At 35.5% G+C, this 116,822-nt stretch overlaps 3 protein-coding genes across 4 annotated transcripts; 1 reads left to right on the top strand and 2 right to left on the bottom strand.

The window, feature by feature from the left end:
• Positions 1 to 7,608: 7,608 nt before the first annotated feature.
• On the bottom strand, positions 7,609 to 19,834 carry WBP2 (WW domain binding protein 2; the record flags this gene model as incomplete). The annotated part of the gene is made up of 7 exons (XM_051218653.1): positions 7,609 to 8,085; positions 9,165 to 9,338; positions 10,069 to 10,318; positions 14,971 to 15,120; positions 15,162 to 15,255; positions 15,304 to 15,378; positions 19,773 to 19,834. Coding segments are annotated over 7 exons (1,032 nt in total), but the record flags the coding sequence as incomplete, so codon positions are not given.
• A 198-nt stretch (positions 19,835 to 20,032) lies between these two features.
• On the top strand, positions 20,033 to 57,190 carry MS3_00010292 (uncharacterized protein; the record flags this gene model as incomplete). Its single annotated transcript, XM_051218652.1, has 10 exons — positions 20,033 to 20,298; positions 28,957 to 29,683; positions 34,517 to 34,731; positions 36,228 to 36,357; positions 41,502 to 41,644; positions 49,611 to 49,881; positions 51,586 to 52,020; positions 54,599 to 54,835; positions 55,761 to 55,869; positions 57,108 to 57,190. 10 exons carry the CDS (start codon positions 20,033 to 20,035, stop codon positions 57,188 to 57,190), a joined length of 2,616 nt encoding a protein of 871 aa, XP_051070292.1.
• A 1,045-nt stretch (positions 57,191 to 58,235) lies between these two features.
• On the bottom strand, positions 58,236 to 104,691 carry HERC4_1 (putative E3 ubiquitin-protein ligase herc4). 2 transcript variants are annotated; one of them, XM_051210305.1, is made up of 19 exons: positions 102,713 to 104,691; positions 98,667 to 98,936; positions 97,905 to 98,087; positions 91,777 to 92,285; positions 84,729 to 84,949; positions 84,057 to 84,193; positions 80,126 to 80,400; positions 78,340 to 78,749; positions 76,318 to 76,367; positions 74,692 to 74,751; positions 72,346 to 72,405; positions 69,356 to 69,478; positions 67,854 to 68,135; positions 65,156 to 65,203; positions 63,984 to 64,079; positions 62,949 to 63,182; positions 62,143 to 62,361; positions 61,439 to 61,645; positions 58,236 to 59,899 (listed from the first exon to the last, which is right to left on the bottom strand). In XM_051210305.1, exons 2-19 carry the CDS (start codon positions 98,919 to 98,921, stop codon positions 59,744 to 59,746), a joined length of 3,525 nt encoding a protein of 1,174 aa, XP_051070290.1. In that variant the 5' UTR covers positions 98,922 to 98,936; positions 102,713 to 104,691; the 3' UTR covers positions 58,236 to 59,743. The 2 variants fall into 2 exon arrangements, with proteins under 2 accessions (XP_051070290.1, XP_051070291.1); XM_051210306.1 differs by lacking the exons at positions 58,236 to 59,899; positions 61,439 to 61,645; positions 62,143 to 62,361; positions 102,713 to 104,691 and adding an exon at positions 99,330 to 102,139 and having other exon boundaries at positions 62,549 to 63,182.
• Positions 104,692 to 116,822: the final 12,131 nt, after the last annotated feature.

The raw sequence follows: 116,822 nt of genomic DNA, 5'->3' as shown, positions 1-116,822 counted from the left end.
AGCTAGAAGACGTTATGTGAGCTTAACATGGTAACCGACTTAACAGTTTCGACTATAGTCAGCAAACGTTTTATTTTGCATATGAGTTCTGAACCTTTGTCGTACTAGCATGAATACAATCATTTATAGTCGAGAACTATACCTAAATTTCTTTCGGAGAAACTAACGACATCGATAATAGGCTTCTAATGTATTTTTTATTGATTTTCCGTATCCCTATAATTAATTGATGTATAGAGAAAAAAACGCTCATTTGACGAAGAGACTACATTCATTTTTAAAATAACCTTAGCGAAAGCTAGAATACTTGGAATTTTGAGTGAAAATAGTAAGAACAATGTGATTTCTGGTAGAAGCATAAAAAATGGTATCGGTAATTGAAAATAAACCGTTAACTAGTTCAGTACACTAGAATTACTGAAGTCAGAGACAAGTGACGTTCAGTTATTTAACTGGTAATATCGGAGTAATATTTTCAATCAGAACAGCACGCAGGTCCATGAGTTTAGCTTATAGTGACCTACTTTTATCAAGAGAACGCGATTGGTGTGATGGAAACAATTATTATTATAACCGATTGTACCAAGGATTGTTTTACCGTACTTGTTTGTTTAGCTGTACCAAAATACATACATTCTACCTTTGATTGTGACCTTGCACGAATTCGATTACGCCCAGTAACCACACTTGTACCCTGGCACGATCTCGGTATTCTTTCGATACCACGAGATCGCAAACAAGTACATCTCGACTACAGCCATCAACTGCCCTCTGATATTCGGCCTACAGGGGATCTTATCGGTTAACTGGCACGTAGTCTTTCTGTAGCGGTGATCATAGTCAGCGGCGACTCGACGCCACACTACAAGCTTGTGGTCAAGTGACTTTAAAGCATCTTGCTCCAATCCGGTTCGGTATGACCACTGAGAGTACCAAGAAGTCCAATCCAGATATCACTGAGTTTTTTGTCCCCTTTCTAACTCCAGTGCACATACGATCATAAGTTATAATACCCTAAGGAACAAAACGTTGTGTACGAAATATATTTAGAGGGATATACATCGTGCAGCCGTACCAGCATATAAAGCAATAGCGTAAGTGGACAAAAGTAGCATAGATACTGGGATATTTGGAAATTCAAATCGCTATTTGTGAAGCGTGTTGAAATAGCTGCAAATAAAGTTGGGAAATAAATGAAGACCCATTTACCGAAAATATACTAATGAGCATAAAACGGTATAAATATACAAGAAGCAAATCACGACGCCTATACAATAAGACAAATATGGTAAATTGTGTTGAAAATTACAAGTATATAGTGATGTGTTTGAGTACCAAGCTACAAATCAAGTGGTAGGATAGAAAGCTGTTACATTATGTCTGATTTTGTTATCTGTTTCAATAAGAATAAACTTATATAGGAATGTAGAAGCCACTACAGGTTCATCTTAAAATAATGCATTGAAAAGCCAGAGGTAGACTAGATACAGCATGACAAATATAAACGTTCATGAATTGTCATAAAAGCCCATACCATTTAGCACTGGATAAATGCACGATTCGGAAGATGTCACTTCAACCATAAAGGTAATATATAATGGATTACTGAATGGCCAGTTGACCGAGTTTCATTGTATTTGCAAATATCATATACAACGTCATCTCATTCGAGACCATCGAGCAAAGTCACACTAAATTATAATGGAATTACTCGTAGCGTTATCACAGGTAACTCTACCGATTATAGTACTAGGATATGTGGAAACAATGGTCAGTGAGACATATGAATCAGGACCAGTGGGCGAGTTCCAACAAAAATACTATTACTGACACTAATGAGCAGCTCAATAGCGATGTGTCATTTCTAAAAATATATTTGTCAATGAATTTTTAACTTTGGAACAATTGACATCTATTTGTTGACAATGAAATTCGCGTTTCTGGAGCTCACACACTCATTTTTGGCTGAACCAATACTCACTGTGTCATGTTTGTTTGTGTATACTTATGTCACGGTTGAGTTAGATGATAGTATCAACGCATAATCCTGCAGTTGCATGTTACTAAAGTTGTACTTGAGACTTTAGATGCACGTTTTTGGCTTGCTTTTATGCACCAGGACTATGTTAGAATGTTCTACAATCCATTCTATTTCTTCATGGGCTTGTTGTTTGATCGTCATGTTTTATCGTAACAAACTTTATTGTATATACGAATATTCGTCAAGATTAGAACGAATAGTTTGACAGTAATTGAGCGCCGAGTATAGAGAAGTCATTATATGTGAAAATTATATTTGAAATATTCTCAGCGATTGAAATTTAACTAATTCCAACGTTTCGTCCAGCTAACTTGTCTGGACTTCTTCAGGGTAATAATCAAAATCAAAATTTTGATTTTGATTATTACCCTGAAGAAGTCCAGACAAGTTAGCTGGACGAAACGTTGGAATTAGTTAAATTTCAATCGCTGAGAATATTTCAAATATAATTTTCACATATAAAACTTTATTGTATTTTATGTTCATGTTCCTACTTAATGACACAAGTGATTGTAAATGTTGTATTCCTCTAAGACCTACGCGTAATTTGTGAACGAGTTCTTACAGAACCGGCTCCAAAATCAGAAATTATAGCATCTATCTCATTGATATACTTAACTATGAGCACGTCATTTGGAAGCAGCGTTGTTTTTTACAGTTGTCATAAACACAGTTTCCAATGGTTTATTTTCTAAAGAGAGTTCTTGTTATGTGGGAGAAGCTACGACTCACTAACATAACCATAAAAATATATACCAAGACAACTTTCAGCCAAAGGACTCCTTTTTTTAGTTAAATTCACGTATAATATTTTAAAAGCTAACTTCTGGGTGTAAATGTATCAAACGCGATAACATGTGATGAGCAGTTGACAAGCGTAGGCTTGATTGACCTATCTAAATCTTCACAGATGATATTCACACGAAAATGCTACCAAAGTTACTTTGCTGAACGTTGGAGAATTATAGTCTAATTCATTATTAGTACTATTATAATAATAGACCTGATCCTAAAACTGAAGATACGTCATGATGTGACTGCCTAATCTATGGGATCTGACGTGTGAGTCGCATCACTGTCCACACTGACTCTTCGTATCATAACAATATGATGCCTGAAGTTTCTAGAAAACATATTTAGGCTAAAGATAGAATGATAATTTTAGTGTGAGTAAAGACACGTCATCCAGAATGACTACGTCTGCAATGCCGAGCCATGCTATCTCTTTGAACGTATCAATATTCCCGCGTTCACGATTGTTGGCCTTCTCTCCGTGTTGAATGTTGAATATCTATTTTCCCAGTTGTCTCATGTTCAGCTTTGAGGATTATATGGGTAGAACCAATACAAATACATCTCTATTAAGTGTAACTCTAGTCTCAATACACTTTGCGAAATAAATTTTATTGACATCTCACGAAACTCACAGATGTGGCATGCAGCAGCGACGTTGGCTATCACGGCATAAATCTTGACACTGCTATAACAATTAACATGCCTTAGCTACCTCGTCCGTTCAACCTTATGACCAATGAGTCTTCACGTCCGATGACTGTGGACTTCAGAAGGCAAGAAGATCTAACTAAAGTCCTCCAGGCTGTTTATGGCTGGAGGAATGACATCCAGCATCAGATAATATGGGGGCCGAACTATATCGGCAAGATTACAGCAGAAATGCCCTATGGAACACAATATAGTGTCGATTAACATTGACCAGCAACTCATGATACGAGACACCGAGGTTACGGTTTCACTAATGGTGTTCGCTGTAAAGGCTAAAGACTTGGAGCGGTCATTTCCTACAGAACTTCCTAACCCACCATAAACGACGATTCGTTCAAAGCCGTGAAAATGAATGCTACCATAGAGAAGCACCTAATGATGGGACAAACCATCAAGTACCTATACACCAACTTAAAAGGACTAAATGGTAAGTGAGTAGGAATCAGGTACATGTGATTTTAGTTCAATCTGAAGATCATAGTTCTAACCAAAATAGCTCTCCACTCAAATCAAGAATGATGAAGTAAGAATTGAAGATATGACACTTGTTCGACGAGATAGGGTAAACAAAGCTGGAGGCGAAGAGGCTATTAATATTAAACCCACTTTAAAGCCTTAACGCTAGACAGTACCGAACTAACAGGAGTAACAGAACCATACTTGTTTTGCTTCGATGCAAACAGCACCCAGTACATGATAGGAGGAATAAACTTGGCATTCTCAAGTACTAACGCCCAGAAAGATAAGAACAACCCTATAGTATTACTTTGGTGCATGCTACTTATGTCTGTCGTAATAAGTACTATGTAATACTAATCGGAAGTAGAAAACTTGGCAGCGGAATTCTATGAATACAGAAACAGAATTAGAAGGGAATTGTGAGTCTAAAGTGACATACCGAATATGAAAACAAATGTTGGAAGTTTGCAAATGAAGTATTTACTGTATGGTTCTCATATTTTACAGAGATACTCTGTAGCTTTGTATTAAAATTCATTTGGTTGTTTCTATCTGAGTAATCGTTCATCACGTCACAACTATTACACCTTAAGTTTGACTGAATACTCTTAGTTGGAGATCTTAACACTCTATCTCTTAATCTCAGCTAATAGGATATCAACCAAACAGGATGGTTTCAAAAGTGGCTCTTCACAGCTATCAGAATTTTGGGACTGACTGAATATGTGAGTGGCGCCGCGAGATTGGGTAAGGATTAGACTATTTACCGATAAATAATCTGATCCATTTAAAGTAGTAACAGTGTTGCAGTTATATTCAACGTGGTCACAAAAGAGATACTTCTGAGGAATGAGAATGCTTCCTAACTTTATTACATTAAGGCAGAATACATGACCATGACAGAGCATCTTCAACAGGCAACATGGATATCAGATTGTTGGAGACCAACAGTAAAGATAAACAGGTATAATGTTTTACACAATATATTTCAAACATAATGCACACTAAGAAAGAGATTCTTGGTAGAACGACGCTCGGAACACGAGGAAAAAGGAGGGCTCGATGCAAGTGGCAAGTATCCCTAAAGGATTATGACTACACCCCTTACTTGGTATTGAGAAACAGACTCAAGGCCAAAGTTCGAAGAGGTAGGAGGTATTTCCAAACCAAGCTAGCAGTCAAATACAAGCTAATATAAAATGCACCTTTAGGTTTACGAATAAGTGGAAACCTGCAGATCAGGGCCTGATAGTGAGGGTTTCGCCAACCTAGGGATGGAAGAAGTCTTTAATACCAACTTCGCTGACCAATTAAACCAGGAACCTACAAACTCACTTGCCCTCCCCATTTTATTTCGACTTCTCGTTTCATAGTTTTAATGTCCATCTGAGTGAATGAGTACCTTAGATAAATTCATCCAATTCAATCGGTATATGGTTTCTTATTACTGCCGTAGCACAAACTAGATTAGTCTAGTTTTAGAATATATTGTCAAGTAGAAGATTTATATTCATAGCATATTCATATTCGGAGTAATATCGGAGTAATCAGAGTAATATACCAGGTTACAAAAAATTCAAAAGGACCTTAAAACATTAGAGGACTGAACACTAGACAATCAATTGCAGCTAAATTCGTCAAAATGTCATGTTACAGACATTCTGACAGAAAACTCTCACGTTCTCAGTTAGAATTCACTCTCGGTTGTCGCTTAAGAGCCTGATCTTGGGTTAGTAACAACAGAGAGCTGGAACATTAGCTCAAAATACATGCGGTGAGGCCAAACGCAACGCTTCATTTTATGCGGGGAAAACTTGTAGGGGTCACCCCAGAATTGTTGACAACACTTTATAACGTAGAGCTGGAAGTTCACAACGTTGTTGCTCCATATAACTTCAAAAGAGATGTAAATCCCCCAGATCAGTAACAGAGACTGCCAAGTAAGTAATCCAAGGGATCAAGAAATAAATGTCATGAAAAAATACTCCAGCACCTGGGATTATTCTCGATAAGCTATTTCAGAGTAAGATTGATCTGATAATAACATACAGCATATTAAATATGCCAAGTCACCCCAACAAGGCATATTACTAGGACGTCATTATTACACCAATCGGAGCAACTCCTAAAAGATCGAAAATCAGAGAGTGAAACTCCAGGTACGCTTTCACATTTTCGGAAAGTGTTGTCTCCATTTGGAATGCTCTCCCAGATGAAACGACCACAGTCCCCTCGGGGCACAGCCTTAAAAAAATATTTGATAAACACCTACACACCCGTGAATGATTGTCTCTCGCATGGATCAGCTTTGCCTTATCCATGTCTCTCAACCTACCTGATGATATCATTATTATGAATCACCAAACTACCCCCATATCGCTTTTTATTGTCTCGGTCCCCCTTTTACTCTTGCACTCCCGTCTTCTCATACCTTTCATTACTGATTAATTAATTTTTTCATTTAGCTGGTTAGTTCTTGGAACAACGTTCTCTTCCAGGGTCCTAATTTTCGTCGAGTTATTTTTCACATCTCAACCAACCAATCTCCTACCTGGTAAAGTAATAGCTGCTGATATCCAGAATACCCAATACCTCTCTGTGTTGTTTCTTTATTTAAAGAAGGTAGAAAAAAGAAAGCTTGTATACGCCTATCACGGAAATGGAAACCTTTTGATGTTTACAGAAATTCCAGTAGGTTACAATCATTCCTAATTTGTAACTCTTTCACAAGTCCTGTTTGTAAATGAATCAAAATATGCTTCAGTTGAAGCGAACAGGACGAGAGTACTTGATCAAGACAGCTAGACCTAGTGCACGGTAGTCCACCTCCGGTAATACAATGGTTGTCAGATTTGTTATTACGGTTGCCTACTAGAAAGATAGGACGCAACTTGTGAAGTATTCCACTCTGTCAGTGGAAACTGGATATTCCTCGTTATCAGTGAGAGATTAGTAAGGTCACATCAGAATTAACGGGCGCGCCCTTGAAAACATCCATTCGTGCATCTAATATAGTGGTGATAGGTAGGTCATAAGCTTTTCTAACCTTCTGCCTTTCATATCAAACAGATCATAACTGTGTCAAGTAAATCCGAACCACTCGCTAGGTACATTTTTGACTATATAGCCGTTAGTTCTAGCGATTTGACCAGTATTCTCAGTTATGTGAAACAAAACTCGCCAGCCAGGAAATTAAACTGGACGACCAAACAAGCGGTGTAACTTTTTGAGGGCCTGAATATTAGCTTGTTGTTTGGATCTGAAGTAACACCATCGTGAACAGCACGAACTTGAATTATCAAAGACCATATCCGTACCTAAGGAAATATTTTCTCTTCGAGAAATTTCTTATTTTTACCATTTGATACAAAACCTTGACCAATTCAAATATCCTATCACTGTTTCGTTTGAAGTTTCATATTTTTTCATCAAAGATCCTGTACACAAAAAGAAACTCTGAATGTCCGGTAAGTCTGTCGGTCTGTGCTTATTCTGCCTTAGATTAGCTGAGAAATTAAACAACCACCTGTCGTTTATGGTACTTGTAATTCTGGAGGACCATTACGAATAATTATGGACAGACACCGATAAAACTCAAAGATAAATTCAAGGTATCAGATAATTTATTTAAGCGAGAAGAAAACAACCAAAACGATGTTTCTATGTGAATCAAAAAATAATTGAGTTCAAATAAGAATCGAAAAGAAAGTAACCATCACATTATGCCGAATTGTTAATATGAATCAGAAAACTGTTGAAAAATATGACAGACATATTAGCACAATTCCTCAATAATGACCAGATGATATCATTTGCCCCAATATAAAAAGATGAGGTAAATAAAATCAAGCTTAACTACTGATTTTTCTTAGAAGCGTTTTGTTGCTGGCTGTAGTTTTCAGTTGGATAGGGAGGTGGTTGATTATGATTATCTTGAGTATTACCCGGATAAGATGGGGGGTTGCCTGGATAATTTGGAGCACTAGGTTGTACATATACACTAAAAGGATCTTCTGGAAAGTAGTAACCTCCACTTACAACATTGGCAGGACCATTGAAAGCAACAGCTTCATTCGATTTAGCTGAAATGATACATGTTAAAAATATAACAGTTAGGATCTAACCCAATCAACAAATAAACATTATCTAAGAAATAAACAAGCGTTGAAAAAGTAGGCTGAAGATCAAGAAATAATTTTGCAAAGACTATTATTATGTGGAAGCTATGAACCACATCATGTGAACATAATCTAAATTATTATTGAACAGAGAAGCATGAAATTTATTAAGACAGCATTACTCCTGAAGTAAGTCACTCTGATAAGTATGTTTATGAATAATTACGAGTAGAGTGAAGCAGAACTATAAACTAAATTACTATTGCTACGAATAATTTCTATAAACACAATTCATTAACCGTAAAACATTTCGGTGTAGTAGCTAATGTATAATCCTTAGCTGGTTTATCCAGTACAAGACTAATTATATCCAGGCTGAAAATAGCTGCCAGTCCTAGTAACATTAATTTGAAACGTATGAAATAGTTTTCAGATACGAGTATAAGGTCTGCTCGAGTAACAAACCTTAAATTCAACATAGCGAGCAACTTATAGTAACATACTAGCATTCACTTTCTATTTAAATGCTTTAAGATAGATATTTTCTACTCAAGTTCACTGCCAAACAATCATCACAGTAATGTTTTAATATAAAAGGCTGATAACATTAAAAAGAAGATTATACAATACAAATGAAGATGATGAAGATTTATAGCTCAGGTGGGTGAGTTAGGTTTTCTTCTCTGATCTGGATGGTTTGGTTGTGGAGCTTTCATTGTTCTTCTGAACAAAATCATCAGCACAAACTTCTATCTGAAGGGGTTACTGATAGGATCACCTGATAGGTTTAACGTGGCTATATATATTGTTACCATATTTTTTTCTATCTACACTTTGAATTATTCTACATGGATGTAGTTAATGTCTAAAACATAAGAGATTACGGATTAACCTATGAATATAATTGGATCGTATGTTCATTAAGAGTATTTTGATAGCACCAACTCTTTTCAGATTACGAAATCGGATTTTCCCTTAAAAGTGAGAACTTGATAAGTGATAAACTCTTAAAATAAAGTAATTTGAAATACAAAATCCCTTACATTCATATTTTGAGTTGGTAACTGGATATGGTGCATTCCCTCCTATAGTTGTCGAGGTAGTAGGATAAGGTGTTGTGTACTGACTTGTACCAGTAGGTCCAAAATCATTAGCCATTGTGGTAGGTGTTGCACCAGGATATGGAGGTGGTGCTCTGACTTGGTAGAGTGTTTCTGCTGTAAAAAATAAAAATTTACGAAAACAGTGAGACGTTGTATATAAATGAGGGGTTAATTTATTGTAAACGTTACAGAATTAATAATTCTCTTCTATTTTGAGGGAAATTCTACCTTCCTCTATATATGTAGGTCGTTCATTCGAATCAATTGTTAGTTAATAATGTTAAGATCGTCTGTACAAATTTAATAAATAAAATTAGTGGATCCATTTTAAAATGGTTGTAGTTTGTTTCGATGTAAAGTCATAAACTCACATTAGTTTTATTAAATCGATTCAATTAGGAAACTAAACTATGAACATAAAATGATACTACTACTACTACTACTATTAGTTTTAACAATTATTTCAGTCAGCCATGGGCAATCTAGACTCTAACACTTATGTGCATCGACAAAACCTGCTATAGTAGATCAGAACAACAAGGTAAAACTATTTCAAGAAAAATCCCAAAGTAGTAGTTGTAGTTACATTATAATCAGAAGTAGTAGAAAACAATGAGATTTCGGGACTCAATTTCTAAACGAAGACAAAAAATAAACACATCTATGTCACTAGGAACGATTCTGAGCCGAATCACTTAAGGCCTCTAACCAACAATTAATTGGTACAATAACAATGATAATATAAGCTTAGATAAGTAAGAAAAATTGTATTTACTTGCTTTCATTAATCAGTAAATATGAAGAACGAGTTGATAAGAAGAGCGAGGGAGAAGATACTACTTACCTTGAGGTACAGTGAATGCTTCATGTGGTCGTACAAATCCATAGTATGGATCATTGTAAGGTGCGGAATAAGCTGGTGGTGGACAAGCATAATACTGACCTGCACCATTCATATCTGCTACAGATGAATATGCATTTGGCGGTTTGAAATGTTGTTTTGCAGAACATGCACGTCTGCCTAGTTCGATTAATGTTGTGCCAAATTCAATTGCACCACCTTTTTTGAATGTTAGTGAGAATTTCGCTTCACCCTTAGAAGAAAAAATGAGCGAGACACTTTGAATGTATGATGAAAATCTGGGAAATATAACAAATAGTAAACCAGAATACAATAAATGGAATTAAGACTTGGTGATATTAGACTCTAAGCGATTGGGTTGGAAGTTGAAATTACAATTTGTTTACTTATACGTTTACGTAGCAGGGTATTATCACTTGCTAAAAGCCTATAACACAAAATTATACATGTGTTTATTGAAGTGTATTGAATAATTAGATAAAACTATGATAAACTGCTAAGACGATAAGATTTGGGGAAGTGGATATTAAGTTTCATTGTAACGATCTATACAGTGTTACTGACTATCTCAATCACATTTCAAATAAGATTATGGATCTCCATCTGTCGCTTCGAAAAGCTTGTTTTACGTGCGCTTATCCGGGGACCTTGTGGCATCTTCGTCTGGTCTTGCTGGCGTTGGTGTCGCACTAAGCGCTAGAGCTGAGGCAGCACTAGTCGATTGGATCCCCATTAACAGTCGGTTATGTGCTGTTAGATTAGAAAGTTCCATCACAGTGAGAAGAAATCGGCGTGAGAAACGATGTCTTTTCATCATCTCCGCCTATGCCCCGACAGATTGCAGCCCGGATGCAATCAAGGATGAGTTTTACCACCAGTTAACTGTTCTTCTCCACAAAGTGCGTTCGACAGATATTGTAGTACTAGCCGGAGACTTGAATGCTCAGGTCGGGCATCTAGGCACAGAAGAGGATCGTTTAGGTGGGCGATGGGGACTTGTTGGTCGCAGGACAGATAACGTGGACCGTCTACTGCAACTGTGCACAGACCACAACCTGTTTCTGGCTAGCACTAACTTTCGGCACAGTCATCGCCGATATGCCACCTGGCGTCCTCCCTCTGCATCTCAAGCCTGGACTCAGATTGATCACATCGCGATCAGCTACCGCTGGCGTGGTTGTGTACAAGACTGCCGCTCCTTTTGGAGTACCTATCTGGACTCTGCCCATGCCTTGGTCTGCGCCAATCTTGCCTTACTTTTCAGTGGACAACGAAGTGACCACCATCAACGGGTTGATATTAGCAAGCTGGTTGCAACTTCTGTTGCAAGTAAGTATCGAACCGAGCTAGCCTCTAGGCTAGCTACCACTCCACCGAAAAGTATAGATGAGCATTGGTTGCAATTGCATGACGCCATGAAAATGGCGGGAACAGTCAGTTGTGGGTTTGCGAAACGCCCCGCTTTTAAGCACTGGGTTTCTTCTGGTTCCTTACAACTCATTGAAGCCTGTCGGTCTACTCCGGGTGACCGTGAGTTTGACCATAAACGAAGGATGTTACGTAATGAAATTGGGCAAAGCTTGCGTAAGGACCGAGAAGCCTGGTGGTCGAAGCGTGCTAATGAGCTGGAAGCAGCAGCTGCATCTGGTAATAACCGGAAGCTCTTCCAGCTCATCCGAGCCACTGGCAGCAAGAAGTCTGGTGTGAGTGAAACAATCTGCGAGGATGATGGGATGCCAATCACTAACATCCATCGACGTCTTGGACGGTGGGCAGAATTTTTCGAAGGGCAGTTCAACTGGCCTGCTGCTCCGGCAACATCGGTCAGACTGTCCTGCCCTCCATGGCCGGTGACGACTGATCCACCAAACGAGGAGGAAGTCCGCAAGGAACTCCAACTCTTGAAGCGTTACAAATCACCTGGCCCAGATGACTTACCTCCGGTTCTTTTTAAAGATGGTGGTGACTTTCTGACTAAGGAATTGACGACGTTGTTTACAAAGGTTTGGGAACTAGAGAGTGTACCAACGTCATGGAATGAGTCGATAGTTGTCCCCATCTTTAAAAAGGGTTCACGTCGTTCCTGCAACAACTATCGGGGGATAAGTCTACTTCCGATTGCGTCCAAGCTATTGGCTTCCGTCATACTTCGTAGGTTGTTCAAAACCCGAGAAAGATTGACTCGCGAGGAGCAGGCTGGGTTTCGTTCTGGTCGAGGATGTATTGATCATATCTTCACCCTCTGCCAAATGTTAGAACACCGCCATACTTATCAAAGGCCAACAATCGTAGTGTTTCTTGACATCAGGGCTGCCTTCGATTCGTTGGACAGGGCTGTTCTCTGGGATTGTCTATTGAAGAAGGGTGTGCCTGAGAAGTTTATTAACATCCTAAAAGCCCTATATACAAACACCTCAGGCAGAGTGAGGGCATACAACCACCTCTCTCCATTGTTCCATTCGAGGAGTGGGGTTAGTCAGGGTTGCCCAATCTCACCATTCCTCTTCAACTTTGCCATCGATGACATTCTAGAAACAGCTCTGATGAATGTAAGTAATGGTGGTGTGGATCTGTTGCCTGGAGAAAGACTTCTCGACCTTGAGTATGCGGACGATATTGTCTTACTGTGCGATAATGCCCAAGGCATGCAATCCGCACTTAATCAGTTGGCAATCAGTGTCCGTAGGTATGGTATGTGCTTTGCACCTTCCAAGTGCAAAGTACTTCTACAAGACTGGCAGGATTCCAACCCTGTACTCACCCTGGATGGTAAGCAGATAGACGTAGTCGAGAAGTTCGTGTATCTGGGTAGCTGCATAAGTGCTGGTGGGGGTGTGAGTGATGAGATCAATGCACGAATAGTGAAAGGCAGAGCGGCCTATGCCAATCTGGGCCACCTTTGGCGCCTTCGTGATGTTAGTCTGGCTGTGAAAGTTTCAGATCTACAACGCGTCGGTGAGAGCAGTTCTGCTCTATGCTTGTGAAACCTGGCCTCTCCGAGTTGAGGACGTTAGACGACTCTCTGTGTTCGATCATCGCTGTCTCCGAAGGATTGCTGACATTCAGTGGCAACACCATGTCAGTAATGCAGAGGTTCGGCATCGTGTGTTCGGGCACAGAGATGATAATTCAATTGGTGTCACCATCTTGAAACACCGACTTCGGTGGCTTGGACATGTTCTACGAGTGTCGTCCCAGAGAATTCCACGTCGTGGATTATTTGCCGACTCTGGGACTGATTGGAAGAAGCGGAGAGGTGGTCAGTGCATGACATGGTGTCGTGGTATGAAAGAAAGCTGCAAAGGGCTGGCTTCTGTCGGTCCTTCACGACTCCCTGGTTGGGGTCCGAGAGATGGTGCTACACAGTGGCTAGAGACGTTATCAGATATGGGTCAGAATAGAAGCCAGTGGCGATCCTGCTGTAACCTTCTTTTACTTTCTTCATAAAAAGTGGTTGTGTCTCCCTTACCTGAAAGATTTCTTCTGATTGTACCTCGTTACTACCACACTACCTTACACCAATCTCTTCGTTATTGTTCTCTTTTTCTTTTGCGCTCCTTAGTTTTTTTTTTTATTTCTCTTTGCACTCTCATTGTTTTGTGTGGCGCATATATATTGGCGCTCTCTTGTACCAATATTTATGTGTTCAAATAAACAAATAAATAAATACAACTTGTTCAATTGACCAGAAAAAAGACAACCGACGGAATATGGATATATTTGTTCTGGTGATGATGTTCACACTATAGATTAATTCTCAGACTAATCATGTTATGAGTAATGTACAGGGAATAGAGGAATACTCTTACTACATAAAAATGATTTCATTGATTTGTTGATGAACGTACTCATGAGGAAGTCTTAAGTATGTGAAAACATAAAAAAAACTATTCATAGACCAGAAGAAAATCGATTACGATTGATATAGATGAGTTTCTGTACTGTATATGTACTTTTAGTTTTACGCATTAAAACCTGAGTGTGAATATTGACCGATTCTTAAAATAAGTATACGTTTTAGTTCTGTTACATTTTAACAGTAGACCAGTACATTAACCTTGAAAGTCACAGTATCATAAGAGGTCATTAGTCTAACTTAAACAATCATTAATTGTTTTAGTTGTATTACTTACAAACGTGAATTAAAAACCGCGACTAATTAGTCTACCATATAACAGGAAATTTCGAGTTAAAAATGTTCAAAAAAGAATTTAATACATTAGACAAATGACGAAACCCTCAAATCAAAAATGGCTTGGTAAATATTCACTGAATAGTTCAACTAATATTAAATGAGAAGTATGAGGTATCATTCATATCTTTGTGATGATTTTATAATATTGATAAATTGTGTTATACATCTACCAAGTCTGATGACTTCACACAGTAACGAACAATATTTTATATTTTAATGGTTGGAAACAATCGACAGGAGGCTGAGGAAAATTAGTTTTACGAGAATTTATGCATTGCTAGAGGTATATTTAAATTCTATAGTCAATATGTTTCACTGGTGAAAGTAATACGATGGTTGATACACTGGATTATTTATTATAGGAACAAGTGATCATATCATCTAAGAAATACAAACTTATTGCATATAAACCTGTATTTGATAAATGAATTACACAGGTTTATGATTACTTAAAAACATCTGTGTCCATTACAAAACATTTATTGGGCAAAAGGATGTTCTAAGTAAAACTAATTACAGATCAGCTAGTCTAGCGATGTGTTACATATAGTGAATCTACTTTGTAACTCCAACAATCAATGGATTGTGAAAACACATGACTTTAAATTACATATGTGGGATTAACGTGAGCTCAAAAATTAGTATTTTAAGAAGGTAGGAGGATCAATCAAAGATAGTAATTAATTTACCTGCCAGCCACCATTCGGTTCAGCCGTAATTATGCCTTCTACGCGATTCGCACCAAACACAGGTTGTTTAATGTCAACCTCTTTCATATTAACAAATGGCATACTGAATGATAGTACGCCTGATGACGCTTTTTTGTTGATAAAAATCACCTGTTAAAATTTGGTAAAGATAATTATGTGAAATTAGTTACTCTATGTGAAGTCAGGTACAAACGTCCCATATGTGAAAACTTGAGAAACTGACCCTCGAGTTCTACATGACACCCATCGTAATAAATTAACATCCTGAAACACAATAATTGATTTACTTAAAACCTCGATTTGAGCATATACCTTTCTCCATAAAACAGAATGACACCATTGCCGTTTGCGGAATGACTTTGATTCATAGACATTTCGATATGGTACCTAAGGGCAAAATAGGGGGAAAATGAATTGGTATAATAGTTTGTTTATATGTGTAGATTCGAAATTGTAGACCAATAGACTAGGCGATTTTCTTTTTGCTATCAGATTGGGGATTTGAACCACCCCAGCTAGGATAGTCACATAATATTAAATATTATAATATGCATCAGCTACGGTCGAGAACACAAATCTATGTGATTATTGGGTTGCATCTTCTAGCACAGACAACGATAAGCGCACACTAGCCCAAGCGACGTGGTAATAATAAGTGGATTGACGACTTTATGCTCTGATAATTCCAAAAAGTAACCCCAGTGTAACTGAATTTTTAACAAAACAACTGATAGTAATTATCAGATATGTAAGCACGATTTGAACATAGCGAGACGAAATTAACAAATATAAGAAATTGATTGCATTAGACATTTGAACGTGTAGTAAAATAAGAAGCAAACAATTTAGGAATTCCATGTTAATCGACAAGTTAGTCAGTCACAGACAATATAGAATCTGGCAGAAACATGTATTTAATCAAGTTCCTACATGTCAGAGTAGCGATGAAAGACAAATCAAAAACGAGGAAAAACAGAAGAGGAATAACGATATCAATTATAGGAAGATTAACATAAAACATATTTCAAAAGGAACAAAAGAAACAGAAGAGTTTAAAGTTTCAAAGAACGCTACGCTGAAAACTTAGAGGAAAGTAAATAATCAGTAAATCTGAGTAGTTGGAATCAGCCTTGAACTCACCAAGCCAGGAAGTTCACAGTTTGATGGACCGATGTTACACCTCGGTTTGGTTGACTCTAGCCATTACATAACCTGCTCCTTTGATAATCGCCGTTTAGTTTTCGATTACTGTCTTTAAGGACTTCTAGAATCAGAATGCGATGTTTCGATATTCCGTATCGCTTCAAGTTTGTTAGAGACCTCTCGAATTCCGTAGGTTTGTCGTCAAGATACACTGATAGCCTGAAAGTGACAATCATAGTTACCTAACTTGCGTTGTTTCCATTTCGAAATGTTCCTACATGGCTACTATCAAAGAAGGCCTACTCACTGTTTTCTTGTAGCATCGTTGTTGTTTACGAAATTGAGAGGAAGTGGAGCGAATGTCCGGCGCTTTAACCAGGTTGGTGGATACTGAGGATCCACCTAGGGGAGTTGGAAAACCCTGATTCCATACCAACGGTGCACATGGGCTCCACGATCCCGAGGGAACAAACGGAGTATGAACTTGTTGTTAGTCACCGGCTGCTATGGGACTGCATCTCTTAACGTTGCTCTAGTGCCTTGCGGATTAGACCTTTGGGCCAAAAGCACGGAGATTGGCCCCCTAAAAAAGCACCTGCTTTGGTCCGGGAACCCGGGAAGCATTCCAGCTCTTAAACAAACTGAATCATTTGTGTGGCGCATCCATGTACCAATGTTTATGCGTTTAAATAAATAAATAAATATTAAATAACTTACGTTGATTCATGATAGTAAATTTCAACAATATCCACAACTTCCATACTAATAATTATTACTTGAGTTTATATTTCAATAAAACTATATGTTTAAACTTGACTTAATGGTTTTTATTATTTGAAAACATAGATATTGGTACAAGGAGGCACCAAATACATATGCGCCATACAAATCTCATTTGATTTGTGCGAGGGCTGCGATACTGTCCGGATGCCCAAACCGAAGCAGGGGACCACACCTGGAGCCTTCGACCTAAAGGTCTGATCCGCAAGGCAGTGGAGCATCGTGAGGAGATGCAGTCCCATGGTAGCCGGTGGCCGACGATTGGTTCATACGCTATTTGTTCCTTCAGGATCCTGGAGCCCATGCGATGACAAATTTTGAGGAGATTCAGCACCGACTTTGTTTACATTCAATTTAGTGAGTATATACAGGAAAACTATGATCAGCAAATGTCATAATTTAGGGTCCCTTTGAACTTTTATAGAGACATAAAACCGAAAACATAGACGGCTACTGATTAGGGAGTGAATTTCACGCAATGAGAGTTATTGTTATCCTTACACCTGCAATCTCATGAAGACTAGATAATGAATCCGCAGATATTCGACGAGTCACACTAAATTAAACTCGGTGGTTAAAATCAAGTGCGTATATTCGGTGATACAAAAAGGTCGATAGTGTGACGAAATAAAAGAGAATAGCAGTACAACCATTAAGTAGTATTTATTAAGAGATGTAGATTAGTTAAAAGTATAACCAAGAAAACTAGCAGAAAGACCATCACTCAATTATGAAGGATGCAATAAAATGCTGCAGAACGATTGGTATTAACTTTTACTGAGTCATATCTGACAAGGTCCCTAGTATCCGAGTTGAACAGTAATTAAGACCCCGACTGGAGAACCCTGATAAGTCAACAGATGTCAGTCTCTTAAAATTATTTTTCATACCACAGCTATTATGAAATGATCGCTGTTCGTTTTCCTACCCAATTCCAACATCAGCAAATAATGAGGGTTATAAAAGTCTCTCGGATGATACTTGTGAAATATAACCAAGTTACCGAAGTCGATATTTCAAGATGGTGACACTAATTGAATCACATATCGTCGCTAGATGTCAGAAATGTATGTCCGATAAATATGTTATAACTCCAGGTATATCCCGGCGGATTTGATATCGAGAATGAAAACTGACCCAATATGATTTTCGAACTATTGAAACAATTTTATAGTGGTTGTTGTGCTAACTCAGTAATAAGTTAAATCATGAGATACCAAAGGAATCAGTGGTTCATCATACAGGGTGTTGTGCGCTATGATAAATGATAGCCCATAACTATTAAATTAGTTCGTCAACCGATATTCAAATCAGCAAAGTTAAATGTTACAAAGAAAACGTATTCCCCAATCTTTCTGTCGAATTTATCACCACCCCAAATTGATGTCAAGTTTAATAAAATAAAATAACAGTACCTAGGTTAACTAACCGGAGTAAAAACTCTGTTTCTATTTATTTATTTAAACATAAACATCGGTACGAGGAGGCACCAAATATATATGCGCCACATAAATGACTTAGTTTGGCTGGAATACTGCGCGGGTGCCCAAAATGAAGCAGGTACTTTTTTAGGGGACCACTTCCCGAGTTTCGGAAGAGACCTAAATCATAGGATACCTGATTTTAAACGTATCGTTTAATAGTTATATTTGGGTTTCACTTTAGATATGCTCTTAGGGGTCAAGCATTTCTCATTTGGCTTTCCAATGGCTGACGTCATGTGTGGAAAACACCTTGTTGAATTGAAAATCAAAGATGGTATTATCATGATTGCTGAAAGTGAGGATGAAATGCAGCTTTCTGGAAACTCTAGGTGGCAACAAAAGAATTTTCGACGTACACTTAACCTATTCTGAGTACAAAATGTTTTGAATTCGGTCGATCAATGCTTAGTTTGACGCTAGGCACAGTAGCCGAGAGTATTCATTTTTGATGTCATATGAGCTGCTGTAGGTTGGTGAGTGACCAGACCTCCATACAGATAAAAACCCCGTTTGCCCATTGACAACCTATACATGGGGCAGACGAGATATTTACTACCTTGTTAAAAAGCGATTACACTGTAAGGCATTTAAGTATTTATCTCTTTACATTGGTGAAGCATTAAATGAAAAGGCGTGCAGGTTGCACGTGTTTGGTTTGCCTTCTGAGCACTTCTCGAATGTATTACGGGGAACGAATGGCCGGAATTTGTCAGTAGTCTGAGTACTTTAAAGTAGACTTCATTTTAGTGCTTTAATAATGCTAATGATTGCATTCAGTGACATAAGTCCACAAGTGCAATAGTTTTATGTGTTGCGAGTCAGGTGTTCTCACTTTTTCAAGACAATAATAGATTTGGATGCAGCAATCAAGTTTTGACCTGTAAGCAGGTCTCAACATAAATCCACTAATTTTAGTTTGGTTAAGTGGCTAGTACTAACTAGTAGAGAGTGTCTAAGACGGAGTTTAGGAAGCTGCTGTAAACTCTTATCAGATTGCAAACATACAAGAAATACAGAGTTCCAGGATTTTCTTCAGAGTTTACAAGTTAGAGGAACACTCTGAAGGTGAATTCACTAATGGTAAGTAAAAGCAGTTTATATTGGTGAAAATAAGCTTATGAAGATCGGAAATCTATGTGAGTGATTTAAGGAAAACTAGTGGTCTGAAGCAATGGTTAAGTACGATTCAGAACCTTATTAAACAGAATACATATGAGTTTGTTGTGATTGAGAAAGGACGTTCTTACAGTGCTCAGCCGACAGAGCTACCTACATCAAAAGCTCATACCTTAGTTCATCTAACCGCCCTAAAACAGTAGTAGGGAATATCTAAGTAACATGGAATAAACATACAACGTTAACAAACGAACAGACCCGATTTGAATACGCCGGAAAAGCCGCCTCCAGAATAAAATAAATTGGCCGCGATGTCGCAAAGCAGTTAAAACGACACTGAAAAATGATTAATGTAAATTAAATCAAAAATTCATGGAACGTTATCTACCGAGCAGTTTACTTTGGAAAATCGCAGGTTTTTATGGCAATTATGAATTATGTATTGACCATTCACATAACGATTCTGTTAGTTGGACGTTATCTTAACTAGATTCGTTTGCCTGCTGTACATACTGATCATGAATGGCCTGAAAACCATTGAAGAGCAATTGTCTATGTCGGAAAACGCAGCACTTGCATCACCTGAACTGTCTGAAAGACATTCTGTGGATTATGATGGACCTTTAAACATATTTTACACATGCGATTGTGAACTTAAAAGCGTTCTTGTTAACTTGAGGAATGCGGTGATATGTCGATCAGCGAAACCTCAAATCATGAAGGGCACATCGTCACTCCTTGTTTTCAAACGTCTACCATCAAACGTAGATCATGACTCTTTCCGGTAAGTTGATAGTTTATTATGTGCTTACTCGTTTACTTACCAAAATAAATGATGTATTCACGGATAATATTGTTAAAAGTGGTTCATCATTCGTTTAATTTAATGATAACAATGCAAATCCATATAACGTTCAAGATAGGCCATGTTGAAGAGGAACACTTTCGGTGAATGCTTCACGAAAACAGTAATATATATTTCAGTTTGAGATCACTTGAGAATAGGAAAATATTTATACTTAACTCAAGCTTAATTCTATTCGACTTCTCTACGTCACTAATTAGGTTTTTATATCTTCAGAAAATTTAAATGAGTGACTATGAAAATACATCATGAAATTAATTTTAGCTAGAATTTAAAGGATATTGCTACACATTACGTCAGTAGTCGATCATCAAAATACTAACAAGCGTATTCTTTGTTTTTATATTGACAAGATGACTAAATTCTAATTGAATGAAAACCGTATATAGGAAAATCTTTCAACAACCATGTTCGGTCATTACTTTTACTTCTTGATTTTAATTTATATAAGAAGTGTACAATTAAAAATGTGCATTTATTTTCGAAATATGTTTTCATTTAAAATTACTCAGAGGCTGAGGATCTGAAAAAAAAATTTAAAGTTTTCATTTTACAATAATTCGTTTCATACTGATTATTCAGGTTGCCCAATTTGTCTTTTATTATAGTTATGGATAAATAAATATTTATAGATAGTGTTATACGTGAGTTCGTAAGTAGTTCATAAATAAGTAATATATTTGTAATATCTAAATGAGTAGAAAAATTAGATTTTCTGACGTTTCGTAACTTACTGTAATCTACTTCTTCAGAGAATAAATAACCAAACCAAAATTGGTTATTTATTTATGACAATCTACTCAATGCTAAATTTGTTCGAAATTATCAAGTCAAACCTTGGTAATGATACTTGCAAACTCATTAGTATATAGTTCATGCTTTTCATCAAAAGAAATAAATTATAGTCTTAATAATTAACATTGAATTAGTAAAAATAAATACTGAATGCAATGTTGAATGAAAATTTTGCTGAACTAATATAAAATAATATTGTTGATGTATAGTCGACAGTTGTGATGTGATAGACAAAAGTAATGCATTCATCACTAGTACTTTTTTAATTTTTTGAATAAGATTCAAACTCGTCTTGATTCGAGCTAACAATAGTAGTCTTTGTATGTAAGAGATATTGATTATATCTTTGATTTGACAGAAAACGACATGAAAAATGGTTCTATTAATTTTTATAACACTATTGTTTTAGTGATCTTATTGATTTTTAAAAAGATGTTTATTTGACGAGACTATAATCTATGAACGAACCAATCATATTTAAGGTGGCAGATCTTGGATTTTCGCGAGAAATTCATTCACTCATTTAACTAAATACCATTTTGGTATTATAGCTGATGTCAGTTCGTGATGAAAACATTAAATCTAATTTCTAATTCTAACATTCAACCGTAAATCTTTATCCTAACTCCTCATAGCTGGACCAGACAACATTCCAAAAAAGGCACTAAAAGCAGACGTAACAGTAACTGCAAAGATACTCAACATTCTCTTCAGCAAAATTTGGGATGAAGAACAAGTACCAACAGACTGGGAAGAAGGACACCTAATCAAGATACAGAAGAAAGTCTATCTCAGCAAGTGTGAGAGCTACAGATGCATCACTCTTCTCTCAATACCAGGAACAGTCTTCGACAGAGTATTGTTAAACAGAATGAAGGACATATCAGGGAAGCATCACTGACGAGCACGGGGGATCTCATGCAGATGTCAAAGCGCGGATCGGCAAAGCAAGAGCAACATATCTACAACTGAAGAACATCTGGAACTCAAAACAACTGTCAACAGTTCTACTGTATGGGGCGGAAACTTGCAGAACTGAGAAAGCCATCATCCAGAAGATACAAGTGTATATTAACAGTTGTCTACACAAAATACGTCATATCCGTTGGCCAGACACTATCAGCAACAACCTACTGTGAGAGAGAACAAACCAGATTGTAGCGGAGGAAGAAATCGGGAAGAAGCGCTGGAAGTGGATAGCACACACATTGAGGAAAGCACCCAACTGCTTCACTAGGCAAACCGTCATCTAGGACCCTCAGGGCCAAAGGAAGAACATTTTACGTCGACAAATGGATGAACAGTTTCATACAGTTTGACTTTCTAAACTAAACTATATGTCATTTCTATATTTGATTATTTTTAAAACATTTTTACAAAGTGATATTTTTAAAAGAATATTAAATACAATAGTTACTACTGTGGTGCAGGTTACCTATATCCCCATAAGTAGTATAGAATGGTGGTCAGGCATAGGATGTATTTCAGTAGAAGATCGATAAGGAAAACACGGGAATGGAACGCAATCGGTATGAAAATGCATGAACAATTAAATATGAGACAATGGAATGATATTTGCAAAAGGAGCAGTCATGTTTGAGACGATGGGTTGATAGTTCGCAAACTAACCATTTACTAGATGGTTCTCATATTTTAGCGAGATGATCTGTAATTTCGTGTGAAATACATTCGCTTGTCGTCACTCGCGTTCTTGTTCACCATACTATTACTTAGTTATTCAGTCCGTCACAGATGACATAGGCTGTGATATGAATGTATATCTATCCATGGTGTCATATGAAAAATCAGTAATAGGATGAGAAGAAACTAATAAAATAAAAACGGACTAGGAAAGAATAACAATATCACTTGTATTATGAAACTAAGCAAAAGCTGTATGATACGAAACGTTCATGTGAAATGAAAGAGTGAGAAATATTGGATAGGGATAAATTGGAGATTTAAGAAAAGATAAAAAAAGATCCAACTGAATCGCTGCTACAAATTTTGAATTGTAACACAAAATGCCTTCAGTCAAGTCAATATATAATTTATAATTAACTTCAAACGTAGAACAAATATTCAGAGGCCCAAAATTATCACACTGAACTAACTTGACAAAACAAAATTGATGAAACGACTAACAACAGATTTTAAATAATGATATGAGTAATGATGGTAAGAAGGATAAAACATTGAGAATATAAAGAGGAATAATATATATTTGTAAAATCTCAGCGAATGAATTTTAAGTAAATCCAACGTTTCGCCTGGCAATCTGCTCCAAGCTTTTTCAAGGAAACTCTATTTTCCTTGGACCAGATTGCCAGGCGAAACGTTGGATTTACTTAAAATTCATTCTCTGAGATTTTACAAATATATATTATTCCTCTTTAATGAATCACATTAACTCGGTGCCCAAATATTGTGAAACTATTCGTTCAAATTTAGACGAAAGTTCTTATTTATTGTTCTGCAATCGCATAAAATTGAGAATATAGTTTGGAAAATAGAGCAAACTCATATGATAAATGTATGGAATGATATTAGAATTCTGTATTCAAGAGGATGTAGCAAAATAAAATTACTTGTCAAATTACATGTGACTCTGTATCCTGTCACTCAGCATTTTTAACGACTGATAAGAATTATTTCCAATCGTATATTTAAACTATTGAATACAACTCTATTAGACAGTTTCCACCTCCATTGACTTTGTTCGCTAGAATATTTAGTGAATTATCAGTATGGGGTTGTGAAGATTATTAACTTTTTGATCGTGGATGAGGAGTCGTACAATAGGACGAAATGGCCGTCCAGTGCTTCCAGGTTTTCAATGTGTGGTCTAACATTAATCGATTGATGATCTGAATCAAACATTTTTTGACGTGTTTACACACACTACGCTTATTTTAGGTCAGTAGTGAATTTTAGAATTGTAAGTAGTTAGGTCTGGATAATATATATCCCAATTAAATTGAATGTTATTATTATTACTTTGGTTCATGTTACTTACGTCGACATAAGTAGTATATAACACCAGTTAAAAGAGAAGTGTCTGGTATCAGAAGGTTGAGAAGATCGAGTCGAAATGAACAGGAAGAGAGAGTAATTGTTATGGCAGTGAAGGAACGATGAAATTTGAGACAATTGTTAGAATATTTCCAAATGGAGCATTTTATGTATGGTTCACATATTTTACCAAGATACTACGATAATTTGTATTAAAACACTTTTGGTTGTTCCCTCACCTGTGTTCTACTTCATTGCACTACTACTAATACTCACAGTACTACTACTACTCATACTACCATTACTAATCACCCTACTATATGGTTTACTATTATAAGGATAAAAACTTCTGAATTGAATTAAATAATTGCAGTTGAAGTTTCTGAAAAAAGTTTGACATACTACTATGAAAAAGTTTATATCTATTTAGATTTATGTTTTTGTCTGTTCAATATCATTTTTGACAAGATTAAATTATGTCATTACAAATAATAATAATAATAACAATAATAATAATGGTAAGAATAATGACAATAATAATAATAATAATAATAATAATAATAATAATGATAGTTGACTTTAGTTACATTAAAAACAAAAGCATGAAATTGTTTTTGGTGAGCTCGTGACATCCTTTTTTGCATAAAAAGTATCGTAAAAACTGACTTGTTTTCAGGATAGATTGAAATCATCATATATTTTTATATTATAAATAATTATGTAATAATAAATTGCAAATCGCTTATCAGAATTACTTATTATTATTAGTAGTAGTAGAAATAGCAGTAATGTTACTTACATAAGCCTGTTACTACTCGTGGTGGAGCAAAGGCCGCCCATCACCATTCTCCATTCAACCCTTATCCTGAACAATCCTTTCCAGTTCTTTCCTGTTGCTATTCATGCTTTCCATGTTTTCATGTAATTTCCGACACTGTGTGTTATTTGTCCTTTGTCTTTTCCATTTCCTTTCAGGATTAAAAGTTACGGCTTACCTCGTAATGCATTTTGATGATTTCTGTGATGTATGTTTCATCCACTTCCAACATCATTTCCTAATTTCGTGATCAGCTGGAAGTTGGTTTGTTCTCGCTCACAGTAGGCTGTTGTTGATGGTGTCCGAACAACGCACATTCATTATCTTGCGTAGACAATTGTTTATAAATACTTGTACTATTTTGATGATGGTTGTGGTAGTTCTCCACGTTTCAGCTCCGTTTAGTAGGACTGTTTCGACGTTCGTGTTGAAGGATCAAATATATATATATATATATATATATATATGAATCAAGACAACTTGTCAGGCACACTTAAACTTCATAAACGTTCTTTCGTCCCAGTATGGGACTCATCAGCAGTGTGTATTCACTACCTCGCGGGTGAGCCCTCGGTCTCGCAAGCGAACACCTAACCTATAGACTACCGTACCGACATCCGACGGTGTTAATATCCAACTTCAACCGATCCACAGTATTGCGTAACCGTTCTCTACTGTCTTTAGTGAGCGAAGGTCCCATCACTGACACGGATATACCGCACTGGTCACGGTTTCTCACTTGAACTCTAACAAATTCATTTTGAAACCAATCACTAATGAACATAAGATAATTATTAATAAAGGGTTGTGGAGATTTTTGGCCTTCCAGGTTTTCAATAAACGTCTAACATTGGTCCATTCGTGATATTAATCTAAGCTCAATAATCTCCACAACTCCTTACTGATAATCAAATCGAACTATACAAAACTTACAAATCACTAAAACTAACCACCTGAAATAGTCAAGTTTTTGTTGTTGTTGTTGTTGTTGAGAAAGCTGATTAAGTTATTTATACTTGATAAACTATCCACTTAAAAACGAATAAAAAACACAATACAAAAGTAAATGAAGAGTAGAGAGAGAGAGATGCTTGTTTTTTCCAACTATTGACTCAATTTTTTTCATCAAACATGAAAGGACTCAATTAAGATTGTTCATTCATTATTTTATGTATTGATGAATTATGTAATCGTTATTCCTCTTAACGTTATAATACTGATAGTTAGTTTCATCCATTATTATTATTATTATTACTTATGAATATGTAAATAAATCGGCATTTTTTCTGCATAGAAATCAAATTATACTCAGAAAACAGTGTAAAAATTAGTTGTTCCACTTGAAAGATACACTTAATTGAAGTAATATTTGAGAGAGAAAGATATATGGAGAAAGGGAGCAACAAGCGGAACTAAAAAAAAGGGGGAGTGAGAGGGCAAGAGAGAGAGGGGGGAAATAGTACTAATTTCAACTTCATGATGTCATTATTTTCTAACAAGGTAGTTCATAACAAAATTAAATTATACTTTGGTTTAATTGATTATTTGAGTCTCTCATATATTATCTATACTTATATATAGATTGTTTACTGACAAGAAGAAAATTGTTATTTAACAAACTACAATTTAAAACGATGAATAATAGAAGAGAAAAATGTCTATTCTCATTTAAACAAAATAGGGTAGTATAAATTAAGGGAAATAATAACACTACGAACACAACAATATATAACGTAAACACATCGAAAATATAACAAACAAAAACGTAGCTATAAAGCTTACTAACTATTTAGTAGATTATATTCGTCATTACGTCAAGTTGAGTTTAGGTTTACAATCTTGAATGGCTAATGTGAGATGAAAAAACATTACTAAGTATTGGTAGATTTAACTGTTCATATTTTTTTGAGATCAAAGAAAAACAAAAAGAAACCTTTCTTTTAAAGCAATTAGTCCCTTTTATAAATTTCGATAGAACAATGAGAAGATGGAGTTGATCTGAAAAATGTGATGTATTTGAGCTATACATTTCGAACAATCTGGTCACACATATACTTGTCAAGGCATTTTTTATATGAAAATTAATAAAGGTCAAACAAATAAAAGTACAATTAAAATAACTAAGGGGAGAAAAAGAAAAAGAAATTGTCGCGTTATCTTAGGCCATAGAATGACTTAAGGATTACCAAGGTAAATTCAAGGTTACGACAAATTGTTTTTGTACACATAAGGGGGGTTTAAATTTACGAATGGCCAAGGCTTCAATAAACTTAAGAATTCGACCTTGACAATTTCTATACAACGTTCTAAATGCTGTATTAATGTTAATTTTGTGCCCCGTCTCAATTATATGTTTCGCTATCGATGAACTTGGTTTTCTACCTCCTACATTGATCGGATCATTTGACACACACTGATTTTGAAGCCATCTAGGCAAATGTTTCACATTTTTCAGATCAACTCCGTCTTCTCATTGTTCTATCCAAACCTTTTTTTGCTCAAGTTCGTTAGTCAGCTTTCTAAACTGTTTTGTTTTGTGTAGGTTTATAATTCTAGCAATAGTAATAATGAGTCGGCAGTTTAGCTTATATGAATCATTTTCTGAAGTAAAAGGGGTCATTTAACAATCGAACAATCTTGTTTCTTTAACCGTCATGTTCTGAGACTTCACAGTATAATAATTTCTGTTTCATACTTTGTGTGAAGTAAATCCAGATAACTTATTGATATCATAGTTATCAAAGATAATAAGTTTAGATGAAACTTTCTATTTCAAATGGGATACTAAAGTGCTAATGGTAATTAAACTAATGATTTGATAACTGAAGCGACCCACAAATTCTGAGTAAATAGATTTCAATAAGTAGAACTACTGAGCAACTGATTGAATACATCATTCTAGTCATGATCAATAGAGTACAATAATGATGAATTTGCGTTACCAAACAGTGACATTGAAAAGTGGTTGTGTAATATTGCCAGCCAATCATATATAAACAAGTAAACCAATGGATGATGGCTTAGTGTTCGAAAAGTCATGCTGTCCATTATGTGACCTAAAGGTCCTAGATTGGATCTTTGACAGATTCATAAATGTACACTGTCAAATAGTCCCATACTAGGATAAGATAGCTATCCAATACTTCTTGATCTTCAATGATTGTTTAGTTTAGGTCATTTTGTAGTGTTAACTATAAAAGTAAACAAGGTTACTATTTGTAAACAAACTGCGGGACTAAATACTATTACCGTATTGTTTATCAAAACACAGACAAAGAATTCATGATTGAGATCATGAATTGATAAATGTAAAATCACCACTGAAAACCTGGAAGCACTGGACAGCCATTTCATCCTATTGCGGGACCCTGCAACAGTGCGCATCCACGATCTCACTTGCGGGATTAGAACCCAGGGCCTTCAGTCTTGCGCGCGAACGCTTAACCAATCCACGGAATTGCGCGACCGTCTTCCATTGTACTGAGGTAGATACGTGTCTCTATCGGACACGGATTAGCTCCACTGGTTTGGTTGGGGTTACACATTAACACCGTTGGATGTCAGCTGGCTCAGTGGTCTAAAGGTTACGTGTCCGTGCGCAAAGCTGAGAGCCCTCGGTTCTAATCCCGCAAGTGAGATCGTGGATGCGCACTGTTGCAGGGTCCCGCAATAGGATGAAATGGCCGTCCAGTGCTTCCAGGTTTTCAGTGATGATTTTACATCAATCAGTTCATGATCTCAATCAAAAACTTAATAATCTCCACAACCACATACTGAAAAAAGAATTTATGAACAGAACCATTTCTGACAAAACAATCAATATTTTTCCTTTCTTCTATCAGATTTCATTCTGTTTCCATTCATTATTCAAATATATTTTAAATCATGGTTCTTTAATAGATGTAATAAAAATAACCCATTTTGAATTGTTATCATTCTTATTTATTTTTAAGTGTTGAAATCAACAATCACAGAAATGAATATAAAACAATTGAACATCCAAATAATATTTGTTTAAGTGAATCAGCAACACCAACACCACCACCACCACCAATAACAACAAAAACATCATCACCACCTTCTACAGCTTTACCACTGGATGAAGGATCACAATTAGCTTATATACAAGATGTACGATTTCATATTAATCAATTAAATGAAGATGATAATAAATTATTTGAACGTTATAATTGTTTATTAATACAATTACGTAAAGAGAAACGACGTTATCATTATTTAATTAATCGTTATCAAAGATTATTTAAACAACAGAATGTTCTGGAGACTTTCTCAAATAATTTATTATGGAATGTAAATAATGAAATAAAAGATTATGATATTAATAATTATAATAATCTTAATGATTATGATAATGATCCTATTCATAAACTAGATTATCTTAATTATTCCAATGATTATTCTACTTATAATCATAATAATAATACGACTACTATAAATAGTATAAATGGAATGAAGTTGCCCAGTAATAATAATAATAATAATAATAGCGATTTTCCAATATCAAGACGTCACCCCCACTATCACCACCACCAGCAACAACAGCAGAAAATTCGTCAATTCCATCAAAACAAATCAAACAACACAATAAAATCACATCGTACACGTTCATTAACACGAATGAAAAATATGATTAAAGATTGTAATGTCAAAGAGAAAAATGTAAGTTGTTGCATTATAATAGTCTTTTTTTAAATTATTAACAAGTAAGCTAATATTACGAGTTATATTATTATAATGATGATGGTTATAAGTAGAATCAATAAGATACAGTTTATATTAATTAATGTGTACACATTCTAGGTCGTATTGATGTATTTTATATCCGTGTCTATGTTAATGAACAAAGAAGATCTACTCATTAGAATATTGAGTTTATTGTGTAAGTAATCAACGAATAATATATTTTGTTAAATAACTTTTTGTCTTATTACTAGATCTAATGAATTGAAGAGTCATTTGTTTCATCATTTTCGTTTTATCATATATTATTATCTGTATGATTAATTTGTTAAAGTAATTTAATCTTTCTGGATCAAAGTATCAGCAAAATATATGTATTTCCCAAAAAGTAGTCATAGGAAATGACAATTATCAATGATAATAAGTGACTAAATTATACATGGGTTTCGCTCTCAAATGCCCTGGTACAGCCGAGAGTAGGGAGAGTCAGCTCTCCCTTTGCAAATGCTCTCACATGGCCACGTGCATATAACCACTAACAGGGAAGTCCTACTCACTGCCTTCTCGCATCATTACTGTTGTTTACGAAACTGAGAGGAGGAAAAGCGAATTTCCGGCTCTTTAACCAGGTTGGTGGATATGGAGGATCCATTTCAGGGGGTTGGGACACCTTGATTCCAAACCAATGGTGTGCATGGGCTCTAGGATTCTGAGCAGAACAAATGGCGTGTGAACCAATCGCTGCTCACCAGCTACCATGGGACTGCATCTCCTAACGTTGCTCTAGTGCCTTGTGGATTAGACCTTTAGGTTGAAGGCTCCAGGTGTGGCTCCATAAGTAAACTACCTCCTTCGGTTTGGACACCCAGGGAGTATCACAGCCCTCACACAAATCGAATGATTTATTTGACGCATATCCATTTGGCGCCTCCTTGTGCCACTGTTTATGTGTTTAAATAAGTAAATAAATCTTAAAGTATCAATATGTCAATATCACAAATAGAGACAGATTATAACTCACAAAGCACTTTGAACAAAGATCGATTAACGTTGAAAATGTACGCAATAGATACCAATTAGGTGATTCAAACTGATAGTGATTAGTGTAAAACAATCAAGATTTCTAGATTCAACTCCGTATGAAGTCGTAGGCGATATGGAGTTGAAAAGACCCAAACAACAGAACGAAATAATTTAATATCTTATGTCAGTTCATTTGAAAAAAAACTGACAAACAAGCCGGTGGCTATCAGGACTTACTACCTAAGTGGATAACGCGATGGCGTTTGGAGCGAACCGCACTGGGTTCGAACCCCGGAGTAATCATTAACTCTGAGATGCAAGTACATCCAGCTGAAGAGTCCCACATAGGTCGGAATGCGCGTCCTGGATTCTACTGCTAGCCATTATCCATCTTTGCTCAAAGAGATTATTCATTCCTATAAAGAATTTATTAGACCTAAATATTTAGATAAGTAATGAATAGTGTAGAATATTGTAGAACGATATAAACTCAGAAGATATAAAGTTAATTAGGCAACGAAAGTATTTTTATTATTTGTTTGAAGAGCAATTAAATAATGTAAAATTCACGTGGTATTGTTTACTTGATTCTTCCCATTGATGCTTAGGACTACAATTGATCAGTTTCTTATTCGCATATGTACATACTGTGCAGGTACATCCAGCTGACAAGTCCCAAATCGGACGAAACACGCGTCCTGAATTTCATTGCTAGCTACCATCCATGTCTATTTATGAAGTTAATGTATTATAAAAATATCTCACAACAACATTATTGTGTTGACTCAATAAGACTGTTGAAATAGTGGTTTAAAAAGATATAGCTTGTACATGTTTCTTTGAATGTAGTTTATCATCTGAAAGCTCTGAATTTGTAGTGTCGGTTGCCATATTAAGCCCATATAAATTATTCTAGCTTCTGGATAGGTCAATTTATCCATTCTTCTTGAGTCAAGTTTCAACCATGTTAATTATTCACTTATCAACCTTGACTGTTTTTGTATGAGCGTATGTGTGTGCACTTCTTATTATATTCATCACGTTTGTATCATTTTTGTTCGACTATAAATATCGATTAACGCTTTGGTTATATCGAGTTGGCTCACACGCCTTCTCCACTGCTCGTCATTACGCTTCGCTCTCTTCTCTTCGCCTCATTCCTCTGGCTGCCTGCCTAGATCGATGAGTGTACAAAATAGATGTATTCGAAAATTCATCCTCATATTTGATTTATTTAATTCCGTTATTCACCTATGTGATCTAATTCGATAATTATATACGAGGATTGAAAATATATATATTTCGACAGCAATCATTCATACGATCTAATTGGAGTCAGATAATGGGCCACATAAATATATTGATACTTCAAATGTATTTAAATACATCTATACATCTATACAACTAAGTTGTTAAACGATTTCTTTTATATTTTAAAAGGAAAAAAACACTCTACAGTACTTAAATAATCCAAGTGAATGAGGTAGATTGTAAGAAAGTTGTATTAAGTAATTAATCCACTTTTATAAGGTAGCTTTGAAAACTGTTCACAAGTAAATTATACACAGTACAATACTTAAATATTTAGAAGCCAATAAAAGGTTCTAAGCCTATTTTATGATTCAATATGTTATCGAATCTTTCATTGATTGTTAACTAATTTTCTTAATAATATCAGAAGGGGTTTTTGTGGATACTATAACAGTTTTAGTAGTTGAGATCATACATCAACTGAAGCTAGACCACAAAGAAAAACCTGGAAGCACTCATTGAAGACAATGGTGTATGTGTCGCTCAATTTCTTGGATTAGTTGAAGTTAGACATTAACACCACCGGATACCGGCTGGCTCAGTGTTCTAGAGGTTAAGCGTTCGTGCACGGGACCTATAGGTCCTGGGCTCGAATCACGCCAGATGGGATCGTGAATGCGCACTGCTGAAGAGTCCCACAATAGGATAGAACGACCTTCTAGTGCTTCCAGGTTTTTCATGATGGTCTAGCTTCAATGGACTCATAATCTCAATTATTAAAATTTTCTTATTGTTCAACAAAATAAGAAGACTAATGGAATAGACGGGTTTTTTTAAAAATGGATTTTGATTATTCTTCTGAAGAGTTTTCTTTCAATTTAAAATTCAGTGGATCACTATTTGCATTGCAATTAAGTTGATACTTTCATTTCACTTTAAATTTTAATCAATCAATCTTAGTGATTATCTCTTTTTTATCTAAACTCTTCTAATGTTTACTGATTATTCCATGACAACATCCTTAAAATTTAGTTATCTGATTCTTAATGAAGACGAATGAATATGAATTTTTTTTCTTTTTTCTTCTCATCATAGCTTAAAATCTGATAATTGAAAATATTCAGTATATGGATCGTCAAAGAAGATGGATATCTATAGTTTGAAGCTAAATTAATGTGAAACTGAAAAACTGAAACTAATTCTGATTACGTGTTTTTTTTATGTCCATGCATGAATATTGTGTTTTAGGGCTTGAATCAGGATTTTTAAATTCGAATTTTTGGCGCCATCCAGTGATTGTATTATTTCATTCCTTCTTTTTTAAAAATAAATATAGCTCATTATATATATATATAGTTTTAGAAATAGTTTTGCGGCAATTATTCAGTTTAATGATGTCTTACACTGGGGATTTAATTTAGATAAATAACAAATGAACATTATGGAATATTAAATAGTTGTTAAGTCGTAGTACAGAACCCTACAGCACTTTATGAGTGCATCATCTTTAAACCACTTTGAGAGCATTCAGTTATACTTAATTTCACCTTCAATTGTTTATTTTTTTCTTAATATTTGACAATAACTATGCTGATTATAATAACTTACGAAATATTTTCACATACACTGAAAATAATTCAGTAGCTAATTATGCTTCAATTTTTATTTAATATTTGTAGGTTTAGAAATAACGTCTTAAGTAATTTAAATTTTGACGGTTTTTCACAAACAACAAGATACCCGAATTTACTCAGGGTAAAGAACGGAACGTATCATCATCATCATCATCATCATCATCATCATCATCATCATCATCATCATCATCATCATCATCATCATCATCATCATCATCATCGTCATTATTATTATTTTATCCTCACATGTGAGATGTCAGTAAAATTATTGGAAACTAGAAACATGAAACAGCTATATCTTGTTTTACTTCTGAACACATCACTAATTATGCACACTAAATTTTGATCCTACATTTCGAGATATTGTTGTGGTAGCCAAAACCCATAAGATCTTAATCTTACTCATGAACAAAATCGTAGGTAGAAAATGTTATAGAGTTGCTAAATAAGGCAAAACAGTTTGTGTTTTCCGACCATTAACAATCTTCATTGAAAAACAATCTTAAGATTCTAAACAGTAATAAATAATAATTCGCTTGGTATTATTTTACTTGAATCTTCCCATTGATGTTTAGGATAGTAATCGAACAGTCTCTTATTGGCATATAAGCATACTGTGCGTAAATAGAACGAAACGCGCTTTCTGGATTCCGCTGCTAACCTCTATCCATCTTTGCTTAGTAATAAACATTTTTGATTTCTGATGAAAGTTTCACAACTTATATTCAATACATTCAATTCCAAAATCTAAATTATAAAGTTTCTTTAAAAATGATGAAGCTTCCATAATTGGTAACAAATAAATTATTTAATAATTTTTTCTCCCCGATGATGACTATTGAATAACCATTGAATATTGAAAATTATTGTTTGTCTTATTCTCTTGTAATTTGTTATACTTTAGTCTAATTCTACTATGATAATTCAAAATGAAATATTACAACTTAATCAAGTGGAAGCGATGCGTAATTTTTTCACACTTTACACAGTACAATCACAACAATTAGATGAAGATACTATCAATGTTAGTGAAGAGTTGGAACAATGTAGAATAACAATGAATCAATTAACTGAACAACTTGATGAAATTGAATTATGTCGAAATCATTTAGTTTCTAAGTGAGTTAATAATTACAAATAATGAATTTTGTGAATCATTTGAAGTTGGATATTAACAGCTTCGGATACCGGCTGGTTCAGTGGTCTAGAAGTTAAGCGTTCGCGCTTGAGACTGTTTGGTGTTGGGTTCGAATCCCATGGTGTGGGATTGTGGATTCACACTGCTGAGGTTTTACTTGGTGGTCTGCCTTCAATTAACTCATGCACTTAATTACTAAATTACTATAATATCCACAAAATCCCTTCGTGAAAATAATAGATTGTTGAAGAAAAGATTAGATTTTAATATTTTAACTGGTAAATACTAAGTATTGTACTTTAAGTTATTTGGATTAATACACATGTACTTATGTCCAGGAACTATGTATATAGTTAATATTTCCGATTTTCCTACAACGTATACTAGTGTATATGAGGTGTAATTATAAACCAGCTATTTAAAATAGATTGCATTTATTTATTGAAAGTCGGGTAGTTGAAGCATTACTGATGAAACTAGGAAAGGATGAAACAAACTTTTAATTCAAGTTTACAACAATCACTCTAACATCGCTGTTCCTTAATTTTATTCAATGAGAGAGGTGAAGGCAGTATAAAATTTATGTAAACACATTTTTGTGAAATCAATAAAGATTGGTCAGTTTATATTGAAAAACGTCTTATCTATTTTAAGTAGCGAGCTGCTTGAATATCTGAGCTATCTGTTCCTACCATCTAGATATTTCAACAAGTTATCTGTTTTTTTGTCTTAATATATCATTATGTCTATTAAGCACATGACCTATTCAGGTGAATTTATGAAAATTGTACGACCTTTCACTATACAACTTACAAATGTACAATCAGACTCATTGTAGTTGCTGGTAATATATATTGAAAAGAATGAACATTGTTGCGATGTTGATTCGTGAATCGCTAACATATAAACGGTGATTGTAGTGAACGAGAATACAAGTGGGGACAATCAAATGTATTTCAATACAACATTACAGAATATCTTAATAAAATTTGAGTACCATATAATAAATACTTCATATCCAAAGTTTCATTCAATCATCTCATAATTTATTGTTCCTTCATTTTTACAACAATCATTATCAGTTTTCACTTTCTTTTCTTCAATCTTTTTAATATTCTACCTCCAAGTATTTCACTTTCGATTGATGATACATACTACTTATACCTATCGACATTAGTAGGATACATCACAGTGATCACTCAATATTTATCGTCAGATTCGATCAAGAAATAAGAAACGGAAAACTTGTTGAGATACTTTGTGCTGAGAATTCTATATTGTACTAAAAAGAGAATATTGAATAAACCGATTAATAATAATATTGTCATACTTAATAATGCTTTGTAAATAATTCTGTCGTACTTTTTTATTTGGAATACATCTTCTTTATTACATGAATGTGAATATATTTATCCCATTTATGATGTGATCTTTATACTGTTTTCCTTTATTATTATTTCTTTTTAATATTTATCAGAGAACTCCATGTACTTTTAGAAGCACATTCATCGTTGAATCCAGATTTAGAAATTACGTATACAGTAGATCATGTTTCATGGACTCCTAGTTATGATATAAGACTTTCAAGTTCAACAGCTACGTTAAAAGTAATTTAATCTTACTATTTTTCGTGAATTTTTGCTTCAGTAATGTTTTTTAAATATTTTCGAATAAATTTGATTATTTATTTTTGTAGATTATCCCATACTGGGACGAATTGACTATCTAATGCTTCTAGGTTTTTAATGATTGTCTAGTTTATATCAACTCGTGAATTCAACTGTTAAACTTTCAGTCTTTACATAGTGATATTTCGTAGACTTATCCTTCAACTATGCATAATTATGAGATTTGAATGCTATCGATCTTATTGAAATTTACGTGTGTAATGTTTCTGAATAGCATTGATTGATTTTAATCATCACATTATGGTTTGAGATTTCTGAAGTCCCCCCCCCTAGAATTTATAATTGTAAATAATTGGTTTTACTCAAATTCTATCACACCGGTCTAGTTTTGTGTTCTAAATCCCGTTAAATTTTACGTGACTAAATCGCCAATCAGAACATCGACCTATACGAGCTTGGTACTGCGCCAAACCAATGACGCGTTAAGCAGTACGAGCAGCCTAGAGTCAAGTCTGATTTCTTATTGGACCTCCAAAATAGTAGCTTCTTGTCTAACCCAGATGGCTAGTCCAGAACAGCTATATCAGCCACCGTTATATGAATCGTGTATTTCAAACATACTTGGTTTATATACAAACAAATTAGACCTCATCATACCATAAAATAGAAAATAACAATTATACAAGATCAAGCCAAGATTGGCTGTGTGTGAGAGACTGTAACTAATAAATTGTGAATAACCTAAGAATAGGAAATTGTATAATAGTAATGAATAGGTCAAATGGAAACTCATAATAAGGGAAGTGTAAATAAATATAATCTATTTACCTAATAGTTACATAATAAGTATATATATATATAATAACAGTCAATAAATAGTTTCCAGAAGTTACTCATAATTTAACCTTCCTCGGACACAAAATCCAGAAAGCTTCACTACTGAATCATCCAGCTCAGGGACTAGTAACTCAAAAAGTCTGTTTTAAAGCTTAATAAATTTTGGTGTATCCTCTAAATATTTTTTAACTAATAATATCAATCTCGTGAATAGTATAATTCTCATCTTATATAAACTTATAAAAAGAAAATCTCGTTTTAATGTAAATCGGTTTCAGAAATCTGTATATTTTTCTCAAAACGATATGTACAGAGGTTCAAGTCTATCCAAAGGGTAATTTGTGTACTAAGGGAATATGCAGAGTAATTTGAGAGAGGATAAATGTAAAAAAGCGAACAATCTTACAAGAGCATATAATGCACTTAAGGAAAGCAATAGACAACAATCAACAATAACACAAGTTTCAGATCTAGGAATCGAAAATAGAAGCGGACAGTTTAACCAGCTACGTATGAGTAGACTTAAACACATAAATTATATTAATGATTTGGTCACAAATGTAAGGGCTAGCAACGTAATGAAAGTAGATCTGTTACAGTGTAATCAAGTACGTTAAATACAGAACTAAGTTGAATAAATTATTCTCGTCTTCCATTTATGACAGATCTTTCAATCAAATTGTAAATATTTGGTTTTTTTCTTATTAGCCCAGTTCGGAATTAAAGTTTTCTTTAAAGGATGAAGAGGTGAGCACCATAAACTTTTCACCATTTAATAGAGGGTATCATTTTACTTATACATTTAACTTAGTCATTACACAATCCAAATTTATGGATAAATTTTTGTTAATATCAAAAAATAGGGATATCCCTTTAATTCTTTCGAACCAATCTAACATGAATTAATCAATAAACTTATATGAATTAAGGTTAAAAACATGAACTAGTGAATGATACTTCATTAGTTGAAAGATGTCTAACTTCTTGAGAAAATTGATGCTCTTATGTTAGTTACTTAATTAGACAGTGACTGTGTACTATCAAAGAGTTCTGAATTAGAATGAACTACATTTTCAGTTCTTTCTAGTTTTAAGTGATTGTGTAGGTAGAGTCAGTTAGTGATATAAATTACAAAGAGATAATTTACCATAAATTAATTCCATGAAATCTGTAATTGTTCAAAATGTGTGTGTTACGAAATTAAGTCAAATTTATTGCACGATCTTTTAAAATCAATTAATACAATTTCTTGAATTTATTTTTTTTCCCAAAATTCTTGGGATCCAGACACACACACACACGTTCATGCACGAGACCGAAGGTTCTGGGTCTGAATCCTTCGAGCGTAATCATAGATGCGCATTGATAGAGAGTCTTATCATACGACGAAACGACCGTCCAGTTCTTCCAGGTCTTCAGTGGTAGCTTAACATTCATCGATTCAAACAAAAACTTAATAATTTCCACAACCTCATACTGACAAGACATAATAATAAATTTCACAATAGAACTAATTCTCATCAATGACTAATACTTAAAGTCATATTCAACCAAAAAAGATACTTGAATCACAATCTTTTAGTGATAAAACATTTAAGGCAATTTAGAATAGATTTCTATTACTTATTCAATATTTATTATTAATATTGAGTAGTTTCACTAAGGTCAGACAATCATTTTCATCAATTTAATTACGGTAAATTATAAAATATTGAACCATTAAATATTCAAGTGTTCAAGTGTTAAGGTGAAAAACATTTGATAATCAAATAAAAATGGATAAATTCCTTCAAATGAATATTTAGGATACATAGGTAGGTAGGTAGGTGGATAGGTAGGTAATATGAGTCATTTGATCATTTTGAATGCAAGAATAAAATGGAAGATACTTTAATAATATGAATGAAGATGTATGTAAGAATGAGCTTAAAAATAGACAAAATATCATCTTTAAAAATGAGTTACAGTTTGTTTGCCTTAAGGTGAACAATTTCTATTGTTGTTGTTGTCGTTGTCGTATACTTTACACTGAATTGTGTTCGAAAAAAAATCAACTCAAAAAACATTTTATCCCCCTTGGGAATATTAGATTTGAAAAATTTACTAAACTAATAAAAAGAAACTAGAACAAAATGGGGTTCATTCGAAGATAATAATAAATTACATTAATGATGTTGATGATACGAATGATCAATAAAGTTGTCTTACTGTCGATTGAAGTAATTGTAAAAGAAGAGGAATGAATAAGAATATTTAAAAAAAATGGTGTTTGTATGTGGGGGGGGGAGGTACAAAATGTTATTAAAAGTTAGTCTGTAAACATTCAAAATTTATACCGTCTTATAAAATAGAACACATCAGACAACCAGTAATGTTCAGGTGACTAATAAAAACAAACAAACAAACAAGAATTCAATAGAGAAAACGCAAAAGACAACACACTCACTTCTAGTTTATTTAATGATAAACGAAAATCCTTAAATAATTACTTTTACAATAAATCATGTAGAAAAAAAATAACAACAACAATGTGAAAAAGAAGAAGAAATTTTTCCCTAGAGAATGAGCAAACAATACAGAAAAATTTTTAGTTTCTTCTATTAGAAGTCATTTAATCTGTTTATTTTGAATATGAACATATACCAATAAGAGACTGATCAATTGCAGTCCTAAATAACAATCTGAAGATACAAATGAAAACAATACCGTGTGGATTTAAATTCACCCCATTCCACAAGCAAGTGGTTATCAGGATTCAGTAGGTAGATGAATAACACGATGGCGTTTGAAGTGAACGGTACTAGGTTCGAGTCCCAGAGTGAATATCAACTCTGAGATACAGGTATATCCAGTGGACGAGTCCCAAAGAGGACGAAACGTGCGTCCTGGACCACTCGAAATCTGATCAAATTTTGATAAAACCTGATTTGGTATCGGGTTTTGGAGATTGTTGAGTTTAGACTGATATCATAAATGGGTCACTGTTAAACCACCATTGAAAACCTAGAAGAACTGGACTCGTGAGCAGTGCGCATCCATGCTTCTCTACCAAAGGTAATCAAATCCGAGATCTTTGGTCTCGTGGGCAAACGCTTAAACTCTAGACCACTGAACCGGCACCCAGCAATGCTAATGTTTAGCTTCAACCAATCTACGATATTACGCAACTTTCAATTGTCTCATAACAGAAACGGTTGAGTTCCATGCGATAGGTGAATCGTTTACGTGCAAGGCCTAAGGTTTTGGGTTCGAATCCCCTTGGTACAGGATCGTGTAAACGAATTGCTCACCAGTCCCATACAAAAAGTAACCAATCGTTCAGTTCTTCTTGGTTTTCAATGGTGGTCTAACATTAATCCATTCATGATAGCAAGCAAAACTTGATGCATTTTATCATGTTATCATTGTTCTATTAGCGGATTTATGAGAAGTAAAATTAGATATTTTCTTTTAAAACTCGTAATCATTACATAACTAGTGGTTTACTAAGTTCACATCTAGAAAAATAAACAGTTTACAGTTAAGATAACATAAATGTTATTCAGTTTTGTTTAAATAAATATATTCAGTAGATAACTTTTGAAAACTATAGGTAACTTAAATTAAACTCTATTAAAAGGTTACAAAAGTATAAATAAGTTTCTTTTTTAATTTTTGAGTATTTCACTTATTAATTATAAGCTCAGATAAAATGTATGTTAAAACTATACCGTTTCGGTGTATTGACAAAAACTCTTATTGAAGATAATTTGTTTTCCAGTGCTTCCAGGTTTTCCATGGTGGTCTAGCCTCAATCGACTCATGATCTCAACTATTGAAATTATTACAATCTCCACAAAACCCCTTCTGATACTAAACAACATATGCTCACTAATGACTGGCTTCAAGATGTATATCCTGGAGTTCTAGTGAGAAGCAGTGACTAGTGGAGTTCAACCGGGCCTGTTGTGAGATAGTAACTCACTGAAGACAATGGTGGATGTGCCACTCGATTTTGTGGATTAGTTGAGGTAAGACATTAACACCGTTGGATCCTGGTCGGGCCAGTGGTCTAGAGATTAAGCGTTCGCTTGCGAGACCGATATGTTCTGGGTTTGAATCTCGCAGGGGAGGGCGGGATCGTGGATGTGCACTGCTGAGGAGTTCCACAATAGGACGAAACGGCCGTCCAGTGCTTCCATGTTTTCCATGATGGTCTAGCTTCAATTGACTCACGATCGCAACTATGAAAATTACGATAATATCCACAAATCCCTTCTAATATATTTTATTTATTCAATTTTTAGATTATCTACTATGGTACTATACGTCAGAATACTGGTGAAGATTGGGAACTTGGTAAATTAACTTTATCAACCGCTGAACAAGATCATTTCAATGATGTACCGCAATTAAAGTTAGAGCAACTATCATTTAAAAACAGTGAAAAGTTAGTTTAATATTATAACCTTTTGTTTATTTGAATTTTTCATTTGTCAACATTAAAACTAACGTATCTCAAGTATATATTACAGAACATTTTAGTAAAACCTGAGGACCATGTAGTAAATACTTCATTTGCAAATTGTCAATCGATTGTCTCAAACTTGATTGTTCTTTCTACAAAATGTCAATCAGTCGTATCAGACTTCAATGTTTTTTCGCTTCCACAGCAATTATTCTCTGTTCTCGCCCTATTTTCTTCAATATCTTATCTTTCCACTACCAAGCATTTCACTTTCGATTGATGATACGTACTACTTGTATCTGACGACATCAGTAGTACACTTACTTACTTACTTACGTCTGTTACTCCCAATGGAGCATAGGCCGCTGACCAGCATTCTCCAACCCACTCTGTCCTGGGCCTTCTTTTCTAGTTCCATCCAATTCTTGTTCATTTTTCTCATGTCTATCTCCATTTCTCGGCGTAATGTGTTCTTTGGTCTTCCTCTTTTCCTTTGACCTTCAGGATTCCATGTGAGGGCTTGTCTTGTGACGCAGTTAGGTGCTTTCCTCAATGTGTGTCCTATCCACTTCCAGCGCTTCTTCCTGATTTCTTCCTCCGCTGGGATCTGGTTTGTTCTCTCCCACAGTACGTTGTTGCTAATAGTGTCCGGCCAATGGATCTGAAGTATTTTGCGTAGACAATTGTTAATAAACACCTGTATTTTCTGGATGATGGCTTTTGTAGTTCTCCAGGTTTCTGCCCCATACAGTAGAACTGCCTTGACATTTGTATTTAAAATCCTGACCTTGGTGTTGGTTGACAGTTGCTTTGAGCTCCAGATGTTCCTCAGTTGTAAATGTACTGCTCTTGCTTTGCCGATCCGCGCCTTCACATCTGCATCAGATCCACCCTGTTCATCAATGATGCTGCCCAAATATGTAAAGGTTTTTACATCTTCCAAATCTTCTCCGTCAATTGTGATTGGATTGGTGCATTCTGTGTTGTATCGGAGAATCCTGCCTTTCCCTTTGTGTATATTGAGACCTACTGCTGCTGAGGCTGTTGCCACACTGTTCGTCTTCTCCTGCATCTGTTGTTGCGTTTGGGATAGAAGGGCCAGATCGTCTGCGAAGTCTAGATCATCCAACTGCATCTTAGATGTCCATTGTATCCCGCGCTTCCCTTCAGACGTTGACGTCTTCATGATCCAGTCGATCACCAGGAGAAAGAGAAAGGGTGAGAGTAAGCAACCTTGCCTGACACCGGTCTTCACTTCGAACGACTTTGTCAACTGTCCTCCATGCACGATTTTGCAGTGTAATCCATCATATGAGTTCTGTATGATATTGACTATCTTCTGAGGCACGCCGTAGTGTCGAAGAAGTTTCCATAGTGTTGTTCTGTCCACGCTATCAAATGCTTTTTCGTAGTCAATGAAGTTGATGTAGAGTGATGAATTCCATTCAATTGATTGTTCCACAATGATCCGTAGAGTTGCGATTTGGTCTGTACACGATCTATCCTTACGGAATCCTGCCTGTTGGTCACGAAGTTGGGCGTCTACGCAGTCCTTCATCCTGTTTAACAATACCCTGTTGAAGACTTTTCTTGTTATTGAGAGAAGAGTGATGCCCCTGTAGTTATCACACTTGCTGAGATTGATTGGGAGGTCCGTGGGTGCTGCTTCGATGTTGGGTGGGTTCAGTGGAGCTGGTCGATTCAAGAGTTCTTTGAAGTGTTCTACCCACCTGTTTTGTTGCTCTTCAATGTTGGTGATTACCTCGCCTTCCTTGCTTTTCACTGGTCGTTCTGGTTTGCGGCGATTTCCAGAGAGTTTCTTTGTCGTGTCATACAATTGTCTCATGTTTCCTTCTCTTGCAGCCTTTTCCGCCGTCGTTGCTAAATCTTCCACATATTTACGTTTGTCGGTTCTGATGCTCCTCTTCACTTGTTTGTTTATTTCCGTGTATTCAGCTTGTGCCTTGGCTTTTTCTGCTCTTGTTCGGCTGGTATTGATCGCTGCCTTCTTGTTCCTTCTTTCTTGAATCTTATCCAGTGTATCAACAGTGATCCATTCCTTGTGGTGGTGCTTCTTGTGACCCAGGACCTCATGACATGTTGAAGTGATTGCCTCTTTGATCCCCTTCCAGTTGCTCTCCACAGTAGTTCCTTCTCCATTGAGTAGATCATGAAAGGCCTGGAACTTGTTGCTGAGGACTATCTTGAATTTGTTGAGTTTGTTAGTATCCTGGAGAAAGGCCGTGTTGAACTTTTGTGATACTGTCCGCCCCGTTGTCCAGTGCTTCTTGAGTTTCAATTTCATCTTGGCGACCAGTAAGTGATGATCTGATGCTATATCAGCTCCTCTCTTGGTTCTCACGTCCTCTATAGTCCTCCTGAACGTTTTGTTGATGCAAATATGGTCGATTTGGTTTTGTGTAGAGTGATCCGGTGAAGTCCATGTGGTTTTGTGTATGCGTTTATGTGGGAATATGGTGCCGCCTATGACCAGCTTATTGAAGGCACATAGATTTGCAAATCTCTCACCGTTTTCGTTTCTTTCTCCCAGTCCGTGTCTTCCCATTATGTCTTCATATCCAGTGTTGTCCGTTCCAACCTTGGCGTTGAAATCTCCCATCAGAATGGTCAGGTCCTTTGTTGGGCACTTCTCGACGATTGACTGCAGCCTATTGTAGAATTGATCTTTAGCGTCTTCATTGTAATCGTTGGTAGGCGCATAGCATTGGATGATGTTCATTGAAATGCCCTCTTTCTTTGTTTTAAACGAGGCTTTGATGATCCTTGGTCCATGAGATTCCCATCCTATAAGTGCATTTTGCGCTTGTTTGGACAGCATCAATCCAACTCCTTGTGTATGTGGTGCATTTTCTTCTTCATGGTCGGAGTATAACAGGAGCTCTCCTGTAGTTAGTCGTTGTTGTCCAACTTGTGTCCAATGTGTTTCACTGATCCCAAGTACCTCTAGGTTGTATCTTCTCATTTCTGCAGCAATTTGGAAGGCTCTTCCGGTGACCCACATTGTACGAACATTCCATGTACCTAAATAAATGGTCGCTCTGGTTGTCAGTAGGGGCATCGGCCTCGTAACTTCCGAAGGAATTCGGCTTTCATCATGAGGCGTCATAATTCTTCTAAATGAAGACCTTCTGACTCCCGGGGCAGAGTTTAAAAGGTTTGAATAATTTTTTCTGGTTAGCGTTTTTTTAGCGAGTTAGTTTTCTACAGGATGGGGACGCTAACCCCATGCCCAACCCTCCTCCTTTATCCGGGCTTGGGACCGGCAGTAGCCCCCGGAGGGACTCCAGGCGGAGTTATCAGTAGTACACACCACAGTTTTATTATTTTGTTATGCATATTGAAAATTAATGATTATATCTTAATGTATAGGCGTGTTGAACCGATTTTTCAATATTATTTGTGTTTACAAGTTAGATTTTGATCGTAGCTTAAGTGGAATTTTATTAGTTAAAAAGAACTTAATTGTCATCAATGGTGAACGTTTTTCTATTTATCAATCTAGTTTACGCTGAATCTTTTAAGCAGTTCATCTTTTTTACAAAGTGTTGGGGATTTCAGATCACCAGAACTCACTTGATAAATACCTTATAAATACCTTGTTATCGCGCCAAAAGAGTCCATTTTCACTTTCATCTCATATTTCCCACTTGGAAGGATCTTAAATGCTATTGGTTCGTTGTATGTTTTAGTATGCGTTTTTGTAACGCTTCCCAAGTACAATTATATTCTGCATATATACGTTTAATTTGGCTGCTTGTGGAATATATTTCAACCATTGAAATTACTAAAATCCCCACAAAACCCTTTCTGATATTAAAAGTTTGTTTCTTTTTTAAGTAATGAAAATATTAAAGGTTTTCTATATACTCTAATTCTTAACATATAATGTTCCTCCCTACCAAATATCGACATCATAAAACTTGAGTTATAGTTATATCGAATTCAGAAACTTCACTTTGTATAATAAGCTTAATTCTAATTCAAAATAATCTATATTTACTATACTTCTGATATGAGTTGATCTTCATGGAAGTGTATCACTGTGTTAATGTAACATTTCTGGCCTAAATGATAACATAAGTCATGAATTTTTATTAAAAACAGAGCACATTTATCTAGACTGAAGTCATAACTTAGAAACCTAGTATTATTATTATTAAATGTTTTAATTTTGTCGAGGTTCCATATAATTTGAGAAGAATGTTCGTCAATAAATATCCAATGATAGTAGTTAAGAATCATAACATTACAAAAATTGATTAGAATTAAAAATCTGGGATATTGAATCATGCTTTATTATCTCATTACTGTTATGACTTCCGTGAGGTTTCCCTTGTATATTTGTTTATGAGTTTTGTTTGTAGTTATGAATGAGTACAGTTAATTAGTCTCAAATTAGATTAAAAGTTTTCTAAAGCCTTTTAGTTTAGATATCATTCCATGATACAGCTCACCTTCTAATAACCACATTCCAATATATGTAGCCAGTGATAAGAAGACAGTTTTATGTACGAATAAATATTTATTTAAACTAAACATCCCACTAAAGTTTTTATCCTCAATTCAATCATAGTTGATTGAACAATCCATTTTTTCCATCTTTAAACCAGCAATTCGTGATCTTCATCGTAGAAATCAGTTCATTTTCATCATTGTCTTACTTTAGCTAAAGATAACATTGAAAATAATGAGCATAGCTCTATGGATATTATTTGAAATTTCCCAGTAATATTCATCTATGATCTAACAGATGATGGAGAATAAGACCTTGAGATGGTGAAGATTTGTAGCTCAAGTGGATGATTTTGGTGGAGTTTAATTCTTTGAGCTGGATGGTTTAGTCGTGGAGCTTTCATCGTTCTTCCGAACGATATCATCAGCACAAACTTCAGATAGAAGTGAAGTGTTTGAATTTCTCTACATATGGTTCACAGCTTGTCTTGTACACCTCGATGTTGATCGGTTCTTGTTGACCTTAAACCTGTTATTGTTTACTTCTTTGTTTTGGTTATATCTCCCATTGGTTTGATTTTTGTTCCTACGTTTGTACATAATTTTTCTGATTGGTTGATTAACTGAATTGATTTTAATGTGTTTGTTAATTGCTGCTTGACCTGAGCTGAGTGCCAGGTCAAATTCGAACACTTCACTTCTACCTAAAGTTTGTGCTGATGATGTCGTTCAGAAGAACGATGAAAGCTTCATGACTAAACCATCCAGCTCAGAGAACAAAACTCCACCAGAATAAGACCTTCAAATGTCAAAAGATTCTATTGTTTGCCGTAATTTCTATTTTTTCCCAATTACTATTATCATTTCCAATTATCTTTACTTCTTCACTAACAATAATGTTACACCATATATCACTTTAATTTATATTTTGTCACAAAGTAGATATAAAAGTTAAGAGAAAACAAGAAAGTGATAGTAGAATAATAAGAAAGCTTTCATTAAAGACAAAGTAATCAGAAGTGATCAAAAAAGCAAGTCACTGTCATGGTGTTACACTTATAAACTGTTCAAGTTTAAATCTGATAATGTAAAATAGCAAACATTAAAGTTAAGTTTAAGTTTTGATAGTTGTATAATGATAAGATCGTCCAAAAAAACTAATTATAGGATGATGATGATAATGTTAAGTTTAAGTAGTTTGAGAGATAAAGAATGAGATAATAATGATTAGAATGTAATATTTTCGATAAAATATATTTGTATTAATTGTTTGAATATTCCCATGAATGTTTAAGACCACAATTGATTGATCTCTTATTGACATATGTATATCCTGTGCGGATTACCTCAAGTCAAAAACACTATAAGTAGAGATGAATGATGGCTAGAAGTGGAATCCAATATGTGCTTTTCGTCCTCTGTTAGCCACCAACTATTTCTGCTTATGATCTTTGAACTAACTTCACGAATTGTCAAATATTGATATATCAATGTAGTATCTGAAAACAGGCGATTCGGATGAATTATGAATAGTTTATACTATGGACTGACTGTATCTGGATAGTCATTAGAAACTATACAGAACTGAATAATTGTTTTATATTATTATCAACTAGAATAGACAATCTTGCTACGGATGGAAAATAGAACCTTTTAGTACCGAAATGGTCACTTTACTTTTAGACCATTCAGTTGGCAGTTAATAGCTTATAATTTTAACATTCATTGAACAATAATTCATGACAGTTGCCAATTGACATCAGAAATAACTGATTAAGACCCAGTGTGCCTAAATTTAATTGATCATGCCTTCTCAGATTGAATAATTTCACCAACCTTAAAATGAATATCAGTAAACAACTTGCTAGAACAGGTGATTAATTTGGCCAATTAACTTTACTCAACAATAAAGACATTCCCTAAAATACACTTTAAATTAGTGAACGCCTATTTAATTTTATGTAGGTTTGATGTATTATTTTTTTGAACACATAAATACTCGTACAAAGGGGCACCGAATACATATGCACCACACAAGTCACTTGATTTGTGAGTGGACTATGGTACTACCCGGGTGGCCAAACCGAAATAGGTGGTTTCCTTAGGCGGCCACAACTGGAGCCTTCCACCTAAAGGCCTAATTCACAAGGTATTAGAGCAACGTCAGGAGATGCATTCACATGGTAGCTGTTGACAAACAATTGGTTCTTACGCCATTTGTTCCTTCAGGATCCTGGATCCTATGTACACCATCAGTTTGGAATCAGGGTTTTCCAACTCCTCTAGGTAGACCCTTTGTGTCTTACGTTCCGGACATTCTCTTTTCGTCCCCTCGGTTTTGCAAACAACAGTAATGCCGCGAGAAGGCTGTGAGTGGGATTTCGCATGGAGTGGCTGTATACGCGTGGCCATGTGAGACCGTTTCGAGAGGGAGAGCTAACACTTGTATTTGGAGGCCAATGTTTCATTAATTAACGTCTATTCAATATTATGTAGCTTTAATGTAAGCGTAAGAATGCTAAGAAAAACTATACGTTGTAAGATCAAAATATCTTATCAGTTATTCATATGAACATACACTGTTTAATAATGATCTATACGACTACTTTAGAACAGTTTCTTTTTAACAATAACAAGTATTAGCTGAAAGCATATGACTGATGCATTATTCTAGATTGGAACTCAACTCTAATCCCTTCAAATCGATCAATGTTAGTGTTTTCAATATGTTTCAGATTATCTAAATCTGGTCAGTTAAGTTTATTTTAAACATAAGACATTGTAGAATACCAGTTCTGTAGGTCACTTGTCAAATAATAAAACTAGGATGTTAATAAAAAGCAACTTTCTTATGTTGCTGTTAATATATTTACTACTAAAAACAAAATACTTCAGACAATAACGACTCTAGATAAGAGATTTTGGGAGGTTAATTCAATTAAAGTTTTTGTGATGGATTAACGTCGAAAATTTTTTCTCTGAATAGTACTTTCTCATGATCGAAAACAATTAATCCCTAAAAACTATTGAATTAAACAATACTTGTATACTCATTAGTAACATAATCTGAAGTGAACTACTTAAATTCCATCTAAAAGTAATGACTGATAAGATTTCTCTTTATGGTAGTACGGTTGCCATCACCGATGTCATTCAATGATCATCAGGCTATATTGATGGCTGGATGAAATCAGAAATATGCATAACTGAATTATAATTAAGTGGCTTATGGTTTCTATGCTCCCTACAACATCTTGATCGTTATTGTGTTTGATATTTGTGGATGGTTATGGGTTTGCTTTTCTAAGGAGTACCAAACTAGGCTAAAACAAATGTTTAGTTCTTTTTGACCTCCAATCTAATATTAATCAATTTGTATAACTAACAATAAAACTATTTGATTGAATATACTATTAATAATCATTGTGAATGTAAACATATTCATTAAGATTTTATACTTTTCTATGCAATTTAGTGTTGTTCGTAGACGTCAACAAACTGATAAATTCATAAGAAAGTCAAAAGCGCGTTCATTTCATTCAGATGATTCAAATGATTACCAAACAATATCATCATTATTTCCCTTAAAAGAAATAGATACTGAACAATATCACTGCAATGAATGCAAAAATGAGACATACAATCCAATTAATCAGACAATAAATGATTCAAGAAGTAGATTAGAACGTAGTTTTTTAAATGGAGGAAATCATCAGAGATCATTATCAACTCAACGTTATTACACAGTAAGTAAAATTGTTGGTTACCTGAACTTATATATGAATAAAATTTCTTTCTGTTATAACTTATGGCCTGTGTGCCCTGTTAATGTATAACCTAAGGATACCGCTAATTAGAGAGCAGTACAATGACGCCAAAAACCCGTACGAGCAGTCTGGAGTACTTATCGGCTCCGCTTCCCGCTTAGTCCAGCCAGTTAAGTCCAGAACACTAATCTCAGCCTCTGAGATATGAATCGTTTGTTTCGAACATGCTGGGTTTATATACCAACCAAACAGACCACATCGTACCATAAAATTCAAAACAACTTTGTACAAGAATTAGCCAAATGTGGCTGTGAATGAGGGAGGTAGTAATTGATAGACAGGGCATAATTCAAGAATGGCAAATCGTATAATAATAGTTCATAGGTCAAAATAAAGCTCATAATAAGAGGGACATGAAAATGTATAGTTTAGTTATTTAACAATTATACGATAAAAATATACGCATCATATTGGTCCATAAATGGATCCCAAAAGTTACCATTCATTATTCTTATCGGGATATAACACTTTCGTCTAACTTCCGAAAAGTAAAATTCAGATCAGATAGATAACAAGGATTGTATAATGTTTATGCTTTCTTGAGAAAAAGATAATGAACAGAAGACATTATATACTGACTTATATTTGGATTTCATTCCAGGCAGAGGATTTTCAAACTAAGTCGATATTTTTGTTCTATTCTATATGATTTTTTAAAATTGTTATTTAACATTTATTATTCTATGAATAAGATTAATTTCAAATCGGAAAATATCGACATTTCTTTCGGGTATGTTTATTAATTATTGGAAGTTTTCCTAGACCAAACTCTTAAGTCTATGAATAGTAAAACTTGAAATATTCTGGAAATGATAGATCCTCAAAGCTCACTTAGTAAACATTTATTTTTGTAATTTTATTTCGGAAATTTGAATTTCTTGTTTTCGCGCCAAAAGCGCCCATTTTCACCTTCATATCGTATTTCCCACCTGGCAGGAACTTAAATGTCATTGGTTCGTTGTCTCTTCTAATATACTATTTTGTGATGTTTTCCAAGGACATTTCTATGCTGTATATACACGCTTGAGTTGTGTGCTTTTGGTTACTTGTGGAATATACTCTCCCTCTTCTAAATCTGTTAGCTTATTCGGTCATTGTGTCACTGAGTCTTCGTCCTGTTCGCCGATTTATTTATTTTGTTTATTTGAACACATAAATATTGGTACAAAGGTGCACCAAATACATATGCACCATATAAGTCACTTGATTTGCGTGTGGGTTGTGATACTGGCCAGGTGCCCAGACCGAGGCAGGTGCTTTCCTTAGGTTGCTACACTCTTTGACCTAACGTTCTGATCCACAAGTCAGTGAAGCGACTTTAAAAGATGCAGTCTCATGATAACCAGAGACTAACGATTGGTTCCCTCAGGATCTTAGATCCCATGTACACCACTGGTTTAGAATCAAGGTTTTCCAACTCCCCTAGGTAGGTCCTCTATATTCACCCGATATAGGTGACCGCATAATCTCTTGAAACACAGAAAATATCACAGTGTTAAAGAAATATTAGTATAATTCACCACAAAATTATGTCTTATCTATGATATGAAGAATTCCTTCTGAATGCAATGACTTATAAACAGATAACATTTTGATTATTTCTTTATAATTTCTATTATACAGAATAAAAATGAAAATCATCTAAACAATGATTTAGATTATGTACTAACTCATTGTCCTTCTTCATCATTAGACAGTATTATATTTAGACAAGACAATGGAAATAAACAATTATTTATGCATAAATCATATTCAAATACTTATTCATCAAATATGGGCAAATACTCTACTAGAAATAATTTTACAGAAATAACAAATAAAAATTATTTTCCATCACTTGCATTTGATATTCCTAAACCGCCAAAATATATAAAAGGTAATGGTGAACCACATCGTGTTATTATTGGTAAATTAGAATTTAAACCAAAATTACAATATATAACAATACCGAAACAAACACCAAAAGCTTTTCTACGTGTTACAATGCATAATATATCAGAATATGCGTTGTTAGAAGGTCAAGCAAGTGTATATATTGATAGTAATTTTATTGGAAAAGTGAGTAGTTTAATGCATTTCTTGGTTTTGTTCTTTTTATGTACTGTATTTATATGTCAATGACGTAATTAGGCTTGGTGCGCCACTTTATAGTCCTCTCCCTCCCCCCTCTTTCTCTCTCTCTCTCTCTATATATATAGTCATACATTGTCATTGGTCAATGGGGTTCGCCTGACATGACGAATAATAAAAATTAATGTGAAATACAAGAGAGAAAAGATGGTGGTTAGAGGTAGTCAACAAAAAATCCTGGACCCTAGGTTTCGTGCGATTTGGCACTCTAGAACAGCATATATAAGCGAATAATATTGTCTTCGATTAAATCCTCATCAGACTTTAATATACAGTAATATTTATATGCATATACGAAATTATTAAACCAATCAAGGTAGTTTATGAGTCAATGATAACAGTTGGATAAACTACATAAATGAACATAATAGGTGAAAAATTGTAAATTGGTAGTGTGATGACAGGTATACTAGTTGTGATAAGAACAATAAATGCTTAAGTCAACGTTACATAATCGGAAATAGGTCAATGATTAGAAAAATATAGACACTGAAATACGATTCATAAAAATTATAAGATTACGTAATAAGAGGTGTTAAGGCAATTGAACCGTGAAGCGAATATTTGAGAAAAGAAAAGGGTGGAAGTGAACAAAAATAAACGAAGAAAGAGTGTGGAAAATAATTAGGCACTCATCAGCAAGGTTGTATGTCTCGTCTGAATTAAATTGGTTTAAATGGAGCTGTTAACTGTTTTGACTACACCTTTGCTTAACTATACTGGGAGGTGCTCATGAGTGAAATTAATAGTAAATTTCTCAGTTTTTTTTTCATATATATATATGCCACTATTAACCTTCTTGTCAGATGAATTTCTGCACCAAAAATATAACTGAACAGAATCTGTCAGAATAAATACGTAGTGTTTGTATTAGTTCACATATTCATAGATATTCATTATTGTAAGCGAAAAACAAACTCATCTGTTGAACTCATTAAAACAAAACAAAAATGAAATGACACCGAAAAAGGTATTTACCATGAAGTGCTTTGGTAGTGAAGTTATAGATTTAAATATAGTTTTTTTTCAAAATAATTAATTAATATCTAGTTCAGTTGAGCTGTGATGATTGGAGTGCAATCCGTGTGAAGTGGAGATATTAATCTACTTCAGACAATGAATGAAGTGTTGCACAAAATCATGGATAGATTGAAGTTAGAAATTATCAAGGTCAGATATCGACTCAGTGGTCTAGAGGTCAAGTGTTCGCGCACAAGACTGAATGTTGTAGGCTCAAGTCTCATATGTGGCATCGTGGATGTTCACTACTGAGAAGTCCCATGCTAGAACGAAATAGCCGTCCAGTGCTTTCAGGTTTTCCATGGTGGTCTAGCCTCAATTGATTCATGAATTCAACTACTAAATTACTATAATATCCACAAAATCTCTTCCCTGATAATAAATATAATAGTCAGTAATACATAATTTCAAATGAAAGGTATCTAATATGACTGATAATCGTGATTTTTAAGTAGAAAAATATAATAATAATAACAATAAAAAAAAGGAACAAACATTAGAGCAAAATATGCATACACAAATCGTATGATAAAAAGAAAGGTCCAACATGTTACTTTTATAAACATAAATTTGGTTTTAAATTATGGACAGATAAACCTTTACCACACTGTTAGGTTGGTTCAGAAGGTTAACTTCTTGACCAGATTCGAGACTGAATGTTTTGAATCAACTTTATGTTCCTAAATAAAGAATTTAATAGATTTACTTTAGCCTGTATTAATCCATTTAAAGAGATGTCATCCAATATGAATGAAATAAAGCTTCGATTCGGAATCTATGCACATAGCTCCACATAAGAAGATAGACATGTAATTGGTCATCCTAGCAATGTGTATTTACAGATCCTCTGATGAGAAACTCTTACTTATGATATAAATTATTGTGAGCAGATTTACATCGGGAATCATATCAATATTTGACAGAAACGTATCAATATTATTAGATACTGATAAACCATAAATAATTGTTACGATACTCTATAATATTGGGATGAGATGGTGGTTGAAGTTAGTCGACAGGAAACCCTGGACCTAGGTTTCGTGCTATTTAGCACTCGTCAGTAAGGTGTACCTGTAATCTTGAGGTCACCGGTTAGTGATCAGTCCCACAGGAGTTCATTCATGGCCCGGATCGCTCTGACTGTGAAGTTGGGTGACACGGGACCGAATCCGTCAGGGAGAATCAGTTTCTTCAATATTACAGGTACACCTTCCTGACGAGTGCCAAATAGCACGAAACCTAGGGTCCAGGGTTTCCTGTTGACTACCTCCAACCACCATCTCATCTCAACATAGTGCACACAGTGTCAAGTCAACTGGACTAGTGGTCAGTAGGATTTGATCTGAACTAAGAAAGACTTGACGCACATGACATTGATCACTACGCAGTGATCAATCAGTTATAAGCTCTATCTTAGTGTTCTTTATCTAATAGTTAATTATTAAATTACTGACAATCAGTGTATTACTTTCTCTATATTTCCTAGACAAAATTATCTGCTACAGCTGTTCAAGAAGAATTCACATGTGAATTAGGCTATGATCCTGGTATACGTGTCACATATATGCCAAAACATAAATACAAAAAAACTGGAACATTTCTTGGTAATAAAACCACGTCTATAGTATTTAAACAAGTTATATCAGTAGAAAATAGTTATCCAAGAAGTATGAAACTTTTAGTGATCGATCAACTGCCAGTCAGTACAGAGGATAAATTAAAGGTAAGCAGTTTTATTATTCAACCTTTCATTTTTACCTTAATTCATATATTTACTGTTGCAAGTTTGAGGATAAATTAAATTGTATTGAACTAAATACTTCATTATTGATTCCAGGAATCTTTACCATAGAGGATATCATGATTATTGACTGAATTTGAACAGCAACATGATATATGGAACTGATCATTATATTTTAAGTGAAACTGGATTCAGATTGTGTTAAGTTATGAACTACTTGAATTTATACTGACTGGTCTAAATCATATTATGCTGACTGGGTAATTGGAATGTGTTATGTTCGTTTGAGTTTAAAGTTGTAGGAGTGCTCATCCCATGAAGACCTACTCTGATTGCTTTGGGGTGGACGGGGGTGAGAAGTTCTCCCTCTCGAAATGCTCTCACATGGTCTCGCGTATACAGCCACTTCCAGCCAAGTCTTACTCATAGTTTTCTTGCAGCAGCGTTGTTGTTTACGAAACTGAGAGGAGAAATGCTAATGTCCGGTGCTTAAACCGAGTTGGTGGGTATGGACAATCCACCTAGGGAAGTTGGAAAACCCTGATTCCAAACCAAATGGTGTACATGTGCTCCAGGAGTCTGAACGAACAACTGGCGTATGAACATATTGTTGGTCACTGGCTACTATGGGACTGGATCTCCTAATGTTAATCCACTTTCTTGTGGAGGAGAGTGGCTTCGGTTTGAGGATCCGGACAGTATCTCAGCCAACACAAAAATATCATGGTTATTACTTTGCGTGGTGCATATATATTTCGGTCCTCATTTGTACTAATGTTTATATGTTTAAATAGATAGACTTGCCTAGGAGTCCTATACTAAGTATAACACATTAGAGAGTTTGTTTAAAATAAGCTTCTTAAATGATTGGTTTAGTTTATCTAATTTTTATTTTCGTATCAACAAGATTCATCTTATTGAACCATCAATTAAAAATCCAGAAAAATATGATCCAACAAAACCGATAAGAATAAGTAAAACAAAATCAATTGAATGGGATATTGAACTTGCTCCATGTAAGTTAATTACTATACAATAAATAATTGACTCTTGTTTCAATCCATTGAAATAATCAAATAATTATTAGATACAATTTAAATTGTAACCGATTTACTTGTATTGAAAATAAAGTTTGTAAGAGAAAAGTGATATCTTTAGGAGAAAACTATCCTGGTGATGATAAATTCTATATTACTTTATAGCAGATGATCTAATGCATAGATTCTCATTTTCCAAATGTAATATATGAATCGTTTGAGAGAATAAACACAGACACTTTCCCTAGTTGGTGGGTTAGATGGTTGTAAAAAAGAATTTTCGGAACAATACATATAAGTGAGTTATAGTGTTTTCAATGCCCCAGGGAATTTAATTCACTTTTGCACTCAATCTGACATGTGAATTTTTTTTATTTATATGAAATATGTCACATTGAGACTTATTTGTAATTCTCATGTAAGCGAACTGTAACTTTAGGAACGTTCATCAAGGTAAACCTCCTTGAAAGCAATGCAATACAGTTGAAACTTTTTCAGAAAGCTGAAAAATTAAAATAAACTTCTGATTTAGAGCATCTGAAACTCAGAAAGTTCTACACAGATGTTTTTCTAATTGTTAAGTCTCCTTAACACTGAATAATCTCGAAATTATACTCTTTTTGGTCACGCCACGACCGTGATAATATTCAGCCACTAGGTGCGAATACAATAAGAATTTTTGTATTATTCAGACGACACACCTGACAGATGCAGAAGACAGTGTGTGCCACGATAATACCTATAGTGAATGTGTAGTGAGAACAAGTCAAAATGACTGAAATTCCATGCATATGTTCTAGGAACTTTACTTAAATGAACAGTTACTTTATGTATATCATATGACTCAATGAACACTGTACAATATATTAGTTGAATTCATTGAGTCAATTGAATCCAGACCACCATGAAAAACCTGGATGGCTGTTTCGTCCTAGTATGGAACTTCTCAGCAGTGCGCATCCAAGATCTCACCCCGCAGGATTCGAACCCAGGAGCTATTAATCTCGAGAGCGAACGTCTAACCCGTAGACCACTGGGCTGACATCCTATTGACTCATGAATTCAACTACCAAATTACTATAAAACTCTCTGATTGTACAATTTACTGAACGTTTTACTTTTCTCGAATATTATGTGTAAAATAAACACATTTCAAATAGTAAAATATTTCCACAAACCACATCATCTAATGATTCGTATACTTCTTTCTTTCACAGATGAATCACGTGAACTAGTTTTGAAATACCTTGTCGAACATCCATCTATTAAAGATATTGACATTTCAACACTGGGAATATGAGAATGTAAATGAGAAGAAGGGAGTAATGTAATAATAATCATATAAACAAATAAAATACCACCTAGAAACTGTTTTGCAAAATTTTTTCTTACACTGAACATTATGTTCTAACTAAAACAAAACAACTTTTATTAAACTTATTTGAATTTATCAATGGGCATTTTTATATAATCCCTATCTTAATACTATCTAGTGGTGATAAATGACAAGTTATTTAATCGTTATATATTAACGTCGATAGTATACACTATTGTTTTTCTTTTGTATAGAAAGAATTATGTATTGCCATTTTTATTGCTTATATTATACAAATGCTTTTTTTAATGTGTTGTGAAAACACCACTTACCTTACAGTGGATACATATATACAGTTGTATTGTAATCTGTGGTTAAGTGAACAGACATTACAATGTCTATTAGTTGATGTTCAATATTCACAAACAAATAGTAATAAGTTCATTTTTTGTATTACTTGTTTGAATCGTTCCATTGATGTTTAGGACTGCAATTGGCATATGTGAATCTTGTACGGATTGCCTTGATACTGCATTTAGTCACAAGCATTATAAGGTTGGAAAGATTGTGGCTAGCAATGGAATCCAGTTTGACGCGCGTTTCGTCCTATTTTTTGGACTGATCAGTTGAATATACCTTCATCCTAGAGTTGATGTTCACTCTGGAACTGTAATACTAGGTCCCATAAGTGTTTCTTGAAGTCGAATTTACACTTTCCTGATGAATGCTAACAAAAATACATAATCGAGATCATTGAAAATAGCAACCTTTGTCATGTTATCCAGATCTTAGTAATGATTGAACTTTACAGACCAAATATGGAACGTGGTTATCAGACTAAGTGAATTCGTAATTTGCTTAATGGTTAGAGTAAGTCGCTCGTTGTCAATTTTTACAAGGCCTACCTAACTAGTTTGAATTTTAGAGATGGAGATATCAGTTTTGGATATATATATATGTATTACCTGGAAGTTTCTTAGCGTTTACGTTCAACAACCTGACAGACCCGAGTCAGTTGCCCTCTACTTTGACTCAGGTCATAAAATATATTCCAACTAATTAAGTTCACTAAGAATAAGTCATTGAATTCTGGAATAGAAGTAGACATAGTAGGTTAGTTTTCATGAAGACTGACCACTGTATTGAAATCAAAATATTTTAAGAATTTACAAGTTATATTATCCTACTCATATAGAATAATACATTGAATAATGTAATCAATATTCTGCACTTTTTCCAACTCTATAACAACATTTATTAAAACGAACTGATATAATTATGTCTAAATTTGATCAAATAGTTTCACAGTATTTGGGCGTCGAGTTGATGTGAGTCATTAAAGAGGAGAATGCATCTTTAAAATCTCAACGAATGAATTTGAAGTAAATCCTAAGAAATACTCTTGTAGTTATAACAGCTGCTTTTTGTGAACGTGTCGAATTGTCTAGAGTCTTGACTCTTAACGTTCTTCGATAAACATGATGGTTTAAACGACGTAGGTTGAAAATTCTATGGTTATACCAGTTGTACATTTTATTCGATAATGATACATTTATGGTACATTTCTACAGAGACAGTTTAACATGAAAAAAAAATTAACTCATCTAAGTAAACAAATTTCCCAACTGTTTTGTTGTTGTTGCTTTCATTGAACACATAACCCATTCGTTTAAATATCCTAGTTTTAAGCAGTAAATTACTATTCACTTGGTATTGTTTTACTGGAATCTTCTCATTGAAGTTTAGGACTGCAATTGATCAGTATCTTATTGGCATATGTGCATACTGTGCGTATTGCCTTAATTTATAAACATTATAAGCAAAGATGGATAGTAGCTAGTGGCTGACGAGTCCCAAATAGAACGAAACGCGCGACTATCTATCTTTGCTTAATAAATTACTATGTTTCAAAATATTCTCTCTAATTAGTATACTTTAAATAACCTAATGATATCATTACCCTTTCTCAATTAACTAGCAACAAAATGTTTTCTGATTTTCAAAGAAAAGACGAAAACAAACAGATTCATTTAATTCATTACTTCAATTCAATGAAACATGTAAACCTATTCGACAGAAAAAAAGTGAGTAGTTGCAGTGTGCGTATGATGAAGAGCTAAACAGATTAGGTTTCCTCTTTGAATATAACTTTTACGGGAAAAAAAAGAAATCAGAAAAAAATACAACACAATACAAGAATCGCACACACAAAATTAGAGTAAAAAAAGAGCACAATTAGAAAAAAGAAAAGAAAGAAATCACAAAGAGAACAAAGGGAAACAGATATACAATATTGAAATAGATTTATAATGAAAATAATAATCCTCCCAATCAATAATATATCTGTTCCAAAGTGTATATTTATATATCATTATCTATCTTATCCAAAATGATATAGAATCATTGAATTGAATTTACAAATAATAATAACAATAGAAAAGTAATAATTATGCAATATCTACACACACACACACACACACAAGAATATTTATTTCAAAATGAAATGAAAACCAAGAGAATAAATCGACAATTTTATATTCAAACTAAACCGAAACCTTCTGTTTGTTGAATAGCTAGTGATAATTTCTTAGCTAATATCTCTTTACAACTATATTGTGGTAAATCTAATAGATTAGCACATGTATGTGCTACAGGTAAAAAATCATCACCACTATTATTTGGTTGAATTGTAATCTATAAGAGAAAAGAAATAATAATAACAACCGTATATTGTATTGTGGGATAATATGAAATATGAGAATGTATGTATATACACTAAAAGTGTTAAAAACTCAGTATAATACAGTAAGGCCGTATTAAACTGATATGCATTAATTGATCTTAAGATTAAACAACCAAATTGAAGCTTTTGTGAAAGAATTCTATATTATAATTAATTAAGATTCATGAATTAATAAGGGGTAATTATAAATAAATTAGAGCAGAAATTATGGTGACCTAACGCTTTAATGATTCGATTCATAAATCATGATCTCCAGGAGTGAGTTATCTGAAATGGAGTTTTGAAATCGTGCTAATATTTCACATTTGATATTTAAAATTTGATTGAAAGTGTTGTCACGGAGTGAGCATTAAGAAAATCGTAACATGAAACTATTTTATGGAGAATCATTGTTTATATTTTTACTCGTCACAGCTCAAGATTTATTGTAGCGTGCTAGAGGTCAAAGCATTCTACGTTAGACTTTGGGAAAAAAAGTATACCCGGAGTTGAGAGTTACAGATACAGTTTCTGATTTATGCATCGTTTCTAGACGTAGATTAGAAATTGTAGTAAAATCAGCTCTGTGATGGAGGGCTCTTGAGAATTCATCAAAGTTTTTAGAAGCTCACAAAAGGCTGAAGACACTATTCAATCAAAAAATAATAGACGTCTCGCAGGGGAATACGGGTAATAAGTGTCAAATTCTGATTGTACACTTTTCAAAAGTTAAGAAGTTTAACAAAACTAATATTTTGCATAAAGGAGACAGAATATGGCTAGCAGCGGAATCAGGGCCGCGGATTTCCTTCTATTTGGAATTCGTTAGTTGAATGTACCTATATCCCATAGTTAGTGTTTCTTTTGGCATTCGGTCTCAGTCCCTTTTGCTTCAAACGATAACATTTTATCCTACTTGACTAATGGATTCAGACAGTCACTCATTTGTCGAGAACTTTTATACTACTAATAATTAACCATGTGCGCAGTAGTAACTAATTTCAATAAATAATTTCCAGATTTCTAGAGAAAAGCTGCAACCAATGGAGTTCAGCCATGCCGGGTGTGTATCGATTTCCTACCAACAGAACTGGAAGATGATTACGTAGCGTTACTGTTTGACTGAGGTTAGAAATGTAAACCCTTGGATACCGATTCTGTAAACAAGGGGTTAAATGCCTAGCGTGAGGTCCGAAGGTCCTGAAGTAGATAGCATTAAATAATGCTATCAAGCAAAATAAATTACTAGAATATAATAGAAATGTAAACTCGTAACCATGAAATACATTATTTGACCTTCTGGTTATATGTTTTACACTGAAATATATTGCTTTACCGATATGAAGAGAGTTATGCGAAGTTTTACTTTCTTCTAAAATAATGAGAAACTATGTGTATCGGATATGACAAAATAAAAATTAAAAATTTGGAAAACATAATTAGAAATAACATTCAGGTTTAGAATTAAAATTACATCTAATAAGTTATCATGTTCTACACAATACACTGACCTTTACACCACTAAAACCAACAATTGGTACACGATCACAACCAGTAAGAAAACGTAAAAATTTCTTCTTCTCTTCAATAGTAAAATCATACAATAATACATCCCAGAACCATATAATCACTTGATGTCGATCCCAGTAGACACCTTGATATGTTGTATTCTGACGAAGTTCATCCCAGTTTACGACTTCTGAACCGACAACTAAAGACTACAGTATAGAATAGAATAAAAAATGTTAGCAAAGACAGTTTATTAGATTGAATGAAAATGATGAATAAAAATTGTGTAACAGATGTCTGAATCAATTTCTTAGAGAAAAAAACCCAATTGTAGATGAATTTTTATTTGATATCATGTCATCACAAGCTTATGGTTACTGCAAAATATTAATGTTTATTACATTACCTTGTAGTAAACTTAAGCAGAACAAATAGAGACTTCTTGGTAAACGTATACACCATTTATGTAATCGGCCTCAAGTCATACTTTAAATCTGAATGCTAGTGATATTATCTGACTATCACAACCGAAGTACATGGAGCACGACTTCACAACCTGAGATTTATTGATTGAAAGTAGAATGAATGAACTTCTAAACTGACAATTTATCAGATTAGATATGAAATATTAATACTACGATATATTAATATATAAATGAAGATAGAACCCATTATGAATAGAATAAAGATCAGAGGAGAAACAAACCTGTAATTCAGATGGTTGAAACAATTTTAATGAATAACCACCACAAACTTGAAGAAATCCTTTTTCAAACGCTTTATAAGGTGTTTCACATGATTTCTGAAATACATATTCAACATATTTTTCAACGTATAAACTTTTATTCTCTTGAGTGACAATCATATTTTCACCATCTTCCATCAGGGGGATAATTTTATTGACACCAAAATAATCAATTGTAACCTAGATGAATAAATAAATGGATAGGAACTATTAAGATTAATTAATGGTTTGTACCGAATAGTATATTTTATGATATTGAAAATCCATATAATATAATGTAAATGTTTGCATAGCTCTCGAATTCTACTAGAAGTTAGTTAGTATTTATTGACAATGAAATTTAATGTCAGACAGTTTAATAATACGTCTGAAATGGTCTGGGATAAAAGACTTACTATGATAGTTAAAAAAACAATAATAATATTTGAAACAGTAGTTATTAGTAGAATTTAAGATGTGCGTTTCGTCTTGCAAGGAAATCATTAGCTGAATATACCTGCACCTCGGTATTGATATTCTTACCCAATGTCAATAACTTTAAACCACAACGCGCTATTTAATAGGTTATTGAGCTATGCATGTTCTCGGTCGCGTTGTGGGCAAACGTTCAAAAACACAATTAGTTTCTAATTACAGACAATAACTAGGTGTTCTGTCGATGAACTTACCTGCTAACAGAGACTGGATGAAATCCAGTTCTGAATATTAAAAAAACAAGAAAATATAAACGCTAATGAAATTGGTTTTTGGGGACATCAATAACTTACAGTGAAATTCAAACAGAACACATCAGCCAAATCCGCATTATCATAATCCAGTAATTGTTGTAAAGAACGACCAACAATTGGATCCAATTCTTTTAGATCATCTAATCCCGGTGTTTCACCTAGCAATTTACGAAACATCGCTAATGGAAAACTTAAATCGACAATAATGGAGTTGTAAATGGCTAAACCACATAGGATACCGACCATTAGGAAGACATTTTCACTTTCCATTGTCTGAAGAGAAATCAGAAAAGAAGAGTGTGAAGAGAAAAATCAGTAGACAAACCAACAAACTACTCACTAACACAAATCCATCCGTTTTATGCAATATATAATTACAATCAACAAACGCATATGATTTCTAAATGATATAATCGAACAGTGATTGAATAAACAATAGTGAACAGATTCACAATTCAGAATTCACTACATAAAATAGAATGTTGAGGTTTGTGCAACTGTGTGTAATTCCAAGTTGTCCAATCAAACATGAGAACAAAGTATACCGAAAATATGTCAACCAAAAATTAAGACCAATACAAAATAAATATGTTAGAAACTAGTTTGAATGGTACATCAATCTCAACGATAGAAAGCTGTATATGAGACGTTACGAAATACTGTGTAAGAATTATGCATATTAAGACTTATTGAACTAAGTGTATTACTGTTAAAAAGTTGTGAAACGAATAAGCAACTAGAGTTCATCTCTGACGAAAAAGTGCACTCGATGCTGTTTAGGCATGTAATTCAATTATCAATAAATACAGTAATGATGATGTAACTCATTTACTAAAAATGATTTATATACTTGACCTGAAGCCACATTGCTTAATGAAATAGATAAAGCTCAATCTAAACATAAAACTTATTCATTGATAACCGAATGCTTTGAGTAATTCAACTGAAAACCCAAGTTGTCATAATATAAGGATAATTCACACAATAGGCTGCTTCACAGGATAAAATGAGTAGAGATTTTGAGAAAATAATAGAATGGTCGTTTTTGAAGCAACGGAAAAAACTCCAGCTTACCGATTCACTAAACCATAACATTCGAGATTCTGAGTAACAACGAAACATTCCATACACAGGATTGAGTAAATCTCGCATAACTAATAAGAAAAATTCCTTGAAGAGATATAAAAAAACAACAACAGTAAAACTAATACTTCCATGTATATAAACATAATTAAGATAGAATATTTGATTGAATAAAGTACCAGATGAAAAATATTTACAGGGACACAGGTTGGTTATACTTTCGATGGATAGATATCCCATGATAGGGACCACTAATCGACCCTCAGACCTAGAGGTCTAGTCCACAAGATAGAGGAACAATGTTGGGATATTCAGTCCTACGGTAGCCGATGACCATATGCCATTTATTACCTTAGAATCCTGGAGCCTGTATGCAATATTGCTTTGGATTCAGGGTCTTCCGACTTCCATAGGTGGATCCTCCATACCCACAAACCCGGTTAAAACAACGGACATCTGGTTTTCTTTGCCTCAGTAAACAACTACCCTGCTTCAAGAAGGAATGAGTATGATTTCGCTGGCAGTGGGTATATACGTGTGGTTATGTGATAGCATTTTGAGAGGACACCCCACATCCCCAGCCGTACGAGGACGTTTGGAGGTCCTGTAGTAAGCTCATTCAACTATTTTATTATTTATCTGCTCACCGTAATTTAGACACTTGATCCACCATGTAATTTTCTGTGTGAGTATGATTGAGCACATTTCTGTACATCAATTTTTAATCTATTCTCACATTGGTTGTAATACACAGACAATCAATAATTTATCCATACTTGATTAACACTCATAAATATATATGGATATTTAACACACATACACACTCTTGTTTTCCCTGTGTGCTTGCTTCCTGTACGCTTGCGGATGTTACCAATCTTCAACAATAAACTATCTCTATAACTGGTGTTCAGGCTTTTAAATAATCTCGAGTAAATCCATAATTCTACTAGGAGATTTAAACTGTATTGAATACTCAGTTAATGGGATACTATCTATTGAAGTCAGATATAGAGGATACTAGCCTCTACAGTCCCATGATAATATTAAGTAATTCTACTTTAAACGGAAGCTTAATTTTATAATTTAAATTTTATGTTTGGAAAATTAAAAATCATTAACATTTTAACAATGATTGACTTCTTATTATCATCAGCATTACTTACTTTCATTACACCACCTTCATCTACCGCTTCTTCATTTTCGAATTTCACCTGAAATAGAAACAAAAAAGAAAAGAGAGAAAACGAAGTTATTTATTTTAATAGCTTGATGAGACTATATATATTCAATTTTATAAATTACAATATGAAAAATCACAAAGTACAAACATATTTGAAGCGAGAACTGTTAGGGTTTAGTCAGTTCTCGGAAGAAAAATAAGCAAATCAGACAACAGACATTAGTTTACAATGATGAGTTTCAGATAAAGAGAAGTAATTCATTTGGATTTCTTGTTAGACAGTTAACACTTAAAATTGAATTTTAATTACAAGTATGATAACTAAACATGGAAATAAGATTTGAATAGGTTTTTACGCGGGTGATTTTTTAAAATACTAAAATCCTAAGTACTATGATTGAATTTGAAGAAAATGTGAAAAACAAACACAATTCATATGAATTCAGACTAAAATTTCAAGTGATTCATCTTTAGACGGGTTTATGAATTAGGGTTTTAACGGTTAAAATAATAATAATAATAACGACGTAAAACGTTAGGCGTAATTGATAGACTTAGTTAATGATATAAGAAACAACCTTCTGAGTAATAGCTTGATTGATATAATATTGGAAGTTTCTGGGATTATTAATAATCTGACATGAAACCAGTTTAGCCGAGATCAACAAATAAACATGTATCAACTAAAAGTTTATTTTCACTGACAGATATTGAATTGAACTTCGTTCATTTCATATATTCCCTTTATTCATGAAGAATTATATGATTCCATCAAATCTGGAACCTGTCCGATATTTCATTAAATATGTGTGATTATTGATGACAGCATTGTTCTTGTTTATAATCAAAACTTAATTGGTCAGTTGCTATTAGGGTATAACCCAATAATCTATTGATTCACACATTGATCACAGATTTTAATCGTGACCAAGCACCGATGAAATTCAGAATGTATAGTACTATTTTATTTTCTAATTGTAATATATAACATTTTTTTTAAACAATCGAAATCATAAACACAGGGTTAATTTTCCAGTATGAACATTAAACTAGATTACGGTTATTATCCAGTCGATAAGATCTATATATATATATATATATATATATATATATATATATGAAGAAATAACAAAACTGGTTATATGTAACAAAAAATTGTGGTTTATTTGATTTCATTCGCATCATTTCACTTAAAAAAGAAATAAAAACCTACCCCCCCTGTTTTTTTATTAAACAATAATTATATCGACGTAAATGGATAAGGTTTGAAAAAAAAGAGAAGTGAAGAATAATTCAGTTATTGACGAGAGTTTTCGACAACAATATTAGATAATCAAATTTATTTGTTCATTATTTAACGGGAAAAGAAATAAGAAGAAACTCAGTTGTTGTCTTTTCTTAGAAAAAAATCATTATTTGGTTTTCCACTAATAATTTATAACCAAAAAAGAATGATTATTTCATTACAAGTTTATATTAGTCATATAAAAACTATGAGAAACCTTGATGAATAAAAATGATTCAATTGATCGGGGAAATTTCTAAGTTGTAACAAGTTGAAGATTATAATGAAACGATTCGCTCTTAAGTAGATGAACACAATGTGGTAGCAGTAGTAGCAATGGGACATGGATGTCTTAATGACTCAGTCTAGTTAAATTGGTTGAAACGACAGTTTTTTTTTTTGGTTCGCTCCAACTATGCCAGGACGATCGGTTGCAGAGCGAAAATACTGGAAGCAGTAACTTAAGGTTTGAACCAGAAGGGATACTGATGACTGTATAAGGACATGATCGCAGTAAGCTGTTACATCAGATAAACAGCACTTCTAACGATGCTGACTCCTCAAAACCTAAGAGGTTTTAAAAAAACATCAGGTCTTAAAACAACACACCACATCTCATGCTCAGGGATTCTAGTTATCAGAAGCACTTTAAAATACTTCAATATCTTATGGAGAAGCCGTTTTTGATCAGTCTCAAGGAGTTGTCCCTTAGCCACTGCGGTCAAACACCCAACTCGTCAAGAACTCTACTAATCCAGTTTTGTTTCAGGTGTCCCTAGAAGAAGTATCCATCCACGATATGAGAGACTGTCCAAATGTCTTCAACGGTATTGATCGAAACCGGATTGCTTTAATTCATCCCAGACAAATTAAAGCCTTGCCTATTGTTAGAGGGAAATGAAATAATTAATACATTTTTTGACGGTTTGTGAATAAATGGAACCGATGTTAATAACATAACTCAATATACGATGTGTTTTTTCAAACATTGACAAATTATTATTCTATCACTTTATAATTTCACAACTTTGAATATTATTGAATAGTTGAACAAGCATATATAAATAGAGAATAATATGTATCGCTGATCCGACCTTATATTTTCACGAGACTTCTCAAAACATACTGTAAAATGAATTAACAACATCAGCCCAAGTTAAGTTATGAAAGTCAAGTGATGTATGTACGTCATACATACAAAACATAGACACTGATAGAAACAACAGGGTTGTGACATATCAGTGAGTGAGGCGCCAGGAACTGTGATTTACAACATGAGTATGCAGATATTATTTAACAATTATTAAAACTTAGATCATAAACCCATAGCACAAAGCAAACAAAACACAAATATGTCAACAGAAACCAGAGAAGAGAATTATACACAATTACAAACCCTAAGTAACTTCTTGAAGTCAGCTGGATTAGCCATTGTCAAATTAGAAAGTGTATCTTGAAGAATATTGTCACGTCTAACAATAATGGTGAAGTACGGTGATGTTGTACCGCCATCATACATACGTGAACCAATAAATGGTGAGAGTAAACTTTGAAAAATGGCAGACTGTTGCGCTTGTGACATAGCTTGTTGCATTGTTAAACGAGCTTCAATGTTAAGCATTTCAGCTTTGGATGCAGCGTCAAATACAAATGGATAATCGCAGAATGAAAAGAAACGCTGTTTGATAATGGAAAAAAACAAGTTAACGGAAAAATTATAATAAAATCAAACAATAATTTAACTGTCAGTATGTGGTTGTAGAAACTATTAAATTTTATTGAAATTATGAACCGACCACCATTTGAAACCAGGAAGCAATGGAAGATCATGGAACTGCTCAGCACTGCACGCCTACGTCCTTGCACGCGAGAATCAAGCCGTTGAATGTAAATCTAGATGGATTAAAGGTTAAGCGTTCGCGTGCGAGGTCGAAGTTCCTGGGTTCGATGTGCAGGTCTAGAGTTTGATCCCTGATAGAGCAGTTCTTTCTTTCCTCATTAGTTATCTAACACAGGTCAGTTAGGGGTCCCAATAGAAAATGTTTAACATCTACAGCAATTAATTCTTCGCTGTTCAAGGTATTCAATATTCAGTAGTTCGATCATAAGTTGAGACAAAACCCCAAATTTAAAGGTCTTCACTTTAAAGTAGTGTCTTATCTTTAACACAATCGACAATATTAGTGCAGGAAGATTTATGATGATCGTTTAATACCCTTAACTTCCAAACATATGCTTACTAAAATACATCAATTTCCTCGGTTTCATTCATAGGGAAGTTGTAAGACTACACTGATGCGAGGTTACATACTAAAAAAGGATGCTGATTTCTACTTGATTAAGCGGTCATCTACCTAAAGTTAGTTCACAATGTAACAAACAAAATTGTTAGTCTCCAGATCGCACGAACAAGTAGTTCTTTCTGTTACAATAATTACTTAAGTTCTGATTTATCAGAATCATGTGAGTCGAGTATTATGTATAACGAAGCTCTATGTATTTACATAAGCAACTTACTTAAGTAACAATATGACGTTTTTCCACTTAGTCACTCTCATCGTTCCAAGTTTTATCGTCTTCACATCTCTTCAGTGCCCCTCCTATATGAACATTTTGAATTTCGGGAACAAAGATGGGTTGCAGAGGTGTTGATAAATAGGCAGGGGAATGAAGCATGGTGAATGCCCCCGAAGCATCAGGAAAAACACTGAGCAATCTCCTATCCAAATGTCATAAATAAACATCAGACTGACTCAAGATGATGGTCATTTACGTATCATCCGAATAAATTTTAGTTTATTAATGTCTAATAACTAACAACCGCTTATTTGGTATAAATAACACGTAATTAATTTATTAATTAATATAGATGATTAAATTCAAATGTCATCTACTTACCATTCCACCGGAATTACATTCTTGTAACCAATTTACGAATGCGCTTCCTATATTAATTTTATCTTTTAACGATGGTAGATAAAAACTATTATAAGAGATTGGATTGGGATGATTTTCATTAACCTAAATTTAATTTTCAAAGAATATACATAGAGTATTTTGCTTTATAAGTGAAATAACGTGAATTGGTTGATATGCAAACAAATAAAATATAATTCAGTTTTAATAACTGATTAATCACGCCCCGTTTACACTCAGTCTGACCTGCATTGAATAGTAACACTAATCGTCACACACATAAACACTAAAAGACGAAGTTATATTTTTTAGTGAATAAGATTAAACTGAATTACTCATTTGCACACACTGTTCTAAATGTAGCTTAAATTTGGATGAATAAACTTACTTCAGTGTTCTACAGTTAATTTTAACAGAGAGCGAAGCATTTCAACAATGCTATACGAATGTCATGTTAATTGTTGGGATATTCAGAAAAATATACCAATAATTATCATGTTAAGTCCAATGGTGTCCTTGGACTTTAAATGGACATTCCCTATTGGTCAATATTTATTTCACTTGTTAAATATTGTACAAATGTTGTTTTCTATTTTATGGTACGATGTGGTCTGGTTGATTGGTATATAAACAGAGTATGTTTGAAATATAACAATTCATATCTCAGAGGCAGAGACTTGCGTTCTGGACTCAACTGGCTGGGCTAAACAGGGAGGCAGGGCCAATCAGGGCTCTAGGTCGTCCTTACGTGTTTTACGTGTCATTGATCCGATCGATAATTACGCTGTGTATCTAATCTGCAGTCCACACGTTACAAGATTAATAAAGACGTGTTTGATGAAAACTAGGTACAGATACACAAACCTCGCACAACCTATGAAAAGATTAATCTGACTATCAAATAAAGAGTATACTGTGAAACAGTTTGCTGTTTCACTCTACAGTAATAAAATATGGTTTTTAAAGATTGAGGTTATCAGTATTTGATGATAGATGTTTTCAAAGCAATGCTTGCGAATGATAGAATGACCGAGTAAGGAATAGTGAAAATAGATGTAGTGATGTGAAGAGAGGAACAGAGTCAATGAAGAACAACGGAAGCGATTTCAGGGAAAATTGTTTCACATATTTGGTATACATTTAGTTTTGTCCCTGGTTTATACTATCTGTTTTTTCATGGGTCTATTTTCGTTGATCTGAAAAAGGAATAAAACGAGTGATATTCCAACCACTTTGTCTTTCTTCTCTCTTGCTTGTCAACGAATCAGGTGGTAAGATATTTTTCATCTGTCTGCCTTCCAAGGCCGTTTGGTCACAAATTGAACTCACGTATTAAGGGTGAACTAAATAGCCTATCGTGTCAAGGCTTTAAAGTGGATCAAGACAAATTTTCCCCTATATATTAGGGAGACGGACCAAGGGTATAGCAGGAGGGTATTGAGTTGATAAGGCTGTAAATCTCTATCATCCCAAGTGGTTAGGGTATATGTTATTTATCCCCTATATCGAGGAACAAGACAGGCCGGCTCAAGTTGCATGAGAGCTAAAGGTGGCTAACCCAAGACTTAGGAGTCAGCCTATCAAGATATTTATTGTCAATCTGAGTTATGTTCACATGTATAGACAACCTGGTTTTGGTTGACCAATTAACATGTGAAAGTAATTAAATTGAAAACTAAACTCCTCATAAAAAAAACAGTGGCTGAACGAGAGCTGGTTACAACTCAGTAGTTGAGAGAAAGCTTACAAGAGATCTGTTATGATGTTTACACTTTCAATCATCAAGATACATGTCGAAAGTATACAACAGTTTGAAAGCGAGTCCATATGTTAGTTTTATCTATCCTATAATTCGCTGTTTAACCATTTTGCTGTACTAAATTGTTATGAATATTTATGTATAAAGAATATACATTGAACAATTGTACTATATTTCGCTACATTATAAATGACTGATCTTTCACTCTTTTCTGTTATGTTCATCAGTGTAAGTGAAGTTGACCTAGTGTTGTAATTGTGGTACAATAGTAAATATCTGGTAAGTGTAACCAGGACATTAGCATCTGCATCTTAACCTCCTACACGGTAAAATATAGGAATTTAAGCAGATAATCCACTTGGAGGTATGAAATGATAGATGCTCGAATAAAATCAGATACTCATCAGCACAAACTGTGATTCAAGTGGATCTGCAGTATTTATCATTGTGTCACGACTAGGTGGATTATCTCTACCTTTTGAACATACTAATTAATCTGATCTTTCTGAGCCAACATCTAAACACATATTCGACTTTATTAGTTATTCACTAGTAACTTACATAGTAATTATTTGAACGTATGAGTTTAGTTGTATTTGTCACTAACTCCCTTTGTCATATTTCTTTATCTTTCATTCCCGATTGATTATAAATAGGGAGTCACGCTTTGCTAACTTGAGTTGGGACGTTTACCTTTTCTGCCTCGCTTCTTATCTTCCTGTTTGTCTAAGTAAAAGAATATCTGAAAATTTATCCAACTTAATTCGTACTAGGCTTTTTATTATTACCCTTACCCAAACGAGGAAAGCCCAAGTAGAATATACAACATCAAAACCAAAAAAATTATGTTCATGGTTTATTCATCGTTCGCTCATTCAGTCGTCGAATAGCTAAATCGCAGGCTGTTAAATCAAACTGACGAGTCGCAAAAATAGTAAAACTGATCTACTATTCACTAGCAAAAAAATTTTTTCCATTGATGTTTATTTGACAAGATGGCATAATATTTTCATGAATATTCTATCCTTTATATTTTGAAATGCTAGTGGGCGGCCTATGTTCCTTCATGAAGGGTAACAGGCGTAAGTAAGTATGCTCAAAACTATATCCAAATGAATAATGAACCAATCATCAAACAATAAATGTACACTTTTATCCAAAAACTACTGAGATATGAACACAAACATAATAAATACATTACACAAATATTTACTCGATGTAAACGTTTCATAAATTCCAATGCTTGACGAATGCTTTCTTCTTTTAATTTACGCTGTAAAAGAAAAGAAATAAAACTACATGTAATTCTCTTATTATCAATTTGATCATACTATCGGGCAAAAAAGCAAACCGATGATAAGATCTGCTCTTGTGTAGTTTAATTCAAGGAAAAATTAGTTTTTATTATTTTCACCCGATAAACTACATACATATAAATCATGTTAAATGAATATCAGATAAAGTAGAAACTACTCTTTTGCAAAATATGCATAACATTGCAACAGAAAAAAAGAATTTAGTTGTGTAACATAAAAAAGGGAAGGAACTGAAAAGAGGAGGAATATGAGGTCAGAATGGAAAATTTTTAGTGTGTGAGGAAGAGTTAGATTTATGAGATTTATTTGTAGACCTTTTTTTGACAAAAATAATCAAATATTAGTTTGTTCAATTTAATTGACAGAAAATTCTACTTAACCTAAGTGCCATGCTAGTTGATACTTGTCAGCAAATCGTAACTGCGATCTAGAGAGAACTGATATTTCCTGGAGGATTCAAAGCCACGTCATCCAGGTTCACAGTTTGAGTGGTTAGTACTGAAATAGTCAGGGCACACCACATAGCTAATAGGACAACATATTAGTAATCACTGATTATTGAGCGAGAGTATATGTGGCTATATTGCAACTTGATCGACAGAATCCAATCGACATTAATTAGTGATCAATCAAATAAACTGATCAGAAACTATTTTTGGTATTTACAGGATTTTAATTCATTAACTGATTACTGGACTTTAGTAATATTTAAGCAAACAAGCGTTGTATATAGGGCTAGGGATTTCAGTAAATAATAATATTATTATTCAGTAATGAATTCTTTTTAATCGCTTTCACAGGAAATCAGTGGAAATTCTGAAAATTAGCTACTATTCAGTAATCTCACAACGGTGAACACCGACTCTCCGAGCAAAATAAACATCTCCCATTTTCAAACAAATAATAAAACCTGATGCTAATTAATTACTTAATAGAAAAAATTGTCTAACACTTGAATAAGTGTTAAATAGGCAGGATAATCTAAAACACTAAACCAACACATCTGAATTTCAAAAGTTGAGATCATAGGTCGATTGGAGCTAGACCACCATGGAAAACCTAGAAGCACTGATTATTTTGTGACCATCATTTGTATATTCGATTAGTTATTTAAAGTAATTAAATATATTTTACTGAACTAAAAAAAGTTAACCAATAGACTATTTTTCTGCAAAATATTTGTCATAGATTTTAGAGGTTGATTGGTTGAGGAGATCGTTTTCACGTTAAATGTATCATCGTAACACATAACCATGACTAGATATCAGTCATAAAGTAGGTTGGCTCTTGATAGTTCTTCAAAGAAATCATTAGAAACTGGAGAAAGTGTTCAAAATACTCCGACCAAGCAGAGCTTTTTAGGAAACCTCCAAGAAAATTCTAGAAGACGACTGATTGTGTTATGATTAACTGACTGGAAAGTAATTTATTTTATTGATGAATTTGGTCTGTTTTCCAGAAGTTTCTATAATCCCAAAATGATATAAAATACTACAAATATCCTTATTTGTTGTATAATGAATAACTTAGGAGACAGAAGTTTTTTCATATTATCCGATATTGTTTTTTTCGTTCGGGATTCAAGTTCAAAAAATTTATGGGAACTAAGAATTCACGTAAACGACTTATCAAAATGCTAAACGTCTAAATTTGAGTAAAACTATTAAGTAGTTATGTACTTCGGTTCAGCATAGCACAATATAGCAGGACATCAAGAAGAAATAATCAAAAGAAATAGTAGAGTAGTGAAAGTAATAACAGTTTCATTGATGTTAAAAAAGTATTAAGGATAGACAGTACGATTTGAGAACAAAGGATGAATTTATGGAATAAAATAGGAATTATAATTATTTCAAAACTAAAGATCTAATGAAGGGTGAAGAGTCTATACATTTACTCGATTGTGATCGATTCTGAACCATACCGTTTAACATCTACATTTACTCACTGCGATAATTAAATATACTTTAACCAACCAGTCTACATTGATTAATATGACTAGGCTAATAACAAGATGAACTGATTTGGCGTTTTGGTTTCACTTTGGTTGAACATAAGTAATACATATCCTAATTACGGAGGTAGTTGAAGACACATTACTTCATCAAACAATTTGTCATTTTTACCTAGTGGTCCGTGTATAACCTTAGTACTACTCACTCAATGATCTCAACACAAACGAACAACTAAACATTAGAATATAACAATCTGAATATCAGTTTGTTAGTAGTTAACCAACTTACTTGACTGTACGCTGAAGCTGGTTGCATGTCCAATATATATGAAATTAAATTATTCAAATTCTATATAGTTGGGACAAAAAAAATCAGCAAACTATTTGTATAACAGATAATTGTAAGAATGTCAATAATAATAAACTGATCTATATACCGTTATTACGTGGTTCACAAACTTCGTGTAATGATGAAATTATTTACCAAACTTAAATTGATGATACGGTGTAAACAGACTGTGATTATATTGGCTTATATAAGAAAAACTAAAACACAATACACAACAACCTGTTACAATTTGAACTAGTTATTGTCTTCAAATAGCAAATGTTTCAATCGAAAAATAAGTTTTCCAGTAAAACCTGATGAATTAATGGTAAATTAACATATTGATAAATGAAACCAAGTATATTGAGTCAATGCTGAATATGGTGAATGCTATTCAATATGAGTGTTTTAAATTACAAAGATAACTGTAGTGCATATATATGTGATGAAGAACAATATTAAAAAGGTATATGTGGATTTATCCACTATGAAATAATAGTAGTCTAAGTGAACATGTTATCAAAAAAGAACGAGAAAACCGACATTTATTTGCAATCTGTTCGTGTCCTTAGGTTTGTTTACTTTTATATTGTTGTAAATTATTATTATAAGTACTAAGTAACGCGATTGAGATCGCTTTTACCTAGATCATTCATTTGTAAACTTGATGTTTCAGTTCTCTTACAAAAGACAAATATTGATTTCTAACAGATGCTTGAATTTCTTAACAGCTCTGTGAGAAATATTCTAACAAACTACTCTATGAATTATGTCTTTTCAAATACAGTATTCTTAAATGTTTCTTTCATTTATATGTTACAATCCCTTTTGCGATACGTTAATCATACCTATAAACCAGTAAAGTTTTAGTAATTATTTACGAAATATTAATTTATTTATAATATAGAAAACAGAAGTATGAAGGTGAACATCAATACACAGACTGAAAGATATTTTCATCTGAACATAAGTGATGTAAACTTTAGTATTTAAGGTTCATTTTACAAAGTCAACACAAACTTAGCCAAACTTCGAGTAAACAAAACAGATATCAGAAGCTTAAAACTGTTATTACATCTAAAATATTCTTCAATCTTCACTCTGACCATGTACTCTTTATAAGTAAATCGGCTTACTACTTGTTCGTAATAAGTAGTTACAGACAAAATTCAAACTTTTAGTGCGGTGGTATACCTTATTGTAAAATAATCTCTTTATTGTATTTCTTTATGCCTTACTTTGCGAATTGAAACAGCAATTCTTTTCTCACACTTATTCGATATTTCGGTTTACGCTATTTTCTGAGGTTTTGTTCGGTCTGAACAACCTGGTTATTTTAAGTTCGCTTAGTTGCTTGGTATTTGTAAATTCATAGTGTTTAATCCACTTTTAAACATTTCACCATACTTATAAACAAATTTCTTTTTTTTAAATACGCATAAATCAACTTCTACAACTTTATAAGCACATATGCCAATAAGAGACTGATCAATTTCAGTCCTAAACATCAATGGGAAGATTCAATTAAACTTCTACAACTGTTCATTTAAACAAATACATGATACAATGGAGAAAAAAAATACATACCAGAACTAATTTTTTCAAATAACGTGGTTGCATTTTTGTAAACCACCGATCTGTAAATAAAAGATGTGACAGAAATATTTGTTGAGTATTATAGAACACAATCGAATGTAAAAGACAATTGACAAGAATCTATCTCTGTAGTAGTAATATATGCATATACTAATAACTAATTCGACAGGAATACTTTCCACAATTGTTTAAAATAAGTTAATTCAAAGTAATTATTTATGTTATCATAAATAAGCTGGGGACAGCGTTATATCCGAACGAAGAGTAAATGAATGGTAACTGCTATGAATTATTTATGGACCATTATTGCAAATATTCCTATTGGATAACTATGAAGTAACTAGATTATATATATATTCGTATTACTTTGATCTATTGGTTACTGCAATACGATCTACCATTCTTAACTCATTCCTAAACTCACAGTCACTTTTGACTTGATCTTGTATAGTCATTGATTTTAATTTTATGGTGTCACACGATCTGATTTGCATGTATATAAACCACGTATGTTTGAAATATACGAGGCTGAGATTGTTTTATCGACTCAACGGGCAGGGCTAGAAGAGAAGGGCCAATAAGGATTCAGAGTTAATACAAGGCTGCTAGTGCTGTTTTGACGTGTCATTGGCTTAGCACAAGAACAAGGTCATATAAGTCGCTATTTGGATTGGCGATTTTGTCACGTCAAGATTAACAGGGCAAAAGTCATAACAGACAGAGAAACGAAAACATAGCATCAGTCAACAAAGTCATTGACAATTAGAATAAGCCATGCTAATAGGTACAAACAGCCCGATTGGGTTTATTATTATAACCAGTGGTTAGAGACCTTGCATGAGATGACTTGAAATCGTCTGCAGTGGAGTTGGGCCATGGAACTGTCTTTTACTTTACTAATTTATATTTTCTTCAGTCGCATCTTCGATGCTTAATCTTCTCTATTGACATTATTACTGCCACTACTACTAATGCCACACTAGGATTTATCTTGACAATTTCATTTCGCTGTATTAATGGAGGGTGACGAATTGGGCTGATGTACATAAATACCAGGTTCTCCATCGCGTTTGACTGACTGAAGTATTCTTTTTAGAAAAGAAGACAACTAACAAATCTGATTAAGTTAATCTTTGCAAAAGGTCGCACATGTGGGTGAATGAAACAATGAATTCAAATCACCTATGTATTTCTTCACAAGAAATTATATCGAAACAGTGAATAATAATATTGCTTTTGTTTGCATAAAACTAAACGTTTTAGTTTACGCCGACCTACATAGAACATTCCAGTAAGTAGCATATTACAATCAACGATATCTCCATACTTTCATTTTATGAGGCTTCAATGATATTTCTTTCTGAATATTTCAAACAAAGGAGAAATGTTCTCAAAAGATACCTACGATCAAATACATACATCCTTAGGTTATCATTTTCGATATATGCTATACAGCTAGAACTGCCAAATCAAATTAAAATGACTGATTAGCATGTTATGCAATTTTGAGCAAATTGACCATTTACCTTCTCAGTTGGGTGAATATACCTCTATGTGTATGTTGTGGGATACATGAGTGAAAAGTTGTGCACTACTAGTGTGCATCTCAGTTATTTTGCTAACAACGTAAGTATACCTATATGTATACCAAATGATGCATGGGTGATAACGTATGTGTTCCAGGTATGAATGTAGACCATACTTTCCCCTGGTGCGACGCCTGCGTGCCAAGACCCAGGAGTCCAAACGATTTACCTACCTGACAGAACCTTGCACAGTACGTTACTCAGTGACCAAGGATTGTAAAATCCTATCTACTGGTTTACCTGCATTAAAACATAAATATTTTAAATAGATATTGATGTGAACAGAGTTTTGAATACAACTTACACAGTAATCGATAAGTAAAATACATTTAAAAAAAAGCCATTCAATGGTTAATTAATCTGTCAAGAAAACAGAAACGATTCACATGGATACATGTAAGATCTCAATGAAGAAAAACTGAATTACCTAATATTTTTGAAGGCGCTGGATCAAGTCTGTTGATAGCAACTGAATAAGCATTCAAAACTAGACCAGGAGTAGAGAATCCTGCGCTCAGAACAGGGTATGGTTCAAAATTTGTATTCATTTCTGAAGTTATATCCATTTTGTTCACGTCAGAGACTGCTTCGTCTATAATTGGTTTTCGAGGCATATTTAGTAAATCAGATACAGCGATAAACATTAGACCTCGGAGACATTCAATACTAGGATAGTTAAGACGTGATGTTGACAACACATCATCCAATAGTTTGTTAATCAAGCGTTTTAAATCTCTTTTCGGTAGAATATGAAAAATCTGTGACTGCAATGTACAAGCTAAGTCTAAATCTACACCGTGTTCCTCTCGGCCTGTTTTAAAATGACTGTTTGGCTCCCTAAAATGAGCAAGAAGTAAAAATATTGAAAAATATATACAAAACGGTAAATTTAATATATATTTTATACTACTAATAAAATAGACTACAATATGTACAGTGAAGTATTATCAAATAAATTTTGAAGGATTCCAACAGTAAATGATAGATGTAAAATGTTATCGATAACGTTCAAATACATTATTGAAACGTAAATTTTTTCCTTTAACAGAATGTTGAATTACAAGACTTTGAAATGCTGTTATTTTGATGGTAAATAGTAGAAAGAGTTCATTTTCTAATGATCTCTAAAATGTTTCCATTTACTATTTATCCCTAACAAAACCGGTGTATAAATATAAGGATTTATGGTACCATTTCCTAATTAGGAATTAATTTTTTTTAATATTAAGTAACTCCAAAAATCATCCTATAATTAAAAAAAAAACTTATGAAAATGTTCTTCTCGGTCAAGTCATTTACCAAATACGTACAATTGTATTTAGCATTCCTTATGACACGTCACAGTTTAGCATAAAAATAAATAGACATGTCGTCATCAAATAAGTGATCGAATATTCAAGTATTTGGTGTAATTTACTTAATAATTCAGGTGATAACAAAACATTAAGGTGAAAATAGTTTAGGGGATAAAACGTTTGAAAGGTAATTCCGTTCATTTCATGCTAGGGACTAGTGTTTTTGATATGATGAACGAATTTTCGGCTTTCAGGTTGGAAGAAAAAATGTTAATCAATAAATGATATACAGTAGAACAACGCATCACTTGATGATTCTGAAGAAGAAAATAACATAAGGTTATAAAAACTTGTGTTTAAAAAAAGTAGGGTTAGATTCGAAGAACGTTGAGGTTTGAAACCATGCATTTTGAAACACTTCCGCTGTGTACAAGTATTTAACCCCCTCTCTCTTAGAGGTAGTATCTAAAACCTTGTTTGAAATTGTAAAGGATACTTCTATTGGGGCTATGTGACCAGATTTGACGGTGTTCAGGAATTAAGGCGTCTGTTGATGAATATTCCTATGATACAGCAAGGAAAAGTAATGCTTACAGACGAGCTTGAAAAGATTATTTATTTACAGCTAATAAAGCGTACGTCGCAAAAGTAAGGAAATTGATAAGTAAACAGTGGAGCAGCCTGTGATAGTTTATCCACAGAGAATTCCAAAACACGATAGAAACTAGGGAAGAAAAACTGAAGCTCAGTTGAGTAAAAGGTCTATCTGTTAGTAATTTTAACAGTCCTGCTTCAGTATCTAAGATTATCATTAAATTAAAAGGATAGAGCACAGTTTAGTTAAATGTCATTATTACTCCACAGTGATTAAAATTTCTATCTGATATTTATAAACTTATGATAATTTAAAATGCTTACTTTTCTTCAAGACAACTTGCTGATAAACAACCTAAAGAGGAATATACAGATTCAACCTTTGAAACAATTGCCATTGGTTCATTTGATGTAGAACTGAGAGATGTTAATGGACGAGATGAAGAAAGTGATATACATCTAGAAATTGGAGGTGGAAGTGCTAGTGCAGTATGAGCACTTCTAAGTTGTTCTACAATTTCAGGACAAACAGTAAGAATGGATTGTAATGATGAACGATTCCAATTGCGCAAATCATCAGCATCCACAATTTCACCAGTCTGAAAGAAAAATATGGGATTAATTAATAACAGGCTATCTATAAAAGTAACAGGAACTAGCATATAAAAAAACTATTAATTCGTAAATCATTCTCGATATAGAACTTTAATATTTATTTATGAAAACACATAAACATTGATACAAGGAGGCACCAAATATATATCAGCCACACTTCGTCATTCAATTTGTGTTAGGGTTGGAATACTGCCCGAGTGCTCAAACCAAAGCAGGTGATTTTCTTAGATGGCCACATCTCGAGCCTTTGGCCTAGAGATCTAATCTATAAGGCAGTGAGGTAACGATAACCAGAGACCAACAATAGGTTCGTAGGTCATTTGTCCTCTCAAAATCATGGAGCCCATATGCACCATTGGTTTGGAATTAGGGTTTTCCAACTACCTTGGATGGATCCTCCCGTATTCACTAACTCAGTTACAGCACCGGACATTCGCTTTTCGCCCTCTCGATTTCGTAAACAACACCCCTGCCGAGAGAAGGCAGTGAGTATGATATGATGGAAAGAAAAGTCAATTTTCGATTGATTTACTCATTATGAGTTTTGTTCAAGACTACTTCTGTTTTGATTCAATGTAATGATTATTCAGTGTAGTATTTATTTTGCTTTCTCGTATGATATTCTGTATAATATACGATATTCGTGTATTCCATTGACATGAACTATGTTCAGTATGTGATTTGTCACAGCTGTAAGTATTTTTCATATATGTGATTTCATCCTAATTATTAACCAAAATGGGTGTACAGCCAATATATAAATGAGTGTATTTTCGACTAGAGTCGTCGTCGTGTTTTGGGGTTAATAAATCATCATTTATACCAGTCTTTGTGTTCTTACTTTCGCGTCGTGGGAATTGCAGAGGTCCCTCGTTCCGAGTATAAGTGATAAGCGTTTCCGACATAACAATCAGCGACGAACAGATACAAAAAGTAGCATTAAAAGAGCCAAGACAATAAGCATTCAAACGACAAATTATAACAGAGTGGGTATCTGGAAGTACAATATGATAATAATAATAATAATATAATTTAATCAACTCATCCACCAGGTACTTGAACTACATCCTATATGTGAAGGATAATGATACTATTCGGTTGCTCAAACCAAAGTAGGTGGAGCAAAGTTCAAACCTTAGACGCAGTGGCTGAAAGTCAAACCACCTTAACCACTAAACTATAGCTACACGTTGAAAATGCATAATGTATGTTGATTGATTTAACTATCTGTAATATATATGAAACGAACCCATATGTACAACAACATTGTACACATTGAAGATCAACGTGTTGAACATAGCAAGGTATAAAAAGAGTATTCCTTCACCTATTCTCTACTACACTATGTGATTATTTCACCGTTTAAAAACACTATTTTTTAAGTGGTTAATGTATATTAAATTGCTGTACTGTTAATTCAACTCATTTTATCGTATTCAAGGTCCTTGTATTTGATTTGGTAGCATATTTAAGGTTATTTATTAGTGTAAGACTTAGTGATACTATATTACTGCTCAAATAGACCTAAGTGAACTTGAGGTTTAAATATGTGACTTAACAGTTGATCAATGTTTCTTTATTATTGAACTATGGAACATTGTGCACTAATACAGATTGATACAATTCTACAATTTAATGTCATATCTTTATAGGTAAATACTCACACCTTTCTGTTTATAATTAAAAGTAAGATAATAAATTGTATAGTTTGTCAATACTTGATTATGGGGTCTTTATAAGAAGCCGGTTCTTTAATTCAAACTCCAAGTTCTCTATTTACATGATTTCATAATCTTATTCCAATTACCGAAATTTACTCAATTACTTAACTTCATCATTTGTGTTCACTCAATATCTTCTACGTAACGCGACTTTATCTTAGGATTAGTTATTTTACTATCTAGGTGCTAAAACTAAGGTCGGTTGAACGAAGTTTGAATTTGGGACATAAGAGTTGATAACTGAATGTCTTGATTGCTGAACCACCTCATTCATAAATGTAGCTCATATTCTGATAAAGAAATTTATATTCAATGATTAAACTTTATACTATTCTGAATTCTACTGAGTATACAAACGGCTACTACAGTGTAGGGGTATATTTGACAAATAAGTTAAGGAAGTGGTATATTTGCACAATGGTTGAGTTGTTTGACTTCAAACAACTTAGTCGGAACACTACTCCGTCTAAGTTGGTTTAGGCCACAGTCGCGTAGAATTAGTATCAATCGCAATTATGTAGTGACTTGAAAACAAGTACACGAGTCTGTGCCTGGAGTCCGTAAAGAATGTTCAAACAAACATTAACGTATTGTAAATAAGTTAATATATTTGTAATATCCTAATAAGTAGAAAAACTAGATTTTCTGACGTTTCTTGACTCAGTGTAAGCCACTTCTTTAGAGAATAAACAACCAAATCAAAATTAATCCAAGTTTAAATAGTACAAAGGAACAACACACGAATATTATGTGCAATCAATCAAAAAAACAGGTCCGAACAAGTCAATGTCACGTCATTCCGATCAAGGAGATTTATAAGCGACACGTATGTAAATTTGTGTGTATGTGTGCGAGGTTAGGTATGAAAAAATGTGACGTTTGTGGTGAGAAAGGATAGAGTTTAATTTGTAAGATAATAGTGTGAATTGTGAATAATATCAGACATGGTAGCTAGGATAGTTCAAGTTGGATGTATAGTGAGGCCTTCTTTTCTATTGAGAGCAGTAGGATTAAGCATCATATGGAAAGCTTCAGCCACTCTCCTTTCTTTGTAGTTGGAAAAACCCTTTTGTAATATTTTGATGTTTGATGTTCAGCGATATATTTTAGAATTGATTACATTAACATTGTATTGTATTACTACAATTAAACACATAAACATTGGTACAAGGAGGCACCAAATATATATCAGCCACACTTCGTCATTCAATTTGTGTTAGGGTTGGAATACTGCCCGAGTGCTCAAACCAAAGCAGGTGGTTTTCTTAGATGGCCACATCTCGAGCATTTGGCCTAGAGATCTAATCTACAAGGCAGTGAGGTAACGATGGAAGATGCAGTCCCATGGTAGCCTGGATGGAGTATTTTCTAAAATCAAGTCAGTCATCATTATTGCAGAGTCCGATATGAAAGTGCATCGACCCAAGTTGTCACAACATATTAAAGGAAGTATAAGATGAACAGCAGAGTAGCTGGAATGATGAATATCAATGATACCATAAAGAATGTAGTTAGAATAGAAGGAATGAATTTGAGGAAACAAAATATTAGCAAAAATATTAAAAAACGCGAAGAATGTATACATATGTGCCACTAGGACCGATTTTTGATTAACTCATCTACACTCTTCCTAGTAACCATGAATATCGTAATAGCAAAGACCCAAACAAAACAGACTGAGTTTGTCAACACAGTTCGGAATAATAGTGAATAACTTTATAGGCTCACATCTTGCTTTGTTCGCCAAAAATTTCCTCCAACTTACTCCTAAACCACTCATTACTGTGCTACAAAGAAGAAAATTCAGAAAAATTTTTTGACACTCAATATGAATAAGGGATCAAAGTAAAAACACATTGAATTGAATCACCTTGAAATGAAAAACGAATGGAGAGAAAAAACATGAACACATTGCTTACTTGATACAGTTGAGCTAACAAAAAAGTATGATCACCACCGGAGAATATTCGTCGAATTACATAAGGTTTACTGGAAGAAGAATCGGTACCAACAGTAGATTCTTTACTATTCAATTTATGAGATGAAACCCAGTGTCCTTGAGGAGGGACAGAACAAAAAAAATAATGCGCGTGGAATCAATACAATCATTCACTCTGGTAATAATGAGACAATAACGAAGCCTGATAGCTAGGCATTAATCCGATTAAAGGGTGAATGACCTATAGTACCCGTATCCACTAATCGTTTGATTGTTAAATGACTTCTATTCATGTTCATCTTTGTGTTCAATTTTTGTACATAAGTGTATTGTTTCGTTAGAAGAGGAAAGTTCTTATTCTGAGCAGTTATTCCATGTTTTGATATCTACTTAATCAAAGGGAGAGACGCGTAGCGTTATGTTAGTAATAATTCAGTTTCGTGAGTAGTTATCACTAGAGGACATTATATGACTGCATACTACCAATGATCCATTCACTCGACAAGCGATAAACATCCCATTCAAAACTGTCCGAAACCTATTCAGTTTATGCTCTTTTTCCCTTCCTCTCTTTCTATCACTCGAAAAAAACAGCAAATTTACAAAGAAACAGTCAGAAAAAACACATAGAGTATCATGAAGTGATAATTACCTTTAATTGGACAAGGTAATAAACGATTTGTTGTATCGCCCATACCAAGTTGTGCATTAGCGCCTTGACCAAATGCAAATAATCGACCAGTTTTGGGAACTAGCGCCAATGTATGAAATCGACCACAAGCTATTTGAGTGACAACATTACCCATAAATTCAGTAATTTTACGTGGTACAGATATGCCGATAGTTGATTCATTATGACCTAATTGACCATATCTAAAAAATAAAAATAAAAAAACACCGAATGACATTGGAACAAGGAATTTTAAAAGAGGTAAGTAGGGCAGAAAATAAACCAGGTAAAAATAATCCTAAAAATATTCAATGTTTAGGAAATAAAGACACTGACTGTTTTACTCATTTTAAGTTAATCGAAATATAACATAATGTAGTAACTTATCTCGGATACTTGCACATGACATCGATTATAACATGAATACTTCAGATAATTAGTGTTAGTTTGATTATACAGAAGACACTAACGATCAACAAATTACAATAACAGTTGTAGTGATCAATCACTATGAAATTACCAGTACACAGATCGATTTACAATAGAAGTGGATAATGATCACAAATTGACTGAAGTCGGGAATATGAACCATTGGATGTCAGAGTTTAGTAGTAAAATACTCGTTGTGTGGCATGACGGTATCGGATTAAAACCCTGAAGGGTTTGTGAGGTGGGTATTATTGAAGAGTCCAGTACTAAGAAAAGACAGCTGGTTTCTACTAGATATCTAACTGAAGTACGTCCATGATTTAACTGTCGATAAATTAGGTAGTTGAAAATGTTACGTCATATGCATGAAAATCGATTTAACTAGTGAATATTCATTGCGTACATAGTTTTAACTATAAGATATCTTATTACGTCATACATATTAGATATAAGTCTTCGTACTGAATGTGAATTAAATATTCAGATCATGCCATTATTAGCACCAATAAATACGAGTGAAATAGACTATTCTTTATACTGTGTTCATATACTGGTCTTTCATATCAAATCTGTTTGAAAAGCAATAAACTAGTTTCATCAGTCAGTCAGTCAGCTACAACGTAGGACCAGGCACATATATCCATCGGTCCAGGTTGCCATACCGCATTAGCACAGCAAGATGAACACCGGATTCATAGGAGTGGTTAGGTCAAAGGTGGTAATATATAGGAGAAAGATTGCGTATAAGGATACAGTACAGGAAGAAAGAATTAGTTAGTAGAAAGAAAGATATGAAGTGATTTCAATCTCTTAGTTTAAGGGAAGACAGGGAGTGTATACACCTACGCAATTGTGATCGATTCTGAGCCATGTCATCAAGAGTCTCCTACCATCGGTTACGAAAGTCACGCGGACCCCAACCAAGTAGTCTGCATCCACCAACATGGCTCAGATTAAAAGTTAGTGACTTCAAGCACTGATGCCACGTTTTGGTTTGGCCGCCCCTAATTCTCTTCCAACCATCTCTAACACCCGTTAGCATTGCACGACGTGGTAATCGGTGTTCGGGCATACGTAACATGTGGCCCATCCATCTCAGTCGATGAAGATTAATAACCTCATCAACCATTGTTCCCTAATACTCTGCATCTAACCTCACTATTACTTACCCGGTGATCCCAACAGACGCCAGCAATATTTCTAAGGCATCTGTGGTCAAATACTAGTAGCTTACGAGTGTCTTCTACTCTTAAAGGCCATGTTTCGCTGCCGTAAAGTAAAACAGAACGGACTGCTGCGCAGTATACTCGTCCTTTGATTGATAGACGGATATTTCGCCTCCGCCAAAGGTGACGTAAGTTGGAAAAAGCCAAACGAGCTTTTCGAATCCGTGCTGAAATTTCGTCAGAAAACAACCCATTAGGGCTGATCAGACTTTCAAGATAAGTGAAGTTGTCAACGCGTTCGACTACTTCACTCCCTATCCTTAGTTCAGGTGTTGACGCAGACCAGTCCTGAAGCAACAACTTGCATTTAGAGGGAGAGAAGCGCATTCCAAACATTCTGGCATTGTTGCTTAGTGCTACCAAAACACTCTCCATTTTATCAGCGTCTTCATCAAACAGGAAGATGTCATCTGCGTATTCTAAGTCGATAAGTGGACCTCCTGGTAGGAGATCAATACCCGAGAACTCAGTCGACGAGAAAGTTATTTCCATCAGCAGATCTATGATGAAGTTAAACAAAAATGGGGAAATTGGACAGCCTTGACGGACACCACTTGAGGTTGCAAAAGTAGATGACAGTTCGCCATAAGCTCTGACTCGACTAGTAGTGTTCGAGTAAAGAGCCTTCACAAGGTTTATGTACTTCTGTGGTACGCCTTTCAATGACAGACACTGCCACAGAATCTCGCAGTCTACCGAGTCAAATGCTGCTTTTAAGTCAAGAAAGACCACCATTTTCGGACGTCGATAATTATGCCTGTGTTCTAGAACCTGACGAATGGTGAATATGTGGTCGATGCAGACACGACCAGGTCTGAAGCCAGCTTGGTTCTCTCGTGTTTGCAGTTCACGAGTCTTAGTTAGGCGTCTGATAATATTCGAGGCTAGTATTTTAGATAATATATTAGTTAAACTAATCCCTCTATGGTTGTCACAGGATGATTTTGACCCTTTCTTATACATTGGGACGATAAGTGATTGCGACAAGTCAGACGGAATAACGTCTAACTCCCAGATCTTAGTTAAAATTGTAGTCAACCTAATCGCTAAAATTGGACCACCATCCTTAAAGACTTCTGGAGCCAATCTATCTGGACCAGCTGCCCTTCCTCGTTTCAGATTAACTATAGCCTTTTGAACTTCTGCTAGAGTTGGGGGACCTACTTCAATGTTCGATTCACACTGTCTGGGAATGTATGGTAGTTGTAGAGTAACTGAAGGCCAGCTGAACTGTTCCCTAAAATGTTCCACCCATCGTTCTAAACGTCTGGACTGGGAGCAGATGAGGGTGTCGTCTTTTTCCGAAGTAGTCTGACTCACACTTGACTGATTAATTCCAGTTTCTTTTATTAGTCTGTAGAGCTGTCTTGTGTTCCCCATAGCTGCCGCCCTTTCCATCTCTTTCGTTGCCCACCACTGCTCACGGTCGTTCCTTAGACTTTTGCTTAACCTAGATCTGATTTGTTGTCGTTCTTCATCATGTTCGGAACCTGATGGGACGAGTTTGAGAGAATCCACCAGTGTGATACGCTTTGAAGAAATCCACTGGTTCTTTGTAACTCTGTGGTTTAAGTCACTAATAGATTTCATTGCTGTTTCCACGGCTGTTTGTATATCTTTCCAAGCAACATCTGGGTCAGCCTCGTTTTCAGAACTACCTAAGTGTGACCTCAGTTGTTTCTGGAACCTACTTTTGATTTTCTCGCTACTCAATTCAGTTCTAATGGGTCTTTTTACTGTGGCTTTTTTGCGTCCAGTGAGGCGCAAGCAGATGCGTGCCCGTATTAGCGCATGATCGGAGTCCAAGCAGGTACTCCAGAATGAACGACAATCTTCTACTGACCCTCTCCAACGATGACTGATGGCAATATGGTCTATTTGAGTCCATCGTTGGTTTGGTGTAGGGGGTCTCCATGTTAGACGATGTCTCTCCTTATGCTTAAAATTTGTGTTTGCTAAAAACAAACGATTGTCTGAGCATAGTTGCAGCAGACGATCACCATTATCTGTTCGCTGTGCCGGTATACTAAAGTACCCACCTAAATGCCTTTCTGTTTGGTTTAAACTACCTATCTGAGCATTAAAGTCGTCCCCTACGAGTACTATGTCTGACCGTTTAGCTCTCTGAAGAAGTTCAGATAGCTTTCTGTAAAATCCATCTTTCACTTCATCCGAGTTGCAGTCGGTGGGAGCGTAGGCAGAAACGATAAAAAGGCAACGACGTGTGCCCTAATCATTCCCAGTTCTTACGGAGCCGTTTAGCCGAACAGCACACAAACGACTGTTAACGGGGATCCACTCTAACAGTGCTTGTTCCGCCCTCATACTTAATGCTATCCCTACTCCTGCCAGTCCACGAGAGCTGGCCGTCGGGTCACCAGATACACGGAGGGTGTATCTCGTTGGCTCTCCGTTTTGCCGAGGTGAGGTCAAGTGAATGACCACACTGGGATCCTGTATGCGTGTTTCAGAGACACAGCATACATCAATGGTACAAGATTCTAGGGTTCTAGCCAAGGAAGCCTGTTGACCGATTTGACATAGGATGCGTACGTTGAAGGCTCCAATGTGTAGTTTGGAGCGAGGTTTCAGTAGACTTGGGACAGTGTTTTGAGCACTAGAATCGTTGGCTATGGTGACACTTGAGAGGGAAGCCGAAAAAAGGAAGTTTAAAGGTGAAAGTCGATGTAGGAGAAATAATAGGAAGTGAAGACGGAGGTTGATTATGAATACAGTGGTCTTGAGTGGTGTTAGAGGTATGAGGGCGGTTATCACTTCCCGGTTGCCCACACCGTAGAAGGTTTCTTCTGGAGGTACCTGAAAAGGAAATCGGATTAGAAGTGGTCTTAGTGACCTGGGAGCGTGACCGCAGTGCCCAAGGGACAACTGCTTGAGGTCGGTCACACACGACCTTTTTATGGACAATTTTTGTGTTAACTCCGTACTTGTTGAGACCTTACCGCCGGAGACGGATATCCGTGGGATAAGGCGAGGTGTGCATTTTTAGGGTCGACCTTTTCTAACCCCACCCCTCCTTGTGGGAAGGCAGCATCGCTGTCATGCTGGTTGTCTGAAGGAAACACCTTACTGCTGTCACACCTCTGTACAGTCAGCAGTACGACTTCGCCTTCGGACCTTGGGTTTGTTGTTTTTAGTCTTACCGCTCTTCAACCAACCTTTCTGACGTGATAGGACCTTGAGGAACAGTTGTTCCAGTCAGTATAACTCGGTTGCTTCATCACGATAGGTAAGCCCGACCACCACGTCAAGGTAGTAACAACGGCCGAGCTATTGTTTCATAATAAATAATATCGTCACATCTCTAGAATTTAATTTGAAAAAAGGGAAATAATTACAATATTTATGATAAGTTTTGAGAAGATTGGATTTAATCTGTAAATGATACTCATCATAAATTAACCTCAGTCACGGTATTCACCAGTTCCATTGATCTTCGATTTGATCTTTTTGATGGGTATCTTCCTTCGGATTTTTTAATGGTACCCCGAAATCAGTTGATAACGGATACCATCTTCAAGTTACTGAATCATTGTGGATGTGTACATACACATAAGATAATATTCTAATTAAATATGATTCTGTTAATGAAATTTTCCATTTTATTCATCATTTACTCTTAAAGATTATCCCAGCATTCATAATAATTTTTAAAAAAATAATAGCATTTAATAGACATGAGTTCCTTGTTAATTTTTCAAGTTTTTTTTGTTATACGATTAGAGAAAACTACAATTTGCCAAACAACGAAGTGTTTGAATATTATTCATTTAAAGTACAGAACCAGGGTGAAATTTACTTATACTTCAACATTAAAAGGTTACAAACTACCGGTTGATTTCAAAAGTTTCATTTTTCTAATTTTTTTTCTTTCTAATGAATTCACAATGCGACGTTACCAAGTAGACAAGAGTAAATAAGGTTTTTGATTGAGATCATGAACCACCGTGTTTTCAGGTTTCCAACGGTGGTCTAACATCAATCAGTTCATGATCTCAATCAAAAACTTAATAATCTCCACAACCCTTATACTGATAAGTAAATAAGGTGTTGGTGTTTAGTTAAGTTGAAGTTATATTATTTAACGAGAAAAATATTAAAGGGAATATTAGAATTTTTAAAAAAACAACAACAGACAAACCGACAAATACAAACAATAACAAGCCTAACGCAACAGTAAACAGTACCATTCAGGTTAAGATGTAAAGCAATGCAAAAAATAAATTAAAAGAAGATTGACAATAAAAATAAGTGATATGATGTCTGTGTGTGAAAGTGAACAAGAAACAGTCATGTGTAGAAACTTGCTAGACGGGAAAAATCTATAATTATACAATACGGGTTTCATCGACACTATGAACCGATCGAAGTTAGACCACCACTGATAAACAATAAACACTGGACAGCTATTTCATCCTAGTATAGTATACCTCAGCAGTACGCCACTATGATCTCACTAAGGGTCGAACCCAAGACCACCAAGCCGGAATCCACTGATGTAAATGTCTAAATATGACTAATTCACCATATTGCTGTATTAACTTAGAAGTAATTCTGAGATTCTACTGAGAAACCGTGACCAATGGAGTTACATCTTTTTGGGCGAAGCACTTACCCACTGTAAGTAATACATGGTTGCGAATTGATTGAATGTAGACATGTGCATCATTGGATTTCGGCCCAGCCATCTAGAGGGTAAGTATTTGTGCGCAATACCAAAGGTCCTGGCTTGATCGCCGGCGAGGTCGTAGTTAGACATTACTGAAGGGTCTCATGTTAGAACGAAACAGTTGTCCAATGTTTTCTTGTTTACACTGGTGGTCTAACTTAGGTCGGTTCAAAATATCAATAAGGCTCAATAATCGCCGCAAACCTCTATGCCGATAATAGTACTTTCAACTGCTGATACCATAAGCCACTGTTATCAAGCCTCCACTTAAACACATGACCGACAGTAACAGTCAAAAAATTTATTTAGTGATGTCAAAACTTGTTAGTCACAGCGTAATGTCATCTAATTGTTACATTAGTAAATACTGCATACCCAGGATAGCTCATTTCATGATATTTTCTGTATGAGTTATACTCTGTTACAATTCAGATGCATGTAACTAGGAAAGATTGTGGTTTTGATAGAGTAAATTAGTAAAGATTAAACTATTGGGCCTTTGAGGAACTGGGTATTCTGCAGAATAAGTTTTATAATTATTAATAGCGACAATTTAGAAAAGTCTTTAACAATCATTTATGAGCGGAAACACACTAATTAAGGCCTCAAAAAATTTTTTATCAACAAATCCTTCAAAATAATAATAATAATCTATGAAGGTATGATCATGAAAAATCCAACCACAAACCTGCCAGCACCGAAAGTGAAAACACCACCATCTCGAGTAAGTGCAACTGTATGTGCTTCACCACAAGCCAAATAAACAATTTCACAACCCCGTAAAGTTTTCACAAAAGTTGGAATAGATACATTACTTAGACTTGTATCAAGGAGTGAAAATGGACGATCTTTCGATTGTTCATCATCAACACTGGTACTACCAACCGAACCATACGTTAGTGTCAATTCATTTTGATGATCCTTTGGTGAAGAGCCAAAGTATGATAAGCCAAGTTGACCATAATTGTTAGATCCCCAAGCATAAAGTGAACCACTGACAGTTAGAACAAAACTATGCCAACCCCCTGCAACTATACGTCGGACAGGTAAACCGGAAAGACAAAGAATTTGTTGTGGTATTGATATCGATTGTTCTGAACTAAAACCTAAACCTAATTGGCCTTTAAGATTGGAACCGAATGAGAATACACGAGCAGTATCTGTTAAGACAAGTGTGTGTTCTACACCTAAGCTAACCTACAAAAAAAATTAGAAAAATACGTGTTTACACTTTCTGAAATATTATAAAAGTGTTATTGATAATCGATAATGACAAAATTACAAAGAGATTGACTATAAAGAAACATTGAAATATTGATTTTATGTAGAGACGACCGGTAGTTATTAGCAACGATAGTGATGAGTTTAAAAATAAAACAAAAGGAAGATGGAGAAAATAAGAATAAAACACTTATCGTTACCTAGTGCATACCATCAACTAAGTATAGGTTTATGTACTCAGAATTATATCTGGTGCCACAACTTTTGTGAAATGATAACAGTGGTTAAGGCATTTGACTTTCAGCCACTAAGTTGCCGGTTCAAACTCCACTTCACCTACTTCGGTTTAGGTAACTGGATAGTATCACTAGTCCTGACACTTAGAGCGTGGCTAGAAGCTGAGTACATAAAATATGAACTAAATATGTTTTCAGACACAAATGTGTTTGTGAAGTTTAATGAAAATACCTAGCTGCTTAAATCAAATAAAGATGGAAGGATTCGACCTCGCAGCTAGTGATTATAAAGTATCATTATTTTATATGAAAGAGCATAGACCTACGCAATAGGAAACACCATCTATTGAACTTCTGTAAACTAACTATATAACGAAAGATTGTGAAAAGGAACTTATTGAAAACAGATATTCTTTGTTTTTTTATACTTATCGAGGATAATTTAATGTTAGTGATGTGTTCTCTAAGCCAGATGATTTAATTTTGAGGTCTCTAGAAATTAGCTAGCATTTGTGGAGCTTACTCTGGTTCAGAGGTTCAACGTTTCTCCAATTGAATTCATATCCATGTTCGTCTGAATGCTTTGGTATAGTTCCTTAGTTAGCAAATCTAAGTTATGTTCAGGATGATGAACAAATTTATAAGTGATCAGGACCATAAATTGGTACAAAAACATGATAATATGCATATATTCGAAAATCTCAAGTTTCGATCAAGCAAAGTTAAAAGTGAAGATTAGAACTACTGTGAATTGCTAATGTCTGTATTTAATAGTGAAAGGGATTATGGTTTAAACTCTGCACTCGTTGACAAGTATTTTGAACAGCCACGTGTATAACGAATTCTCAAGTAAAAATGTCCACAAATGGTAGCAATTTTACATTGCCTTTGGAAAGTATCACGACCAAAAACTTTTCGTGTGATGTTTTTCAGTGTAGGAGAAGGTAGTGACAGAAAATTGGCAGAAACCAAACTAGAACGTAGCACAAGTCCATGAATCCTTCGACTGATGGACTGGGCTGCGTTGGTAGGTGTAGACTACATTGCTGTCATCCTCCGAGTTATCGTAACCAATAGTTGAAAATGTTGGGTAACATAGCTTACAATTGGTCACAATAGTACCGATACATTTACTTTAACTTATATTCGGTTTATTTCGCGAATTCACTCTTTCTTTTTAAAACATATTGTCTACGTCTAATTATTTTTACCACTGCTGATATCGTTGCTAGTTCTACTACTCTGGTATCTGTATTGATGATTTTACCCTTCTATTTGTGTTGACAATGTACATATATCCTGTGAACTATTAATTTGGTCGTATAGTTGTCACTTTTTCTTTGACAATTTATCATGTTTATTTCCTGTTTATATATATTTTACTACACAAGGAATTTATTCATCTGTCCAGTAGTCTTGTCTTTAACTTTTAATCATTTGACAGTTTGATACGGTCTCATAAGCAGCTATTACTCGGCAACACTTTACATGTCATCGCTTTCATCTATTGATCAATATTCTATTCATTGATCATAACAACCAAAGATTTTGTCTCATCAATCAATGAAAACTTCCACTATAACATTATAATCCCCTTACCCTCATATATATATAGCCGTTTGGAGTGCTGTTACATGTTTTGTTGCCTTACTTTCTAGCTAGAACTGGATTTCTCAACTTATAAAGTAAAATTCAAATTTTACAAATATTTTAATATACTATTGCTTTATATAATCAAACGCAAAATACTGTGCATTTTTCTTAATCTGCTTAAATGATGATAAGTCCCAAAATGCACTGGTACGGTCGAGGGTGAGGAGTCCACTCTTCCTCTCAAAATGCTCTCACATATACAGCTACTGCCAGCCAGGTCCTCCTTACTGCTTTCTCGTGATGTGGGTGTTTACGAAATTGAGGGAACAAACGACACCGGTTACCATGGGACATCGTTCCAATGCCTTTAGACCTATAGATTAAATGCTCGAAATGTGGCCACCTAAGAAAGCCACATGCTTCGGTTTGGTCTCCCAAGTAGTATTATAGCCCCAATACAAACTGAATTATGAAGTGTGTCGCATATATATTTGGTGCCTTCTTGTATCAATGTTTATGTGTTTAAATAAATTAAAAATAAGAAGCTATGAAGAAAAAGTAGGGAATCTTGACAATTTAATGTTAATTATGCAACTAAAATCAACAAATTTAATAATATTGTAGGACAAGAGAACAAGTGAATTATACTTTGACTAATTCACAATAAATTACTTATAATCACATTAAGAACAACAATAAAACAACAACCAGGTGAATATAGAACTAGTTAGTGTGTTTAAATGTAAATCTCATGACAACATTTTAGTCAATCAGTTAGTTACAACGTAGGACCAGGCACATACATGCATCGGTCCAAGTTGCTGACAAAATTTAATGATGCAAATTATATTTAATATAGAAGAATATAGTATGCAATGAAACATTTCTTTAACAATAAAACTCAATCAAAATTATTCACTTTATAATTAAATATTCATACATATTGACTGAATAAATCAAAAGAGTAAATCATTTTAATGCTACTAGTTTGTTTATTTCTTTTTGAAATTGTAAACAACTTCCAATCGATTTATATTTAGAGAAGTGTAGATTACAAAAACCTGTACTACATAAGAAAGATCAAGAAAATTAGTTTACGTGCTTATTTAACTTTTTTTCTTTGTGGAATAATTCATCTCTAGTACTACTTTAGTTAAAGGATAAGTATACAGAGTAACATTTCGTTCCGTTTTACTTTACGACTGGGAAACGTGACTATTAAGGGTAGAGGATACTCGTAAGTTACTAGTATTTGATCACAGATATCTTGAAAATACTTCCAGAATCTGCTGGGTAAATAATAGTGGAATTGAACACAGGGTATTAGGGAATGATGATAAGTTGATGAGGTTGTGAATCTTTATTGATTGAGATGGTCGAGTCACATATTACGCATGCCCAATCACAAACTACCACGGCACGCAATGATGGCTAGTGTTGGAAACGGATGGAAGAAAGATAGAAGAGGCCAAACCAAAACGTGGTATCAATTCATAAAGTCACTAACTTCTGATCTGAGCCATGTTGGTAGATGCAGACTACTTGCTTAGAGTCCTCGCGACTATCGTAACCAATGGTTGGAGACTCTGCGTGACAGCTTAGAATCGATCACTAGGGTGTAGGTGTATACACTATTTGTCTTCCTTTAAATCATGAGATTAAAACTACTTGATACCTTTTTTTATACGAACTAATTCTTTCACCCTGTATCATATCCTTATATGAAACGTTTTTTTTACTACCATTGAAGTAACTGCTTCTATGAATTTGGTGTTCCTCTTGTTGTGTAGCAACTTGGACCGATGTATATATGTGCCTGGTCCTAAGTCGTAGATGACTGACTGACTGAGTACTTCTTCAACCTTATGCACAAAATCTATTTTATGATTTTTGAGAGAGCAAGCGATGTAAAATTCACTCTTTCATATTTGTAAAACGTTCTGCAAGAATCAGATATACATGCTATTCCATAGTGTTTATTAACAATAATCTACAGGATGGGCTTGTGCTGTTCAGGCTGCATAAAGCCTGGATGATGTCTAACTCCACAGAAAATTAATGTAAAACTCATTCGTTCCTGGATATATATTTAAGTGTGAAGTGAAGTGGTAGATCAGTAGTTAAGCCGTTCAACTTTTTCTTTACCAAGATGTGGGTTCACACCTTACTTATTTTATTTTATTTTAACACATAGACATTGGTACAAGGAGGCACCAAATACATATGCGCCACACAAATCTCATTCGATATGTGTGAGGGCTGTGATACTGCCCGGGTGCCCAGACCGAAGCAGGTGGTTTTCTTAGAGGGCCACTCCCCGAGCCTTCGACCTGGAGGTCTGATCCACAAGGCAGTGGAGCATCGTGAGGAGATGCAGTCCCATGGAAGCCGGTGACCAACAGTTGGTTCATACGCCATTTGTTCCCGCAGGATACTGGAGCCCATGTGCACCAATGGTTTGGAATCCGGTTAAAGCGCCGGACATTCGCTTTCCGTCCTCTCATTTTCGTAAACAACACCCCCGCCACGAGAAGGCAGTGAGTAGGACTTCCCTGGCAGAGGCTATATACGCGTGGCCATGTGAGAGCATTTCGAGAGGGAGAGCGGACTCTCCCCACTCTCGGCCGTACCAGGGCATTTGGGGGCTCACAACTTACTACACTTACCTCAATTTTGCTAACCGGGTAGTTATTACTAACTCTTACATTTATAATACTAAAGTATGGCTCAAAGTCAAGTACACAAATTTTTACCTATTAAGTGAGTGTTTCTGTCTTTTTTTTTAACTCAATGTGTATTGGTTTGGATTATCCTGTTGTTGATATTTTGAATGAAAATTGATCAGTCTTGGTCGGTACACGTGTACCCTGTGAGGATTGCTTCCATAATAGAGCTACTATGCAGAATATGAACTTGCATCGTAACAGGATATACATATGCATATATGTTCTTGGTCCTAAGTGGTAGCTGACTGACCGACTTCATCCTTCCAAACCTTATTCTCAGTATTCAGTTTTTCTCATTATCATAGTTGCTACATTATTTCTACTCCTTTGTTATTCATCTTATCATGCTGAAGTGGTATGCTTAATATATATTTGTGCCAGACTGTGCGTTATTGATCAAATATTAACCGAATAGATTTTCTAAGAATCTATGAAGTTCAATTAACAAGAAAGCCTCTCTGTCATTACAGATTTATTTTTCAGTTATAGACCTTTTGATTAGGATGTACAGTCACCATTTATTGTAGAATAATCAATTTGAATATATATCCCAAAAAGAATGTCGCCATACAGCTCAGAATTCGTATTTCACGTTGCAGTTTAAGACGGACTAAAACTAATTTACAGTGGAATATCCTATTATACAAAAAGGTACTGTTTATAAATTCGTCGATACTCATGTTTTCTCTTTCAAGCTTATTCATTATCCATGTACAATATATGATTGAGAATGTCGAGTGACATGATCCGAAATCATTTATATAGGTATAGATCTACTTTCCAATAAATCCTAAGTTGGATGTCATTTCAAAATGCTCATTTTTCTATCTCATCCACTTTCTTCCAAAATAGATTTTTCATACAGTTTTCTCTTGCAGGTGATATTATTTCATATCTCTTGCTCGGCATTTTGTTAATTTTATCTTTCGTTGTGCTAATGTTAGGTTTCACAATTAGAACTTATAGACATTTGTGCATGGTTCTAAGCTGACAGTGTAGTAAGTAGTCAAAAATAACAAATTGTATACGTAAAAACCAACCTGAACAACTTTATGATCCGATAGTGCTCGAACTAGCTTAACTCCTGTGTCATCTCCTTCACGACCAAGTTGTCCATTGGAGTTGCAGCCCCAAGTAAATAAAAGTCCATTATAAGTAATGGCAGCATTATGGTATGCTCCACAAGCTACGCTTATTATTCTGTAGTGTTCTAAAGCAACTACCTGAAGACGAAGCAAAAAATCAAAATACAATCAAAATATTATTTAGTCTTGATATGTAAGAATAACCTATTGTAAGCAAGGTAAACTAATCTACCTCCATAACATAAGTGTAACAATCTATTGGTTTTAACATTACATTAACCAGGCTAATAAGTGTCAATTATTAACATATATGGGATCAACATTTACAGTGCCTCATAGCATATATCTCAAAGGACTAAACAGATATTTATCCACACTAATAGTATTAAAGCAATATGTGATGTACGATAAGCATATTCTTCTGATTTTACGGACTCGGTCCAAGCTTATAAACAGTATTTAAGAGTAAAAGGTCATTAATAAATTTTTGGTGAAAAAGTCTAGTAATTATAGAAAAAAATCAAATGAGGATCAAACTGTTTATCGTACTTTTTCATGAACATGATTTTAAACCAGTAAAAAAAAGCGGTATATCAAACATATTCACCTAAAACTAAGTAATCTATGCACGGTGTATGAAGCATTTTAATTTACTACTCATCAACTAAAAATAACTTAAAAAATAATAACAAATATCAAAAAAGTACATGAACATACTTTTGCTAACTGACCACCAGCTTGTCCGTGACCTAACTGCTGAAACTCATTGCACCCACAGCTGTATACTTCCCCATCAACAGTTAGAAAGACTGTATGTGCGTATCCACAAGTGATTTGTATAAATGTTGGTAGATTCCGGACATCTAATGCTTTTGGGATAAGAATCTGATAGGCATCATTTTTATCTAAAGTTAGTTGTCCTTCTTCGCACGAACCCCAAGCGAACAATTCTTCTGTTGATGAAGAAACCATCAACTCGTCTTTACTCTGAAATTGAATTTTTTAGATCAATCGTTGATAAAACAAAAAGATCAAATAAAACTTCTTAATACAAATCTATTTTTAGGAGGCAGCGATGGAGTGTTAAAATACGTTCAGTAGAGAGACAGTGCAACGAAGGGTATAAATTAGGTTTGGAAAGGTTAGTACCTTTCATGCACTAATAAAGGTATCTATGGTACAATAATAACGTCTACATGAACACACCTAAAGGGTGGAAAAGCAATCATATTGCTTTTTTATGTTGTGAAACAACAATCTCGGTTATCTAATAGATATAATAGAAAAAGAATTCAAGGTTTTAAAGTTAAATATACATAATTGATTGATGCAGAAATCTACTGCATTCCGAGAAATGCGACAAAAACAATATCAGCTTACAATTTACTATTTCGACTAACACCAAATGCTCTGGTACAGTTGAAGGTGAGAAGAGTCCGCTCTTCCTCCCAAAATGCTCTCACATGGCCACACGTATACAGCTACTGCATCAGATGTCTTACTCATTGCTTTCTCGTTGCGAGGGTATTGTTTATGTCATTGGGAGGAAGAAAAGTGAATGTTCGGTGCTTTAACTGGGTTGGTGGATATAGAAGATACATCTAATGGAGTTGGAAAACTCTGATACCAAAATAATGGTGCATATGGACCCCAGGATTCTGAGGGGACAAATGGCGTATGAACCTATTATTGGTCTCTGGCTACTATAGGACTACATCTCTTAACGTTGCTCCACTATCTTTAGACCTATATATCAAAGGCTTGGACTGTGACCCCAACCTGCTACAATTCGAGCACCCGGGCAGTATCCCAACTCTCACACAAATCAAATGATGATTACTATTGGAAAAATTATTTCCACTTCAATTTGCATACAGAAAAAACACATTCACAATCATTTGATAACATTCAATTTTATTTCTTTTGTACAACGTCACTTATGTGCTCTCTTTTATTCGTATTTTATCTGTTAACTTATACGGTAGCCCACGTATACTGGAAACCCTGTTCTATCTAAACGATCTTAAGTAACTGACAGGTCGAATTTTGAATGCTACTAGCGACTGTGAATGCTGAACCAGACTTTCTGAAACCACGTATACTACTCAAATTAGCCTCCTTCAACATCCACATACTAATGCAGGTCGGACAACAGATAGGGTTGTCTATGTCTTTAGAAAGTTTCAACATCGATGTCTGTTGTCTATCCGGGACCCGTATTCGAGGTTCTAGTGAAGCACTACAAACTTGCTCTTCATCTGTCACTTCGGAAAGCTTGTTCCACGTGCGTTTATCCGGGGAACCCAGTGGCATATGAGTTTGATTTTGCTGGCGTTGACGTTTCCCATAGCGCTAGAGCTAAAGCAGCACTGATCGATCGTATCCCTATTAACAATCGGTTATGTGCTGTTAGATTAGAAAGCTCCATCAAAGCTAGAAGAAATTGGTGTGAGAAACGATGTTATCGTTACTTTCGTCTACACCAACAGGTTGCAGCACATATGCGACCAAGGATGAGATTTACCACCAGTTAAGTGTTCTATGGAAAGTGCGTTCGACGCATATTGTAGTACTAGCCGGATACTTGAATGCTTATGGCGGGCATCTTGGTACAGAGCAGTCATTTAGGTGTTCGATGGGGACTTGTTGATCTCATGTCAGATAACGGTGACTGGAACCTAGTGCAGACTACAACCTATTTCTGGCTAGCACTAATTGCCAGCAGTCATCGCCTATGTGTCACCTGGTGTCCTCCCTCTGCATCCCGAAAATGGACTCGGAGTGATCATATCGTGATCGGTTACCGCTTGCGTGGTTTTGTACAAGACTACTACCCTCTTTTAGAGCGCCTATCTGGACCCTGGTCACGCCCTTGTTTGAAATAGTCTTATACTACGTTTCAGTGGGCGACAAATTCATTTCTATAAACGGAATTATGTCAGCAAATTGGTTGTAGTTTCTGTTGCAACTAAATATCAAACCGAGCTAGGTTCAAGACTAGCCACCATCCCAACAAAAAATACAAATGAGCATTGGTTGCAGATGCACGACGCCATGAAAATGACGACTAAAATCGCTCGCAGTTTCGCGAAACATCCCGCTTATAGGCAGTCGGTTTCTACACGCTCCTTATAACTCATTGAAGCACATAGGTCTACCCCGGGTGACTTTGAATTGAACCATAAACGAAGATTGTTATAAAGATGGTAGTGACTTTCTGGTTAAGAAACTGACAGTTGTTTACAAACGTCTGGCAGTTAAAGTCTTCCAACATCATAAAATGAGTCGATGGTTGGTCCCATCTTTAAAATATATTCACGTCGTTTCTGTAACAACTATCGGGGGATAAGTCTACTTCCGATTGCATCCAAACCATTGGTTTCCATCATAATTCATAGATTGTACAGAACCCCAGAAAAATTGACCCGCTAGGAGCAAGCCGGTTTTCGTTCTGGCCGAGGATGTATCGGCCATATGTTCACCCTCCCCCAAATATTAGAACACTGTCATTGCCAATCTATGATGAGGTCTAGAGTGGAATGTCAACATTCAATGCTGTATTACACGTTTATTACTATACTTACAATTACCACTTCACATCTGTTGGACGTAGACCAATTAATTTTCACATATTTAAATATCCATCCATAATCCGACTGTTCACAATTCATAGCCTGCGCAGACTTTTCCTTATTATTTATTTGTTTGAACATATAGATACTGGTACAAGGGGGAACCAGATACATATGCACCACACAAATCTCATTAGATTTGTGTGAGGCCTGTGATACTTCCCGGGTGCCCAAACCGAAGAAGGTGGTTTTCTTAGGGGGCCTAAAGGTCTGATCCACAAGGCAGTGTAACATCATAAGGAGATGCAGTTCCATGGTAGCCGGTAACCAACGATTGGTTTATACCACATTTGTTCCTTCAGAACACTGGAGCCCATGAGCACTATTGGTTTGGAATCAGGGTTCTCCAACTTCCCTAGGTGGACTCTCCGTGTCCACCTACCCAGTTAAATCGATGGACGTTCGCTTTCCGTCCTCTCAATTTTGTAAACAACACCCCTGGTGAGAGAAGGCAGTGAGTAGGACTTCCCTGGCAGAGGCTATATACGCGTAGCCATTTGAAAGCATTTTGAGGGGGAGAGAGAACCCTCCCCACTCTCGACCGTACCAGGGCATTTGGGGGCACTTACCGGCGAGACTCTAATTTAAGGACGACCTTTGAACGAACCATAAATGACCTTGACAATTATTAGCCAATCAGAAGAAAGTTATTATAAAGTGAAAATATATTATATGAAAGTAATGAATTACAGTGGATATTCTTCTTTTACATGATTTAAAAACTTGTTAAAGTTTGATTAAGGTTCAGAGGTTCTGAATTCACAATGCATATGGAATAGAAACTCGTACATTGAGTTAGGGTTAGTTGAGGGTTAAGGTTAGGGTTAGTTGAGGGTTAGGGTTAAGGTTAAGGTTAGGGTTAGTTGAGGGTTAGGGTTTAGGGTTAGGGTTAGGTGAGGGTTTAGGGTTAAGGTTAGGGTTAGTTGAGGGTTAGGATGCTAACATACGAGTTTTTAAATCATGTAAAAGAAGAATATCCACTGTAATTCATTACTTTCTTTTAATATATTTTTACTTTATGCTGTCTTCTTATTGACTAATAATTGACATTGCTCAAACGCTTCTGATTGGCTCGTCCCTAAATTAAAGTCTCGCCGTCCCATCTATTGTAACCTCTCGTTAATCACCTACTCTCTAAAATCCACTGTGAACCAATCGTATGTTAGCACCACGTGTTGAACTTGGCTCTGTGACCTTGAAATCGCTCGAACGCTTCTGATTGTCTCGTCCCTAAATTAGAGTCTCGCCCACTTACCCTACACCATGAGATTCATAAAAAGGGATAACTCTAAAATCTTTTGAACACTGAGCTCACTGCAGTGACGAGTAAACACATACCGATTAGAGGTTACGCCAACCTATTGCTAAATACTGTGTTCAACCTATCGATTACACAATTTAAATTAGACAAACTTGTCTCTTTATACTGTATATAGCAGACAAATGGACACTATCTCGAAATCCTAAGTACAATCACTCATGCCTGAAACTGTAAAACTGATAGCGCACTTCACGGACGAGTTAATCAATCAGTACCTACTATACTTTTAAGAGAAATGGATCCAAAAAATTATAGCTGATGTCAGTTCAAGATGAAAAACGTACACCTAACCACGAACCAGCACTTTTACAATCCCGTGTTTTTGTAAGTGTCCTAACTTTCGGTTTTAGGGAATTCGTACGTTTTGGAGAAATTTTGGGAAATGGAAAGACAACCCCAAGATTTCCCCAAGTATGGGAAATTTCACTTCGGTTTTGGGAAATCCCCATAAGATTTTGATTTTTCCCCAGTATCACACCAGTATATACCCAAACTTTGAGGATAACTAAGAACGTTTATAAGGCTTTGAGAAACCCAAAATTTACCCAAAATCTCCATGGAATCGGGTGATCACCCGATTCCTTGGTAAGCTGTACGACATACCGACACAAGGTTACTTTCACGACATCCGAGACAAGATGATGAAGCGTAATAGAAGAAAACAAGACCAGGTATGTACTAATTTAAAGTGATAACCTCCCTACGGCTCTATAGTTACAGTCAACAATACTAACGAACATAACCGTAAGTTCAGCTTCAAGTATTTAGCTGTGCAAAAGCATGTCATTGAGATATGGTTGTGACTTTTTTTGTTCGTTTTTTTATTTCAGAATTCACAGGAGGACTACCTCAATTCTGAATAGTCCGTGCAATTTTTTTGTTGTTCTACCTCGATTTCAATAAACATTATTCTTTCAAACAGCTTACTCTTTTACTTACATGGGAAACTGTTGAAGTGTTGAGAATGTGTGTCTGAGTTTCAGTGAACTTTTGATTAAATGCACATTCCTTATGAATAAAATATAACCTGTTCCTTGTTTTTCAGATAATTACAAATAACAATGAATTAGCAATTGCATTGGATATGCATAACAATCGATGCTTAAGCTTGTGCTTTACTGTTGTACAACAATACGCTTTTCTTTTTAAATAAATTTTTTAAAATATTTACTGCTTTTCCACTGCATTGCAGATATACTTCGGTATGTTGTTGCAAATAAAGGCGGACATAGGAGACCTTTAAGGTTCTGTCGATGGATAGACAATAGGAGGTAATGTGTGTATTTAGGCGAAAAGTAGACAATTAAGCGCATAAGTAGGCAATTCGGCGGATATTTAGGCGAAAATGCGACGATTTGGGGGATATTTAGGCGAAAATGCGACAATTCGGCGGATATTTAGGCGAAAATGCGACAAATCGGCGGATATTTAGGCGATAAGTCGGTAATTTGTCGACAAAAAGGCGAAAAAGGGGAAAATCCGCATTATTTCCCCCGGACAGGCGAAAAAGGCGAATTTCTAATGCGTTTTCCCCTTTATTTCCCCTTTCGCTACCGAAGCATTAACCCCTTTATTTCCCCTTTCTTCGCCTTTATTTCCGCTTTTTGGGTTGTCTGGGGATAGGGTGTTCGTGAATACGGAATATTTATACGCATTGAAACGGGTGTCTGTTTTCGACGCGAAAATTATGAAGAGCGACACAATTATTCCGAAAATTCCACTACTCTCCACAGAAGTGTCAAACATAAAATCCTATGATTGGTTGATACGGTCCTACACTCAACCTGATTGTACCGCAAAAATTAAAGCCCGCGGAGCTAACGACCTTGGGTGCCCGAATTTCAGTCTATTAACTCAGCCGATTAAAAATACTGATATACTGGTTTTCAAGCCCAATCGATTGGGCTATATATCGTCGAAAGTGTTGTGTATATTCGTAAAGGCGCAAATTGTACGGAGCAGTTATTCGAAGCGATCGCTTCGAACAACTGCTCAGTTTCGAAACTGATTTGTCTGCAGAATCTCAGTCATTGAGTACACATGACAACGTTTCCTGTTTAATTCACTTTTTTCTCCAGGTAATTTCCATTTACTTAAAGTAGAATTAAGATCTGTTAATCTTTCGGCGTCACTTCCCACACTCTTCGCTAGTGTAACTACATATTTCATACATTTAGTGTAATCATTTGTGTTTGCAATGGCATTATCTCCTTGATGGACCGGATTTGCGTCGTGGTTACTTGTGTAGTCCTTTCAACGTTGAAAAAAAGATTATATGGGCTATAATATGGATTTTTTAATGGCAAAGCCATTGTTAGCCAGTAGTATTCGGTATACAGTGCGTATGCAGAAGGTAGCCAAAACGTAAATAACATACATATTAATTACAGTCCAGTGCGAATAAGAATTAGGGTGTAAGGTGCAAAAACATCATGACTCACACGCGAAGCATAAAGGAAACTATCTTAAAAATGTAAGTCGCAAAAGTGAAAGGTGGATAGATAGATATGACCCTCGTAACCGAATATGTAGAGGCAAGTAAATTCCCAAAATCGATAGCTCTGTACGTCTTCAAAATTTGAAGTTGACCACATCAGTTTTAATGGATTAATAGTAAGCATACAGAGACGCCACATGTATGGCAGGCTTCAATTATACTACAAACAATCAAAAATATATGATTTATTTATATGAAGTGTTTTTTCACATAAAACTGGTGGTAAGTTCTGGAATTTCGTATGAACCGCTAATAATAATTGTGCACCGGTAAATAAGTCACCAAAATAAGTAGCTCTGTAAGTCTTCGACATTGGATGCTGACCACATTAGTTTTAATGGACTCACCTAGCTGAAGGCGCTCGATCATGCTATAGCACCAGATCACAAGTGGGGAACGCCGTCCTTAACATCCCCTGCAATCGCTAGCCAGATTAGATTAGACGATCCTCGATACATTGATAGCCTATCAAATATATCTTCGAACCTCATCGCTTCTGTCTTTTGATTTCACTTGGTGGGTACGATTCATGTTAGGTGTTACTAGTTAAAACGCTGTCAAACTCCACATATCTGTGGCACCTTAAATTGGTTTAACGTGAGCGCAGACGTTAGATTCATAACGCGATCTCAATGTTCTGATTACTCAGCGCATCGCTTATAAAATGATTGTGAAATAAGGTATTGAAAATCATTATAGGTAGTATAGTTACCTTACAGGTATTATACTGCACGATATCTCCAGTTAACTAAGTGTTCGTACATTGATAAAATGAGTGCAAACCATGAGAGTGTAGTGAATCACTTTTATTACGAGAACACAACTGGTTTAATGTAAACAATTATTATTACAACCAACTGTACCAGTGTTTGTTTTAATGTGATTTTGTTTAACTGTGCTAATTACAGCCATTTTGTGCTTCCATTACCTTCCATCATTGTTTCGCGGTTTTCGGCTTTGTTCGCACGTACTCCATTCTCCAGCTTTCGCTTGTACCATTTCTTGGCACGATCTTAGTATCCGTTCGATACCACGAGGTCGCCAACGAAATAAATATGGTTACGTTCAACCTTTGCCTTCTGATTTCTTTGGTACGCGTTTCCTTGTAGTAGCGTTCATAGTCAAATTCGACTCGACACCACACTACAAGAGCTTGGATTTTAGCCAAGAGGAGTTTAAATCCCAACCCATCTTTATGATAATGGTATGAATTTTCAGTCACTGTTTTTATAAAGGTAACTGTGGGAAAACAACACTATTTGTATAAATAGTTATTAGTCAGGTTACTGAACGTTATAGTTCTTAGTTTCATCGCTTTGACTTGGGGGTTAGTCGTGGAAAATAAAATAAGTAGTGCTGTCTTAAATGCCCGACGTTTTCGCTGGTTCATAGCACGTTCACGGTCGACAATGAGGACCCCAAACAAGTATTTAACGATTGTTTGACGCAAAATGTTTCGTCTAAAAACCACTTGTTAATTTTAGTGTTGATTGTATAAAGCTACTAGACAAAGCTAAGTAGTAGTAAAAACGGCAAATTAACCAGGAAAGAGAAAAAGTCTAGCTAGTCGATTGTGCCCATCTAGCCTTTTAGATTTCTCGTTCTTGCCTGTCGATTCCGTGAATGTTTTGTCAGGCAAACGGTCTAACAACATATGTGGTGGTTCATGATCTAGATAAGCCGGTTTAAGCCTATCATTACTTACGGAGTCGATGGTTCTTTGTTTTTCTATCACGAAGTATTTAGTATTGAGATAAATTTGAAAAAACCCTCGAATGGAGAGCTTAGCGATGCTCTTATTTTGTTACATATTATCGAGACGTGCGTGTAATTTCTTAGATCCTTAGGTACATATGTAGCTCACGATTGCTCATGAGTATTAATTGGTTTGAGTTTGGACATAATGCCCCGGCAGTTGGTCGACGTAATTTTTTAAATCATGCTTTTTACTGTGGGTATGAGAGTTAATAAACTCACCCGGTGAAATCATTGTCGTCCCGAAAACTAGTTCCGCTGCTGAACACTGTGAGTCAGTTTTGATAGCTGTTCGTAATCCCAACATAACTAATAGTAGGAATTCTGCTCACTGAGTGGGGTTTGAGTGTGATATAAGTGTAGCCTTTAGTTGACGGTGGAAACGTTCTACCATTCCATTAGCCTGAGGGTGGTATACGGTGCAACGTATTCAAATGGAGCCTAGGGGTTTAGATAAATTGTTAAATAGTTCAGATTCAAATTGTGCTCATCTATCTGTCGTCGTTTTTATAGGTGTACCAAAAATAGTCACCCAGCTCCGTATGAAAACCTTGGCCACTGTTTCGGCTGTGATGCCTGTTATCGGTGTGGCTATAGGAAATCTCGTGAACCGATTTTTACATGTAAACAGATAATTACAACCGTTCGATTGCGATAAAGGACCTACTAAGTCAATATTCACATGGGCGAATTTGTGGGACGATTAACCTTGAACTGTTTGCACGCCGAATACTCTCTAACCCATTTGTGTACACCCTTTTGCTAGTTTGGCCATATATATCTGGCATTGAGCAGTTTGGTTGAAGCTTTTGCACCAGAATGAGACAAAGAATGAAAGTTATAAGGTATTACTTTTCTCACACTTTTGGGGACTTAAGGTCGTGGCATCACCTTGGTTATGTTCCAGTAAATCAGAATACCATCAATAGGCGATGGTAACTGCTTTAGTTTGAGACTTGAGTTATTTGTTGTAGGTAGGTTTCGTAATTTTTTATCCTCTTTCTGTTCGTTTCTCAACGTCTCGAAATTTACTATGACTGTTGTATCACGTTCATTTCTAGTGAGATAATACATTTGCCGCCCGATTTTCCTGACTTTTTACATGTCGGATATCACTTGTGAAGTGTGATAACTAATCAAGGTGTTGGATCTCTCGAGGTGAGTATGTATCGCCTCTTGCTTTTAGTGCATTCGTTAGTGATTTGTGATCCATAAAGACTATAAATTCCCTGCCTTCTAACATTTGTCGGAAGCACTTAATGGTCAGGTAGAATGCAATAAGTTCTCGCTCAAAGGTAGCATACCTTGTCTCTGCTGGAGCATGTCTTGTCGAGAGGAAAGCACTTGGTTACCAAGCGTTTTTAACCAGTTGGTTAAAGGTACCGCCCACTACTTTATCTGAGGCTTCCACCATCAAAACAAGAGGGGAAAGAGAATTCGGATACTTTAACGTAGTTGCTTGAGGCAGTTTGACTTTTAGCTGTTTAATAGCTTCAGCAGCCTCAGAAGTCAGCTTGAATCTGTCAAAAGTTGCATTAATTGTGCACAACCGGGTATGAAACTGTGATAAAAGTTATTTAGATCTATAAATCTGGATCTGGGTATGCGGTACTGTTTGGTGGTGTCCATTTCTTCTTTGATTGGTGTAATCCGTTCCTGGCTTGTTGTCCGCCCAAGAGATTCTAGAGTTCTAACACTGAAAATACGACCACTTTTATGTCTGTTCGTCTATATACCCCTATGCAAACGGCATATTCCGAAGTAGATTATCCATGAATCTTTGAAATGTTTATGCCGCATTCCTCAGACCGAATGGCATGCGTACAAACTCGAACCGTTTGTGAAACTTTGGATATGCGTTATTGGGTACCTATCTCATACGATTTAAAGGCTGAGGGTTCTGTACGGTCACCAACAACCTTCTTTTTTTGAAACCATATGCAAAGGGGATGTTCATTAACTATCGGAAGAACGGATAATACCCACTTGTAGCATGTAGTCGAATTCAGATTTAGCGAGTTTGAGCTTATCTGGTACTAGTCTCCTGGGTCTTGCAAACACAGGTAACTTTTTTGCCTTTTGTGTAATACGAGGTTTCTTTCAGTGTTAAGCGTCGTTTTTTAGTGTCAACTAGAAATTCGTATCTCTCTAAAACGTCCATACCAAGTATTCCCAGATGTAAATCGGCCACAGTGAAAATCCAGAGGAATTGCCCCACTGAACTCCAAATATAGCGCCAAAGTTTTCTGCTCAAATGTCGCAATTGTAGTTTCATTTGCGGTTTGGAGTGTAACTGGGAATGCTTCTTGATCGAGGTCTGTTTTGTTTTCAGGAATGATACTTAGAGCAAAGCTAGTATCTATCAAGAAGTTCAGGCCTGAGTTTCTGTTTCTAACATAAAATAAGCGACTGCTTATGTCTCCCTCCTCAGTCGTTGCAACCTGGGAAGGGGTTATTCGTTTCCTATATTCTTGAGATTCTGTCTAGGCCAGGCGAATGGTTGCATGCACTTGGTTGAGTTGACATAAAACGTCCAGTGGTACCAACAGAACTGCCCTGCTTATTCAAATATTTGTGGCCCATTTTGTTACTTGGATATTGGTCGTTGTGGGGAGCTGTCCTAGCATCTATGACCCATTTGCATTCTGGCAACAGTCTCATAGAGACTTTTAACACTCGCAATGAGTTCTTTTATGACTGGGTCTGTTAGTGGTTCTTTCTGTGTGTGATTTGTCGAGCATGATCCTGTTGGTGATCTCTTTCCATTATTTTATCGGCTATACGAGCCAAATAAGATGAAGGGGTTTCAGAATCTTGTGCATCTAAACAGTGTTGAACGTAGCATGGACGAGCTTGTATCCATCCTTGTTTTAGGACTGCTTCTACCACTGTGTTGTCACCCGCTAAGACTTGGAGGTGACGTGAAAAATGTGACGAAGACCTCTCACGTAAAGTTCTTCCTTGAAAAAGCCTTTGGGTTCTGGCCAACCCAGTAAAATCGAAAGTCAGAAGCGAGGACGTTCGAAGATATATATGATAAGTTATCAATATATCGAGAAGTGACTGATCTAAACTGGCTAGAGGTTGCAAGAGAAGGTGAGCACAGCGTTCAACACTCGTGATATGGTGCGAATGCATGATCGAGTGCCTCCAGCTAGGTGAGTTCATTAAACTAATGTGTTCAACATCAAATGTCGAAGACGTATAGAGCTCTTTGTTTTGGGATTTATTTACCGCTACAGATCACTCCCCCACTATTAGGGCAGTAAGCTTCTAAGATTTGGCCGGACGGAAGTTTAAACCCAACGAGTTAGTCGTTGGTGGACACTCTTCTGACAGCATGCTATGTTCAGCAGCGCCTAGTTTCCTTTCCTTACTATAAGAGGCCATGTGGTACAATATATTAACGAAAAACAGGTATAATGGAAATTTTTGACCGTCGTAAACTTCATCGGTTTTTTCATCTTTTCCATCCGTCCTGGAAGGGAGAAAATGAACATATAAGCACATACTGAATGATACTTGCACGTGCGTGAAGACATAGAACGGGCGAACAAGGAAAATAAACTCATATATATCGGTTTCGTAAACATGTAATAGCGTAAAAACGATTTCCGCAGGATGACCTTTTGGGATTTATTAAAAAAATACACATATGAGCAAGCACATTATCAAAAAGTGTGTTTGTTTTGAAATAAAAGCAGTAAATATCTATGGGCACATTAGAAATAGTTTGATTTTTGACACAACACAAAAAATTGGGACGACATGTAGTGTTATGTAGTGTCTTACGTACAGTAATCGTTTAGGTGTTCTGTGAACCTTACTTTTCTTCCAGAACCCATTGTTTTGAGTCGGTCGTCAGATACCGCCGAAGTGTAATAGTGATTTTTGATTATCGTGTGAGGTATGGTAATTGTGAGACTCGTGCGTTCCAACTGTACCGAAGGAAAATCGACATGAATAGGGTTTCCTTCTAAACGCAAGGCTTTGAGGCGATAGATTCTTTTGCTATCGTTAGTACTATTCTTATCGATGATATGGTATGTAGGTTCACTGTAAAGAACAATGCCACCTTGCACTGCATTGTGAATACCTAATACGACGAGTGGAATTGCGTCGGTCCACTGTGAAGCGTTTACAGCTGATAGTGAAGCTCTTAGTCGTCGGTGAAAGCGCCCTACCAACCCGTTTGGTTGCGGGTGGTAGGGGGTCGATCGGAAATGAGTGATTCCTAATAGTATGGTCAGGCAACGGAAAAGTCCAGATTCGAACTGGAGTCCACGATGCGTAGTGGTGATTGAAGGCCAGCCGAAGTTTGCTACTCATCGTCCGACGAAGGCGCGGTCCACTGTTTCAACAGTGATGTCTCTGATAGGTACTGCTTCTGGCCATCGAGTGAAACGGTTTACTCAGGTTAAAAGATAAGAGTATCCACTTGAATCTGGTAAAGGTCCTATCAAATCCAGATTAACATGGCCGAAATGACCATCAGGAGTTTTAAATAAGCCTAAGGGACATTTGTTGTGTCTAATTAACTTAGATTTCTGCCAGCTTATACAGGATTGTGCCAATCCCCTCACGTCTCTATTCATATCACGATTGAGCGATCCCTACCTGTAGATGTATCGCATAGTAAGGTTTCCTTACCTGTCCCCATCTCTTTAATAGGAAGTTTTAGGGTTGCTGAAAATAACTCGTGCTGAAGGTCAGTGCCTTCTTTTTGAAGCTGGGCGAGTTTAAGAAGGTCGATTCCTTGAAAACTGTTCAAGGAAGTTATACGAGAGGAGACGTCTGCAACTACATTGTTTGCTCTAGAAATAATTTGAGTGTCTGAAGTAAACTGCGAAATGTAGTCCAGTTGTCGAGACTCACGAGGTGAGTACTTGTCTGAAGATGAGCTCAAAGAGGAGGTAGGAGGTTTATGATCACTGAAAAAAGTGAACTGTCGACCTTCAATAGAGTGTTGAAAATGCCGTGCAGCACAATACATAGCTAGGAGTTCCCTACCGAAAGTGCTATACCTCGATTCAGTGTCTATCAACCATCTAGGGAGAAATGCTAAAGGTTGTCAGGAGTGGTTAACCCATTGTTGTAAGACTCTTCCAATTGTTGAGTCGGATGCTTCTACTGCGATACTAATGGGTCATTCAGTGTTCTGATGTGCGGGCATGGTTTCCTTTGTGATAGGTTCCTTAACTGTGGAGAATGCTATTAGCGTGGTATCGTCCAAATTGATGGATTTCGCATTTCCATGAAGTTGGTCAGTTAGCGGTTTCATAAGTGACGCGCAGTTTGGTATGAATCGTCTATAGAAACTTATCAGCCCGTTATATGTGCGCAATCGCTCAATGGTGGTCGGTTCTGGGTAATCCAGAATGGCCACCACTCCGCTTCTTAGAGGTCGAATGCCTTGCTCATCAATATTGTGTCCTAGGAAATCTAAGGAGTCGGTTCCGACTCGGCATTTCAGAATGTTTACGGTTATGACATGTTTTTGCAGTCGTTCAAAAACAAGGTCCAGATGCTGGAGATGAGATTCCCTGTTTGGACTTGAGATTAAACAATCATCAACATACGCATGTACGAAGTTGAGACCATGTGGTGTTTGAACGAACTAATGATTCCTTTGTACTTGTTGAATGCTTGATTTCGAATTCCAAATACAGTACATTCGTTCATGTTTATGTAGTACCTCTTGATCCGATTACGTTATTTTTGGGATCTTAGTTCGTACTATAATTCAAATACTCATAATAATCATAGACCTCAAAAGATGTCATCTATGAATATTTGAAAAGTTCGTGCAGCATTTCTTAAGCCGAAAAACATATTCAAAACTCTTCGAGATCGAAGGGAGTGATGATAGCGGTTTTTCGAATGTCGTAAGAAGCCATAGGAATTTAATCATATGCTTCGATCAAGTCGATATTCGAAAATACACTTTTTACCTTTCATAGTAGCTGTCAAATCCTGAATGTGAGATATCGGGTAACGATCAGGAATGATATAAAATTCGACCGCCGATAGCCATTAGCTTACAGAGACTCACATTTATCACGAGAACACGACTGGTTTAATAAAAACAATTATTATTATAACCAACTGTACCAGTGTTTGTTTTAATGTGCTTTTGTTTGACTGTGCTAATGACAGCTATTTTGTGCTTCCATTCTTATACTGACACTTCGATTGTAACTTCACGCGAATTCGGTTACCTTCTGTAACCAAGGTTGTGTCCTGGCACGATCTCGGTATCCTTTCGATGCCACGAGATCGCCAGCAAATATAACTCGACTTGGTCCATTAATTGCCTTCTGATATTTGGCTTCTCGGGGATTTTATGGAGTCATTTGGAACGAGCTTCTTACGCCTTCTGATCTATTTGGCACGTGTTTCTTGGTAGCGGTGTTCATAGTTAATCTCAACTCGACGCCACGCTACAATTGGTGATCCCAAAGTTTGGGACACGCGACAATTGGTGACCCGTATTTTGGAACACGCCTCTGCTTCTGGTCAAATCTTCCAAAGAAGCCAATTCGGTGAGTCTATGATTTATCTATCCACGTCTGTCGTATATTTTCATATTTAATATATAATATACTCGACATGACGGATAACGATAAGAATAGTATTAATATAATAGACTCACATGTATGTGTACCGAATCCTTGTTACTTTTTATTCGCGTGACGATGAATTCCACGCTTTATTCGAGAAATTTTCCCCTATTATTTATTCTCCTCGCTGACCCGGCTGCTTGGTACGGAATGCATTCGCATACGCATTAACGTCTACCTCCCAGTATCAAATGGTTAAGTTGAACGGTTTCATTGCCAACTTAAAAGTGCTCTACGAGCACACGAGAACGACAACTGGTACGAAACCTTATCGCTCGTCCTCTTAGGTATTCGAACGAGCTTGAAGGCAGATATACAATGTTCCGCCGCTGAAATGGTATACGGCACGACATTGCGTCTGCCCGGAGAATTCTTCACACCACAGAGCAGACCTAATTTCGGTAAATCAGACAACGTCCGTCGACTGTCTGCATTTATGTGAACGCTGTCTCCGGTGTCAACTCGAATACAACATCGACAGGTCGCTCTCCCTCGAGAGTTATCTACCTGTTCACATGTTTTTGTACGAGTAGATTCGGTACGCAAACCTTGGCAACAACCTTACGAAGGCCCTTTTCACGTGATCGCTCGTCACGAAAAGACCTTCAAGGTTGATCGATATGGACGCGTCGAGATCGTCAGCGTTGATCGTCTCAAACCAGCACACGTCGATGACAGTTCCCTATCTGGTAACCTGAGATTCAATGCTAGACCTATTAAACCTAGCGGGATCCTTAAATCTTCTTCAGGTCCCACGCTAGATACATCTGAGACCTCATTCTCACGTCCCGGTCAACAGCACGCGTCATCTGCACCGTCTACGGACGAGACGATGGTCTCACGTCCAGATCAGCAGACCACGCCGCCTCTGACCTCGGATGAGATTGCAGGCTCACGCGATACGAACGAGACTGCCGTCTCACGTTCCGGTCGCCGAGTACGGTTGCCCGTACGCTTCCGCGAATAGTCGCACAGTCAATAACCGATACGGTGTAGGATTATTCCTATACTACACGCATGCTACACTCTTCTCTTTTTGATTTTCTTTTTGTTTCCTGAGCCCACGCCTTCGACCATCTCCGTTTGGTTCCGTCGACTTCAGTCAACTTTGGCGAAAGCTGGCCTGATCACCCACGCTCTTGTCAACGCACTCAGTCGATATATTGGTTTCGAATGCTTAGCATACGCTTGGTCTCGAACTTGGTCGTTACGGTCGCTTCTGGTCTTTTGGCTCAACGTGGTTTCGTCCTACGTCTGCAGCGTTTCTGGTCAGGACCCCTACGAACGCCCTCTTCAGATTCTGGATACAAACCACTCTGGTGTAGCATGCCAACTCAAGCAATAAATACAACACATCGCTCCTGGTACCGTTCTCCGAAAACGACCTTCGTTGGCAACTCGACGATCAACGATCGCCTTCCTGTTCGCCAATTCTTCCGTCCTACAATCGCTCGTCAGCCGATCAGTCCCACGATTCAAACCGCTATTTATCGAAAGTGTAAACCCTTTCTAGCGGGGACTCCTGTAGTGACTCACATTTATCACGAGAACACGACTGGTTTAATAAAAACAATTATTATTATAACCAACTGTACCAGTGTTTGTTTTAATGTGCTTTTGTTTGACTGTGCTAATGACAGCTATTTTGTGCTTCCATTCTTATACTGACACTTCGATTGTAACTTCACACGAATTCGGTTACCTTCTGTAACCAAGGTTGTGCCTGGCACGATCTCGGTATCCTTTCGATGCCACGAGATCGCCAGCAAATATAACTCGACTTGGTCCATTAATTGCCTTCTGATATTTGGCTTCTCGGGGATTTTATGGAGTCATTTGGAACGAGCTTCCTACGCCTTCTGATCTATTTGGCACGTGTTTCTTGGTAGCGGTGTTCATAGTTAATCTCAACTCGACGCCACGCTACAATTGGTGATCCCAAAGTTTGGGACACGCGACAATTGGTGACCCGTATTTTGGAACACGCCTCTGCTTCTGGTCAAATCTTCCAAAGAAGCCAATTCGGTGAGTCTATGATTTATCTATCCACGTCTGTCGTATATTTTCATATTTAATATATAATATACTCGACATGACGGATAACGATAAGAATAGTATTAATATAATAGACTCACATGTATGTGTACCGAATCCTTGTTACTTTTTTATTCGCGTGACGATGAATTCCACGCTTTATTCGAGAAATTTTCCCCTATTATTTATTCTCCTCGCTGACCCGGCTGCTTGGTACGGAATGCATTCGCATACGCATTAACGTCTACCTCCCAGTATCAAATGGTTAAGTTGAACGGTTTCATTGCCAACTTAAAAGTGCTCTACGAGCACACGAGAACGACAACTGGTACGAAACCTTATCGCTCGTCCTCTTAGGTATTCGAACGAGCTTGAAGGCAGATATACAATGTTCCGCCGCTGAAATGATATACGGCACGACATTGCGTCTGCCCGGAGAATTCTTCACACCACGGAGCAGACCTAATTTCGGTAAATCAGACAACGTCCGTCGACTGTCTGCATTTATGTGAACGCTGTCTCCGGTGTCAACTCGAATACAACATCGACAGGTCGCTCTCCCTCGAGAGTTATCTACCTGTTCACATGTTTTTGTACGAGTAGATTCGGTACGCAAACCTTGGCAACAACCTTACGAAGGCCCTTTTCACGTGATCGCTCGTCACGAAAAGACCTTCAAGGTTGATCGATATGGACGCGTCGAGATCGTCAGCGTTGATCGTCTCAAACCAGCACACGTCGATGACAGTGCCCTATCTGGTAACCTGAGATTCAATGCTAGACCTATTAAACCTAGCGGGATCCTTAAATCTTCTTCAGGTCCCACGCTAGATACATCTGAGACCTCATTCTCACGTCCCGGTCAACAGCACGCGTCATCTGCACCGTCTACGGACGAGACGATGGTCTCACGTCCAGATCAGCAGACCACGCCGCCTCTGACCTCGGATGAGATTGCAGGCTCACGCGATACGAACGAGACTGCCGTCTCACGTTCCGGTCGCCGAGTACGGT

The sequence above is a fragment of the Schistosoma haematobium genome, chromosome ZW (genome assembly GCF_000699445.3).
Source record: "Schistosoma haematobium chromosome ZW, whole genome shotgun sequence".
In the NCBI taxonomy this organism is placed as follows: Eukaryota; Metazoa; Platyhelminthes; class Trematoda; order Strigeidida; family Schistosomatidae; genus Schistosoma; species Schistosoma haematobium.
Note: the sequence above shows the minus strand (reverse complement) of the source record. Positions and strands in the feature narration are given on the sequence as shown.

Coding starts and splice junctions, on each gene's coding strand:
- HERC4_1 (XM_051210305.1), bottom strand. CDS start 98,921: ATGGTTTCTTCATCAACAGAAGAATTGTTCGCTTGGGGTTCGTGCGAA. Junction 84,194..84,728: donor ATTACCTTGTCCAATTAAAG/GTAATTATCACT, acceptor TCCCTCCTCAAG/GACACTGGGTTTCATCTCAT. Junction 78,750..80,125: donor GCAAGTTGTCTTGAAGAAAA/GTAAGCATTTTA, acceptor TGCTCATTTTAG/GGAGCCAAACAGTCATTTTA.